The following is a 141334-nucleotide window of genomic DNA, read 5'->3' on the forward strand; positions in this document are numbered from 1 at the left end:
AAATATTTTTTAATTTTAAATTTTTCACCTAATCATTACAATTTTTACAAACTTAAAATCAAAACACAAAAATTAATACAACTTTTTTAAACTTCAAAACAAAAATTATATTCAAAAATTATATTCTAATAGTTTTTAACTTTATAATATTTTAATTCAATTTTTTCTCTCTCATTTTTCAAAACTCAATAAAGGGAAAAACTTAAGGTCAGTCGGGTATAAAACTCATTTTCATACCAACTAATAACTATTGGCCACGTAGGAGGTGCAGCCTCCAAACACATACACCTGACCCTTCAGAATCATTTCTCTCCCCTTCCAATCGCAGTCCCTTTCTAAGGAGTTCTCTCCTTCCATTCTCAGCCACAGCCCCCTTTCGTTCATCATCCAACATTATTCAGACAAAATCAACTCATCTCACGCAGCGGATCAACTCATCTCACACAACCAATTTCCCCACACCCTCCATCTCGTGCAACACCTTTTCCCCACCCCTACCTCTCACGCAGAGCCTTTTCCCCACCCCCTCCCTCTCGCGGTGCCAATTTCACCACCCCTTCCCTTTCGTGCAGTCTTCTCCTTGAGTGGGTAAGTTTTCGATTTATGCATTTCACATGTCATTTTTTGTTGGATTTATGCGATTCTAGGGTTCGATTTATGCATTTTCTTGTGGGGATCTCTTTCTTGTGTTGTTTGAAGATTTTGCATTTTCTTGTGGGGATCTCTATATATTCTGAATATGTTTTTGAATCAGATTGATTTTTAATTTTTAATTTTTAAGGAGAATGGCAACTTAAACATTCTAAACCGTGCAATTATACCAATAAATAAAATTGTCTCGACTAGATTGATAAAACTCTTCAGAATGTTATTTGATAAAACATGCAACCTATAGCAAGTAGAAGTGATCTCTTAAATCCTTTAGTTATTTGATAAATTCACACTTGCTTCTTTGTACACCTTCTTATGCATTATGTGTTATCATTCACTTAAGCAAACCTGATGTTCTCTTATTTGACAAATGGATAGGTTGGGTTGAAGATACTTGAGATAGCATAAAGCAGTATTAATTTATTGATCTGTTTGTGCATGTTTGGGCTTGCGAAATTCACTTTCTATGAGTGGTTCATATTTGGGGAAATAATGAATATATGTCACAAATAAATAAAATTCACGTGGATTACTTGAAAGAATTATTGTGAATCTGCTTGAAATAAGATATAAAATAGCATGTATGGAGCGAAGTTCATTTGTATAAAATATACCTGGTCAAATGGTCCTATATATATATATAAATAACATCAAGGTGGGTCCAGACTTTAATGCTGCAATTGTGTTCATATTTTGTTGCGGTTGTTATCTTTTATATGATGAGGATGATCATATGATTGTAGCTTTTGACTTCTGGTTTTTGCTGTAAGTTTGTAGATGAGAAAAACTCAAGGTCGGTCGAGTATAAAATTGTGCACCTTGTGTTTGTAAAAATACCTCATACACCATGTGTTTGTTTACTGCTTGTTTTGATGGATCAACTTGTAGATAGTGATGGATCAACTTGTTGATGTTTGTTGACTGCTTGTTTTTATATTCGTTTCCAGAAATATGAAAAATAGTGGCGGAGACACCATATCTAGTTTTATGTTTTATGAGCGCAAAAGATGAAATCATGTTAAGACGAAGTCCACTATGTTATTGTAGCATTCCCTCTAAACTACAGACAACCCCAAAAGTTTTGGTCGGCAGTTTTTGAATTGTCCATATTACAAGGCTCAAAACCAATGTGAATTTTTTGAATGGGTTGACCTTGCAATGGAACAACTGGATTGTTGTAAGCGAGCCTTAGAATTAACACAACGAATGAATGAAATGATAGAATAGATCGTGCAAGAATAGTAGATGCAAAATTCTAATTAATGAAGAAGAAGTACAAAAGTGTCTTGATTGCATCTTAGGTTTTATTTATTGCGTTATTGGTTAGTTTGAAATTTTTTAAAGTTAATGATAATGTAAATCGTTTAATACTACTTAAAACGTTTAATGTAAATTGTTAATGATAATGTAAATCGTTCTTGTATTGCTTTTTATGATATTGCAGATCATAGTCAAAGTGCAGACATACTGCTGCATAAGTTTTTACACACGGTTAAATAGCAATATTTTTATACAAGTTTAAACTCGCATGCATGACAAACAAAAACCTTACAAATATGTGTTCTTGGCCCCAAATATAAATAAAACTAAGAAAAGAAAAATAAAGACAATTCCAAAGCAATATAAAGAACTTTATCAACAAAAAACACAAAGCATACAGTCCAAAATGGTAAGAAGAAAAGGGCAAACAGAGTACTAGGATATCCATAGCAGAACGCATAAGTCTCACACAACCTTATCCATCTCACATATCACTTGGCTTATAGTCATCTAGTTTGAGAATTTTTTTGTAATCAAAAAACAGAAAATGTTTAATGAGTCTAATGATCATTTTGCATATGAAGATTTCACGATGCTCCGAACTCTTCATTTTGTGACATTGTCGGGTCTTTCATATTTCTACAAAAAAAAAAAAAAAAACGAATTCATCAAGTTAAAAGCAAATGCCCTTCTTACATGCCGGAAAAAAAAAATGTCAAGCTATAAAAAAAATACCTATGTGATGGGCATTTGTTTCTTACATGCCCTTATTGTTTACAAACGCTGCATCGTCGCTTCTTTATTGGTACATTTACCTTTAGATTCTTTTGTCGTATGATTTGGGCCTTCCTTTAGAAATAATATGTGGCGAATCTTGCAATGATAAATTGGAGACTATTTGGCTCTAACCCTACATCCCTTCGTGTTACAACCATCAACATTCATCAGTTGAAGCTCTTGTTGAATATTCTTTATTCTTCCAGAAGCATGCTCATATTTCTTGATAGATAATGACCCCATCTCTGCAACCAGTAAAAGTGTCTCATCAAACGATGATTCATAATTAATGCAGTCGGGACTGTCTCCAATGGCCCTTCATCGACCCATATCCCATGCACCACGAGACTTTTTGCATTGATCATCCACCTCTCCAAAACATATGATTATAGTACACTGTCCAAAATACTTTTTTTTGCCAAAACATGTAGGCTGTGCCGGTATAAAAAGTCAATAAATTCAAACTTACAACTTGTATAGGAAATAATGTTGTTATCCCTACCAAATGTTATTTCATATGCCGACTTTTCTTTCCCCACAATACCCACCCAGTAAATTTTTCGACCATCTTCCTCACGTGTTTTGTGTGCCTTGAATCGTTGGCTATTAAATAACTCATCTTGGAGGATTAAAATGATTTTCTTGTGTAGATCTTGGCCGCTTCCTCTTCAATACTGTAAGAAGTTATCATAATTGGCTTCGATGTTTTTGTTTTCACATATTTCTCGTTCTCACTGAGATAACAGGCATTCAAAGTTTTATCATATTGATGGAAGAATTCACTTACCATCATACTTGACCGAACATAAACTTTAAAAAATTTGTTTATACTCTTACTTCGTTGAGTTGTAGACATTCCAACGCAAAATATGCTTCTCAAGTAAGCCGACACCCACTTTGATCTCCTGGTATAAATATTCAGCAACCAACTATTTTCTTTCAACTTGTACTTCAGTAACATATCAGTCCACTCCAACTCAAACTCATCAATAGAGAGTGTCTCATGAATACAATGGTTACATTCATGTTGAAATTCTAGATATTTATTATAAACATGAGCAAGATATTCAGGAATTTTTTGTAAGAGATGTCATAAGCACAATTTGTGAGTTGTATTAGGCAATACCTAGACGATGGCCTTAGCCATTGACTTGTCATCGTCAATTATTATTGTAAATGGAGCACGACCAAGCATCGCTTCTTTCCATGTTTTCAATAACCATGTATAAGACTCGGTTATCTCATTTATCAGTAAAGCACATCCAAACATCATAGATTGATGATGATGGTTAACTCCAGTGAATGGAACAAATGGCATCTTGTAGCGATTTGTCAATTACGTAACGTCAAACGTAATAACGTCCCTAAAATATTGATATGCGGCTCATGATCTAGCATCTACCCAAAAGTAGTTCCCATCAACCCATCTTCATCAACTTGGATCGAATATAAAAAACATGGATTGTTACGTTCACTTTTCAAAAAGTACTCATATAATTTTTGTGCGTCTCCCTTTTCAAGAAGTTGTCTCATTCGATTGTCCAAATAATTCTGAATATCCTTAACAATACAACTAACATTATAATCATCACCTAACTCCTTACTCAACACGGACATTATTTTCCGTGTTAGTATCCCCAATTCATTTAGTGTGTCGATCAAATTTTTTTATGTTGGTGTCACCCATCTATGCCCACGAAGCAAAATTGTTCTCCTAGGTATTAATATCTCATGATTATGATTATGTTGGAGTACAAATTTGGATACAACCCATTTGTCTCAATCCTTCTTTATTGTCATCATCGTCTTACACCCACACTTTGTTTCCGCAGCCTTGAGTCTTACTCTCTCTTTAAGTTTAGAATTATAACGACAAGATCATTATGTCGAACACACATACTCTACACCAATTAATGATATGTCTATGTTTGACAACCGAGTATGATTTGTTCAAATGTTAAAACCAATTCGTCTGGAGATCGCTTTATAGCAACCATGTGCATCCTCTAGATCGCCAAACTCTAGCCCCACATACGATTCCACATATGAAAATGATATTGTATGGCCTTCCTTGGGCATATTCTTGTCTCGTTCAACCCCATCATCCTCTTCAATCATCTCAATTTCATCATCGGCGCTAGAATTACAACTATCTAAAATCTCAAAATAATCTCTTTATGTACTCATCATTCACTCAGCCTGATATAATTTACAAGGCAAGGATAACTCAATAGATAATCAAATTAAGCGTAGTATATATAACTCAATACAAAACTCTAGAATAGAATTTAAAATTTTCAATGCAAAACTCGTAAGAAAATCACACGAAATTTCAATGTATTTATCTGTTGTTGCTGTATGTAGTACACCACACGAGTTTAAAAAAAAAAAAAAAAAGGATGAAAGAAAAGTAAAGAAATACCAAGATATTGATGGAGACGTCAAACCAAGTATAGAGAAAAGAGACAAATATTATAAGGTAAATATTAGCTGATAGAGAATGACAAGGAAATGTCACAAGACCTTAAAAATATAATCGTGAGATATATAAAATTATAAAAAAAAAATTATAAAAAAAAAAAGATTATAAAAAAAGGAGAAAGAGAAATGCCTACAGGTTGTACCTTTAAGTTGATTAAATTCATGAACCCTAGAATGATTTGTGAATTTTGTGAGACAAAACAAAAATGAAAGACTAAACAAACAAAAAGTTTCACCAAACACGAGAGCCCCACAAATCTTTGGAAACCAGATCGTATTGTAGAGAGAGAGAGACAGATAGATGAGGGGAGAGATAGGGGAGCATGTCACGTGGGTGGGGGAGGATCCAAATAAACTGTTTTTATCACCTGTGTGAAGGTGCAAATAGAAATCTGTGGAGACACCTGTGTAGCAGCCTTCGATTAGTTGGTGTAAAAATTTACTTCCCACCTGACCAGGTCCAAGTGCTTTCAGGAAAATATCTTAACTCAAACTATTTCATTAATATTTACAAACTATTTTACTCTTATTCACATAGTTCTAAGATATTTCAATGTCCAAACAAACCCTAAGTACCAAGAGGACAGGCATAGACCTAACCATATGCCAGTAAAAGCTAAAAATGAGCTAATCTTAGGTGAAAACCATCTGCATTATTTGTTTAGGCATAGCTTAAACATTTTGGTTATGAGTTATTGTGATTCAACATGTTTGTCTTTACGCATCAACTTAGCTATCCCATTTTCTCTCTTATTTTTTCTCTCTTAAAACCAAAACCCGCGAAGTGGGCTAAGCTTTCTCCTTCAGGGCCCATCTCCATCGTTTTTTACACAAGTTTTTTTTTTAGTTTATTATTATTGGAATTTATCAAACGACATTTACAATCTCATGGTAATATATTAAGTAAAATTATATATATCATACTACCATTCAATTTTCATCTCACTAAGTATGATGTGGCACATTTATCATCATTAAATGATCATTTATTGCATGCTTCTTTATCATCTAATGGTGATGATACCACATACTATTTAATATAATCAAAATAAAATGAGAGTGTGGTATCTAGCATTACATACCATTACTCATATATTAAAGATGTACTTACCTCTTATCTCAAAGACTTTGTATTATTTTTGCAACATATACGCATAACTTGTAATGATTAAATCCAACACTTCTCTCTCTCTCTCTCTTTCTCTCCAAGAGAGAACATTTCTGTGGGGTTTAGAAATCTTGTCATCCCTTTGTTACTACATATAGAGGATAAATTAGTAGAATTACAAGTCAGATCGATAACAAGGGTTTTAATTAAGGCTAGAATGTTGTAACCAAGGCTTTAGCCCCTATGGAATTAAAAAGCAATAAATAATGAATAATTTTTAGGTAAAAAAGTAATAAAAACCTATGTTATACCACATTTCACAATTTAATAATAAAATGATATTCATTCCCCTTTTAATTATCCTTTCATCTTTTTTCTATTCGATTTGCGGATAGATGAGAAATATAACAAATAATTATCCAATAATTTGATACAATTTCAAAGAATGATGGCTACAAAAGATAAAATACTATTCCATCATTATGTACGGATTGAGACCCAATATTCTTCATATGTTAATAAACAAAGTTTCTTACCATTTAGATTTTAATGTTGAGAAAACAAAAAAAAAAACATTCAATTTTCCTCTAGAGTTCCTAAAGCACTATGTTTTGGATTCTTAAATTTGTAATCCTCAATATCAAATTACATAATTTAAATTTGACCAACTAAATATTTACCGTATTTGATATATTTGAATGTTTACTACAGTTTATCAATTTATAAGTACTTATTATAATTCAATTGATCAGCTAAAGACCATTCAAACTCTCAAAAGTGAATTTGGCGGACCTAATTAAACTAAGCAATCTAATAAATATCCATGTAAAACCATTCATCGCATGGATTACAATTGATGAACAAAGCTTGAAGAAGCTACCGCAATGCTCGACCCATATGCTTTTTCTTGGTAGTAATGAAACAAGCTAAAATTTATTGAATGGAAACAGGAACGAATACGTCAATTTGTGGAGGATAAGATGAAATCACGACGAAATCCCTATTCTATTGACTATTTATGAGCACATTAATCGTTACAGTAAACTACAAAAATGGTAATTCTAACAATTTAATATTGCATTTCAATATATACTCTCCCCCTCGAGCACATTAAATATGCATTGCACCAAGCAATTTCGACTCGAAACGCATGCCAAACGAGATCGGTTCTGTATTCCCCAAACGTATGCCTCCAATTTACCCTGCAAGAATTGAAGTGTTGGCTTAAATAAATAGCCTCGACTCAATTTCCTTCAATCTCCTGTGCCACATGAGAAGCATCTCAGTTTCTCTGGTCATAAACATCTTGACCTCAAGTGCTCCTAAAGCCAGAGATATTTCTCATCCATATATATCATGTGAGGATTCGGCTGCCATTTCTGCAGTGGTCTAAGTAAAAAGCATTTTCAATTCCTCAATACGTGCAGTTCGAACTTCTTGATCAGTCAAAGCACCAGAAATCATCCGCTGCTTCCGTGCTTGCACCGCTTCCATTCTTTCCTCAACAGTTCCCTGCCATCCAAGAGCAATTACAGGAGTTCAGAAATACATCATCCAAATTAGGAGCAGGAAAAAATCACACAATTGGGAATAAAACAAAGTGATTGCAATTTATCCTTCCCTAAAGCACAGGGAAGGGGTCAATTGCACCTCCAAATCCATTGAAAAATTTCTTAATAATTTTACATATCCACTGAAAAATTTTATCAACTGCAATTCTCTACCGCCCAGTGTCATTGCAAGTTTTTTTTTAAGAGAGCAACCTTCACAATGAACCGTTTGATCATCACTTTTTTAGTTTGTCCAATGCGGTGAATGCGCATGACGGCTTGCTCCTCTACAGCTGGGTTCCACCATGGATCCTACAGGAATGTTGAGTAGGTCATAAACACCAAATTTACCAAAGCAAAAATCACTTACCCAGAACACTATTGAACATATAGAAATGGGAAATAAAAAAGGGTAAACTAATGCTAATTCAACGTATATTGGCTCAAATGTACACATGCAAATGACCCTATTTTCACAAGCACCTTCAATTTTTTTTCAGAATAAAAAGGCTGATCCTCCCAAGTAAAGATCAGTCTCAATTCCCATGAAGTCTTATATTAAGGTACAGAATCCACCTGTAACCTTATCTAAAATTTAGCAGGAACTTGCTGACAAAACCCAAAGCTGCAAGTTACTGCTTATAACATAAGATGCAACAATGCAAATGCTTTCTGCTATTTCATGCAACATACCGCCTCAGAATCTAAAAGCAGAAGTTTAGTCTTTTTAGCATACCAAGACAAAAGCATTTGATGCTGCTGTTAGATTTATTCCAACTCCACCAGCTTTCAGTGACATCAGCAACACCTAAGCAACAAGAACCAAGCACCAATAATTAACCCATGCCATTAGTTTTTTTTTTAGGAAAATGATAGGGATCCAGCTGGGGGATTCCGCTAGTCGGTCCCTATCCTTTTTTTTTTTTATTTTTTTTTACATAGAGATTAAGAAAATATTGTTTAATAATATTGCGAATTTTTTTCTTTTTTTTTTAAAAATATTTAAAAGTGTTTTAAAAATGATGTGAAAAAAAAAACAAAAAATATTTAAAACTTCTTTTTTCACATCAATTTTTTAACACTTTCAAATATTTTTTTAAAAAAAATTCACAATATTATTAAACAACATTTTCTTAATCACTAAATAATAAAAAAAAAAAGTAGCGGGACATGTAGCGGGATCCCCCAGTGGGATCCCTAGCATTTTCCCTTTTTTATAGTAAGAAATTTATTAAAAGAACATAATTAAGCATAACCCAAATACACAGGAAGTGTACGAGAGAGAGAGACACCTAATTACAAGCTAACCCTGAAAAACAGTAAAAAAGTCATTAAGACTATTCCCATCCAAAACAATAACTGAAGCCCAAAGCAACAAAGTATGAAAAAAGAAAGCTCTAATCCCTTCCACCGATCGTTCTCTGTTCTCAAAACAGCACTCATTCCTCTCATTCCAAATTCACCACATAAGATAAAGAGGTATCATCTTCCAAACGGTTGCTATTTGACAATTTCCCAGAATCCCTCTCCAACACGCCTTCAAAGCCTCAAAGCCTCATCCCTACACCATAAGTCATGCCAAAAACTGATCCAGTTTCCCCTACTCACCTCAAATCTGAGAACTCCCCCCCCCACCCCCAAAAAAAAGAAATCCATTACGAATAAATTTCCACACTCCCACATCATATGCCTATAAAGCCCCAATGGAAGGCCCAAACCACATGGCCTATACTCCAAAAGGACTAGTCAATGATACAATTGAAGCCTTATTGAAACCTTATAAAGAGCAAAAGTTTTTCCTTCCCAGGCAATGTGGGATCTCATACTCACCCACCCGTATCCATATTACATGAGGTATCACAATCTACCCCTCTTAAATTTCCGAAATCCTCGTTGGGCCTATCCATTGTAGGTGGCATGGCTCAAGTCCCAAATTTTTTGTTGAGATAGGCTCTGATACCATTAGTAACGCCCCAATGGAAGACCCAAACCACATGGCCTATACTCCAAAAAGACCAGTCAACGATACAATTGAAACCCCATTAGAACCTTATAAAGAGCAAGAATTTATCATTCCCAAGTAACGTGAGATCTTATACACTACCAACTCTTATCCATATCATATGGGGTATCACAATGCCCCTCTTACTTCATTAGAACACCAGCCACTGTAAGTACTCCCATACTTGGCATCAATAACAATCCTCCAAAGATTGTCCCCTTCTTGATGATACCTCCACAACCTTTTTCCCCAAAAGTGCCTTACTGAAAGTTTTCAGCTTTCTAATCCCCAAACCTTCCAATGAAAGAGGAGTGCAAATCTTATCTCACTTAATCAAATGGAATGTCTTCTCATTCTCCATACCGCCCCACAAGAAAGCACGAAATGTCCTTTCCATTCTATTAGCCACTCCTGCAGGCAGAGGAAAAAGAGATAGAAAACAGGTTGGGATATTAGATAAGGTGCTCTTGATTAAAGTGATTCTACCACCTTTGGACAAATAAATCATTTTCCAACCAGGGGAACCTCTCCAAGGCAGAGCCCTTTGGACCCACCCCTACAGAGTAAACCCCAGTCCCGTGCACCACACCCTCGGAAGTTTCCCTACACGGAACTAGTTAAATCGCTGACTTTTCATCAAGAGGTGTGACCCCTAGAGATTGTTTGCACCTAAGGGGATTTGAACCTTGGACCTAGGGGGAGCATACCCCCAAGCCCAAGGCCTTTACCACTCCAACCAGCTAAATGACATTCAACCTTCTCTACAATCTCGTCTAAATAGCCTTGGATTTGTGAGGTGCCTCCAAAGGGAGGCCAAAATACTTCAAAGGCAAGCTAGGGACTTTGCAACCCAAAATATTAGCCAAATCCCCTAGATTATTAACCATACCAACAGGGATCATTTCAGACTTTGATAAGTTCACCTTTAAATTGGATACAACTTCAAAACATAGCAAGAGAGCCCATAAAGAACGGATCTAATCAGAATTTGGCTCACAAATGATCAAAGTGTCATCCGCGAAGAGTAGATGAGAAACATTAATGCTGCCATATGAAGGACTGCCCACCGAAAAGCCCGATATGAATCCCCTATCCCCTGTCGCCTTTAACATTCTGCCCAACACTTCCATAACTAAAACAAAAAGGAAAGGGAATAGTGGATCCCCTTATCTCAATCCCCCATAGCTGTTAAAAAAACCAACTGGTGTGCCATTAACCAAAACTGAAAATCTAATTGTAGATATGCAAGCTTCATCCAATTACACCACCTCTCACCAAAACCATACCTACCAAGAGTATAAAGCAAAAAATCTCAATTGACGTGGTCGAAAGCCTTTTCCATATCCAGTTTACAAAGGATGTCGGGAACGCCACCTCTACTTCTACTCTCCAAACACTCATTAGCAATAAGAACGGAGTCAAAAATTTGTCTTCCCTTAACAAAGGCATTTTGAAATTTTGAGATGATCTTCCCCATAACCCCACTCAAACGGTTAGCAAGTACCTTCGAAATGATTTTGCATACACTACTAATAAGACTGATGGGACAAAAATCGTTCACCTCCACGGACCTAGCCCTTTTAGGAATAAGTGCAATGAATGTAGATTTAAGGGGTTGTTTGGATTGAAAGAGTCTTTCAACTCATCTGATCTGATTATTACAACTTTCTCAAACTTTCAAACAAAATACAATAAACAATTCAACTTTTTCAAATCTCAAAACAAAAATAATATTATAACAATATTTTATTCAACTTTCATCTCAACTCACTATCCAAACCTCCCCTAAAACTTTTCTCAAATTTCATAAATGAATGAAATTCAAGAAAAACCTTCATAATGTCATCCTTAACAATGTCCCAACATACCTGAAAAAATTCCATGGGGAATCCATCTGGACCCAAAGCTTTATCTTTGTATATTCCTCTTTTCACATTGAGCAACTCCTCTTCAAACCTTCTCACAAACCAAAGTACACTAGGCTGGTCAATTGAATCAAATACAAACCCATCAACCTTAGGACATCAGGAATAAGGCTCCGTTAGGAGCTTTTCATAAAAATGAACGATGTGATCCTGAATTTCAGATTGACCCGTAATGACACTACCTTCCTAGTGGAGCACCTCAATGGCGTTATTCCTTCGATGAGAATTGGAAACTCTGTGAAAGAATTTAGTGCACTTATCCCCTTCCTTTAACCAAAGGGCCCGAGACTTTTGTCGCCAAGAAATCTCCTCCATGAGAGTAAATTTTTCTAGTTCAGTAGCAACACCAAGTTTCCTTCCCTTCTCATCAATCAATAGAACCCCAACAGCCTCTTATTCATCAAAGCAAATTAACTCCTCAAAAAGAGACTTTTTTCGATCCATTATAGTCCCAAAGACTTCCGCATTGCAGTCATTTTTCCTGCTAAGACAAAACTGGGTGTACCCAACAACTGATGAGAGGACCACCACTCTCTCGCCTTATCTACAAAACCATCAACTTTTAGCCACATGTTCTCTAATTTAAAATATCTCTGCTCCTTATGAATACCCCCACAATCTAAAAAGATAGAAAAATGATTAGAACTTAATCTAGGGAGACTATTTTCCATAAGTCAGGGAAATGTGCCTCCCAAGAAGGGGAAACAAGAAATCTGTCCAACCTGGACCATGCCCTCCCATTCGACCAAGTGGAATCGCCCCCTGCCAAGGTAAGTCAACCAAACCCAGATCAAAGAATAAATAAAAAAAAAAAAATCAAACATGGCCGGACCAATACAAGAATCCCCCAATCTTTCACTTGGATACCGAGTGATGTTAAAATCGCCACCAATGCACCATGCACCCTCCCACCAACTGCACAAGCCAACAGTCTCATCCCAAAGAAAAAGCCATCATTAACATTAAGCCCATACACACCAGCAAAACTCCACCCGAAACCATCATTAACATTCCTAAAAGAAAAAGCCACCAGATATTCCCCAACGAATTCATCCACCAGATTTACAACTCTCTTGTCCCACATCAAAATAATACCCACCGGAAGCCCACTGAGAAGCTAAAGAGGCCCATCCCACATAAGAACAACCACACAAACTTCTTACAATATTTCTGTCAATGAAATTCAATTTAGTTTCTTACAAACAAATGACATCTATTTTCCATTCCTGAATCAGATTTCTTACATGAAGGTGCTTACAGGGGTCATTCAACCCCAGTACATTCCAATAAAGGATATTTGGCTTCATAAAGCACTATTGTTCACCCTGTCTTTGAGCCTACCTCTACTAGCACTACCTTCCCTAGCATCATTATTGATAGAGCAAACCAATCTCTTAAGCACTCTTTCTTTTTTTGAGCAAGATCTAATCAAGAAAGGTTATCCTATCTCGATGGCAATGAGATGAATTTTAAATTGCTCTTCGAAACCTCGCAAGAAATCCCTATGCAATTACAGATTTCGTAAAGTTTTGAATACCGTTTCGGTTAAAGCACTGAAACAAAATATTTTAGTACCGTTTCGGAATAGTCTATATATAGATAAATTAATTATATATGTATAAATTATATTTCAAAATAACATTAATGCAAGCCTTAAAAAGTTAAAACACAAATTTATGAAACTCAATAATACTTCTAAGTTCTCAATCCAACTATTAAAAAAAATAATCACTCGTCTTCATCACGAAAATGGGAATAAGGATTTGATTTTTAGTCCTCGAAGAGAGAGGATTAAAAAAAGTTAAGAAAATAATTTTCAGATATGAGAATTAGAGTGAAAATTATGAAAATACACTGAAAATACAAAAACACAAAATTTCGATCGGCACACTGAAAACCGGCCGGTACATCGAAAACCGACTAGTATTGACCAAAACGCACCAAAATGACCGATAATTGACCCGGTACGAAACACCTATCTCCCCCGTGCTGATTACAGATCTGACACGGTAAACACCTATCGTATCGGCCGATATGGCACGATATTCAAAACCTTGAGATTTCGTCCACCTTTTGTAACACCCAATCAAAATGAGTACCTGCCCAAGGACACTCTAGAGGCATGGAGCAAATGGGACTAGGCTCATCCTCCACATCTTCTAATCCATTAAGAGAAGCCTCCACCCCAGACCCTTGCATACCAACTGTAAATCAAGCTCTTCAACAGACCCCTCATCCGAAATGCCAAAGTTATCATCCTTAGCAATGCACAAAACCCTAGAAAATTCTTCCTCAACATTCAACTGAGGAGACACCCACACAAATCTGTCAAATACGGCTTCACCAAAAACTGAGGGCAACTGGGAAGAATCGAGATGAATAGGAATGCAAGAAACGCTAGTACTGCCTTGAGGACCAGGAGAAACCTCATTTCCCATGGCCACAAAGGTATCCACAGCCCCTCCACCACTGTTCTCCCTATTCAAGACGGAGATGGACGCTAACTCAAGAACTGGAAGGTCACTGGTGACCTGTTCTGTGGTGGCGGCGAGATGCCCTGAACGACCGCCTGTGGTATCTGAAAGATATTCTTGCTAGGGCCCGAGGAAGAAGACCTAGTAGGGTGTTTGACCTTCCACGTTTTGGAAACGGGCCTCGAGGTCAGTCCTCCAGCCTTTGTGATCAAGCCCAACCCATCGCCCCATCCATTTGCCAACTTAAGCCCATTGTTGATGGATGAGTGTGGATTTAAATGAAGTGGGCCATTCATCCCACTACTCAAGCCCATGACCAAATTCAACCGCATGTCTATTTTGGTCATTAAACTTGTAATCTTCTCCATAACACCCAATAGCTCTACTTTGGCAACCCATAACACCCCTTCAACTTCTCCCACCATCGGGATAACCACAAAATGCGAACCACCCACCCCATATTGTGATGCCACTTGTCAACATGTGATGAAGACTACCAACCATTTAGAACATCACTACCAATAACCTTCCCCTTCCTCTGACTATCACCCTCCCCACTATGTGAACTATTTCTAATTGGAGTACATGTCGGTTTCTTCAAGACCCATACATATGAAGCACCCTTTGAGAGGAGAGCCCTCCCCGAAGGCAACGAGCCATCAGACCCCTCCCTATACCAAACCTGAGCTTGAAAGGCGGCCTAATCATTTTGAGCTCTGTTTTCATCTACCGGAACAGAGACTTTAGAGCCAGCCACTATGCGAGCATTGAACACGAAGTCTTCCTAGCCTCTACCCTTCAAACCTTCAGGGATAATCCAAGAACCCCTCTCATTCCCATTCCCATTCCCATATTCATCCAAAAGTAGGAAACGACCCCTCGAATTAGCATGACACTAGATAATAAAGACACCATGGCCATCTTGCAACTTTCTTACAAAACCATCACGCCAAGGGTGAGCGAACCAATCCTCCATCACCTTAACCACTAGGGCTGCAAACGGTCCGGTCCGGTCCGGTTCGGTCTGGTCCGGCGATGGACCGAAAATTTTTTATCCATCATTTTTCCGGACCGATAGCTATCGGTCAGGTCCAGTAGGTCCGCCCTTTTTTTTTTTTTTTAATCTTTTAAATAATTAATAAAAACATATATTTAAAATACTAAATTAAATTAAGTGACTTATTAATGTGGATTATGTAACAAACTCAATAAAAAAATATTTTATATGGTCAATGATAATAAATTAGATGAAAATTATATTATTAATTTATATAATTATTATATAATTAACTAATTGATATTATATATTTATTAATTCATAGAATATTAATAAGTGTTAATAGCATATTTAAAATTTTATATTGTTAATAGTGATAGGTTAGATGAAGATATATATAAAATATTGTTAATTTATAGAATATTAATAACAAGTATTAATAATATATTTAAAAATTTATATTGTTAATTGTACAATTATTATATATAAAATATATATAAAATTTTTTTTTTTTTTTTTTTCATTCGGTCCGGTCCGGTCCGAAAAAACCGTGGACCGTGGACCGGACCGAATGTTTTCAGTCCTCTAAAATATGGACCGGACCAGACCGGTCTAAGTCTCGGTCCGGTCCGGTCCGGACCGAAACGGTCGGTCCGGTAGGTCCGTTCGGTCCGACCGGACCGTTTATCACCCCTATTAACCACCCATGACATAGTCTACACACTAAGAGAAACAAACTTGACCGCCCTTTTGCTCCTCTCAGTAATGCGAATGAAACTACCACCCTCATTAGAAAAAACAAGTCTTCAATCCCACCTTCACATACCATTAGTTAGACTATAAAACTCCACCAGCTGAACAAAAGAAAGAAAATACGGAATTGACCATTCACAAACCAGAATGTTGCTATCTTCTGAAAATTGCTTTAACACTTTCTCCCGCTGCTGTTGATTTAAAGTTCCATCCAGACGGGCAAAGGGAATATTACTCCTGTAAAGAGATGAAAACTATTTAAATATTGACTTGATGTATGACAATTTACCATGAACTGAAACTGATAAAAATGTGAGCTACATTATGTATTGTGATGTCGCTCGAATTTTGAGGAGAAAGAATAACAGGGCCAAGACATGCATCCAGGACATAATAAAAGAAAGAATAAAGGAACAGATACAAAGCATGCCAAGACAGTTTAGCTTTCCAAATTTCAATTAAGGCACAGCTAGATGTTTCCTTTAGTGCTAAAACCAATCCTTTTAAGAGAGAAAAATTTAAGAACAAAAAAAGGAAAGAAAACAGTCCTGTCAAGGCCTGTGAGGCTGCAACTACTGCACATTATTTTGGTATGGTGAAGAGTGCGCTCAGTTTTATATTAAAGATATACTAACAGGAGAAACAGCATGATGCTCAACTGTTCTTGCACAACCAAATGGGTTCCTTCAACTTCTCTATGCAGCTAGGATTTTTACCGATAAAGAGGAATCTGCAGGAGATCGAGAAAGGCAGTCCACTGGCTGAATACAATACTCTTAGAGCCTGACAAGCGAAGATTCTCAAGTTCATGCAAGAGAACGACAATTTTGGATGACTCCACCCAATTTTTCTCAACATCAATCTGGAAGCGACTGTCAGTTGGGGCCGTAATAAGTTCTTGCCTACTAATGGTTTTCCTGTAAAGGAAATATTTATTTATTGGGTAAATTTCAAAAATAAAGGGGCTACAAATTGAAGTAAAACCAGATCCTTATAAGGAGAGAGAGAGAGACGAGAGACGAGAATCCAAAACTAGATGTGTTGTCACAACAACTTGTAGGTACCTACAAACAGGACATAAGCCAGATGCAGCATTTTGCCAACTTGCCAATAGGCATTCCCGGCATAAGCGGTGTGCACAAGGTGTCAACACTGCATCTTCAAACGCTTCAAGACATATTGGACACTCTCCTTGTTCCCCTTTACGTAACTCTTCCACAACCTCTTGAACATAAGCACGTGAAGGCACATCTTTAGCTTCCCCTTCCTTAGCACTAAGGCTGCCTTTGAGGAATCGTCTAGCAAGCTTATTCAAATCAGAATACTCTTGTGTATCACCTCGACTGAACAAATCAAAGCCACCCATAAGAAATCATAGTTATTGGAAAATTCTTTAAAGAAATATAAAACATACATACAATTATAATCTTGTCAAATCAGAATATTTGGAGCATTTCAAGAGGAACTAATAATTTAGAGACATATATATATATAGTATATATTTTTTTACAAGTACATATCAATAATATATAATTACCAGAAAGTACAAATAATTTTACAAATATCTATCTCAGATCCTGTATGTTTGGCCAGCGTACCAAAACCATTACTATTGTAAATAAAAGGTTTCCCCTTAAGAAATGATTCTCACCTTCCTGCCAATGAACTAATATTTTGTACACACATTATTTAATGACAAAACTATGATAAGGAAACGCTTTCAATTTTAAGGGAGAGATCCATTTTCACCTACATTGGTCGATATTTAAAAAAAAATGAAAATAAAAAATCAAATACAATAGTTTAATTTTGCATTGATAAATATATACTCAAATTTTGTCCACATGCACAGTATTATCAACATAAAAAAATATGTGAAATTAGTTTAAACCAAACTTAAAAGATGCCTATCGATATTGTTTATAGTTTCATTTGAACAGTTCTAATCTACAAATGATCTCGCCTATGTATAAAGAATGTGTGAGGCCTCATTGACGATGTTAAAATAGTTCCCCAACACAAGATCCATACAAACATACATACATACATATATAAATGTGAGGGTGGACAATACATGTGTACACACAAAATCAGACACGAGTTTTTTTACAAAATAATGATGGGATAATAAGATCAGGTTATTTGTTCAGCCAAAATGTAGAGATCATGGGGAGCACCTTTTAAATTTAAAAAAATCATAAAAATGGTGGAAACTTGTGAACAAAAAAATTCAGTAAAAAAACTGCAGACTATTCTCTTTCAATCAACATCCCAGAGTTTTGTTGTAACAACTTTTGAGGGATCATATCGTCTTGTATGCATACTTCTGTACATCTTGACCTGTTATTAGATCAATATCCCCATGCAACTAGAAAAGAGGGTTAAAATTCCTTGTTAGACCATCTAATCCCTTAAAATGACATTCATGAAAACCCATCAATATTTGGCTTGAAGACATTTCTCTGCCTTACCAGAAAACCATGGCAGGGCAAGTAATGTAATAACATTAAAACTATTCAAATACGATACAGCATAGTAGGGGAAGGAATGTTATATACCTCATCACAAGAAATGGATGATCACAACATTGGCGAAGACGTAAAAGTAACTCCAATATGGAAGCATAATTATGAAGAACCCGTCCTTGCTCGACAAATTGATCAAACTTCACCTGAAGGGATTTCACATCAACGCGTTATTTTTAGTTTTGTTTTCCCATCTACTTATCCAAAAAAAAAAAAGTTTTGTTTTCCCATAAGTATGCAGTTTCTAGTCTTTGAGTGGCCAATCACACAGGAATGTTGGAGGTAGAATCATGGCTAAGCCACTGCTCCAGAGAGTCCACTTAAGTGGGACCAGCACTGGGTAATGATAGTCAATCACAAGATTGGGAGATTTTGCACTTACAATAGTTTAATTTTGCATTAACTAGAGCTGTACAAGATTGGGAGATTAATGAAGTTTCAACTTTTTTTAGCTTTTTATACTCTCTGAGGTTTGATGGTAATGCTGTGGATAGGATGTTGTGGATGTCGAAGAGGTGTAAAAAATTCACTGTTCGTTCGTATTATAAGCTATTGTCTTTTCAGGATAGTCCTTTTCCATGGAAGCGTATTTGGAAGTCAAATGTGCCTTCCAAGGTGGCTTTCTTCACTTGGACAGCATCCCTTGGGAAAATCTTGACACTGGACAACTTAAGGAAGAGAAGTATTATTTTTTTTTATCAGTAACTTAAGGAAGAGAAGTATTATTGTTATGGAGTGGTGCTGCATGTGCAAAAAGAAAGGGGAAACAGTGGATCATCTTCTTTTGCATTGTGAGATGGCAAGGGCTTTGTGGAATGGCATTTTTTGCAGAATTGGCTTGGGTGATGCCGTTGAGACATGAAAGTGGTAGACCTCCTTGCTTGATGGAATGGGATTCATGGTTGTTCTCAAGTGGGAGAGGCTTGGAAGATGACCCCCTTGTGTCTCATGTGGTGTATTTGGATGGAAAGAAATAAGCGGTGCTTTAATGACAGAGAATTCTTTAGAACAAATATGGAATTTTTTTGTACATTCCTTGCTGTTTTGGTCTTCAGCTTTAGGGAATAGCGGTTCTTCTGTTCATGATTTTCTTATGTCATTTCCGTTTTCTAGAATGTATTTAGGTGTTTTCTTTTGTATACTTCATGTGTACATGGGCTTCGCCGATACATTCGTTTTCAATAAAATCTCTTATTACTTATAATAATAAATAAATAAAAAAAGAGAGAGAGATACCTTAGACCTTTTAAACAGGGCCTCATAGAAGTCTTTTTCGGTTTCGTTGAGTTCACAATATACGACCTGAATATCAGCTGGCGGAAGAACGAGAATAGGCCTGCGAACATACAATGAGTTTAGGGGCAAAACACATAATGTGAATATAGAATGACATTACTCACCGGCCTTCTCGATCAGTACTAAATTTTGTCCTCCTTAACATGATTGGCTTTAAAATGGACTGGACCAACTTCAACCCTCTCTCATCACCCTCCTCAAATGGCTTCTGAATAAGTTTGTTCCACCTGGAATATCAAGATAAACCAACCTCACAATAGTCATGATATATCAACTCATTTGGAGGAGAAAACTATGAAATTAAATAAAAAAATGCACTTGAACATATCATGCACACCTGCACACACCAACAGTCATGCTATATCAACAAATAGGAAGTTAGAAAGGATATCAGCATAAACATATAAAACGCACACATAAGCACACAGACACAGACATACACTCATACACTATTATTAGACTCCAAGAACACATTGCCCGATATGACTAAATTAATATTGTAAGCCATGAGCTGAAAGGTTCAATATTTAAGCAGAACACAACAAATCTCCTTTCAGTTTTGCCAAAAAAAATTTATTAAAGGCTTTGATTATCATGTTCATCTCATAATCATGAAAAAGAATCCCTTCTTGTCCAAACTACAGAAGTGCACCTTCTCCAAATTCTAGAAAGCTTATCGATAGACTTGATACTTTAAAAAAATGGTAATTGTTCATCATAGCCAAAATTGCGTTTACATACAATAATTAAATAAAAAAATCCTGGGTTTAACAAAATCACTTTTTTTATCGGTATTAACAAAATCACTTAAAATTGAATATTGACCCACAAGGCACTGTTGCCTATATGTGTGAATGAAAAAAAAAATCATCTGCAGTGAGGTTTCAAACGGAAATTACACAAAATTAAGAAACATCTATAACCAACTTTGGGAATCTAAGATTACAATACTTCATTATACACTAAAAAGGGAGGCAAAACTTACCACGCCCAAGTTCCCCATGGTTCCACCTTCAAAAACCTAAGAAGACTGTAAATGTCCTCCAGGTTGTTCTGTGATGGAAAAGTTACATATATCAGGAAACATAATTGAAACAACCACCGTACACAAATAACCAAAACTTACAAACTCCAAGATAGAAGTATCCAGCCTCCAAGGTCTAGCTTGAAAGACATGGAACTTAATGATATACACAAAACGTAGGATAGACTCAACAAACAGGCATTATTTGCAGGTGAAGTAATCAAGTCACATGCTCAAGCTTAAATTCAAAGCAAGCGAGAGTGCAAATGGAACACCTCAACATAGGACACAAAACCACACAAATGTCACGATACTCGGTATATATGCACCGGTATGTCAGAAGCATAAGTTATCATGTCCAGCCCCATCCCTCTAGATTACATGGTACATATTAGAAAAATCTCTTGCCAAGTGGTAAGTAAAAGAAAAGGCCCAACAAATATTTTATACATCCCTTGTGCCCGTATGCCTTCAGTAGGTAAATTGCACAGTGCACAGACGATAAATGTTAAAAGCATGGCATCAGATGTGCAAAATTTAGTAGTTAGGCCTCAAACGCCCCATACAAAATGAGACAAACCCATCGACTTGTAAACTGAAAAATAGAAAATATACATTAATCAAATAATAGAAGCCTACAAATATATTATGCCATCTATTGCATAATATAACCATCAGATTAAGGGACACAGCAAAATTTACATATTAGCAAACATGCGAAGTTTCATTTTTCCTTCAGATATAGTGGAGAAAGCAATAACAGTAATTTTTCATTTGGTTGCCAAAAAAAGGGTGCCGGGGGGCTTGAGAGAGAGAGGACACCCAACAAGTAGTAACATTCAAGATCCTTTTTGGTTTACAACAGTTTCCATAAAACATTTTACCTGGATAGGAGTGCCAGTGAGACACCAACGGCGATCAGCAACTAGAGCAGCAGCAGCCATAGAAATTTGGCTTTTAGAGGATTTTATGGTATGTGCCTCATCAAGAACCACTCTAAACCATCGAACTGAGTAAAGACTGCAACTGTCTTCAGCATTCTAAAAACAAAATAGATACACAGAAAAGATGCATTAGTTTATCTTGTACAAAGAAATCCCACAAGTACTCATAAATTTCAACCATATAGCTAATAAAAAAATCAACCTTATAAAATGAGCCTGTCAATTACCTCCGCCGAAAATTCTGAGGCTAACACTCCGTATGTGGTAATTACAACATCACTCTGAGTTAGAGTTCTTGCATCCTTCGGTCTACTTTGTCCATAATGAACATATAGAGTCAGAGACCCAGGTTGCGCATGAGTTTCAATCTCTGCCTGACAATACACCAAATTGTCTTGACTGACTCTCAACAGAAAAGAAAAGGGATATGCATATGGAACTACAAAATTTGGGAACTACAAATTTTCAAAAATTTGCTTGCCACAAGTATGCAGAACTACAAACAGTAAGGAGGCATTGCAGCGCAGATACCTTCCACTGGCCTAGCAGCGTCATAGGACACACAATCAAATTTCCACCAGCTATAAGAGCATTCTTTTGCTTCATCAATTTATCAAAACCTGAAAATCTTGTTGCCTTCTTCAGGCGATCTGGCTGGTGGTCTAACCTGCTGACTTCACTACCTTCACTTGAAGGCTGACTCGTGGACTGACCATCTGATTTTCCACCTCTTTCTGAATGAGCAAGGAGCAGGGATATGGTCATAATGGTCTTCCCAAGCCCCATTGCATCTGCCAAAATCTTCACATGCACATTAAAGTCAATAATCTGAGGAAAATATAAAAATTCTGGGTAGGAATTAAAATATAATAAGGTACAAGCCATCCAGGGACATACTCCTCCTCTGGCCATTTGAAGTGTGCTTGGAAATTCTGTTGTAGCATTGCCTGAAAATGCATTCAAATAAACAACTAGCTCCCTCCTAGTAAGACAAACGGCTAGATTAACATGCAATCTTGGGATAAGTAGAAAGGATCAGATTATATAATAATCTAATATGTACTTGTCCGCAAGATGATAAGCCTCCCAACATGGATGAAGTGTTGTTGCCGCCTCATCCATATGTTGTCCCTTCTCCAGCTGAATCATCCAATGAAGGGCCTGCTTTTGGTAGGGTCGAAGTTCACACTGAAGAGTACAAGGGGGATCCATTTCCTATAACACAACACATTTTCAGTAATTTCACCTTCTATAGGCATAAGCTGGCTCTAACAAAATTCAAAATCCTCAAGTAACAATACCTCTAACTCGGAGCTATTTCCAACACCAACAATGTTGTCAACTTCAACATCCGAAATTGACTCCTCATTTTCAACTTCATTTCCATTTTGAGAAGGATTCTTATACTTGTTAACATGTAACAGCGAGGCATGAAGACCAGAAATATCCTGCTAACACAAGATTACACTATAAACTTCACCAGGAAGTTAATTAAAAATAATTGCTTGATCTATACAAACCTCAGGGTCTAAAGGACGCTTCCTTTTGTACAAATCGCCAGGAGTGAAGTCTGCCTAATTGCAACAAATCAATGACAAATAGATATTACGCCACAACTTTAGGAGAAAAGCTCAGAAAGATAAATGTTCAAACTCACGTTTACAACTTCAGCAGCACAGGCCGCTTCTATGATCAGACCAGAACAATAAATATGTAGAAGAAAAGATAAACTAGTCAAATAACAAATGATTACCTGCTTAAATGGGGTCAGTCCTAACAACCGGAACAAAGTTGGGAGAGGATGAATCACTGATCCCTCAGTAGCATCACTGGCTGCCTTGAGGGAGGTCTGGTGATGCTTACGGAACATAGAACTATTGATATATACACTGGAGTGATGATAATATGTTAATTCATCAACCACCGTATGCACTAACCTATAGCACATTATAAAGAAACACTCTAAAGGGGGATCAAATGCAATCAATACAACCCACATTACGGTGACCATTCTTGCCTTGTCATTGAATTTTTGGTAAACCAAGCCATGCGTCTTTGAAGGACATTTTTTATTTCAAAAGCACTTATGAAACATGATAAAGCTAATTATTGAAATATACCTTATTGACAAAATAATGGTGTCCATAATGCCCAAAACATCAGGAGCAAATTTACAACAACCCTCAACCTTGACCTTCTTATCTCTCACAAGCGGCAAAAGACATCGTGCCCATTCATTAGGTATTCGACCAATCTGCCACAACCCCAATCAATTCAATTACAGCAAATCAGATTCACGTTTACAAGACATCAAACGATTTCTCTCCAATTACCATTTTGCACGTTACCTCTCCGGATTCTTTAGTAGAGAACCTCACAATCTCCGAACAAGCCGCAGCTTGCTGCCGTCCCTTAGAGAAACCCTTTCCAGGCGAAGGCGAACTAGAACCACTCTTCAATGGAAACGTGAACCCCACAATGTCACCAGGCTTCAGTCTCCTCCCTTTACACGTGGACAGCCCCGAAACCTCACTGGAGCCCACGAACCACCACTCGCTCCCAACCGAGCTCTCTCGCCCACTCACGTCCCCAACAAAACCCTCGCCTTCACTAGCGCAATCTGTAGCAATTGCTTCGTGCCCCAGAGAATGAAAACTCCGGTTCTCGCCGCCGTTTTGCTTCGGGTTCTTGCTGGCCCCCGAGACCGAATTGAGGCGAGAAGGTTGGGGGTTTTTGGAAACTGCTGGCAATTCTTTGGATTTGAAATTTGGCATGTCGAAGATTATGTTAATCGCGGCGGTGACGTCGTTGTTGGCCATGTGTAGGGCTCTGATTAAGTCCATGTCGGAATATTCCGAACCGAAGATCGATCGGACGGAGGATAACAGCTCGTCTGTGACCTTATTTCCCATCTGATGTTTGCGAAGAACGAAAAACCTAATTCGAACCCTAAACCTGATTTCACGCGTACGGTTTGGGATTGCGAAGTTTCAGAGGGATGGAGTGACGTTGGGGGGACGGAGGAGGAGTGGAGCTGCTGCTAAAATGCGCAGTAAGATAACGAGACTTAAAGAGGGGGGTATAGAAATGGCGGGGCTGGGGTGTGAAAAGTTGGAGACGATGTGAGATATGTAACGCGTTCTTTTTCCCGCCATCTCTTTATACGTTAATGCCAGAGTATGAATTAGGCGTGCGTTTGGTTAGTTAAAGTGTTAATCTCATTATTATAATTTTTTGGACAATGATACAGCCCCCGCTGAGCTGGTCTAGCATTGTTCTTTTAAGTATTTTTTTAAAGTTATTTATTATATAAATTTTTTAACACTTTTATATATTTTAAAAAAATAAAATAAATTTAAAATATTATTAAAAAATACTTCTTTAATCAGAAAGTAAAAAAAATTATTAAAAAATATTTTCTTAATCATTAAGTTACTTCATAATTAAGAAATTATTTTTTAATAATATTATGAATTTTTTTATTTTTCTTAAATATTTAAAATTATTAACAAAATCTATATAAAAAAATAACTAAACAAAAATATATAAAAAATGCAAGCGGTAACTCCGAGCTAGAGCTGGGAGCGAGATGCTTAGCATTTTCCTAATTTTTTATATAAAATATAATAAATAATTATATTTTTTTAATTTTAAAATAATAATATTTTATTTAATTTTCAACTTTCATCTCAACTCATTTCATATCAACTCAATATTCAAACGATACCTAAGTCAATTTGAGAGTCGATAAAGCATCTTTATCAAAATTTAAATTTTAAAATTTAGGACCGGTTTGGATTCAAATATGAGATAAATTAGTTTTAGATGAAATATGAAAGTTGAAAAAAATACTGTTAAAATATTATTATCATTTTAGAATTTGAAGAAATTAAATTAGGATTTGAAAAAATTGAATTATTTATTATATTTTGTATGAAAATTTGAAAAATTTGTAATGATAAGTTGAGATGAGATGAGATGAAACACTTTCTGAATCCAAACAGAGTCCTATTTTATAAATTAAATTATGTTATATAAAAATTTTAATATATGTGTAGGATTTGAGAATAAGATTTTTCTAAAAATTATATCAATAAAAAAATATTTAAATAAATTGAGTTCAATATCTTTCTCAATTTTAGGAAAGACCAAGTATTTCAATCAATTTACAGATCAAACTTGTTCCTTACATATTAGTTTCCTTAAATATAGGCTGAATTAAACCTTATATTGATTTTAAAATGCTCCAATTGTAATAATGATAGGTTATTTTAGATTATAATATTAAGAGAAATGATATTTATAGTCATAAAATGTGCAAGCATCATGCACTCTTTTTAAAATAAATAAGTAAATATGAGATCTACATCAAAAAATTAATTTTTTATTGGTGGAGTTCATTCTTTTTCAAAATGAGTGCGCAACACTTGAATAACCTATGACTATATCTAGTATTACTCTATTAGTAGTATATTATATAAAACACCTTCATCTCACGAATAATTATTAATTGTAATCATGACCTAGATGAATTTAATTGCATCAATTGTTTGTGGCAATGATGTTAAGGTCTTCAAAACCCATGGCAGAGTCAAGGGGATCGGAAGGAAAGTCTAGCCTAGTCGAGAGAGATCAAAGAGAAAGACACACTGATCCATAGCTCTTTTGATGCTTGTGTGGGATGAATTTCAAAGACTAAGGTCCTGTTTAGATTTAAAAAGTGTTTCATTTTATCTTATCTCATCATTACAAATTTTTTAAATTAATACACAAAATATAATAAACAATTTAACATTTCCAAATCCCAAAACAATAATAATATTAAAAATAATATTCTAACAATATTTATTCAACTTTAATCTAAAACCATCTCATCTCATTTTTAAATCCAAACCGACCCTAATTAACACTGATAATCCTTACACTGTGTTGTAGTGTCTATTTGCATGCATGCCTAGTACTTGCCATTGAAAGTATATTTTTGTAGTACTATTGGTTACTGCATGCAGTGGAGGAATCAGTAATTTTTATAAGGGAAGGCCAACTTTTCTACATTGTGACATGTTTATGCAAAATAAAAATAATATCTAATTTTATATATAGTTATGTTTTTATGATTTTTCGTGAAATCATAATATGCTACATGCATGTAGAAATAAAATTATAAAACATAATATATGTTTCAGATTTCTGTCGATAATATTTCATGGAATAATATATATCCACTATTACTTTTGTAATGAAATAGTTAGAATTTGTTTTATTCGTAAAAACTATCTAGTGATATTTTAGATCGTCATATTTTATTCTAGTTTATAAGTTAGTTTATCAAGTTTCATATAAAATCTATATATTTTCGCTTCACATTAAGCATATAATGCTACGATCGATACCTTAAATAGTTTTTTCCTTACTCAATAAAGTCTAGAGGATAAAACCTCTTAGCTATTTCTCATATAGATCATCAACCTTAAATGATTTTTTTTGTACTTTTACTTTCGATCTCATATTAAGAAGCTTAATATTATAAAGTAAAAAAAACTATGAGATCCGTATTAATAAGTTTATTATTTCTTCCAAACATAATTTTAATTTAATTTTAGTGGAGCCACATCCTTGAGAATATATAATATATAGAAATTATAAAAAAAATTGAGGCTATAGGAAAAAAATTGGAGAAAGATATTTCTATATATATTGGAATTCTATAAGATTTTGAAGAGTGTATGAGAATTATAAATTTCTTTTATGGGGGCCTTTCTATATTCATATGATTATCAATAAAATTTAGGAAATATATTAAATTTTCAAAACTTATTGAGAGGGCCTTGGCCCTCATACCCTTAACGCGGTTCTGCCACTTCCTACATGCTAATTATCAGCATACCGGTGGTTATTCCATCATTTTACCAAAGATATAATTTAATGGTCTAGTTTCTAGGCGTTCTAGTTGTTTTCTTATTATTTCTCCTCCTTTTTCTAGTAAAACTATAATATTTCCAGCACAAAATTAATTTAACCAAACAACCTACAAAAAATCTGTATGTCCAAACTCCATCTAATTAATCAATAAGCAATATTCAATTTCAAGGATATACATTTTGGGGTCACTATTTGATGCTCTAAAGATCAAACAAGTCACCATCTATTTTTTTTTTTTTTTTTTTGTTTCGAATAAAACCTCTTGTATCATTTCATTATGAAATCAATTGGTTACAATATTTGTTATATACAATTTTATGTATGCTATCTGGTGGAACACATTCCATCCAAATTGTTTCATTATTAAAGAACAAACCAAGTTCGGCTAAACTACGCGCAATCTCATTGCCTTCTTTATGTATAAACTGCAATCTCCATCCTCAGCAAGTCTAAAATTTATTCTGCAAATCTCCCACCAATTGCCCATTCCATGACTCATCATCAGATAAAGCATTCACAACATCCACCACCCCTTTTGCATCTCCTTCAAAGCATACTTTATAGAACCTCAATTCCCTATAGAAATCCAAAGCCCTCTAAAGAGCATTACACTCAGCCACAAAAGGAGAATTTACATACATTTTCTATGCACACAAAGATGCTAAGACATCCTATCTGTGATCCCTTATCACCACACCAATTTTCATTTTTTGAGCTTTTAAATCCATGGCAACATCAAAATTCACCTTCAAGCAGTTTTCTTCAAGCTTTTTCCATCTCTTCATTTGCTTTACTTGTTCTTCCCTACTCCCTGCAGACAACTCCTCTTTATTAATTTCTTGAAAGTCACATAGACAAATAATATCATTTTTAACAATTCTATCAAGACTTGAGAACTTATTTTCAAACACCAAAGAATTTATTCTCCCCCTTATTAAGTGCATAATGGCCACCACTTTTTTAATATCTTCTTTTGATAGCTCTCTGATCAACTTCAACAACAGATCTTCAAAATCTTCCATATTCGAATTCCATTTTTGTACCGGACTCCCCTTCATTACCCACACATTAGAAAAAGCAGAAAAATTCCAGAGAGCATGAGCAGTTGTTTCCTCCTTCTGAAGACAAATTGGACACTTTGAGTCCTCAAGTACCTTTTTTCTTCTCAAATTCAATCTTGTAGGTAGGATATTATTCAAAACCTTCCATACTAGATGCTTACACCCCCCCTCTCCCGCGACATATTTAGAGACCATAACTTCTTCCACATTTCATTACCATCACCTAATGTTGAAGCTTCCCCTCCCTTCTCTCTTCTTCATTGGTATTCAACATGGTAAGCACTCATCACTGAGTACTTTCCATCTTTAGACCAGCCCCATATTTGCTTATCTGCTGCACCAGTTCGACTAATAGGTATAGTGCATATGATGTCTATCTCTTCCTTACTAAAATCTCCCTGATCAGGTCAATTTTTCACTTTTTCATCTCTTCATCTCTTCATCAATCAGTTCACATATTTTAGCATCAGATCTCAGAATCTTTACTAGGGACTAAACTAAATAAGAAGTAGGCACATGCAACCATTTATATCCCAAGATTCTTATATCCTTGCCATTTCCCACTCTCCACCTTTCCCAATTCTTCACCACTTCTTTCACTGACCACAAACTTTTCCAAATGTAGGATGACATGTTTCCTAGCTTTGCCTCAATGTATTTGATATTTTTTAGACACTTCTCTTTATAGATTCTAGCCATTGGTGAATTCTCCATCTGCATCAGCCTCCACCCTTGTTTATCTAGCATAGCTTTATTAAAATTCTCCATATCTCTAAACTTGAGGCCTCCCACTACTTTTGATTCACCCAGTTTATCCCAACTCCACCAATGAATACCCTTTTTTTTTTTACCTTGTCTCCACCAAACTCTGGTCATTATTGCCTCCAACTCCACACACAGCTTCTTAGGCATCATAAACACTCAAGATTCCATGAATCCTTCTCCACTCCTCCACCTGAGATCTACAAAAAACAACACAATCGCTTGCAAACATTAGGTGGTTGATTTTTGTGCCACCTTTAGCCAATGAAACTTCTTTGATCATCCTTCCTAACTTAGCTTTATTTAGCAATTAGCTCAAGCCCTCAACACAAATCAGAAAAAGATAAGGGGACAAAGGATCCCCTTGCCTAAGCCCTCTAGATGGATTAAAAACTCTGACAGGTTAACCATTGACTAAAACTCAGTAACTAACAGAACTTACACAGTCCATTATCAGCCTAGTCATATTTTCACCAAAACCAATCCTTAACAGCATAGCCTTTAGAAAAACTCATTCCACCCTATTATAAGCCTTAGTCATGTCAAGTTTGATAGCCATACTCCCAGTCCTACCCTTTTGTTTTGTCTTCATCAAATGCAGTAATTCATAGACTATCATTATATTATCAAATATTAGCCTTCCAGAAAAAGGCACTTTGATTTAGAGATCAACTTATACAACATGTTACAGAGGCTTATGGGCCTGAATGCCTTTACAGATTTTGGGGTATTTACTTTTGGAATTAAAGCCAAAAAAGTATGGTTAATCTTCTTACACAACCCTCCCCCATTCAGAAACTCCAACATTGCCTCACAGGTTTCCTTCCCCACCAACTCCCAGTGATTTTTATAGAAATCCACTCCAAAACCATCTGAACCAGGTGATTTGAGGGAATACATTTGCTTTAAGGCTTTCTCTACTTCCTTAGATAAAAAGGCTTTTTCCAGTTTCCTCTTCATCTCTTCCCTTATTTTCAATTATACCTCCTTGACATACTTTTCAACTTGCTCAGGTGTCAAGTTTGATGAAGTTTAAATCCCAGAAAAATAGTCCTTGGAAACCTCTTCTAGTTGCTCTTTCGCATTCACCCATCTCCCTTAAGCATCTTGGACTCTCTATAGCATTATTTCTCTTCCTCTAGTTTGAACAAGCATGAAAATACCTAGTATTCCTATCTCCCTGCTTAAGCCAGTGTTTTTTTTTTCTTACCTTCCACATCAGGTTTTCTTGTTCAAGCATTACCTCAAGTTCCCTGCTCTTTTCCTTTATTTCCTCCATTCGACATAACCCCTCTGCCTCTTGCAACATCTTCAACTGGTTTGTTTTTTCTTTAATAAGTTGTTCCCCTCCCTTATTACATTTCTACTCCAGTGGCTTATAACCCCTAGCACCTTACCAGCATTGATTATATTTTTTCCTATGGCCTCACCTGCCTCCTCTCTCTTTTCCATTCCTCTTTTATCACTCATTTGCACCCCTCAACCAAATCTCAGCTAATATCGTATTTAAATTGTCTACCATTTCTATTCCTCTCTTATGTTTTCCTTCTAACAGTTAGTCAACAAAGGACAATGGTCAAAACACAAAGCCACCATGACCTCCATTTTTACCTCAGCATACATATTCAACCAGGTGTGGTTTGCCACTGCACGATCTAACATTTCTCTAATAAATGTACTATCCTCGTGTCCATTGCACCATGTATACTTATTGCCCACCCAATCAAGATTTGTCAAACTGCCTTATTCCAATACCCTTTTAAAATTATCCATTCGATCATCCTTTATGTTTCTCTCCCCTTGTTTCTCATTTTGACAAACAATCTCGTTGAAGTTATCTACCATGCACAAACCCTTATTAACCTCAAGCTCAAAAGAAGACAGCAACTTTCATGACTCCATTCTATTATTGGAATATGGTTTCCTATAGAATCTTGTCAATAACCATATTTACCTTTCCCAACCCTCATCAATCAACACATTGATATGCCTTTGTGAAAAATTAACCAACTTTGCCATCTCTTCCTTTCTCCACATTAGTAACAAATCTCCACTTTGTCCCCTGGAATCCACCCCAACACACACTTCAAAACCCAATCTCCTTAGTAACACAGTATCTATACTAACTTTTAACCTTGTTTCCATCGAGAAAACAATATCTAGCTGCTTCTCCCTTACTAATAAGTAAAGGGCTTGAACTGTACAGGGGTTGTCAAGCCTCTGACAGTTCCAACTTAGAGTTTTCATGGCTCCTGGCAGGGCTGCCTCACAGCCTCTACCAATCCTTGATTTTCATCCACACCACACCTCACCTCCCTTTCCCCTCTCATACTTTGATTTTTTCAGGCCTTTTGTTCTCACACCCCCCTCATTTTGCACCCTTTTTAAAAAAGTTTTGGGGTCAAAGCATTTGGTTGTAAGCCTTTCTCTCTTGCCTCCATTTTCCATTTTCATTCATATGCCCCATTTTCTCCCCTGTTCCTGCCTCCTTCTTTTGATCGCTCCCCACACTCTTTATTTCCTCCTCCACCCTCACTCTCACAACCTTTCCCTTCCCTGTAAACCCTACAATATGTGTCACTGCAGAATCACCAACTTCCTTGCCCTGTTTTATAACCCCAAGCAGCTATCTGGAACAATATTAGCACCCTCCCCTTATGTCTACTTATTCCTACCATCACCCACCCCCTCTAATTGCTCACCACCTACATTTTTCCCCTTCCCTCTTACGCTAGTTGTCTTCCCTTCCTCCTCCATCTCTCCAACATCCTTACTCTCTCTACTCCATTTTCCCCCATCCCCTTCACTCTTATAATGCTTCTCAATTTTCCTTTCCTATATCGGGACTTTCTTTGATAGCCCACCCTTAACCATTTTCTCAGCTCGCAACCACGACCCAAACTGGGACCTCTCCTCCTTCTTCTCACCCCCTTTACTACAACCAGATCCCCCATGAATTAACCAACCACAATCAAAACATAAATGAGGCAATTTTTCATATTGAAATTTCACCCATACCTTCTTTCCTTCATTGCTATCAATCGACCTCGTGCTATTGCTTGCAGTAGTGGGATCTTAATTCTTACCCTCAAAGATCTACCCTATCCAATTCCATTCTCAGGGACATCCATCTCCAAAACTCTTCCCACTAAGCTCACAATCTTCATTCCACATTCCTTGCTCATGCACCCAGAGGCATGTCATGCATTTGTACCCATAACACTTATGTCTCAAAGGCCATAGTCTATGATTGAGCCAATCCATCAAATAGTTTGAGGGTAAACAAGTGGTTATCAAATAACCATGTGCTTCCCTCCATGGCTCGCGCCTTATTTGCATGGGTTAAGAAATAAATGATGAAGACATTGTTTCCGATCTGCTGAAACTTCGCTGGTTTGCTCACCCTCCACACTTGCCATTGTGGATTCCATTATTTCCTTCCCTATCATATGCTTAAGCCATACTTTGCCAACCAGACTTTTCCCCCCTTCTCTCGCATCCTTTCTTCCATCCCGCCTAGCTCAATCATTGAGCTCTCCTCCTCCATCAGCCTTAGGTTCTCCCACATATCCTCCAGCTCCTTAGTATCTCCTTCCGTCATTGCCATCGATTTTCAGTAGAAGTTTCCCTCCAAAAAGCCGTTACCACCCCACTGGACTCCCAACAAACTTTCTCTATCTAAAATACCATATTTTCTCTCACTTTAAGAGTTAGAGATGAGACTTAAGTCACCATCCAACTCAACCATGTGAACAAGGAAAATTAAAAAATCACTTAGACCGTTGTTTGCATACTACTTTTTTTATTCTCTCAAATAAACAATATATTAAAAAGAACAAAGAGCCTAATATAGATAGTATAGAAAAGCTAAGGGAGATCAAACCTCGTATGGGTCCAATACATAGAGTCGTGAGTGACAGAATCTTAGGTGATGCTATTACACATGAGTGAGTTAGCAACCTTTTGAGCGAGCTCATGTGCCTTTTGATTGGCACTTCGGGGGACATGAACAGATTTCCAATCTTTGATAAGCTTGAGATGATTTTTGCAATCTTTTATAATGGTGAGGATGGACCAGTTGAGTTTAACAGAGAGATCTATGAGAGCATTGTGAACCAGTAGGGAGTCACCTTCTAGAACAATAGAGTGAGCCTTGAGCACCAAGGCTTCTTTAATCGCTAGCAAGACAACTTTTGCTTCACCATAAAGGGGAGAGGAAGTTCAAATGCATTTGGCCCAGGACTAGCAAGGCAACTTTTCCTTCATAATTGCTACAAATACATGTTTGCTTCACCATAAAAGGGGAGAGGTTGTTTGCATATTATTTATTTGAAAAAAAAAACAATTGTTTGCATACAACCCAAGTTCAATTTTGTACTAACTAAAACAACTTATCTAAAAAAATAAGGAACTCATAATTGAATAAAAAAGAAAAATGGGGCATCGACTGAAAGAAAAGAAAAATAGGAGAATAAGAGATGTGAGGAAGAAAGCAGAGGGAAAGAGGTTTTATGGACATATATAAGGTTCTTTACGCTCAAAATTGGATAAAAATAAACCTTTACTTAGGTGCACACTAGTACTTAAGCATCTTTGTTTTTTAGAATATGGGCTTAAGAAGCATTGAGCTTGGGTATTATGTTAAGGTCTAGGGTTTATAAAAGTAAGTCACCTTTGAAGGATTTTTAAATGATATATTTTTCATTTCATGGAAAATAGGACACTATAGGAGGTTACAACTTCAAAAATATGGGATTGATATTATTCATGATTTTCTATAAAAGTCAAATAGCTTCAAATATTGTGGATTGATATTTGTTATACAAAATGTGTTATTCATGATTTCCTAAAATAGAGAACACGTGAAGAATTAGAGCTGCTATCCACTCTCAATGGCTGGATAACACCCTCACCCGCCCCCACTCCTGTCCCCTTCAAGACTCCATCCCTTTGCTGGTGGACGGGTAGCACGTCTATGTCCTCAATCTACAGGCAGAGAAGAAGAAGATAGACGGAGGAGAGAAGAAGAAGAACATGATAAGTAGAGAAGTAGAAAAAGAGAAGACGAATAGAGGCCGAAGAAGAATAAGATGAAGATGACAAATTAGTAGTTGAGACTTGGGGAGGAGAAAAAAATGATGGGTGATTGGGACTAAAGAAAGTGGGTCAGGATTAGGGTTTTTTTTTCCACACACACAATCAAACGAGCAGACTAAAGCCCAACCCACCCTCCTCCCGTTTGTTTTATTTTTTTTAGGAAATCTGCCCGCTTGACTGAGGCCCATTATCCCTATAGGTTGGGTGGATCAGATTATGGAAACCCACCGCCCAACCCTATGAAGAACTTTTTATTTGAGGATGCTTAAATGCCAAACCAACATTTTTAGGAAGGAAGGGGAGGACAACGTTGAGTGAGTAATTTATTCGAGAGTAGACGGGCGAAGCAGGCATGATCCTAAAGGATTTTTAATTTTCTTTGAAGTTTTGAGACAGTTTTTTTTCTAAATTTTAAAATTTCTTATAAGTTTAAAAGAAAACGTGAAGAAGAAACTTAACTTCATATTTGTTTTCCGTGTTTTAATTTTAATTAATTTGAAAAAATAGGACATAAAGAAGGCAAAACTATACAATTAATTTCGTATGACTGCAAATAAAATTATTTGTGTTATTGTATGCATTGGTAATTTTTTTTTTAGAATAAAAAGCTTATGCATTCATGCATAGAAACATAGTTCAATACATAATACACCATCATAGGCACATTAACAACCAATTAATAAACAACAACTATCAGAAAAGAGCCGCTACATCCACCGCAAGACTACTTCGAATAAAATCTAGAGGTTTATTCCACCACTGCAAAGTGTCATCCACAAACCATGCTTGTCGAGTTAGAAGACGTGCAAGCTCATTGCCATGTCTACCAACATGAAGAACCTCAAAATAAATAAAACTGAACAACACCTTCTTCACCTCATGAATTAAAAGATTGCACCTGTTTAGATCCTCCCCCTTGAGCAAATAGCCTCCATTACATCAAGTGAGTCATCCTATATAATCAAGTGAGAAATACCTAGGTGAGAAATTAATTGCAAATCCCTTAGAATAACAAGCGCTTCTATATCCTCCACCTCATGCACACCCAACTCCATATCTAATATTATTTATTTGGCGATCGTTTAAAGAAAGAGAGAGGAGGGGAGCTCCCTTACCCAGACCGCAACTTTCTCTCTAAACCCAGCGCATTCAGACCGGCTAGAGGGGCTGGGAGCTTCGGCTCCTTCCCCCTTCACTCTTTCCCTCTACTTCTCTGATTTTCCTTTGTATTTTATTTTTTTCTTTTTCGTTTTTCAGGCCAAATAATTGGAGAATCGCCGTTCGTGGTCTTCGGGGTCCCTATAGCCAACACGCGCCCCACCAGGAGGTTGCTCAGCCGCTGATCTACACGTCCACCGAACATGGCCCCAACCGGAGTGGAGTGTAGCCTGCACGCGCGGGACGAAAATTCCGAAGCCCGTCGGCGCGTGGCCCTCACGCGCCACCAAGGAGCTCTCTGCCGTTGCAACGCGCGGCAGCTCTCGAATCGGCGACTCTAGATCTCCCAAGACCGACCGTCGGTTTTCCCTTCCGAGGTATTTTTTGTGCACTGTTTTTTCCTTTTTACAATGTTTTCTCTATGTAATTTATTTATACATTATCTTTATTTTCAAGAAAACAAAAAAATCCAAAAACATTTGTCCCTTCGGACTTAGGTCCAAAGGGTGTTGTCCCCCCTCCTCTTAGTCGGTGATGTTGGGGTTTGGTTTCTCCATACTCAATCTAGTTAGGTATGGAGTTTTATATTTGGTTACTGTGAACTCTGTTGGGAACAGAGTTGTGCTATCTCTTAGACTTCGGTCTTTAGAGATAAGCCGTCTGGACAAAACCATGTCAGTCACAATAGTATACTGAGATTCTACTAACGTTTGTAATTGACTTGTTGTTTGAAGTCAAAATTGTATGTCCTCTTAAATGAATGGAATGAAATCCTTTTTATTAAAAAAAAAAAAAAAAAAAACTCCCTTCTAGACATTGTCATGTTCATACAGCCCTTGTCATCTTGCAACACAGCACCCACACTAGAAGAATTTGAGGAACTAAATATAGCTCTATCTTAAAAACATTTGAACTTGGGAACTTAAAAGATTGTAAATTTAGTAAAATGTTTATTTTTCTTAAGATTGATTTTTTTTTTTTTTTTATGTATAATCGAGTTTCGTGTTTTTCTTTCTTTGTGCAGTTTTTTTTTTTTGAATGTACACTTTAATTACACTGAATTATGACATTACTCTTTGTGTTATTGATGGAACTAGTAACTTTTTCATTAAACGAGTATCAAATTCAATTGAAAAATACTATGTGTACTTAAAAAAAAAAATTAAAATTCTGAAATTTGAAAATTTAAATTTAAAATTAAAAAAAATTGAAAAAATAAATATTATACGTAAAATTGTAAGGACATGTAACACAATTCAATTCAATTCAATACATTAGCATGACTGTTTTTTTAACATTTGAACCCAAAATTTAAAATGAATCATTTTACGTACCATGGGTAGTTATAGATTGTACATCCAAGTTTCCAACCATCTTAAATTGTATCTATATGTGATTTCAAACCAATCGATCCAATATAGATGGAGTTACTTGTGGAAAGATTATTGTCAAATAAATAAAAGATATATGGAGAATAATAGACTCTCAATTTTTACAAATCCTTATGATTCGAATAATTAGCATCTAAATATCCACTCATCACATCCATCCATTTGGGGTTAAAATTTTGGATATATATATATATATATATATATATAAAATCAGAAACTGTAATGTGGCCGTTGCCAATAAAAAAGTTTGAAGATCGAAGTTACCGGCGGGAAAATGGCATTAAGTGGGAAAATATTCCCGCCATTTTGGGTCTAATTCCTGTGCTTCTGAGTTCTGTGTACGTACCTAAATGCACCTTCTTTAAACAGAAGTGTCAAAGCGTGTTTTAAATTGGGGTTATTTTCGAAATTTCTTGGGTTGGGACAAACTCAGAGTCGACTCGCTCTTTCTCCGAGTCGTATTACTAGCGCAGGGTTTTTTTTTTTTTTATTTATATTTCCGTTCAGCACATTGTTCGTTTAATATATTATATGAAACTGTTCCTTATGTTTTATTTTAAGTCAAAGGGAAAGGGAAAAAAAAAAAAAAAAGCAGCTGAAGTGGAAGATCTTTTTTTTTTTTTTTGGCATTTCTGTTGACTTTGAGTTTTGCTTGAACTATATTATTAATCGGAATAGGAGTTAATACCATAGAGTCCTGTCCAATTTTGAACTCAAACTTCAAATTCTGAATCTTCCAATATCAAAATTGGAGTCGGAATGAATATTTGTCGAAGTCGGAGTAGTTGGAGTTTTTGTCCACCCCTACTCATTATTCAAAAATAGTCTTAAAGTGTACAAATTTTATGTATTCTATTTGAAAAAAGTGAGAGCCATCATTAAAAATGAGTTTGTTTCATATGTGTTCTAGTCTTGAGATTTATCTAATTTTTTCTTAAGGAAATGCACAAAGCTTACATGTTATAGGACTATATAAATAATTTTCCTTATTTAAAAAATAAATTTCAACTTTAAACCAAACATTTTTCAATCTAAAAAAAAGTAATATTTCAATTTTTTATCTAATCATTTGCCTAAATTTTAATGAAAAGTCAATAAAAGAGAAATTATTTTTTTTTTTTTACAAAAACCAAAATAAAATATATTAAAATCTATATTCAAATAATATGTTACTTTTTTTAATCTATTTTGACAAATTCAAAATACAACATATAATTCGAAAAACTTTTATTTCAAAATTTCCAAACTACTTTTACAAAACACAATTAAAAACACATCTCACAATTTTTTTTTAACACAAAAGCTAAAAACACATCTCACAAATTCTAGTGCAGTGGAGATTATTAAATAGGGTAATACTATATATAAATTATAATTATTGGGTGTATATGTCCTACACATACTCTTTAAATAAAAGTGGGGCCATCACTAGAAAAATATATTTTTCAAGTAGGTTTCAGATTTATTCATTATTTTAAAAAAGTGCGCAAATATTCCATACTCTAAAATTACAAATATAATTTCTCTATTAAATAAATTATATTTTGTTCATTTTATTTTTATTTTTTTGGTTTCAAATAGTATAAATTACCCATGGGTTTCGTTACGAGGATGCCAACATCTTATCATTATTTTTAATTACAACTTTAAATGTTTTAATAGGTAAAAAGATCGTGTATTATTGTTATTATTAAAAGAGTTAGTTTACATATAATTTTTAAATAAAGACTACTCATATAAATCTATATAATTATATTTTAAATATTTTAAAATTATAATAATATATTTTTTAAAATAATAGTTTGTTCTTTTTGATCTCTATTCATCAATAAAATTACATATGCAATTACGCAGTCTCCACTTAAGATTATAAATAGAATTTTTCTTATTAAAATCCGAGTGCATCAGGACTCAAACGGGTTGATATCAAACTTCAAACTCGGACTCAGTGAGCGGGTTCCGAGTCAAGATTACACAGAACTCGCTAGAAGAGTGAAGAGAGGTCGTTGTTCACTCCTTTTAGGGCTTCGACTCTATCTCTCCCGTTCTCTCTACCCCAAATAGCCGCATAGACATCTTCTTTAACCCTAATCAGGTATTCTCGATTAATCTCCCAACAATACGTTTCAAAATTTGCATTGTATCAATCCGAACATCATATTTTTTTCTCGCTTTGATTCAAATACCAAACCGACTTTTTTCTGGGATTACCAATTAATTGAATTTTGTACTGATCGGTCTCATTTTTGTTTTGGTTTGTAGGGGCTGCAAAAACCCTACCTTTTGCAGCACTTTAAGAATAGTGAAAAATACGGATTTGAGGTCCGAGGCGATTCATGCTCTAAATCGTTCGGATAATGGACCCTCCTGTGGCGAGATCGAGGGGTAGGCCGAGGAAACGGAGGCCAAACGAGGACGAAAACATTGCTCTGGGCCCCAACACCAAGAACCAGGCCTTTGAGAGAAGACCCGTGGCTTTGGTGGGACGGTACGTGCTGAAGGAATTCCGTGGCAGTGGGGTTTTTCTTGGGAGAGTTTCGCATTACGACCAGGGATTGTATAGGGTCGATTACGAGGACGGGGACTGCGAGGACTTGGATAGCGGCGAGGTTCGTGGATTTATTTTGGGAGATAGTGACTTCGACGCTGATTTGAATAGAAGGAAGAAGAAATTAGATGAATTACTATCGAAAATTAGTGCAAACAGTAAGAGCCAATTCGAGAAGGAAGGGTACGGCTTGACAAATGGAGCGGATAAGATTGATACTTCCACATTAAGTGAGATGGGTGGTGTGGTGGCAATTGAAAATGATGGGGGAGAACTTGAAGGCTATGAAGATTCCTCGAGTGATTCGAGTGATTCGGGATTCAATGTAGAGACCCCACCCATCCCACCACCGGAGTTGCCACCTTCTTCAGGAACTGTAGGTGTGCCGGAGCAGTATGTTTCCAATCTTTTCTCTGTTTATGGTTTCTTGCGGTCCTTAAGCATCCCCTTGTTTTTGAGCCCATTTTCTTTAGATGATTTTGTGGGGTCGCTTAATTGTTGTGTTCCAAACACATTGTTGGATGCTGTTCACGTTTCTTTGATGCGTGCATTGAGGCGTCATCTTGAAACACTCTCATTGGATGGCTTGGAGCTTGCCTCAAAATGCTTGAGGTACTTATTCTTTTTTCATGAGCAAAATGCTTGATGTACTTGTTTTCATCTCTTTACGTCTTTGGCTGAGAAAACCAGTATCTTGAAGTTACAATTTAAATTCTAATGAAGTTGTGTTAGAATTCTCGTGCAAAGGATGTTTTGGTAGAATCGACTATGCACACTGTTATTCCTCTCCATAGGGGATCTTAGAAGTAATTTTTCAAGCTGTTACAGTTGGTTGCGAAGGAAGGTGCAATAGGTTTGTTTTTTCTACATTTGGGTCCGTACAATACTGGATTCAAATTGTGCCAGATGCATCTATTCCATTCAATCAAGCTGTGTGGTAATGCACAGTTTTGTTACCTTCCTGTTGGCAAGCAATTGAACAGAGAGGTTTTAGTGGTCTGCCCATTGGAATTGATGTTGGGATGAGGATTTTGGCTTGTCTATCTTAAGTGATTGTGTGAGATTTCCATTTTTGTGCGCACCCTTCCATCTTATCATATGATATAAACATGATTTTTTTTAACATCATCACGTACACCTTTATTTTAATATTAAAACTACATGTGAAATGTGCTTCCATTGCTAATTTCCATTCTTAGAAATTCAGTTTTTGCCTCCCCCATTTATCTTTCAGGTGCATTGATTGGAGCTTGCTCGATACATTGACTTGGCCCATTTACCTGGTCCACTATTTAACAGTTATGGGACACACAAAGGGACCTAAGTGGAGAGGATTTTATGATGAGGTTTTAGTTGGGGAGTATTATTGCCTACCTGCAGGTAGGAAGTTAATGGTTTTACAAATACTGTGTGATGATGTCTTGGAGTCAGCTGAGATAAGAGCTGAGATTGACATGCGTGAAGAATCAGAAGTCGGATTAGATTATGACACAGAAGCAACCACTCACGAAAATGGGCCTAGAAGGGTCCACCCCAGATATTCCAAAACTTCTGCTTGCAAGGGCAGAGAAGCTATGGAGATTATTGCAGAAACCCACAACACAAAGTCATTGGGTAACTTAAATTATTCAGGTTTCAAAGGTACTAAACACAATGTGGATGTTGCTGATGTCGATGTGGATAGAAATAGTGATGAATGTCGGCTTTGTGGCATGGATGGGACCTTGCTTTGCTGTGACGGGTGCCCATCAGCATACCATTCAAGGTGTATAGGTGTGATGAAAATGTTTATACCAGAAGGGCTCTGGTACTGTCCAGAGTGCACTATTAATAAGATTGCACCGAATATTGCAATTGGAACATCACTTAAAGGTGCAGAAATATTTGGCATCGATTTGTATGAGCGGATCTTCTTGGGTGCTTGCGACCACCTACTGGTGTATGTTCTCAACATCTTTGTTTTAGCCCCCCCTTAGTGTTAGCTATGCTATACAAAATGTTTGTTGAACCTTTTTGTTTGTATTAGAATCATAATTGTTTTCTTGCTTTACGAATTTCTGGGTTTTTTAACTTTAGTTCTCGAGTCCCCCACCTTATCTCAAACTTTATTTTTAAAAAAATCTCAATTCCATCTTTATGCGTTGCTTTGAATGACTCCACATTTTTTGAAATTCTCTTCAACCCTTTCATGGGCTTATGATAAAAAATATTGATTATCGCAGGCTTAGGGATTCTATAGATACAGAACCATATTTCAGATATTACAATCAGAATGACATTCCAAAGGTCCTGCAAGCTCTTTGTTCATCCGTGCAACATACAGCTTTATACTTGGGGGTGTGTAAGGCAATTTTGCACCATTGGTCTATTCCTGAAAGTGTCTTACCTCTTCCAGTGATGAATGAAGTGTGTATAAACTTGGCCCATATAAAGGATAATGCACAACTTCCTACCCTCTTATTCCCTCCTTGCAAGGAAGAACGGAGAGTTCCTAATATGCTTGAGGCAGGGAATGTTGTGTATAATGAAAACCAAAGCAGCACAGATAATGTGGGAACATCATGTCTCAGGGTCTCCTCAGATGAGATTACCCGGATTGGACTTTCTGAATCTCATGGTGGTGGTGATAGAATGCAACAGGAATGCACACTTATGGATATGAACCTAACTGAGAGGATGAAAATGAAGTCTGAAATTTCTAATGGTTCAGAAAGACATCGAGCCAATCCATCTGACTTAACCCACCAAAGTTCGGTTGACAGATCAGATGCAGTAGACCTTACTACATGCACCTCCAGAAACAACAATGGAAGTTGTACTAGGTATGTGAATGGTATGTGTTTTCCTATGAATTTGGTCTCTCAAAGCGAAGAAGGTAATCAAGCAAGTTCTGGAAAGAGTGACAACAATTCAGTTGTTGACTTTTTATACTTGGGGTCTTTCCATAAACCTCAAGCATACATCAATAATTACATGCATGGAGAGTTTGCTGCGTCTGCTTCTGCTAAACTAGCTGTTCTTTCATCAGAGGAAACTCGGGTTTCCGAGGGTCATGCTTTGGAAAACTCGAGGAAGGTTGCATCTACCAACAATTTTTTACAGGCAAAAGCATTCTCATTAACAGCCTCTCGTTTCTTCTGGCCAAGTTCTGAAAAGAAGCTTGTGGAGGTTCCAAGGGAGAGGTGTGGTTGGTGTCTTTCTTGTAAGGCCTCTATTTCAAGCAAGAGGGGATGCATGTTAAACCATGCTTGCTTGAGTGCCACAAAAGGTGCTATGAAGATCCTTGCGGGCCTTCGTCCCGTTAATAGTGGAGAAAGGAGTCTTGCCAGCATCGCAACGTACATTTTATACATGGAGGAGAGTTTACATGGTCTGATAGTTGGTCCCTTTCAGAGTGCTAGTTACAGAAAGCAATGGCATAAACAAGTAGAGCATGCTTCAACTTGCCGTGCAATAAAGACTCTGTTACTTGAAGTAAGTTCTTTTGCTTTTTGATTTACTTTTGATTTATAGTCTAGTTGGCCTATATAGTTTTGGGTGGGCCTGTTTGGCATGGTAACACAACTTTTCTTGTCTAAATGAATATGCATGTTTTTTTTTGTTAGTAAATAGGAATTTTATTAAAATTAGGCGAAGCCAAGTACATGGGACATATATAAGAACCACACCTATGCATGACTGTCTAAAGATACAAGAAAATTATGTACGTTCATGCCATTAAAGTCTATTACAATTGACCAATGGAATAATGTATGCAGAAAAAAAGTTTTAATCTCGTCCATTATCCGTTAATGATCCTCAAAACTCCGACCATTCCTCTCCATCCATATGTAAGGTGGAGACTTTGCATCTCAAAATATTGGCCAAGCTCAAAACACTTGGACATTTCCAACTGGAACTAATTCTGACTTGACAAGATTCACTTTCAAACCCGAAGCCGCTTCAAAGCAAAGTAAAAGAGCATGCAAGGCTTGAATATGATTATGACTAGCCCCACAAAAGACAAGAGTATCATCTGAAAATAAGAGGTGAGTCATCTCAAGTTTGTCGATTCTTGCATCCCCCACGACAAATCCAGATAAAAATCCACCTTCCACAAGACTTGCGATCATTTTACTATAAACTTTCATTATGAAAACAAAGAGTAATGGAGATAGGGGATCACCTTGCCTCAAACCCCTCGAACTTCCAAAGAAACCCATTGGGGTACCATTCACCAAGATAGAGAAACATACAGTGGAGATGCAAATTTTGATAAAAAAATACCATCTCGCTCCAAGTCCACACCTCTCGAGCATGTGTAACAAAAAATTCCAGTAAAATGATCATATAAAAAAATAGACTAGTCTTACAGTTAGAGCCCCTTGGAATCATTATAGATTGCAATGCCTTCTCTCTTGTAAGCAATGTGAAATCCCATTCACCATCCTCCATAATCCGGGGGGCACTACACAGTGCCTCTTTGTACTTTTTGTGAAATCTTACCTGATAAATGTCTTTATAGGCGTGTTTCTGCATGTGGCATCTATAGTTTGGTTCGTAATCTGTCTTTATTTGCAGCTTGAGGAACACATTAGCATCATTGCTCTTTCTGGGGACTGGGTTAAACTGGTGGATGGTTCGTTAGTTGACTCTTCTATGGTTCAAAATGCAACATGCACTGTTGCAACAACACAGAAACGTGGACTTAGTGGAAGGAGAAGCAGAAAACAGTCTGCTGCCTCTGAAGTGACAGCTGATGGTTGCCCTGACCAAAGTTTTGTCTGGTGGCAAGGTGGGAAGCTATCGAAGCTTATATTTCAGAAAGCAATTTTGCCACGCTTGGTGGTCAAAAAAGCAGCTCGCCAAGGTAACTAGCACTCCTTAGCTCTTCCCTTCCTGAAAGATAATCCTTTGGTAATTCCCTCATTCTAAGCAATTTTTTAATCATTATAACACCATATAGTAAATGCTCCATTATTATAATAAGCATCTTTAATTCATATGTTGTTTCATTTATGAAATTAAGGGAAAGAGTGTAAATCATATTCTGGCTCCTTAGGTGGTTGGAGAAAGATTTCTGGCATTGATTATGCTGATAGTTCTGAGATTCCTCGAAGAAGCAGGCGGTTGGTTTGGAGAGCTGCTGTTGAAATGAGTAAGAATGCATCACAGCTTGCATTTCAGGTTTGTTCTTATCTTATTTTTTTGTTGCTATCTCTGCCAACCTTTCTCTTGATTTAGCAAATTCTATAGGTCTTATGCAATGTTGAATTATCTTTATAAGTTTGCGACTTTTTGAGTAGAAAATTGGAATTCGCTTCAGGTCAGATACTTGGACTTTCATTTGAGATGGAGTGATTTTCTTCGGCCTGAGCAGAACCTTCAGGATGGAAAGGTACTAGATACAGAAGCTTCTGCTTTCAGAAATGCTGCCATTTGTGCTAAAACAATCGTGGAAAACAAGATCAGATATGCAGTTGCTTTTCGGAACCAAAAGCATCTTCCTTCACGTGTCATGAAGAATATCATTGAGATTGAGCAAAGTCAAGATGGAAAAGACAAGTATTGGTTTTCTGAATCTCGCATTCCTTTATACTTGATCAAAGAGTATGAAGAAAGTTCTGATAAAGTACCCTTGCTCTCTGGTGAGGAGCCCTTGGATTTATCAATCAAGTTACAAAGAAGGCGCTTGAAAGCTTCCCGTCGAGATATATTTTTCTATCTTATTTGCAAGAGAGATAAATTGGACGTGTGCTCTTGTTCCTCGTGTCAGCTGGATGTTTTAATTGGGTAATTATTTTATACATTGTTTTAATTTTTACAATTTTTTTATTCTCTAATCTGCACCAATTTAGTCCAAGCTGATTAACTTTTCCCTGATGTGACTTTCAGGAATGCGGTCAAGTGCGGTGCATGCCAAGGTGCTTTAACTGAGCCATAATGTCTCCCATCCAGAATGTTTTATGTCAAATTTTTAAAATGAATTTTTGCCTCTTTGAATCTGATAGGATAATATTTAACTCATCAAATTTTACGAGTGCATCTGACGAATATACATAAAATTACCTTGTAAATTTTGCCCTTATCTTTCCTGTTCAAAATCTTGCAAACTTTTTTTTAGATGATTTGTTGAGCAATGATTGTAACTTGTGCCTTATTGTGGTCAGGTTATTGTCATGAAGGCTGTACCATGATTTCAACAATGTGCATGAATGAGGAAGTAGAGTTCTTGATTACATGCAAGCACTGTTACCATGCAAAGGATTTTGCTCAGAAAGAAATCAGTAATGAATCTCCGATCACTCCCCCGGCATTGCAAAGGCGAGATTGTCCTAATTTGACTGCAGCCACTAAGGGCAGAAGGCAAGCATGTAGTAATCAATCATTAGCATCTGTCAGAACTCAGCACACTAGTTCTGAGTTGAAGCACACTGCTTCTAATTCTAGTTTGGCAAATAAAAGCCGCCGCCGGACGTGTTCTTGGGGTGTTATATGGAAGAAGAAAAACTCTGAAGACACTGGCATTGATTTCAGGCTTAAAAATATTCTTTTGAAGGGCAGTTTGGATGTCCATCGGTTGGAACCTGTTTGTCACTTGTGCCATAAGCCATATAGGTCTGATCTTATGTATATTTGCTGTGAAATTTGCCAAAGTAAGTTACTCCTGATTGTGAGCTTCATGCTGTTCACTTAAAATACCTACTTTACATCTTTCTTTCTCTGTGTGGGTGGGTGGTTTTTTTTTTTTTTTGGGTTATTTTTTGACGCATCATGTTTATGCTCCCTGGCAGAATGGTACCATGCTGAAGCTGTTGAACTTGAAGAGTCAAAAATTTTCGATGTAACAGGCTTCAAGTGTTGCAAGTGTCGTAGGATAAGGTCACCATTGTGTCCTTACGTGGACCTTAAAGACAATCTGCCCGAGGGCAAGAAGACACGCTCAAGGGATATGAAGCAAGGGCATGTAAGAGGAGACTCTGATTCGGGAATGATTTCTGAATTTGAGTGTGAACCTGCAAAATCGGTATTTCTCACGGGGGAAGTTTCGGGACGAGAATTTGTAGAGTGTGAACCTGGGACTCCATCGTTTCCCATGGCGGAAACGTCAAAACAAGAATATGATCCCCTTCTTTTCTCTCTTTCCAGAGTTGAGTTAATTACACAGCATGATCCAGGAGTGGATGAATGGAATACTGCTTCTGGGCCAGGGCCGCAAAAACTTCCAGTCAGGAGGCATGTGAAGCGTGAGGGGGATGTAGATGGCTTATCTGGAAGTAATCTTTCTCATGCTGAATTATCCACACACCTTGAAGTCAATAGCTTGAAACCTACACAGAGAGCATCGTCTCCTCAAGCAGAGTGGGATGTTGAAAGTGAGATGATGTTAGACTATCAAGGTTTTAATTATGAAGATATGGAATTTGAACCACAAACCTACTTCACTGTTACAGAGTTGCTGGAGTCTGACGACGTTGGCCAATTTGATGGAGTTGATACGGCTGGGAATTGGTCAGGGTGCTTGGAAAATCCCTCTGATAGAATTTCACAAGACGAAGTCCCTGAACAGTATAGAATGGCGGATACTTTAAGTAATCATTCAGAACCTGAAAATTCTGCAAACCCTATTGTTAATATGGTGCATTGTCAGAAGTGTTTGCATACAGAACCAGCCCCTGATGTTTCTTGTGAGATTTGTGGGTTACAGATACACAGAAACTGCTCACCTTGGGTGGAATTATCATCTGGGGAAGGCAGTTGGAGGTGTGGAAATTGCCGTGAGTGGCGGTAGCTAATCTAGTTGTTCTTTCAAGATTTTGGTTTTATAGTCTGCTCTTAGCTAGTCAATTTCGAAGGGAGATCTCTCAGGTGAGATAGTTGCGTACTGAACCGCATTTGGCAATATTGATGATGGGAAAGATGAGAATGGGAAAGTTCGGTCTCCATTCTTGTTTAACCTTGGAGAAATTTTGTTAATGCCATGGCCGATGTTTCAATGGCCTTAGCAGTTCCTACTGCTTCCTGACAACTGCTCTTTTTTTTGATGATCCAGTTTCTCATTGGTAAGTTTGGAAGACTGGCTATTTGAATGTAGGATTGGTGGGTTTGATCATGATAGGAGGTCGCAAATTACTATTTAAAATGGTTAATTTGTTCCCTAACCAATTACGGGGAGTTGCATCATTTTACAAACTACAGAAGTATTCCAATTATCTTGGAAGATAAGCAGGCCTTTTTTTGTGCTTGTCTCATTGAATTGCTTGTATAAATCATAGATTTATTTATATATATATTTATATATAAAATTTTGCAATCAGTTTGGGTCAATAACTTCGAATTACTTGAGCATTGGTTTGGTCGGAAAGTAGCGAACTTATGGGCAATAGGCTTGTAGTTTTATTATTGTAAAATAACATTTTTTAGGACGGTGTGATGTGATTGGCCGAGTAAATGTAACTGGATGCTCATGGGTAGGATTTAGCCCTCTGTAGTCCTCTCTCTCTCTCTCGCATGTAACTGTTTGCACCAAAGAAACCTTAAAAGGTTCAATTTCTTTCTACCACATAAAGCTTGGACTTCAAATTCATATTTTCAAGTCTAATAAGAACCATTTTTCCTTCCAAATTATGATTTGATGCTATAGGGAATCTCCAACAACCTAACTGAGACCCTTCGGGGCTTTTCTTTTTATCCTGATGAGGCAGTTGGTAGTTGGTGCAGGAAGAGGTCTCATCTCTGTATTAATAATCTCTTGCGGTGTTGGAAAACAACAGGGAAAAGTAAAAATGGAAAATAACATCTGCACTGTTGTGCCGTCCAATAATAATTGCTCTTATTAAGAATATTACTATGGATTAACAAACAAATGCAAAAACTATTACAACTGGTTCTAATTCATGCAAACTATCTTACATGAGGCAAAATATTATGCTACAGAAACCAATCCAGTGTTACAGGGAAGGGGAAAAAAAATCAAGAATAATAATAATAATAAAGAACCCTCACCCCAAAAAGAGAAAAACCTCACCAAGGCACAATTTTTTTTGCACAGAAAGAATCTCAAAATCCCGAGACCGCCCCCATGGAAATCCCACTCAGCCGATTACTAAATTAGCTCACCATTCCGCCAGCCCTTGCATTTTGATTTCTTCATCCACCACATAGCTTGAGGCACATATGGGTGGCTCAGCTGTATAAATCAGGTTTACAAGTGTATAATGAACAAACTGTCACGCTTCACTCACCCTTCACCTTTGTTACAGTAAACCAGCCAGCATGGCTCCAGGATCCGTTAGTGCTGCTGCTGGACTCGTTGGTTGAGGTATTGGAGGTGCAGGTGTTGCTGGCATTGGAGCACGCGATGCTGTAGGAATACTAACTAATTGTTCTTTGATGAACTCCTTCAACCTGCACATTAGCGATCAGAAAAATTCACCTAGGGTATAAAAACTCGGGTTAGCGGCGCATGACCAGGAAATAGAAACACATACTCAAATGTCAATGTTGGGTCCCCTGAAGCAACTGTCATACGCAACTGGGTTCTGTCTGCGGGATCAGTTTCAATTCGAACCTGCTCATCAGAAAAGAAAAGGCATTCAAACAACAAAGGTGAAAAAGAAAACCTACTCCAAACAACAAAGGTACAAGCTATATTAAACTAAACATCACAAACATTCGCTTTATCCGCATGGAATATTAAGAAAGTACTTGCAAAAAAAAGTATGTCTCTCATTATTTATTCCACTTGTGCATTGTATGAACGGATATTCTTTAACTTTATTTCTCCAAATATTGATCAGACAGCTTCAATTCACTTGAAGTCTTATGGACTAGATAAGAATCGTTAATAAAAATGTAAAAAGTTAAGTGCTGAAACTGGATGGATATTGCTTACCAAGCAGAGCATGGCCATCGTACTTTCTGAATAATATGTCGTGCTTGCAACAAGATTGTTAGGATTTGGGTCCTATAACAGAGAAATAACCGATGAAAAGCTCCATACAACTGACTGAGATGCAAGAAAAATTCAACATTTTTCTCTTTTCTTTTAAGAGCTACTTACAAGTCCTGGAGATACCATCAACCGAAAACTGTTGAATAAATTTGCCATGTCCAGGAGAGGCATTGGTCTTACGCCTCTAACCTGCACAGTTGACATGAAAACATGAGTATGCTAATTGTCAATATGATGAACGCAGTAGCTAAAGAACAGAGACGATACTGCTACCTGGGATTTGCATATACACAAAAAGAACAACACTGGATACCGACAATAATTTGATTCCCATATGTTGAAGTTTTTTCACTTTTATTCTTAAACAGTGAGAAGAAGGCATATTAGGGTGAGTGGTTTTTTTATAGGTAAAAGAGATTTTATTAATACTAACAGAGGAATAGGCATAGCCCAAGGGTTTTCTCTTGTATGTCCCCAGGTGAGAAATATTCCGCAACATCTGATCACAAGAATAAATGGGATAATTGTAAATCTATTACAACATATAAAAGCTGAAGCATCCTGTTTGCAAAATATTGCGCCACCTCATCATTTGTCTATTCTAATTTTACTTTTAATTATTTTATTATTCCCTCATTATAATACATACACATTTACTATTCCACCCTTTATTACCACTTTATTACTCATCTATTGTACTTCCTGTCAACTTCCACTCTTTATTAACCACTTTATTAGCCGTCTTCTTGTCAATTACAACCTTTTATTTTCTGAAGTTCAATTTTACCTTCAAACCATTGAATTCAAGGTTCTAAAAACTATTCGGCTTTCAGGTTATTAAAGATTATTAAAACAATTAGATGACCATCTCAGAATTAATATATTTCCTTAAACACTGTTCAATTTCCAGGTTGTTCAGTTTCCAGGTTTAATTGGAAGTCTATTACACTTCCTCTCATTTCTTGCAGATCTAGATCTTCTATTTAAGGTTTCATTTTTGGTTTTGTTGTCATCTCGGAGAGGAACAGATGATTGTCATCTTTGAAGTCATTGATACTACTCCAAACAACACCGTAGCTTCTTCTTGAAAACCTACCTAATCGGGTGGTTGTAAAAGGTTCCAAACCGGTTTCCCTCTTAAGAGATGAAACTCTTTGTGATAATATTGGTGGTGTTGGTGGCCATATTTTGTGTGCAAAAAGATGCGGATGCTGAGACTCCAATGCCAAGCCCAGCATTTGAAGTTGTCTCCCAGTGTATACAAATTTATTTCTCATGAATATGAGAGAGATAGGGGAATATAATATAATTAAAAACTTAATAATTTCCTATGAGAGGGGTAGGGAAATATAATAGAATTAAAAACTTCTTAATTTCCCATGAGAGAGGTAGGGGAATATAAAAGAATTAAAAACTTAATAATTTCCTGCGCATCACACTAGTGTATAGCTTGTACTTAAGAAATTTTCACCCTTTCCCTGCAATGAGATGATGAGTCAATTGTCCCACCTCACATGAAGGTTGTGGTGACAATACCTAACATCTCATCACCATCAATTCAAATTTGATACTAATAGAGAACTCCAACCATTGTATAAGGCAAAAGAGTAATGAGCATATAAGAAGAACATGATAACAAAGAATGAACTTTTCGTTGAAATAACATTTTACTATAACTCCAAAGAGGGCAAATTTTACATACCACTTCTTGGAGCTTCAAAGGTGGTCCTGAAAGTGATCTCCATTGAGGGAAAAACTCGTCAGCAGAAACTGATATAGGATGAAGAAATTTATTCAAGACAGCAGGAAGGCGAAGCTTGGCATTGACCTATCACAAGAAAAATAAGTCAACAATATCACCAAGCTTTGTGTTTCATTGTTGGCAAAAAAAACTCAAAATGGCATGTGTAAGAAGTACCATATTGTTACCAAACTTGTAGGAGAAATCAAGAACTGCCACGTCCCTACTAGGGCGGAGATTCACAACTTCAAGAGGGCATTGCACCTATAAACACAAAATGATAAAAGTGCAAACAAATGTGAAGGGCATTAACAAATAAGAACAGAAGATAAGAGTAGACAATAGATAAACCAACAGGTGGTGGTTCATTGCAAGAATTACAAAGTCTTCACCTGCGCTCTGGGAGGAATAGTATCCGGGACTAATGAGAGCTCTATCTTTAAATGGGACGGAGGCAATATTATAGCATGAACAGAAACAAGTGGAGAAGTATTCTTGTTTCCCAAGAAAAGAACAACTCGTCCTTGATGTCCTCGCCACTCTGCTTTAATGCCAATCTGGGGTAGTATTTAACAACAAAATTACCTCAGTTCTTGTTGAAGCTTTAAACTTTTAAAACCCGCACGGAAAATAAGAAATACTACAAAAGAAGCATCTTATAGTAAACCTGGATATAAGGATCCTCGTATAGAACGCCACTATCCTTCAAGCACAAAGCATGAAACCTTTCAGCAATACTTCCTATCGGCTACAAAATTGAATAATGGAGTGAGCTTGTTAAAATTTTGGTCAAGCACAATGCAAGGACATCACAATCTGACAGCACGTAGCAGGTGAGACTAGATCATGTTTTTCTGATGCGGATAAGGCCAGTTTCTAAGAACATATCAATCTTACAAGGAAACCAGTAACTTTGGGAAGCCTTGGAGAACATGGGATAAAAATTTTTACTGGGAGTTCACAGATTATTTGGGAAGAAAACAAGTTAAGCTACGCTCACTGAAAACCATCAGGGACAACACAGGAAGCCTCTAGCTTTTGTAATGCAATTCAACCAATCTTGAGAAACCTTTTAGTCAGCTTGACTATATTGAACTCTTCAAAAATGGTAACTCATCAAAAAAGTATATATAATTACTTACAAAAAAACGCAAGCTAATAAAGCTCAACTGAGGTTGGCTCACTAAAATGCTTGCTCAAGACTGCTTGAAAAACAAATGCATCAAGCATAAGGAATGCAATACTCAATTTATTTACATTTCAGTAGACTGTTAAATATTGATGGGTATTCCTATTTATACAATAGAGTTCACTGCATATGAAATAGTATTAAACTCACCTCTTCAAATAAGCAATACATACTACCTATAAAAAAAAAAAAAAAAAAAAAAAAAACAATACATAGTTTCATAATAACAGTCACTTGTACCTGAATTGAATTTGTCTGCTCTTCAACAGGTACAATGGCTGCTGCTTCCACTGTATTTGGAACATTTTCCAAGCCAGATACTATATTTTGTTGAGACTGGACATCAGTACCAGGAGGGCCTTCAATAGCCAGTGGGCCCAACAGATCACCAAGGAGATCGGCTGAAGGAGTTTGGGGATCTACTTTACTCAAAATTCCATTCTCATGTGACAGCCCTTGCTCCGCCATATTATGATCCTATCAAGATAATCAAACATACATCAATTCCAATTAAAAAAATTAACGAACGATAGATTCAATCCTAAGATTCCAAAATTATTGAGGGAGACATGTTGACAATGGTAGGGTTCAGGAAAAACACACAAAATGGAATTAAAGAAAAAAAAAAGAAAAGGAATAACTAACCTCATTAATGCTCATGCTGGGCACCTTTACCAGACTAAGCTGGATGCCGGATGGTGTCCCATTAGCAGGACGCTGGTCAGTTACAACCAGAGCACTTGACGTTTGCTGCTGGGTCCGCAACTTTATAGCACTTTGTTCCGCAGTATCAACTTCAGTATCTTCAGCCTTCTTGATCAATGCAGACTAAATTTTAAAGAGAATCCTAAAAGTTAGTGCCAAAACCCTTCAAGCAATCACTCATCCAACAAAACTACAAGAAAAGTATAGTGTCACCGAACAAAAACCACAGCAGAAGTACCTGTCGCTCAGGGAATTTGGGCATTTCAGCCAATATATCCATTAAAGATGCACCTTTCCTACTCAAGGCATGATATTCCACAGCTCGTTGTTGTATCTCAGCATCAATGCAACTCTCATATCTACATGAAAAAGTGTGTTAAAGAAACCTACAGGACTTCTGAACATTTTAGACAATAGATGCACGGCTAAAAATCTCACTTGTTAAATATTCCCCAAATCTGATTCTGTAGTTCTGGGTCTGGGGGTTGAGTGTGCATTAAAATCTTAGCATATGTAGAAAGAAGAATAGGAATGGTAGAAGACCTGCAATAAATAATGGACTCTAAGATACTAGAAGGAATGAAAACCGAAAATTAGGAAGACAAGGGGTAACGTTAAGTGCCCCTTACGGTACAGTAGGAAGCTTCTCATGTATGATGCTAAATAATTCCTTAGGACTACACCCAGGCCGTCTTGCCAAAAGGTGGCCAAATTCTCCAAGGAGATATGCACTGACCTGTTGCACATATGCCAATCCCAAATAGATTTAGACATTTGCCCTAACTAAAATTTCTTTGAATGTATCAGGGATGTTTAATTCAGTTTCCAATCATTCTAATAATTATTAAAGGCCAATGCGGAAAATTAACCAACATATGGTGGTACATAACAACACGCAGAAGAAAAACTGATTAAAATTCATAGGCGTCTTGTGACATGATATGAAACTGGAACTCCCTAATAAATCATGTTCATTTGTGGGGGATATGCGTAACTAGGATAAGTATTTTGTTGTAGGTACGAATTCTGGCTTCTTCATTAAGCCTATTGTCATCATTAAGCCCAAGTATACATGACCATATACAAGAAAATCACCTATGCATGATTATCTAGTGATAAAAGAAAGTCATGACTATTCAATGCATTATCACAGTTTTTTCTTTCTTTCTTTCTTGTTTTTTTTTTTTTCTGACGAAGATATACAAAAGGAACTTTAATTTTTAAACTAGGGTTGGCAAGGGCCTCTCGTGTATATACTTATAAAGCATCCTTCAACAGTTGGAACATTGGCAACAAGCTATGCATTATAGAGGCGAAGGAAAAAACAGAGCACAAAAAAAAGTATAGCTCTAACTAAAAAATTATCATCACGAAAGCTTTGATACACCTTAAACAGTATACAAACCTTCACCATTGTCTCATGTATAGCAGGCTTGTCAAGATACTCTCTCGCTTTTGCTGCTGCATAAGGCTGATCAAATCATGAAATCTCAGTTGAAATACAAGTAGAAACATTTTATTAGAAACAGGCCATCCATCCAAAAGAAAACAGAAACAGAAGCAACAAAGCATATATTATAAATATTTTTTTTTTATCACCTGTAGGTCTTCATTGTTTGTAACAAACTGCACAACACGAAACCATATGTCATCGCTAACGAAATCCCCAGCCTTATCAATCAATTGAAGAATCACATCGACATACCTGTGCCCCATTAAAATAGCATGACGTGATCAGTACAAGATTCAGAATGCACGTAATAGCAAATGAATGGCAAACCTTTACTTGCAAATATTTAGTTAAAGGCTAAACATATTACAGAAGAAAATGCAAGATGCTCTAGAAACTTGTCTATTATCAAACAAAATATTTTTCATTCAATCACACCAAAAACCTCAATTTACTCATTGGGGTTATAGTGTAAATGTGGCTAGTTTATTCCAAGTTGTTACATATAGTATTAGAGTCAAGTTCAAAGGCCAGCCATTTCAGCTTGTTGCATGATATGGTCTTAAAAAGGACGTTGGGAATGTCAGAGGGGGAGTTTGTAACACCCCAACCCCACATTGAAAAAAACAAATAATTAACCCCAACACCATAACTTTCTTGTATCCTTTGCTCCTACGTAGTTAGGGCATTCATTGTACTGAACATGGCTTTGCCCATTCTTTAATAATATACTTTTACTTATAAAAATAAAAAAGTGGGTGAGATAGAAATGTAATCATGGGTATCAAGTCCCACATTGGCTACCGAATAGTTGATATTAGATTTTATAAGTGATTCTAGGGAAGCTTCAAAATTGACTAGTACCAACTCAAGAACAGCCTAAACCATATATGGGACTATACTCGAGGAGAACGAGTCAATATTACAATTCGAATCCTTTGGAATGAGATTATAAAGGGCAAGGACTTCTCCCTCTCAAGCAATGTACGATCTCATTCACCACCTCCTATACTCAATTTGGGATGTTACACAATTGCTTGCACAAAAAACCTTGCTTACCATGATAAATCAGGGGCAAACTTCTCTGCAAGAATAGCAGCTTTAAGTGACAATTCCTCACGCATTGCAAATTCTGCTGTACTGAGATACTGAAAACAAAATGAAACTGACTTCAGATTGAAACTTTCTCAGAACTGTCTATATATATATATTGATAACTGTCTATCATGTACAAAATAAGTAGTCCAGATCCAGCATTGGCCGTACCTGCAATAATTCTTCAACTATGTCCTTTGCGTTTGTAATGTCACACATACCATAAAGCAAATCAAGAGCACGTCTACGAATACTGAGGGCATATAATGATGTCAGTTAGCAATATAGATTTCAGAAATATATAAACACATACATACCTGCACAAAAAGCACGCTCAAGCTAGGGAAACCCTTCTTTTTTTAAATTAGGTCACTCAAGCTAGGGAAATCCTAATCTCCCCAACTTTAGGTGGAGGCTAACATCCACCATAATTGACCATATATTCTCTTTAGTTAACAAGATCTATGAAAACATAAATTATTTTGCAAAGACAGAGTTCATACCACATCAAAATGAAATCTATTGCAAATGAATAAGCGACAATGTCAAGAATTCTAACATTCTCAGAATGAAACTAAAACACTACAACAAATTAAATTTAACCTGATATCGGGATCCTTCAATGAGGTTATGATCTGAGCTTGGTGTCTTTTGATGATATCTTGCACATCTGTCACCAACAACATCCGGGTCATATTCTCCTGCATCAGAACAATGTGAACATCAAATTATGCAGTCACAAAGTAGCTAGAATTTACCCTTCTAAGTTTAGACAGAAAGTCTTCATATGTAATCGATCATAGGTTGCCTTAAAGGGAGACACAGAAAAAGCAACAGGGAGGACAGAGAAAATGTGGAAATCTATGATGTCTCATAAGTTTCACAACTTACCAAGCCAAGATATCGAATATTTGGTTCGCGAACAGCAATAAACTTTCCAAGAAGGGCAACACACTGAGACATCATCTCTTTTTCGGCATCAAGATGCATGACCTGAGATGAGGCAATTAGAACATGCAAAACATGATAAGAGAGCCACAATAGATGCTAAAGATGAGTAAAATTGTATTCTTTTCTACAAGCAAAGTTACAGAGGTTAAGAAAAAATAATCAACCCCCCCCCAAAAAAAAAAAATAATAATAAGAAGGTGAGGGTCATGGACTAAATCTCATGGTTGCGTTTGCCTACCCCAAATATATTTTTTTTAAATGTTAGGAAGCTCCACTCCTTTAGTATCCTTGTACTTCTCTCTCTCTCTCTCTCTCTTTTTTATTTTTTATTTTTTATTTTTATTTTTATTCCAGCAAATGCATGTGGACTGCAAGTATTTGTAGGTATGTGTCTGTGAGAGAGAGAGAGAGAGAGGTCCTACATTCGTATGATTTCACTTATCCTTAACATGCATACTCTGCTTAGTTATGTTGTTGTAAGTGGGTACGTCCAATATATATGCATGCATGCATGCACCTGTTCTGTTCTAGATCAGAAACGTTTCAAGAAATAAAACATCCGTTTCCCAAGAATCGCACAAAGTAATTCGTTTCCATAAAGACAATTGAAAAATACTGAACGTTCAAAGATTTCATCCTTCTTTCGAGTTTCAGCAAAATTTCACCACAGTAACATTGTCTCCACACAAGCACACACGTCTATGTGGGTATGCACAAGTGTTTGTGTAGAGAAAATGTTACAGTAACCTGTGCTTGTGTTTGTGTTTGTGTGACTATATAAATGAACCATAAATATGCACACAAGTTGACAGTAAAAACGATTAAAAAAAACACTAAATGATCAAGAAACCATTTTCAAACATACAATACCATAATATTTGTGCTGTAAACTTACAAGAGCAAGAGCTTCAAAGAGAACAGCATGTGATGCGTTGTTCTTATTTACATTTTTCACAACATCAGTCCCCATCAATATCCGTTGTAAGACCTGAAATTAAAGACTCAAGGTTTAGATATATCAGAATGTAAAAAGAAAAAACACAATTCCCTCGAGAAAAGCAGAACCTCAAACAATGATCTTCTGGTATTTGGATCTTCAATTGTTGGGAAATACTGAAGAGCCCTCATTGTCTTAACCTGCGTTGACCAAGTGCTCACAAGCATTAATACAAACTTGCTAATACATCAATCTATTCATGTAACCAAGTGTCAATCACCGGCAAAAAGTTACTTCTTAAGAATGGAAATTTTGTAAACTAAGATAGATGTAACATAATCATATCACACAAATATACCAATAATGAGAAGATTTCCATTCTAGGTTAATAACAAGTGGGCTTTCATGAAATTGTAGTCATCCAATAGAAAAGATTATTTGCTTTAATTCTACTGAAAAATAAAATTTCACTTCAAAATTTCAAATGAAGTTAGAGGAGTGTATGGGGTGAGTTTGTGGAAGTCCATTAGGATGGGTTGGAGGGATTTTTCTAATCATATTAAATTTATGGCGGGGATGGGAAAATGATTATGTTTGGCATGATATTTGGTCTGGGGATTCTGCTCTCAAGATTGATTTTCCTTCTTTATTTAGGATTGCTGGGGATCAAGATGCTGAGGTAGCTGATTCTTTTTCTTGTTTGTATAATAACATTCAATGGCATGTTGATTTTGTTAGAGATGTTAATGATTGGGAGGTGAATGTGGTTTCTGATTTTTTGGGAAGATTTCATAATTCAAAGGTTGTACAGGGAAGGGAGGATAGATTATTGTGGGATCAGGCAGGAAATTCCAGGTTTTCCGTTAGTTCAAATTATAAGGTGCTAACCTGTCATTGTGGTTTTGACTTTCCTTGGAAAAGCATCTGGAGAGTGAAGGTACCTACTAAGGTGGCATTCTTCTATTGGTTGGTATCTCTTGGTAAAATTCTGACCACGGATAATCTAAGAAAGCGTGGTATGTGTGTGGTTGATTGGTGCTTCATGTGAAAGAAAGATGGTGAATCTACAAATCATCTCTTCATTCATTGTGAGGTGGCAAAGTCTTTGTGGAATGAGATTTTTGGTCGGACGGGTATTGTTTGGGTGATGCCAAAGGAACTGGTTGATCTTTTTGCATGTTGGAATGGTTTTACGGGGAGAATTCGTGTGGCTGCCATATGGAAGATGATTCCTTTGTGCTTGATGGGGTGTCTTTGGCTGAAAAGGAATGGAAGATGCTTCGAAGAAGAACGCTCTTTGAGAGACCTTAGGGATTTTTTCTTTGGTACTTTGGGTTCGTGGGCTAAGGATTTTGTATTTAATGATGATAATTTTCAGGATTTTCTTTAGGCTCTTTTTGTTTCTAGTGTGATGTAGGTATTTCCTTTGTATACGTCCTGTGTACTTGGGCTTTGCCTATCCATGGTAATAAAATTTTCTCATTAACTATAAAAAAAAGAAACGATTTTTCATTGAAGTATATATGTGAGGAGAAGCTGTTCTTTTTCTTTTCACTACAGCTAATGTAACAAGGGTACTCACTAAAAGTTAAATAAGGAAATAAACAATCTACAGATAGGTAAAATAAAATGAAGCCAGAACAGCAGATGAAGACTATGGATATCAGATACATGACCAACTATGGATGATCAAGCATCAATGATCCACCCTCTCACTTCACCACCACAATTCTTATACTCTTCTATCTCCAAATCAACCACAATTTTTTTTAATCAACCGCAAAACTAAAGTGAACTACGCCCATACTTCAGCATAAAGAATTAATAAGCAGCCTCTTCAATAAAACAATGCCAATCTCCACTTTCGTTATTGCTTCTCCAACTATAATTCAAATGTTATCTAATACTACAACTATTGCATTTGGATGTTGGATAAAATTGAATGATACCATTTTTATAGATCCATCATCAAATATGAGCCACCAAAAAGGGGGGATCTATTCACCATAACTGAAAGCATAGTATAGATTTATACTTTCATGGACTCATTATGACAGTGGATTTGCAGATCATAAATATCAACATACATCACTATGTGCATACATAAATAGGTATGCACCTACATACCAACGGGTCAATTCAGTTTCTTCTGGACAAGCAAGGATGGCCAAATTACTTCTTAAAAAAAAAAAAAAAAAAAAAACAGAACAAAAAAGCAAGGGGGCCCAGATCGCTTGTATAAATATTTCTTCTATTTCTATTCTTCAACTTAGGCCTCGTTTGTTTTCAGAAAACATCTCATCTCATCTCATCTAATCATTACAACTTTCCCAACTTCCAATACAAAATAAAATAAACAATTCAACTTTTTCCAATTCTAAAACAAAAATAATATTAAAAAATATATTCTAACAATACTTTATTCAACTTTTTAATATTAATATCAACTCATCTCATTTCATCTACGAAAACAAACAAGTCTTTATCAACCAGTCAGACTACAATGGCCTACTAATCTGATTACATTGCAACCAGTTTCAGAGTTCTAAACATTTGTCAGTTTTCAGATATGCTTGCACAACATGCATTAATTTGCCATCAATTACTTGAGGTGGGAAAATAAGACGACAAACCTGAAGCCAGGGGGATGGGATACCATAGTAAGTGTATTCTTGGGGAATATCCTGGTTCCTGGCAAGCCTCTCTAATGTTTTAACACACTTTGGAAGACAACTCCAATATGCTTCATGGTTATTTGACACTAGGGCAACGAGAAGGCTCATAGATGATGTCAAGACACCAAGATCACGTTCATCTAATAGCTGTGCCATCCGATCCACCCTAAGACATGGCAAAAGTGACTACTCAGTAACCACAAGTAAACCTATCTCATGAAAGCAGCCTTTTTCCAGAAAAGGAATATTCACACAACCAGCCATCAACATTGACGACATCGGGATTTTTCCTAAACAAGCGCAGCAGACAGAGTGCAGCTTTCTTCCTCACAAGCGGTCTACAACTGCTAGAGATCTAAATCAAAAGACTTGGTTAAATTCATCATTTTCTAAAAATATTATCTAAAATATTAAAAAACATGTGTTCTCTTACTAGTAGCTTTTGAACATCAGGGGCTAATGACTCAGCAAAATCTCTCCCGCCGATGTTGCCAACCTAGATAGATGAAGAAGTGAGGTAAGTCATGACAGCAATAACTTTGAGTTCACAACAAGAGCATGATATGATATTGATGAAAAAGAAGACAATGTTTCAGGGACGAGTTATGAAATATTAGACATTCTTGTACATGAATGGTAGAAAAAATACTTTCAGAGTTATTTCAAATAGTAAGAATACCAGACAACTAAAAAAGGCAACAGAACAACTACAAACATATTAAGAAAATGATAAAACAAGAACGGTCATCAGAAACATCCCAAGATGCTTGAATATTACATTCAATTTCTACATATTTGCAAGGTATGGTAATGAATCCTTCCCTTCATTACACCAAAACAATAACTAACAGCATTGTATTGTTATTCTAGAGTTACTGATAAAAAAAAAGTATTGTTAATCTAGAGTTAAAAACCATATTCCAGGAAAATGGAATCGATGTACCATCGTATAAAGTATGTGAGAATACAGGTACAGATAAAAGTAACCAAATATTGTGAAAAGAGAAAGGAAGGGTACACAATGAAGGGAAGGAACTCAGTGGTGTAGCTATATTTTTCTTATAGGCAATCATAAACCAGGAGATAGGATGCTTGTTTCAATGTTAGGTAGTGGAAAACAATAAAGCAAACCTTGTATGAGCCTAACCAAATCTAAATCGTTAAAATACGGCTCTATTGAGTTGAAACAAATTGCACACTTGCAAGGGAAATTTCTTTAACCTTTTCCTTGGGCAGTATTTTTCAAAAATGCTGTCAGAATTTCACCAAGAAAGATGTAATTGCTGTATCAAACCCCCATGATTATTAGGAAAACCGGCTCAAGTGGTAAGGCCTTGGGCTTGGGGGTATGCTTCCCCCAGGTCTAAGGTTCAAATCCCCTTGGGTGTAAACAATCTCTAGGGGCCATCGGATTGAAGGATTTTCCCTTTGAATTACCTGAGGTGCTCTTGTGGGAAACTTCTTGCCCAGAGCCTATGCACCCCCAAGATTAGTTGGGACATTGTTCCCGGACACCCAGTGCTAATAAAAAGTGATTATTAGAAAATTTAGAATCTGAATATAAAAAAGGTGCAGGGGATCTTATCATGATCTCAACAGTTTTTCTGCGACATCATAAATTTTTTATAAGATCGTTTTCTTAACAAGCAATTTTAAATTTTTTCGAACTTCAGTTTTAAGACTCTGTTGATCTTTTTATTCTTTCTAGATAAGTATCTCTAATGTATACTTCCAGTGTACCTATCCCAATGATATGAAGATCTGAAGAAGAATTCCTTTAGCTCCTTCATTTTCTCCTTGCAATTATCGAAACTACGATCATTTCTCTCCCTCCAGATGCACCACAATAGACAAATCGGAATCATTTCCCATAATCTTTCACTGTATGTGTTACCAAACTGACCTTTCCAGCAAAGAAAAAGATCCACCAATCATCACGGCATTGCCCAAAAAGGCTGAAAACAACTTGCCAAAGAGTACTAGCCACTTCACAATGCACTAACAAGTGATTAACTATTTCCTTATCCTTCTTACACATGCAACACCAATTTATCACCATTATCCATCATTTAAATTATGTAGTATGAATACTTTCCCCACAGCCACCCCCTAAGCAAATACCACCATTCTTAGTAAAGCTTTACTCTAAATGCTTCTCCATGGGAAAGGATACTGTTCATGAGAATACAATGCATGATATAATGGCTTCACTTCAACCACCCCCCTTTTGAATAGGGTCTAAAGCATCTTGTCTTGTCTCCCATTTCTTATACAAATCGAGTCAGTAAGACATGGAAAGAGGCCATATAGGCCCAACTCCCAATCATGCACTGCTCTAACAAAATTGACTTCCCAGTGATTAGCTCCATTTGAATTCTATAAATTGAGGACCACCGTAGCATCTTTTTCCCTTGCAATTTGAACAAGAGAAGGCCCTCTTGGGCTCCACACCACATTTCGTGCCATTACTTTGTATTGGAACCATCTCCCACCTCATATTTGACATCTAGAGAACTCCCCCCAAATTCCTACTAATGTTTTTCTACTGTCCAACTCCGAAGGCCCCATTAACCTCATGAGAACACCAAACACCCCAAGAGCTATCATACTCGTATCTATCACCATCCTCCAATAGTCCTCAGAAACTATTGAAGAAACACGTCGAGGTGCCCATCTCTAGGATCAAGAAACTCGCTGTGGAGACACAATAGGCTATCCACCTGCACCAATTCTCTCCAAAGCCACACATCTACTAGTATAGCAGAAACCCCATGTTTTTTTTTTTTGATAAGTAAACGATTGTATTTTTTTTTTATCGGAAATCAAAGATAATATATTCATAGAAATAGGCATAGCCTAGGTACACTGGAAGTATACATGAAAACATGCCTAGCTAGAGGATACAATAGAAAGAAGAAGATCATGGACACTACGTCCGTTACAAACTATAGCCCCCCCGCCCATAGGAACAATGTCTTAAAAAAGAAAACTTTAAGCTCATCCCTTGTTCTCTCTTGATCATCAAAACATCTAGCATTTCTCTCCCTCCAAATGCACCAACACAAGCATATTGGTACCAATCTCCAAATTGCCGCTACCTAAGAATCTCTGTGTAGTCCTAACCAGCTTGCGAGGAAATCCACCAATCTCCAAGGCATAATCCGACTCTTGAGAAGACATCATCCCATATAGCCTTAGCCACCTCGCAATGTAAAAGCAGATGATCAACCGACTCCCCTTGCTTCTTACACATACAACACCAATCTAGGACAATTACCTGTCGTTTTCTCAAATTATCTATGGTGAGAATTTTGTCCAAAGATACTGTCCAGACAAAGAAGGCTACTTTAGAAGGAGCTTTCATCTTCCATATACTCTTCCACGAGAATATAGACAAACCGGAGTTCGCAAGCTTTTGATAAAAAGAACTGACCGAGAAGATACATTTCTTAGAATGATTCCAATGCAACTCATCTCCAGAGCCCCCTGGAATACTTGCGGAATATAAAGCCGCAAAGAACTCCGAAAAAGACTCCAATTCCCAGTCATGGGCTGCCCTAATGAAGTCAATATTCCATTGAGGGGCGCCATTTACTGAAGAATGAAGAAAGGCAATCGATGCCTCCTTAAAGCGCAAAGATGGCAGGGAATGTATCTCGTAGACAATGGTTACCACACCATGTATCAAACCAAAAAGGGACACGCGAACCATTGCCTACAACAAAATGTTCATATTCTCGGAATGTCCCCCAAAGACTCCTAATGTTTTTCCATAAACCCACTCCATAAGTGCCTCGTACCTCATTCGAGCACCATCCTCCCCAAACTGAGAATCTATAACCTCCCTCCAAAAAGCCTCCCTTTCATTTTGGTACCTCCACAACCACTTACCCAAGAGAGCTTGATTGAATTTCAGCAAGTGGCGAATCCCCAAACCTCCTCCAGAGATTGGGGTACAAACTGTAAACCCATTAACCAGGTGGAATTTAAACTCATCCCCCAATCCACTCCATAAGAAATCCCTTTGTAACTTCTCAATTCGGTTAGCCACCTTTGTAGGAATCAGGAACAAAAACAAGAAATAGGTGGGTAAGTTAGAAAGAGTGCTTTTAATCAAAGTCAACCTACCACCTTTCGAAAAGTAAAGCCTCTTCCAAGCAGCCAATTTGCGCTCCATCATTTCGACTACATCATTCCAAATCCTTTCAGATTTAAAAGAGGCACCCAACGGTAAACCAAGATACTTCATAGGAAGCGAAGATATCTTGCATCCCAAGATAGAAGCAAAAATCTCCACATCGGGGGCGGCCCCCACTGGCACTATTTCCGACTTAGCGAGGTTAATGCTCAATCCTGACACAACCGCAAAGCAAATGAGTAATGCCCTCAAGTCTTGGACTTGACTGATGTGTGCACCACAAAAAATAAGCATGTCATCAGCAAATAACAAATGTGAAATGTTAAGATCACCATTCCTTACCAAAAAACCATGGAGTAACCTGCCATCCACCATCCCCTCAATCATCTTATTGAGAGCTTCCATGACAAATAAAGAAAGTATAGGAGAGAGCGGATCTCCCTGTCTCAGGCCACGAGAGGAGTTGAAGAAACCCACCGGAGAGTCATTTACCAAGATGGAGAAACGAGCTGAAGAGATACAAAATTCTACCCATTTCTCCCCAAAACCACATCTTTCAAGTAAATAAAGAAGGAACTTCTAGTTGACATGATCATAAGCTTTCTCCATGTCCAACTTACAAAGTAGCCCAGGCTCTCTAGACATAAGTCGACCATCCAATACTTCATTTGCAATAAGAACCGAGTCAAAGATTTGTCTACCTTTGACAAACGCATTTTGCGGCTTCAAGATTAGTTTTTCCACCACCGAGCTTAGTCTATTTGCTAACACTTTTGATAGAATCTTGTACATCCCGTTCACAAGACTAATGGGACGATAGTCCCTCACATCCCTAGATCCCACCTTTTTAGGAATGAAGGCTAAAAAAGTGACATTGAGGCTCTTTTCAAATCTAGCATTAGAATGAAATTCATGAAAGACTTGCATAATATCTTCTCCCAACAAGCTTGAAAGAAACCTAGGGTAAACCCATCCGGACCGGGAGCCTTATCACTTGCCATACTTTTGATAACATTGCCCACTTCCTCTTCTGTAAATGGCCTTTCTAACCACCATGCATTGTACTGGTCTAATGTGAAAAAAGACAAACCATCCACTCTCGGTCTCCAATTATGCTCTTCTGATAATAATTCTTGATAGTATTGTTCAATGTGGTTTTTGATAACCGTCTAATCCGAAGAAGCTGCCCCATCTACCATCAGTGTATCAATAACATTGTTCCTCCTGTGAGAGTCAGCCATCCTATGGAAGAATTTCGTGCATTTGTCCCTCTCCTTAAGCCAGAGTACCCTTGATTTCTGTCTCCATGAAATCTCCTTCATCAAAGTAACCCTTTCAAGATCAGCAACTACCTGGTTCTTTCGGATTTTGTTAGGATCAGAAAGGGATCTGGCCTCCTCCTCACCTTCCAGGCCTTATAATTCCTCTAAAAGAGAACACTTTTGCTGAAACAGATTGCCAAAAACTTGTTCATTCCACTGCTTCAGGTCCTGTTACAGCGCTTTCAGCTTTTTAGCCATAATGAAACTTGGAGAGCCTTGGAAACTATAAGAAGTCCACTAATGTCTGACCCTGTCTACAAAACCGTCAGTTTTAAGTCACATATGTTCAAATTTAAAATACTTTCTACCCCCATGGATAATCTAAAATGATGGGGAAGTGATCAGAACATAAACGAGATAATCTTCTTTGAGCCACATCCGGAAAGTGTGACTCCTAATCGAGTGTTAGCAAAAATCTATCGATCCTCGACCATGATGGGCAATCACGGTTGTTGGACTAGGTAAAAGTGCCTCCTAATAGTGGAATGTCCATGAGCTCTTGTTCTAAAATAAAGTCAGAGAAATCTCTCATAGCTGGAGTGATGCGAGAAGTTCCCGACCTCTCGCTTGGAAAGCAAGAAGTATTAAAGTCTCCCCCTATGCAACTCGGTAGCCCCCACCAACTAATGACTCCCGCCAGTTCTTCCCACAAAAATATTCTCTCTGAATCAATATTAGGGCCATAAACCGCAGCAAAAACCCACTTAAAGCCGTCTTCTAAATTAACAAAAGAGCATGACACCAAGAATTCACCCACACTCCTCCACCCTTTCCACCACCCTTGTGTCAAACATAATTAAAACTCCCCCGGAAGCACCTTTTGATGGTAAGATTGAAAACCTTTCAGCACCTTTATGATTGTATTAATGATGATAGGTATAGCCTAAGTACACAAGATGGTATACAAGAGATAAGACCTATCTAGGTCGTAGCAATAGAAACAAGAAAGTCATGAAAATCAAGGTCATTAAAGTCTACAGCTATGGCCCATAGAAATAGAGTTTTAAAAAATAAAGATCTAAGTTCCGCTAATGAGGAAACGTCCGGTCATTTCGCTCCTGCCACAAGCACAACATAATAAGAATAGGTACTATCTTCCACACGGCTTTGATTTGTGGAATACCACCTCGATGTGTCCAGCTAGCCAAAAACTCAACCATTGTGTCAGACATTACCCAAGCTAACTCTACTCGGCCAAACACTTCATTCCACAACGCTCTAGCAATTTTGCAATGTAGTAAGAGGTGATCCACACTCTTGCTAGATTTCTTACACATGTAGCACCAATCTAGTATAATCACCATTCGCTTCCTTAGGTTATCTGTTGTCAAAATCTTACACAGGGATGCTGTCCAAGTAAAGAATGCCATCTTGGGAGGTGCCTTATTCTGCCAAATCCTTTGCCATAGAAATTGATTGTTCGGCAAGTGTGTGAGAGACTTGTAGAAGGATCGAACCGAGAATGTACCCTTACTTGCCGGTACCCACCACAACATATCAGCTCGTTGTCTACTTAGCTTCGCAGAATACAATAGACTAAAAAAGTCCTCGAAGCTGCCAACTTCTCAATCTTGTGCCGCCCTATTGAAAGTGATGTTCCATTGGACTTGATCTCCGATAACACCATGAGATCTGCCATTGAAGCTTCTTGAGCACATGCAATCCGGAAAACAGAAGGAAAGGAGTTCGGCATTATTTCCACACCATATGTCACTCCAAAATTTAATTCTAGAGCTTGCTCCCAACATCAGTTTGGTATGGTGAATAAAAGCCCCCCACCTTCGTCTAATGTGCTTCGAAACTCCCACTCCATATGCCCCACTCACCTCTCTAGTACACTAGCCACCCCCCTCTAAAAAAAACAAATTACCATATTTGCAATCAACTACCGACTTCTATAGGGCCTCCAGTTCCATATTATATCTCCACAACCATTTTTCAAGTAAAGCGGATTGAAAATTCTCATATTTTTAATTCTCAATCCACCAGAGGAGATTGGAGTGCATATCTTGTCCCAACTGACTAGATAAAATTTGAATTCATCCCCCACACCACTCCATAAGACATTACGGTGAAGTTTTTCAATTTGGGCCGACACACTAGCTGGAATTGGGAAAAGAGACAATAAATATGTTGGTAAGTTAGAAAGAGTACTCTTGATTAAGGTAATCCAGCCACCTTTCGACAAGTATAGCCGCTTTTACCCTGCCAATCTACGTTCTATCTTCTCGATCACTATATCCCATATTGATATAGCCCTTGAGGCAGCCCCCAATGAAAGTCCAACGTAATCCATGGGAAGAGAAGAAACCTTACATCCAAGCATACTGGCCAATTATCGAATGTTGCTAACACTACCAACTGGCACTAACTTTGATTTATCAAAATTCACTTTCAAACCTGACGCTGCTTCAAAACATAGTAAAAGTGCCTTCAGTGCCAGGAGCTGGTTTTGGTCTGCCTCACAAAATACTAGTGTGTCATCTGCAAACAATAAGTGAGAGATGTTAATAATACCCATATTGGGGTCACCAACCGAGAAGCCAACTACAAAGCCATTCATAACCAAAGCCGATAACATCCTGCTAAGTGCCTCCATAATAATGACGTAGAGGAATGGGGAGAACGGATCCCCTTGTCTTAGGCCTCGCGAACTACTAAAAAAACCAATTGGACTGTCATTTATCAAAATTGAGAATCTTGCCTTTGAAATGCACCATCTGATCCACAAACACCATCTCTCCCCAAATCTGCACCTCCCTAGTAAGTAAAGTAGAAAGTCCCAATTTACGTGATAATAGGCCTTCTCCATATCCAGCTTACATAGGATCCCTATGGAACTAGATTTGAGTCTGCTATCCAGGCATTTATTGGCAATAAGAACTGAGTCCAGAATTTGCCTACTCCCTACAAAGGCATTTTGTAGTTTCATAATGATCTTCCCCAATACCTCCCCTAAGCGATTTGCAAGCACTTTGGAGATGATCGATGCCCCAATCTTATTAGGAATCAATGCAATAAAAGTGACATTTAGACTTTTCTCAAATTTTCCAATTGAAAACAGCTCTTGGAACACCTTCATTAGATCCTCCTTCACTACCTCCCAACATGTTTGGAAGAATCCCATTGAATAGCTGTCCAGACCTAGTACTTTGTCTTTGACCATTCTTCTTACCACACCATAAACCTCTACCTCCTCAAAAGGCCTCTCCAACCAAGAGGCATTCTGCGGCTCGATAGACTCAAAAGCTAGTCCATCAAGCTTGGGCATCCACCCCTCTTGCTTTGTAAGCAAATATTCAAAAAAATCAGCAACATGTTCCCGAATCACGGGAGCTTCCATACAATCCTCACCATTGATATTTAGCATCTCAATGGTATTAGTTCTCCAATGAGAGTTAGCTATTCTATGAAAGAACTTCGTACTTCGGTCCCATTCTTTTAACCACAATGCTCTTATTTTTGGTGCCAAGAGCTCTCCTCTAAAGAGATTACCCTCTCTAATTCTGAAACCAACTCTGTCTTCCAGATATCTCATCAGATGAAAGAACCCTATCCTCGTGTATCCTCTCTAACTCCTATAACTCCTCCAACATGATTTTCTTACATTCCCTATGTCTCCAAAGGATTGAGTATTCCAAAGCTTTAAATCGTGCTTTAAAGCTTTTAATTTTCCAGCAAGGATGAAACTGGGGGTGCCATGAAACTCGTATGAGGACCACCACTGCCTTACCCTATCCACAAAGCCTTCAGTTTTCAGCCACATATTTTCGAACTTAAAATACCGATGCCCTCCTTGGATACCACCACAATCCAGCAAGATGGGGAAATGGTCCAAACAAATGCGAGACAACCTCTTTTGACAAACATCCGGATGATGCATTTCTCATTCTGGTGAGACTAAGAATCTATCTAATCGAGACCAAGTCTGAGTATTAGACCACGTGAAAGTACCCCCCATGAGAGGAAGGACCACCAGATTCAAGTCGAAAATACACTCTGAAAATTTTGTTATTGCTGGTCGCAACCTATTGTCTCCAGAACATTCGCTTGGGAACCTTATAACATTAAAATCACCACCTAAGCACCAGGGAAGGTCCCACCAGCTATATACTCCAGCTAGTTGTTCCCATCATAATCTTTTGGTACTGTCTAAGTTCAGCCCATATATACATGCAAAAGCCCACAAGAAATTATCTTCCACACTCTTAAAGGAACATGCCATTTTATACTCCCCTATGAAGTTCTCCATTTTCTCCACTACCCTTCTATCCCACATTACTAAAACTCCTCCTGAAGCCCCATTCGATGCAAGATACACCCAATCCACAAATGGACAGCTGCAAATACTTCTCACAATTCTTCTTGGAATAGATTTCAACTAGGATTCTTGTAAGCATATTATGTCTACCTTCTACTCACGAAGCAAATTTCTTATACAAAGACGCTTATTGACCTCGTTAAGCCCACGGACATTCCAAGACACAATTTTGGGCTTCATATAGAAGATACTATCCCCTTAACTTTGGATCTATCTCGGCTTGAGCTGCCCTCATAGCAATCCTGACTCTCCAACTCTTATTCTTCTATATAGGCATTCATTGATGATAATAATGGAATCTAATATTTCCTAGCCTTGCTTTTAGCCTATTAGTAAGTACCTAGGCCATAGTTTTGTAGATACCACTTGAGGCTAATCGATTGGAAGTATTTAACGTTGATAGGCCCTGATTTCTTTAGGAAAAATTTTACGGATGCCGCATTTAAGGCTTTTACAAATTTTTCTCTGGCATGGAAATCATGGAAAACCCTTCATTACATCATTCTTTTATCACCACCCCAGAAGCTTGGAAGAATACCATGGTGTAACCGTCCAAACCTGAAGCCTTATCTATATTCAAAGAATTCACTGCCTCATGCACCTCATCTCCCTCAAATGCCCCTCCAACCAATTGGTCCCCACCCCAACGAATCAAAGAACAAGCCATCCAACTTGGGTCTCTAATTACATTGTTTCATGTACAGCTGCTAATTGAATTGCTCAATGTGATTGCTTGCTTCTTGAATATTGGAAGAGACTGTACCAGCAACTTTTAAAGAGTCAATGGTTTTGTTTCTTTTGTGTGAATTGGCCGCCTAATGGAAGAATTTCATACGCCTGTCCTCTTCCTTCAACCAGAGAGTCCTTGGTCTCCAGGTCACTTCCTCTATGCCGATAATCTTTTCCAAGTCTTTAATAGTTGTATCCTCCTTTGCCTTCTCCTCAACTGCAAGGCCTTTCTCTTCTTCAATGACATTAAAGACACAAAACATATTCAAAAGTAGTAGTTTATGTCTCTCTACTTCTTCAAAAGCTTCCTTGTTCCAGGTCCTTAAATTAGCTTTCAGGGTCTTTAGTTGACACTCCAAAAAATAACTTGGTTGTTTTCAAAGCGATAAGAACTCCACCATTCCTCCACCCTAACCAGAAAACCTTCTGAATGACAATTTTGTGACATAACTAATAATTTCCAATGAGTTCAAGTTTCATATGGTTAAACACACTGAATCGTGCTTAAATTTTTATTTGGATATGTCCATGAATAAAACATCAAGAGAGAGTCAATACCCCATATATACACCACGTATCCCAATGCCATTTTTCAAAATAGACTTGTTTGGTGAAAAGAAGCTCCCTTGCTTTTGTAAAAAATCAAGTAAAGCAACACTTACATGGGTGTATTTTTATTTATTTATTTAATAATACACTTGCTACAACACATACTAACAAAACCCTCCTTAATAAAACATATGAAATTGGATAGCAAATGTAATGCTCCAATGTAATGCCCAAACCACATGGCTTATACTCCAAAAGGACTAGTCAATGATACAATTGGAGTCCCATTAGAACCTTATAAAGAGGAATAACTTTTCCTTCCTAAGCAATGTGGGATCTCATTCACAACCTACCCTTATCCTTATCATATGGAGTATCACAATCTGTCCCCCTTAAATTCCCGAGGTCCTCGTCGGGCCTGTCCGTTGTAAATAGCATGGCTCAAGTCCCACATTTTTTGTTGGAATAGGCTCTAATACCATTTGTAATGCCCCAATGGAAGACCCAAACCACATTACCTATATTCTAAAAGGACTAGTCAATGATACAATTAGAGCTCCATTGGAACCTTATAAAGAGCAAGAACTTCTCATTTCCAATCAATATGGGATCTCATATACCAGCTACCCTTATTCTTATCATATGGGGTATCACAGCAAACCCATCAGGGTGTAGCCTATTGTTCAAAGTAAGGGCTTGGGATGAGTTGTAGACTGACATTTAGTGTTTGATCATGCACTACCTTTGCCTAGATGATGGATCATCTGATGCACTGTTCTAACTGGTGGGGTAATATATCCCAGGTTTACTCCCCAGAGGTGGGTCCAAAGGGCAGACTTGGTGAGGTTCCACATCATTAAAAAGAAAAAAAAAAAAAAAGAAATAGATTGGACACAGAGTATCTTGGAACAATGCAAGAGAAAATCTCCACACAAGAGTATCATTGAGTTTAAGGCATCAAGCATGACATCCTTCATCTACTAATGATAAATGTGCATCAAGATACGTGCTACAGTTCAAGAAATTCCATAAGAATCTTTGTAAAGTAAAACAGGTGGTCTTTTGGAAAATAAATGAGGATAGATTAACATAATCACAGATAATTTAAAGCAAATAGCTTAATAGCCAGCTCTTAAAATTTTAAACATTTCAAATAGAAAATAGAAAATACCTACTCACATACCATAGTCAATGCCAAACACTGGAAAGTCTCATTGCGACCAATAATATCATTGCGCACAGTGTTTATCGCCAGTCTTAAAAAATCATGGTTCTCATTTAGCAAACATGACGTCACAATGTACCCAACCTGCAGCCATTTTTAGCATAATTTTTTTTTTTTATAAGTAAAAAGCAACAATACAGATGAGAATGAAGTTATTTTGGAACATATAGGACAAGGTAATATATTACTAGCATGGAATATTAAACCATATATGAGACGAGAAAGATGCTTTCTGAAGACCATAAGTCAAATAATACAAGAAAGCCATGAAGATACCAAAACTAAGGGTACGTTTGGGTAGTGAGAAGTGTTGAGAATGTTTGCGAATAGTAGTGAAAAAGTAATAATAAAATATTGAATAATAGTAAAAAGTAGGTAAAAAGTAATAATAAAATAAAGAATAGTAAGTGAGAGTACTTGAGGTACTCTCACTTGCCAAACATAGCCTAAATATGCATTATCTTCTGCAATTAAATTTGGACCTGGGGTTTTACCAAGTCTTCATCAGTTTGGCATGTTCATGTATGTATAAATATTTCTAAGAATAGGTAGCGTAAAACCAAGGTGCTACTTTAATTTAATTTACTCAACATACATATAAAAAGAATTTAATTTATTCAACTTATATGAGAAACAATTAACATGTACAGAGAACTGATGAGTTCATGTCATTAAAACAATAAAATCAAAAGATCAAGTTACCTGCTTTTCTGGATATTTTGGTGCAGATATTAGAGAAACAGCTTCCATGTGACCAAAATCCACATCATAACCCAACATGTAAATGTAGAGCATTTTCCAAACATATTTCTTCTTCTCATATGGTGATAAACCCTGTTGAAAAAATTAGAAAACCATACCATCAATAACTCAATTGTATAAATTAAATATTTTCAATATTTTGTGAAACAGGCAGCAAGAAGTTGGGAAGGGCACTATAGGAAAAAATATATAATAAACAACAAACATAATATGGTGAACATTTTGTTATAAGATATATTGATTAATGAGTAAAAAAAGCTATCGCAAGTATGACATCATCCAATGATAAGGGGATCTAAAAAAAGAAATCCTTAAGCTCCACCTCGGTCTTCTCACAATCCTAGAAACTTTGCTCCACTGTTGGAAGCCCGATGTGCCACATTATGCAAATCAAGGTCATTTTCCCGAAATTTTTGCTATGTTGGCTGCAAAAATGTCCTTCCAAACACTTAAAGAAGATTCACCACCCATTGAGGCATGACCCAATCCAACCCAAAAGGGCTAAAAATACTTTTCCATAGGGCACTAGCTACATCACAAGGTAATAGCAAGTTGATCCATTGTTTCCTCATTCTTCTTACACATACATAATCAATTTATCGCTTTAACCTATCACTTCCTTAAACTATCCAGTGTGAGGATTTTCCTTGATGCCGGCACCCAAGCGAAGACAGCAGCTTTCATTGGGATTTGCGATGTCAAATACAAGAGAGGAAAGTGACATAAAAATATGTGGGAAAATTTGACAAAAGAACCTTTTTATTAGGGTAATTCTACTACCCTTCGACAAAAACCTCTTCCACCCCACCAATATTTGTTCCATCTTCTCAATAATACCCCCTCCCACATGGCATTGGCCTAACAAAAGGCCTAGACACGTCATAGGAAATGGAGCAGCATTACAATCAAGAAGATGATCCCTTGCATTGCTGGAAAGGGTTTATGGGTAGTCATCGCATTGCTGCTATTTGGAAGATGATTCCTCTATGCTTGATGTGGTGCTTATGGTTGGAAAGGAATGGATGGTGTTTTGATGATAGAGAACGTTTGTTGGTAGAATTCAGAGTGTTTTTCTTTTGAACTCTATGTCTTTGGGCGAATGTTCTTGTATTGAATGGGGATAATCTCCATGATTTTCTTTTAGCTTTTTCTAGCTCCTAGCTCCTAGCTCCTAGCTTGTATTTAGGTGTTTTTGCTTGTATACTTCATGTGTACTTGGACTATGCCTATTTACTTGTCTTTATAAAACTTCTTATAATTATAAAAAAAAAACAATTAAGAAGGCCCAGATAACATATAATCAACTGAAAATTGAAATTTGTGATAATCAACGTGTTAATTGCCATTCAGAACAAAAATGTAAGTAGCATGATCATACCCTTATGTGTGGTAAACATTTGGTTATTGCTTGAAAAATGCTGTTTAAATTATTATGTTATGTAAAACCCTTCATTCAAAGCCCATTTTTATGTACCTACGCTATGATGAAAGTAATTTATGGATGTCCTGAAATGATGATTTGCAAATACCATGATATGATCAATGTTATAATATGATATTAAAAATACTTTTACATCATGTTTGAGTTTATATCGTGCTAACATTAATGTCATGATATGAGACATGCAATCTAATGTACATGTCTACTATGAATGTCATATTAGCTCACATGTTATTGCATATGTTACGAAAAAACGATAAAAGACTAGTCATGAATGAAGCTTTAATTGAATGGTCCATTGTAAAGTTACAGGTGGATGTGCAAGCCACACAAAGTCACGAGTAAATGTGTGGTCCACCAAGACATGTTATGGGATGTTAAGCAATTGCCCTTGTCCTTGTGATCACAGGTAGTGAGACTAAAGAAAGTTATGGACAAGTTAAGCGATTCCCCTAGTAGTTACAAGCATTGGGATAAAAAATGAGCAAGTTAAGTTGTTCCCCTTGTAATTACAGGCAGTGGGATCCAAGTGAGCAAGTTAAGAGGTTCCTAATGTGGTCATAGGTAGTGGGACTGGTGCACAAAGTAAAGAACGTTGGCCATAATGCAAGTGAAAGACAAGTTAATGAATAATGCATAGTACATGTTGAATGTTCATGTTTTTATAGCATTCCTATACCTAAGAGGTGGGGGTGTTACAAGAGGAGATAAAGGAGTCCTTTACAATGATTGAGAGGTTCATCATGGAGACACAATAAGCTATCCACTTCTCCTCGAAACCACACCTTATCATGTACAACAAAAACTCTCAGTTGACATAACCATATATTTTTTCCAAATCAATTTTGCATAGTAGACCACCTCTCGAGACCTTATCTTGCTGCTAGGCATTCATTGGTGATAAGAATGGAGTATGAAGTTTACTTTCCCCTAATGAAAGCATTGGCAATATACTAATAAAAAAAATATTTTTTTTTATTGGCACCGGGTGTCCAAGAACATCGTCCCGACTACTCCCGGATAAATGAAAAACATACAAAAAAACTAAACAAAAAGATGGCAAGCACGATGCAATAGTCTTTAAGGGAACCCAATCCAATGCAATTGCACAAAAATGATTTTTTTCCTTCTAGGAGTAACACACACCCTTACAAGATTAAACCTGAGAACTTCCTCCCCCATAGACCTATGGGAGTAGATCCCATTAGGTCCAAGGACCAAAAGCAGAAAAAAAAACACCGCCCAATGCTGATATTCAAGCACAACTCTTTTGACCAAATATTATTTCCTCAACATAATATGATCCAAGGGGCTGTGAAAATTTGCAGTCCAACAGTGCATTTGCTATAGGTAGACATTTTTCTTTCATGACTAAATCCTAATGATTGATGTAATGACACATATTTGGCCATTAGTTCAATCACTTGGCTAGTGACCTTACCACACACTAAAACATTAATCCCACAACTAAGGCCTTGTTTGGTTACACAGATAAGATGAGATAGATGAGAAACTTGTAAATAACAGTGAGATAATTTGTGAATGGTAGTGAAATGATTTGAGTTAAGTTGTTTTATGGATTTTTTGGAAAGGAGAGAGAAAAAGTTGAATACAAATATTATAAAGTTAAAATATTGTTAGAATATAACTTTTTAATATTATTTTTGTTTTGAAATTTGAAAAAGTTGAACTGTTTTTTGTGTTTTGTTCGGAAGTTTGGGAAAGTTGTGATGATTAGATGAAAAAATTGAAAAGTATTTGTGTTTGAATGGAATTTGGATGTTGAGATGGGATGGGATGGGATGGGATGAGATTGAGACCATCTGTGAAACCAAATGCCTAAGAGATTTAAGAAGGTTCAATGGGTGTCTCTATAAAATTTTAAATGGAGAGGAACTTTACACAACTTCTAAAATTGACTGCATCTGATAATCATAACTTGACTAGTGGGTCTGGAAGTGGACAAGTCACCTCCTCCTAGGATGTTGAGGATATTCAATATCACATCTCCATCCAGAATATTACTGAAACAACAACAACAGGACAAGAAATATGAAAATATTACATTTCCTAAACCACATAAGAGTTTTGTGATATATCCCAGCAAGAACAGATTTCTTGGGCTTAACCAAGGTAGTTTAGTTATACTAAAATCTTTAAGGACGTGAAGATAAAAATTTATTCATGCTTAATCCCTCAAGTAGCATCCACGAAAGTCCTAAATTATCAGCTCATTCAATGTGGACCCTTCAAAACAAGATCATAGTCTTAAGAATGTCGATGGTATATATAAATAAAATCTATCTAGCCCAATTACTTAGCCACTTGGTGAGGAGAGAACCCAGCTCCCATAAATTAGCCTAAGCAATCATATGCAGTATCTATCTTCCCACATCCATTGAATCCAAAGTCAAGGACACAGTTGCAATGCTGACCACACATGTTCCTAAACAGCAAACTCCTACACACTAGGAAGTATTTGCTCTTCTTATTTGATTTCTTTACCATACCAGAACTGATCTTTCTGTTTTTCTTTTCGATGAGTACCGTAACAGATCTAATATTACGAGATCAGTGGACAGCATACACAGTTCAAGTACATCTCAACATCACACCATATATGCCAATCTTGCCATCTCATTGCTAGCGGAAAGAAAATGCATGTCGCAGTATCATGCTTATCTTTTGAAATCCTCGTGTACAAAATTAAATGCTAGCACTAAACAAGTCCTAATTAGCTAATATTATGAAAGCATATTACCGATCATTTCTGAGTGTGGTACTAAGTCCCTATTGCCTCTCCTAATAGAAAGCCATTCCAAAGACGGTTGGAATTAGCCTGGAAAGCAAACGGCTTTCTAACGGCTGATGCCAGCAAATCCCTTTCAAAATTCTAGAGAAGGTACTATCAAGAAGCTATGAATGTTCAGCCGCTCACTAATTCAAGGAAGTAAATTAGAATAGAAATTTAAATTTTCCTTTCCTGAAAGGGAATAAAAAACTTAAGTTCCTTCTAACTACGCCACGTAGTTGAATGATGTTTATCTGAGTGAAAAGCTTGCTCATAAATGTCCCAAAAGTCAAAATTCCTTTCGTTTCTAACATTTTCAGGTAACCAGACACGCAAATAGCCCAGAATCCAAACCTAATAAACGAAAATAACGGGCAACTAAACAAAGCATACGCAAAATTCTAAGAAAATAAGGGGCATAATATTGGAATGCACAAGTAGAAACACAAAAGTGAGTACGCATAGGCGGCATAGACCCTAACCTTCTCGTTCTTGAAGCGAGTACGGATGTTTCCGAGCTCCTTGTCGACGCGGAGGCGCTCCTGGTCTTTGTTCTGGCAATTGCGGACGTCGCTGATGAATACGGAGAGCCCTCGCATGCCCGACAACGCCATCGCCACTCAGATCAAGCCTCGCACGTGCACACACATACACCGAGCGAGACACGGGGGCAGTGTGTGTGTGTGAAAGAGAGAGAGAGAGAGAGAGAGAGAGAGAGAGAGAGAGAGACCCTCCTGAAGAGCTCCCAATCCTAGATCCTCGCTGGTTCGGATCTAAGGCTGCGACAATAACAGAAGGGGCAATGGTCGAGATGATCAGCTCCTCTAATTCGAAACCGAAATGCCTTTGAACAGAGAGAAAGAGAAAGTTGGACTGTTGAAATTTTAATTGGAAAAGCCGTCACAAAGAGCACGGAGACGACTTTTATTTACCACGCCTCCCATAAAATTCCAATTCCCGTTCATTTTCCTTTTCCATCTATTACTTTTACTGTCTTTTTGTCATTTATTTTTACTATTATTAAATCGCTTCGCCTCTTAATTAAATCGACTCTCAATTATTTTTAATAAATTTTTCATTTCTCTTTTCCTAACTACATTCCCCCCCCCCCCTTTTTTTTTTTTTTCTAAATAAGAAATTTCATTAATCAAAATTAGGCAAAGCGCATTTACACCGGATTTACATTTCTTTTTATCTTAAAAGTTTAAAGAATATACCTATTATTATCCAATCATTATTCCACGAGGAGTGCTGCAATCATAAAGAGATTTTAAATAAATTTATAAATTGATGTGACTTTATATAATACATTAGATTTACTTACATATTCTACGTCAATTTTTTAGCTAGTTTTATAAAATTCTTTTGAGATTAAAGCATTAAGCAGATTCAACGGGTTACTTTGCCCATGGATCATTTGTTTACCAATTGAGCAGTAGTAAATGGTTGTGTTGATTTTGTAAATGGTGGCTGTTCTTCAGTGGCTGACTGACTGTGTTGTTAGTGGTGGTTCTGTTGCCACTTAAGGTGCTGGCAGCAGACAGACATTATGCTTGCGTTTCTTTCATGATCTCCAATACTTGGTGTTGTTGCTATTCGCAATCTGAAATGGCTTTTGGCATCATGTAGGGCATTGTGGTTGCAGGCTGGTAACGAGATGCTATCATGGCAGTTGTGGGCCTCTTGGCATGCCGCCAATTCAAGGTGAATGTTATACCAGGGACAGGCATTGCTCATCAGCTCGAAGATACCCACTTTTTAATTAATTTCAGAGAGAAGAAAAAAAGAAAAAAAGAGAGAGCTTTTAAAGCGCAGAATCATATTTAGCTTTTTAGTTTTGGTTTAACGTGCTTGTTATTCGCACCAAAATAAAGGTGCTCAAATATAGCTTGATACTTGCAGCTCTTGTTCCAAATTTTCAAGTGATTTTCTTGCTATGAGAAGCTAATTTAATTGGCAAAAGATATACAGCGTCACAGGCTCACAGCAGCAGGCTGGAGCACGGTTAATTATCATAATTCAGACAAATTTCCTGACTAGGTTCACACAGTTCGGCAAAAATTTATAGCCTCAGATCCTATAGGTAGGATTGATTATAACAGAAAAAATGTGAAAACAAAGTAATAAAGAAGGCCACAGAGAGAGAGAGAGAGAGAGAGAGAGAGAGAGAGAGGTTGATTTATTGCTTGATGATTTAAGCATAACTTATCATCCTTGTAAGATAGGAAGCCAAACTAAAATAGGAAGCTTCCAGTCAGAACTAATGGCAAAACTTGAAGAACCTGCCCTCAATATTTTAAAATTCTGAAGCATTTTATGCAATCTAGATGATTCAGGCAGAGCTATTGAACCCCACTCCATTTAGCCCAATCTACAAACTGCATACCACCATAAATATTGTTGGCAAATCTCACGCCTACGGTGAAAGCCATCGCAACGGGTGGAACCTGCTTCGCCAAAGATGAGGCTTCAACCAGACGCTCCAGTCCATTTATGATTTGATAGCGAGTGTTGGAAGACACAGCAAGAAACACACCTGAAAAAGGAGAGCAAGCTATAAGCTATTCCAGAAGAAGTATATTCTCCTCCAAAAATGGGGTAACACTTAAAAGTGTTTTGCTATAAAATACATGACAAGTCATTTTTATAAGTTGAGGAGCACACCAAACATAATGCCAAAAGTGCATATATCTAGATTTGAAATATTATAATAAAGAGATTATAACAATAATACAACTTCAGAAGATGAGATGATGACTGTATTTACGCTCTCTTTGGGTATAAATATAGATTGATGGCAAAAGCCAAAAAGAACAAAGAACATCCCCATGGAAAACACCTAACACCATGATTTCATACTTGGAGCAACTAACTAAAACGGAAAGCCATTCACAGAAGCACATAGACCACTGGACATGGTTGTCTGGAGCTTGGTCAAGTTAGGACAAAAATATAATACAAAATATTGGAATATGAAAAAAAATGAAAAACTTACCCCAAAGAGCAGCACTTTTCACAAGAGGAGGCACAGGTACGTCCTCTTCTGATTTCTTTAAACTCCTGATCAGGCATACAATTAAGGTGGAAAGTTATTACTTCCTTAAAAGAACGAGGGTAAAAGGCAGTGAAATTAATAGCCTATTCATTAGATGAAACACCTAAGCATCTTGGGTGTAATAGAAACTAGAAAAAGGAAGATCTTAGAACTTCCATTGTTGCAATAAATCCCCAAGGTAAAAATCTTATGAGAAATGCTTTAGCCAAAAAGAGATCCTACAAAAGTAAACCCACAAACTAGCGTGGCTTAATCTAGTACGTTAGATTCTAAAGCTACTTTTATTATAAAGTAGATCTAACGTATCATATGAAGCCATGTCAGTTTGTGAGTTTATTTTTGTGGGATCTCTTTATGCCTATAGTACTTTTCTAAGCATATGCACACTTAGGGAAATGTCGTATTCATATCTTTCAAATGAACTTTCTCTGTGGGAAGAAGTATGAATGGTGGAAGCAGATAATACTTTTGGCATCCTGTATTTTTTAACACTTCAAATTATATTGATCTATGGTCAATAGTTTTTTGTCTATCTACAACTGTTCCAACAAATTGTATGAACAAGATTTGAGAAGTGCTACAGGCACAAAGAGATTCCACAAAAGTAAACCCACAAATTGACATGGATTCATATGTAACTAATTTTTTTGATATAATCTAAAATGTGATCTCCATGGTGACCTAGTAGCCGGGTTTAGAAATTGGTCGACTTCTTGGACCATCTTCCAGATGTCACCAAGAAAGGTTTCCAGTCTTACAAATATTGGTTAAACTGAGCTTTCAAGCATGTTGAAAACATTCTTCTTCTACTTTTCTACAGGTTTGTCTTATTCTGGTAATAAGGAACCTTGGGGGAAAGCAAAACTAGCTTCCAGATTGTGGGACAGCAATTCATCTAATTTCAAATCTAGGTGCATGTCCCTTTTCTATTTCTTCTCTGAGGAGGCAACATCGGCCGTGCATAATGGAAGAGGAAAAATCTCTAAAAGCCGGCGTGAGCTGTAGTAAAGAAAGTGCCGCTGTGGCATTTGTGTGTGTAAGAAACTACAGAAACAACTTATCAAAAAGAAACTACAGAAACAATCAAGAGCAAACTCGGTGAGAAATATCAGCATCATCCGAGTGCAGTTTACGAATCGCTTGCTCACGCCAGATATTGACATGAAATCTTAGAGAGAGAGAGAGAGAGAGAGAGAGTCTTGTCAATATAGGATGTATTTTGAAATAATTGCTTAAATTTTAAATGGGAGAAGATAAAGCCCAATCAATCCTTTCTTATCACATTTCCTATTGATACATAAAATCATAGTAGTTATTTTTATAGGTAAACAATTTGTTATTGATCAAAAGAAGGCAAATGCCCAAGTATACGGGACATATACAAGAGCAATGCCTATGCGTGCTAGTTTAGAGATACAAGGAATTCATGAAAAGACATAAAATCATAGTATTGTAACGACATATTCATATAGAGCATAGACCAAGCAACAAAGTTTGAGGTATGACAAATAATCAGAAAAAGATATAGGAGTTATCCTGATAAAAGCATACCGTTTGGCATTCATGATCATATTTGCAATGCCTTGGCCAATGAGACCACATCCAAATCCAACTGATCCATATAATACACCCTGTATCCAGAATAAGCAAACTATATTATCAGGGATAGAAGATAATAGTAATACGTTTTGCCGAGGAGATATCACAATGAAAGCCAAGAACTCAAACCCCATCTTTTGCCTGGCAGGAGCATTTCCCATAAGATTATAGTCCAGAAGGCAACTAATTTGTTTTAAGTAGTCCAGAAGGCAACTAATTAGTTTCCAGTTATTCAAAAAGCTCATTTTACAAATGATACCTTATAGAAGTATGTGGCAATCCGCTGCTTTGCCGAGAAGCTACAACCTGGCCTTTCCGCTTCAAAAACACTGCATTAGGGGAATATTTTTCCATGAGTGAAGCACTCGCAATCATCTAAAGCAGAATACTGCAATTTCAAAACTTTCTCCAAAAGAGGCAAGGAGAAAAATATTTTAGAGAGCCCCACATGACCTCTGTGGGTCCCATAGTTGGTTGATTAGATTCCATCTCTCAATCTTTGGTTCTTTTTTTCCTGATTTCAACCCATAACATAAGATCTTCCACATTATAATGAAACAGAGAGGTAAGTGCATCCAGGATTTAACCATTTTAGTTATGACAACAATTTTTTTTTAATAAGTAGTAGTTACGACAAAATCTTAAGACCTTGGACAGTGCTCTTTTACGAGTCCATCCAGTTCACTACTTGAATGTGCAAATCACTACTCTCCCTTAACTTATGCTTTAGAGTATATTGTAGTAGCTTTCTATCTATTATCATCTCTCTCCCATAAACTCCACACCTTAGCTTCTAAACAGCAATTAAGCGAAATGGTAGCCTACACAGCTCACAAACTCTGCCTGGGTTGGTTGTACCTATGATTTCTTTTTCAGCCAAACTACCATGCTTCCTTTCTGTTAATAAATTCCCCAGCTGTCACCCATCCAAATCTTTTGCCCCAAGCCTTCAATAAAAGATATGAACCAAAGCAAACTAAATTGGTTGCACTTTATATCTACTAAACAATCGCTGATCTAGTATATAAACTTATCCAGCCCACAGCAGCAAGGAGAATAGGGCCAAAGAAATAAGTATATTGTACATATAACATACAGGTCCAGAATAATACTAGAGAATTAAACTTTAGCTGGATCTCATAAAATGGAAAACTTCACAGTGCCAGTATGCAATAAAACCTGCTAGGAAGAGCATCACAAGCATGTTGTATGCGTCCAAATAAACCCCTCGATGTGGATGGCTTGCCAAATCGAACATAAGGTGCTAACAAACCAACCAAAGCAATATCCACAACCACACCAACTAAAAGATCTGCAGCATACAACTCAAACTCTGACCAAAAATCCTTCCCTCTTTTCTGAACCTCCGCAAATGTTGCACAACAGGAATCTATGACTATCTGCATAACACCAGATAAACAATAAGAATTTCTTCATTACATTAACACGGTAAACTTGAAAACAACTCCAAGACCCTAAAATATGCATTCATTCAATCTGAAGTGCTTACAGCCTTAAACACCAATCAAGCACTGGTATGCACATGCCACAACAACAGAATCAGACCACAGAACTGCTCGAGATGACACACCAACTGACTGATTAATGTTCTAATGTGGGTTAATGCGTAAACAATTTTACAAACTATAACGATTATTTAATTCTGCTGATTTGAATTAAAACAACATCCACCCAAAAAAAACCTCTGTCGCAACTTTGAAAAGAAAAGAAGGATCACCCAGCATTCAGTCACGAAACATAGACAGTACATCATCAAATAGTAATTAAAAAAAATCCACCCGAGACAAACCTCTATCCCAACTTTGAAAAGAAACGAAGGATCAGCCAGCATTCGGTTACGAAGCATAGAGCAGTACCTCATCAAAAGGCCTAGCGGCCAAGCAGACCCCTGGAAACATGAAAATGAACATACATCAAATATTAGTTATTCAGCTTTAAATTGAAGAAACGAAAATCTGGATTCAATCTACGTATTGTTTTTTCCATTCAATCCACAAATCTTTATCATAGAGCCTTAAAACACATCAAGATCCCAATCTTTCTTTAATCGCACATGCACCTGCAAATCCAAATACCGCTCAAGAAGCAGTTGCCGAATTCCAGTCGTCTTGGCGGCCTCCAACATATCCGAAGGAAGCTCAGCCCCTCGAGCCTTCGTCTCCTTCATCACCTCCTCAAACTTCAAAATAGGCCCGAACTCCTTCTCCTCGTCGTTATCGCCACCACCGCGGCCGTCTTCTCCATCACCACCATTTCCAAACGAATCTCCACCACCACTACCATCTCCTCCGCCACCATCAATATTTGCCTCATAATCACCTCCCACCCTGAATTCCTCCTTCAAATCACCAGTTTGTCCCTCTTCCGACCCGGTGATCCCCTTCGCCACGGACTCTGACCCGATGCATCGAAGCCCGAACCCGCGGTTCTGGGCTGGATAATAATGTTCTCGAATGCGGAAAGCCACCATCTTTGGCCGATGACTCGTGGAATCGAGACTAGGATTCAGCGAGCATCCCAAAATCCGGCATTGCGGCGTTGGATTGGCTGTGGTGTCGTCCCACAAGGTGCAAACACGCGCGAGGTTGAAGCTCGGAGAACAGAGCGACATGTTGTCGGGGCCGAGTACAAAAACCTACGAGTCAAAATGCCGGCGGCCAGAAAAATGTTCAAAAGAGGTCTGAGAGAGACGGAGGTTTTGTCGAGGTTTTTGAAGAGAAGCAGAGGCGGATGGTTTATGATTGAACGGGGCCGAGTCCAGTGAGCTGAAACTGGTAAGTCCAATGAGATCTTAGTAAATAAAAGAAAAAGAAAAAGTGGAAAATGCACCGAACCGTCGCCTGAGAGATTCGAACTCTCGCGGGGAAACCCCATGTACTTAGCAGGCACACGCCTTAACCACTCGGCCAAAGCGACAATTGAAATGCATGTTCCCCTTTCTTATTAATCATTTGTAAAAAGGGATTCAAAAAACACTTGTTAGATTATAGTCAAATTTCAAAAGTAGTACAAACAAATATATTTCACAAAAGTAAACTCGTAAATTAATATGTTTTCATATGATATATTAGATCTAATTTATAATAAAAATAATTTTACAATCGTACTACATTTAACCATGTTCGTTTGTGGTTAACTTTTATAAAAAAAATTTATAGCTAAAGTTTTTTTCTTTTTAGATTCATGCAAACAAACACAAATAACAAGAAGTTTTGAGGATTTTTACATGATACATGCAATTTTCCATTCATTTACATTCGTGGTTTGATCAACACAAAATGCTAAGATAAAAACATTTAAGATGGCATTGGATTATGTAAAAGGAAAGTGTTAAACCTACTACCAATTTTACTATAATATTTTAACAAAGAGTTACATTATAAGTTGATAAATAATGTCATATCAATGTATTGATATAAAACACGAAATGGTAGTGTATATAATATCATCCAATTATAAAATGAAGTGTGCCTTGATGACTAATGTCAGTAGCTAAATAGATCTTTACTAAAAGAGTAATACTACATACAGTCGTGGAATGCACAAATGCCGTGCAGTCGCTTTGAAAAATAGTAGGGTCCACTTATAAAAAATTAATTTCTTTTCATGTGAGTCCTATATTTATTTATTTTTTCAAAGCGACTACACAACGCTTGCACACTCACGACTGTAAGTATCATTTCTCTTACTAAAATAACTAAATAAAAAATTAGAATTAGTTGCAAAATTAGTACTTGAAATTTCATGTTTCTTGAAATTGAGACCTAAGTTTTCAACTTTTACAAAATTAATGTCTGAATTAAAAAATAAAAATAAAAATAAAAACCTCTTAATTAGTCATTGGCCTATTGCGAGATTTTTAAAGTTTGAGTATCAAATTTACAAAATTTAAAAACTTAATTCTTAATTTGTAAAAGTGAAAACTAATATACCGATGTTACAATTAACCGTAAAAAATAATACAAACTAAATTGGAAAAAAGAAAGTTGGATAGAAATTAGAATGGGTGGTCAACCACTCCCATTTGGGGGTGAGGGGAGATCACTTGCATCAGTCTCCTCAAACGTTGTTTTTCATCAAAATTTGAAAAGTTTGTCTTTCAAATCACTGCATTGATTCGGTATACACATAAATTTCTTAACTTTGAGCTACAATATATTTAAGCATCATTTGGTTATACAGTTCATATGAAATGAGATGAGATGAGATGAGATGTTTTATTAAAAGTTGAATAAAATATTGTTATAATATATATTTTTAATATTATTTTTATTTTGAGATTTAAAAAGGTAAAATTTTTTATAATATTTTATGTGAGAGTTTAAAAAAGTTGTAATAATTATATAATATAAGATGAGATATTTTGATTTTGTGTAACTCAACCAGCCCTTAAGTTCGTCTCTATATTTGAAGACTGTTCACACTCTATAATCATTATTTTATTTACTTAAATTGTTGTTTCCCAATTTTGAGCCATTGTATGTTTAAGTTGAGAGACAATAATTTAAGTATCAAATTAAATTATTAATCATCATATAGTTAGTGTAATTACAAAATATGAAAAAAAAAATTAAAAATATTTTTATCAAAAAAATAATATTATTTTTTTGACTAAACCAATAACTAATCCAAATGTAGAATTATAGTTAAAGAGATTTTGAATTTATAGAAAATATGTACTTTTCATCAAATTTTAGAGATCAATTTGATAAAACCAATGTCAATGCTCCGAGAGAAGTTGATAGCACGTGCTCCCCCTAATCTGAAAAAATGAAAATAAAATATGGTTTGATTCAGAAAAACTTTAGAAGCCGAATTCACTCAAAATTAGGAGATGTTTGAAAACAATTTTTATCTTATCTCATCTTATCTAATTTCGTTTACTTTTCAAACATTACTCAAACAAAAATATTTTCAAACTAATTATTATAACTTTCTTAAACTTTTAAATAAAAAATAAAAAATAATTCAACATTCTCAAAACAAAAATAACATTAAAAAAATTATATTATAACAATATTTTGACTTTATAATATTTTGACTTTATATTCAAAATTAAAAGTTAGGGAGTATTTTTCTCTCCGTACAAGCTCCTCTTTCTTTCTTTTACTCTGTTCCATCTTCTTTTTCCTGAAGTTTGGGGGTGATTCGTTAACGGCTTTAGTTTTATCTGAAGCCTAACGTATCATGGTGCATTAGATAGTTATCATTCGGTAAGGTTGTTACCCATGAAGTACATCAGTATTGAGTCTAAAGTGTTTGAGGTGGCTGGGGATGGGAGGTACGTAAACATTACAGAGAGGGGATGGAAAGTTGTAAAAAATTTGAATTTGGGGTTGGGGACAGTACGTTGGTTCTCTAATGCATTGGAAGAGTGCTTGTTGTTAGAAGGAAAGGGTTTCTATACTGCTTATCGGGATGGGGACAAGGGATACATTGCTCAAAGGTGTTGTAACTCCAGGGGAGAATATATGGCGTTGGTGGAGTATGGTGGGGGGGGACGTCGAAATTTCATCTTCATCCCAGGTGACAAGGACCGAAAGGGCTGGAGAAAATTAGTGGAGGTGCTGAAGGAGGGCAGCAGTGGTGGTTCAAGGAGGTCGTTTCCATTAACGACGACACAATATTCAAACCTTCCTTCGTATAGAGACATTTTACAGGGGGGCAGAGAGTTGGTGAGGACTAGAGACGGGAATAGTGCTGAAAAAGTAGACCTGTTGAAGTCAGGACCCATCACTTCGTTGAGGAATGCACAGTTGCGGGATGGAGGTGGCAGAGCAGTTGCTGGGATGAAAGAAGATAATATGCTGCAAGTGCTGAGCGAGATGGAGACGCAGCTGGGAGAGCTGACTTATAGGGTGGAATTATTAAAACGATGCGTTGTGATTAATGAGAAGGAGGGTCTGAGTCTGGGCCAGGGGAGGATGAACTCAGCCCAGCCGAGTGAGCCCAAAGGGAAAGCTAAGCTCCTGGGCTGCGATGGGCCTCAGCCCACTAAGGCCCAACAGAGCGTTGGAGCCTTCTGGAGGAAGAGAAGCCCCCGTTCCCTGATGGAGGACGATGGCCCATCAGGGAATGGGGCCGAGCCACCGCCGGCGGTGAAGGATCGGGCGACACCGCGGGAAGTTGCCGTGACGCCGATGGATGGCTCGTCGTCGGAATATGCTTTCTCGGAACATGGAGGAGGATTCTCTGCTGCCTCGAATGAACACGAAGACCCAAACAGTACTCAGACCTTTACGACGGAAACCATCGACGCACAGACAACGTCGCCGAAGCCATTGAAGACGTCTGCGAGTAATGAAAAGGTGGGGAGTTTCACCTTAGAGGAAGGAGAAATCTCGGGACAAAAAGGGTCAACAGTGGGCGAACCCTTGCCTTCTATACAGACACAGATAGTGTCGACTGATATGGAGGAGGCTATGGGTGGGTCAGACGAAGGGTTTTTGGGGCCGGAAGTGGAGAAAATGGTCACACCATTGGCGAGAGATGGACAGGAGATGGGTACTAACTGCTTGGCTCTGGTTATGGACTCCGTGGGTAGTGAGGAAGAAAATTTGGGAAGCCCATCACCCTTACAGATGCTCCCACCGCTAATAGCACCTCAGGCATCAGATTGGGTACTAAAAAAAGTAAACGAGCTTCATGGTTGGGTGGGAATCTCCTGTGTTGGGTATGAAGACCAATTCATGGCCCTTCTAATAGCCATGGAAGCGGGTAGATCCACAGTAACGAAGTCAGCGGTTAAAAAAGAAAGAGAGCTGAAACGGTTGCAATGCTCCATTAACTATGATAATAAGGAGGGTGTTTCGGGCAGAGATAGAACAAAAGGGAGGGACGCTTCTTCCGTTAATGAAGCCTAAAATAATGTCTTGGAATGTGAGAGGGATCAATGAAGTGAATAAAAGGCTACATATTAGATCCCTCCTCCGAAGTTGGAAAGTAGACATTGTTTGCCTACAAGAAACTAAGTTGGAAGTTATTTCTCTTCGCATCATTAGGAGCTTGTGGAGCTGTGTGCAAGTGGGATGGCATTACTTACCGTCCATTGGAGCATCCGGGGGTATATTAGTTATGTGGGACAAAAGAGTGGTGGAAAATAAGGAAAATTTCATGGGGGATTATGTGGTGGCATGTTCGTTTATGAATGTCATCGATGGCTATCAGTGGGCTTTTGCAGGCGTTTATGGGCCTAATCTTGATCGGTCTCGAAGCTTACTTTGGGATGAGTTGGCTGGTATTAGCAGTTTTTGGGACTTACCTTGGTGTATTGGAGGTGATTTTAATGTAACCCGTTTTCCGAGTGAGAGATCGGGTGGTGTGGGCTACAACCAACCTATGGTAGATTTTTCTAACTTCATTTCTGAGCAGAATTTACAAGATTTACCTCTTGCAGGCGGTTCCTTCACTTGGTCTAACAACCGAGATCTTCCATCTTGGTCAAGGATAGACAGATTTTTAATTTCAACGGATTGGGAGGCACACTACCCGGAGCTTATTCAGAAGAGACTACCCAGGTTGTGTTCAGATCATTTCCCTATTCTGTTGAATTGTGGGGGCATTAGAAGTGGTCCAAGACACTTCAAATTTGAGAACATGTGGTTGAAGTCAGAGGGGTTTCTGGACAGAATAAGACAATGGTGGTCTTCTTACCATTTCCATGGAACTGCTAGTTACAAGATGGCTTGCTAATTAAAGTCGTTGAAAAAAGACTTAAAGGAGTGGAATACACAAGAGTTCGGTAATGTGGAAAGCCAGAAATCGGTACTAATGGAGGAGCTTAAGGCTTTGGAAGGTGTGGAAGAGGTGAGGATTTTCTCTGAAATCGAGCGGGCCCGCAAATCCCAAGTGGTTGCGGACATTGAACGGCTATCTCTATTGGAAGAAATATCATGGCGTCAGAAATCACGGGTGTTATGGATGAAGGAAGGGGATAGAAGCACTAAGTTCTTTCACCAAGTGGCCAATTCACATAGGCGGAACAATGCGATAGATACCTTATTGATAGACAGGGTGGTCTCATCCAACCATTCCGAGATCTCAAACCACATTGTTCAGTTTTATGATACATTGCTTTCGGAACAATTTGAGTGGAGGCCGAGACTTGATGGGATGGCCTTTGATGTTCTTGACCCACAGGTAGCGGAACGACTTGAAAGGCCTTTTGACGAGGTAGAGATCCGGTCGGTGATCAAGGGTATGGCGGGTGATAAAGCTCCAGGTCCGGATGGTTTTTCCATGGCTTTTTTTCAGACATGTTGGGATGTGCTTAAAGATGATATCATGGGGGTTTTTCAGGAATTTCATGGAAGCGGGCGGTTCGAGAAAAGTCTTAATGCTACTCTCTTAGTTCTTATTCCCAAAAAGCCAGGCGTGGAAGAAGTGAAAGATTTCCGCCCCATTAGTTTGGTGAGTGGTATGTACAAAATTCTTTCTAAAGTATTGGCAAACAGACTGAGTAAGGTGATGGAAAGATTAATTTCGAAGCCTCAAAACGCATTTGTTCAAGGTAGGCAAATCCTTGATTCGGTACTGATAGCCAATGAATGTTTGGATAATCGAGTTAAAACCGGAGAGCCTGGAATCCTTTGCAAGTTAGACATGGAGAAAGCTTATGATCACGTCAACTGGAGTTTCTTGATTTATATGTTGGAGAGATGTGGCTTTGGTTCTAAATGGTGTTCTTGGATCCTTCATTGTATTTCCACAGCATGCTTTTCAGTATTGGTGAATGGGATGTCCAAAGGTTTTTTTAAAAGCTCACGAGGTTTGCGACAAGGAGACCCCCTTTCTCCCCTTCTATTTGTTTTTGTGATGGAAGCGTTCAGCAAGATGATTGGAGGGGCAGTAGAGGGAGGGTTCATATCAGGATTCTCAATAGGAGAGACAAGTTCAGGTTCACTTAACATTTCCCACCTATTGTTCGCTGACGATACTCTAATATTTTGTGAAGCCAGACATGAGCAAATTCGAGCTGTAAGAGCTCTTCTATTATGCTTTGAAGCGGTGTCAGGTTTGAAGGTGAATTTGGCTAAATCAGAGATAGTGCCAGTGGGACATGTAACCAATGTGGAAAGTCTGGCGTCCATCCTGGAGTGCAAGATATCTCAGTTGCCTATGAAATATCTCGGTCTTCCGTTGGGGGCAGCATTCAAATCGATAGCTATTTGGGATGAAATAATAGAAAAAATGGAAAGGAAACTAGCTGGTTGGAAGAGGATGTACTTATCTAAAGGGGGCCGGTTAACTCTCATAAAAAGTACTCTTTCTAACTTACCAACCTACTTCCTTTCACTATTTCCACTTCCCGCCAAGGTGGCTCATCGTATGGAGAAAATTCAACGTGATTTCTTGTGGGGAGGGATCAAGGAAGAGTTTAAATATCACTTGGTGAAATGGGCTACAATTTGTACCCCCATTAAGGAAGGAGGTCTAGGTATACGGAACTTGGGAGCTTTTAACCAAGCTTTGCTTGGCAAATGGTTATGGAGATACCACCATGAACGGGAGGCCTTCTGGCGAACCGTCATTGCCTTGAAGCATGGGGAATCATGGAGAGGGTGGTGTTCCAATGAGGTGAGTGGCCCCCACGGAGTAGGGCTTTGGAAACATATCAGAAGAGGATGGGACATCTATGCAGCACACACTTGCTTCAAAGTCGGCAACGGTGTTAAGGTAAAATTTTGGCATGACTTATGGTGTGGTGATCGAGCACTCAAGGATGTATATCCAGGAGTCTACAGCTTAGCAAGACGGAAAGATGCATCCATTGCCGATCTACTTAGCTTTACAAATGGCTCATTCCAATGGAACCTTACTTTCAATAGAAATGCACAAGATTGGGAGATGGATGACATTTCGGCCTTCTTTGACCTTGTGTACTCCACTCGGATGTCGGGGGAAGGAGAAGACAAGTTATATTGGTGTCCCTCTAAGAAAGGAGTTTTCACGGCCCGCTCGTTTTATCATTCCTTACTTGTGCACAACTCAGTCCCATTCCCATGGAAGAGCATCTGGAAGACGAAGGCACCTCTAAAGGCAGCTTTTTTTGTATGGACTGTCACGTGGGGAAAGATTCTTACCATAGATAACCTGAGGAAACGCGGCATCATAGTTATGAATTGGTGTTATATGTGTAAGAAGAGTGGTGAGTCCGTAGACCATCTCTTACTACATTGTGAGATTGTCAGGTCCTTATGGTCCGAGGTCCTAGCACGGGTGGGGTTAGCATGGGTGATGCCAGAAAAAGTAAGTGAGTTTTTAGCCTCTTGGAGAGGTATTAGGGGCAACTCTCAAATTGCCTCCATATGGAAGATGCTACCTATTTGTCTATGGTGGTGCATTTGGGGGGAGCGGAACACAAGATGCTTTGAAGATCAAGAGATATCAATGGAAGAGCTTAGAACTTTGTTTTTTAATACTTTACTCCATTGGTCAATTGTAATTGATTTTCAGGGCAGGTCTTTTCACGATTTCCTTGTATCCCTAAGCTAGACTTAAATTTGCTCATGTATATGTCCCGTATACTTGGGCATCCTTTTTATCACTTTTGATCAATAAAATTTTGTTTACCGATCAAAAAAAAAAAATATTTTTTATCCAATTTTTTTTTTCTCATTTTCTAAAACTCAAAAAAGATTTAACTCAAACTATTTCGCTATGATTTACAACTAATTTTATCATAAAATTTTCATTTTATCTCATTCTCCAAACTAGGCCCTACAATCAACTCAAGTTTCTTGGAAGAAGCCTATGGATCAGAAGCCCCTCGTTCCCATAATCTATGGAAAGCCTTCTCTTGTCCTTATATGCATCAACATATTCATATTCATATATAGCTGCTGCACTTTAAAATCATTTCTGTCGGTGCACCAAACGGTAAACAAGACAATCAGAAGTAGGTTCATTTGCAAGTTCAGACAATGAAAACACATACCTTTACTTATCTTCCCAATGCTTGACAGAGTTACAACTTGATTTACAGTGCTGTAAATGTGTAAGCAACAAAGACAAAATAACATATATAACTGTTGACTTGGTGTATTTACTTCTATGGAATCCACAAGTATGTGTCCAAGTTTCAGATGGGCCAGTATTTCATCTTCAATGGCAAAATATTCATTTCCTGGTTCATTCTTTAAGCCTAGGACCAACCCCCTAACCTATGAAATGTGAAAGATAACTTAAACAATTCTACAGTCTGCTGCCAAGCACTCAGGAAACAATTCTGTGGTGCAAGAGTGGGATCTCTTTTTTCAACTGCCCTTTTGAAAATAGTGCCAGATTCAGCGGAGGAAAGAAAAGGAAAATGCTCAATCAGTTAAAAAAATGCTAAAAAACAGAAGCAAATTTTAACATTTTCCTTCCCTTTCCCTCGCACATTCGGGACCAAAGAGCCTCTATGTATGAAGATCCCATCATCTCAGCTTCCTTGCTTTTCTTCTTTGACAAGTTTTAATCAGCTTCCTTGCTAATAATGCCTTCAAAACAAAGAGAAGCTTTTCCGGTGTCTGGAATTGCGTGAAAGACGCAACTGCTCAAGTGACGGTCTTGGAGTGGGTCCAGTGCTTTCAACAGTATCTGGTTGAGCATCCGAGGATCCTGGAACAAGCTTGCATCCAATTTTCTTCACAACCAAACGAGGAGAACTAAGGGTACTATGTGATTTTGTCACCTTTTTCATCTCTTGTTTTATTTTACTAAATTCTTCCTCAAGTTCCCCGACTCTAGACCTCATCCTTTCCATATCAACCTTTAAAACCCGGTTCTCACGTACTACTGTTACCCAACCATCCCTCTGTACAATCTGGCCCGCCATGTCACCTGGGACAGTCAAAGGACCTGCAGGGGCACTTTCAGTGTCCAGTACATGGAGACAACCAGCTAGCGCTGTTCTTAGCTGCATTTGCTCAAAAAACAGAACTTGAAGAACAACTCTAAGTGGCAGCCTTTCATTTTGGGATGCATGAGCACAGGCATCAATGGATAGTTTCTGGTAGTCAATGACATTGCAGAGTTCTTCCTTCTCCTTCTCGGAAAGCCAAGGGTGCGCCTGCATAATGTCATTAGCAGTTATAAACCTCAAAATTTAGGATAAGTTTTTACTTTTATAGTTGGTCCAGTAAAACCAAACCTTGAAATATATATCCAGTGCTCTGTATAGCCCATCATGCAAAGGTCTTGAAGATTCTGGGAGGGCCTGAGCAATAGAGCGGATCTTTCCTGGTTTCAGATTCACATCAGAAGCAACCTCTGCAATATAGCTGTCTATCAACTTTGCAACTTTTCTTAACGGCCCAGATGATGGTGAGGTTTCCAGGTCAAATGATGATGGAGAAAATGATGTTATAAATGACTCGGAAGACATAAAATGATGGATGATCCGTTCAACACAGTCAGTATTATATAATGTATCAGAATCAGAATAAGTTGGAATCAGAAGAGCATCAAGAGTTGCCAGTTCTAATTGCATTCCTATTCTCTTCTCTAAAGAATCCTTGCATGTATGAGTGACACCCAATATCAATGTAACACGAAGAAGTCCCAGTAAAAAACGGCAAAAGGATTTGCCTTTCTTTGCTGGCAGAAGCTTCTCAATGCTTTCCAATAGATCCTTTTGATCCACCGCAGCAGGTGTCAAGCTAAAACTTGCAACTGTCCTGGTTTTGCCACTTTGTCCACCCTGCCATCGGCCTAGACCAGGTAGGTACTTTCTGGCATAGTACATTGCTGCACCAGCTAGGTTTTCAGGTCTTATACCTCTTCCTTCCATTGTCTTAATAAGTCTCACAAACAAACTAACACTAAGATATGAGATGTCTTCAAACCACCAGTCAGATTCTGAGCTTCTAATTCTAGCCCCCGTGTTTATTCCATTCCATAAGATACTTCCCCCAGGGCTCTGCAAACTACCATACATCATCATGGGCCATCCAAACAAACTAGGATCCGTACAAACCATCATAGATAGAGCATTAAAACATTTGCTCAATATCTGGAGCTTTTCAGCCCTTGACATGACAGGCTCAGAACTTTGAAGAGCCAAAATACAATCTTTCCAGTTACGAAGTATATTCTTATGAAAGAAACTTTCTGACTTAGATATTAAGTTACCTTCTCCATACTCATCTGTCATTTCAAGATAGTCTGCTGCACAGTATACCATTACTATGTTTCTTGGTGTCATTTCAAGACGGACACCATAGCAAAACTTAACTGCAATCAAGAAAGTGTCAGGGCCACCAGGAAATTCTTCCAGCACTGTGGTAAAAATCTTCTCACGGGTACTTTGGGATTCTTCATGTATTTTTGCCATCTTCCCACATTTTGATATGAGAGGAAACTGGAGTATTACGTATTGTTATAATCATATCTAAATTCAACTGAACACCAATGTATAGGCTACAAAGAGAACATTGTAAATGAAGAATAAAGAACACATGAAGAATCAAGCATATTGATTCAACTGCAGTATGGATTAGGACATTTAATTGTACTTTTATACAATAACAAAGAAAAAACTAACTGCAAAAAAAATGTCAAAGAAATAGAATATGCCAATCAATGGGGAGTATCACCATTACACCAAGAAGCTCCCTTGTGTAAAAGGTTTCAATGACCTCTACAACTTAAATCTAGACAGCAGAATCACTTAACCAAGATCTCCCTGTTGTTGAAAACATGGATCTAACGGACCAACTGTGTGACACCAATCTGCATTGACCTCATGGAAAACGTGTCAATTCAAAGCAGTCATACTGCCTACAACTAACTGTGAAACACTAATCTGCATGGATCTGAATGTCCTTTGCGCTTTCCCTCTCATCTCTCTCCCCCCCCTCTCCAAAAAAAAAAACTCCCAAACTCATAAAAGCAAGTGCATTCATCAAACATGAGCAAAAAGAAACTGAAGATGTATACACACGTAAAGTAGATTGAACTAAGCTACTCCAGAACAGATTTTTTTTATGAGTAAAGTTTATAGCCTTAAAGTAGGAGTCTAAATGAGATGAGTTCATACGTGTAGTGGGTGGTCAAGCCTTGTTCATTTAATTTTTAATCACAAACGAGTTGAGCAAGGGCTTATTACCAAGTTACATTTTTTGTTTATAAATAACTCAATTATTATTCAAGCTTATTCTCAAGCTACTTAATTTTAACAAAATAGATTATTTACATCATATCTTAAAACTTTATTTACAAAGTTTAATATACAAATTTAGAATTTTGGTAACTATCTATATATAAACATAATAATGATTATATTCATATGACCTCAAGCAACACGTACAAAATATTAGGAACTTTATTTCTCTTATCTTTTGAAATACTTCAAATAGTCTCGTTGTAAAATTAAAATAATAAACATGTAATTTTGTTTGAAAAGTAAATAATAAACATGAAATTTTCCAAACTTATACAAGTCGAGCCGAGCTTTTATAGGAGTTGTATCGTTTAATGGATGAGCTTAGAGTTCTCGTTTTTAACACTCTACTCCATTGGTTGATTGTAATATATTTCAATAGTCTAAATGTTTATGATTTCCTGTATCTCTGGTCAGTCATGCCTAGGTGTTGCTCTTGTATATGTCTCGTGTACTTGAGCTATGCCTATTTCTCATCAATAAAACTCTTATTTGCTTATAAACAAAAAAATAATCAATCATAACGAACAGTTCATTTAATAAACAAACTGAGTCAAACTTGAGTTTGACCGAGCTAGTCTTGAGCAACTTTTTGAGTAGTCTTATTTAATAAAAACCCAACTTTAAAGCTTAAACCGGTTATAAAGTCAATGTTTACATCGGTAGCAATAAAGGGAAGTACATTCATCCCCATTGATGAAAGCAAGACCTTTTGTTTGGGAGAGGAAGGGGGGGGGCATAATTGATTCCATACCAAAAGTTTTCCAATCTGCATAATAACTATAGTCATGCAGAAAACCAAATGGCATAGTTGCCCAATTCATAACCTGATTATCTATCCCAAGTCTTTTACGAGTTAAGTCCAAGTAAAAGATCCAGGACTCATATGGATTCCAAGGGACAAAGGGATGGAAGCTAGACCTCACAGAGGAGAAATTAAGATGTAACACAAGTTATTTCGTAAGAGTTGATTTAGATGAAAATTTGGCATGTTGAAAATGAAGTAAAGAACTCAGTTTTCGGATTGTGGATTGCAACTTTTAACATAGAGGAAGATAGAATAACTTCTAATTTAATATAATTTAATTTTTCTACCTTATTTAAAGAGTTAATTTAAGAATTTTCAGCCCCTAGTGAACTCTCAGCTCTTAAAATCTATAATACATAATTCACCAATTTTTCAAAAAAATATGATGTTCCACCTAATTACCATATAAAGGGGTCAGAAAATATTCTTTTAAATGTGGAGTCAGGCTTAGAACTATAACAGGACCGCTTTAAGGCAACTTATGCTGAGAGATGCAACACACATACACGAATCAATTCGGTCTTTGATGGAAATAATTACTGCCATGCACTGATGCACATTCCATAATTGCTGCTTGAGACTCCCAGACCCAAAAGTGATAAGCAGCCAAATAATGAGAAATTGAGTTGTAGGGATTATATGACAAAACCAACACAATGAAACAAAGCAGGTTCTTATACAAATCAGGTAGAAGGCCCTCCTCAGGATTCAATTTCAACAAAAGCTTCAAATAATTATGTCACTTGTGGTGTAAAACTTCAACTCAAACAGAGATAGCTGTATAAGAGAGACTATTCTTAAATCCCACCCTAACAAGAACGTAAACTTCTCTCCATTTTCAGAATTTCCCTAATATATATAAAGGTGAAACAAAAAAAGACTATATTCAATGATTTAATCGTCGGAACACTATATTCAGTCAGACTCAACCTTAAGCAGATATACCAAAGAAGTTAGAGAATCAGGAAACGATCAATAGACATAAATATATGCAACGGATACCAGATAAATTTTCTTACAAACGCCCATAAAAGCAAAGGGGTAGGGATACCTTGTGCAAATGGAAGTTTACGCCCTCAACCACAACAGTAATATCGCTAGGCAATCCAGAATTGCAGAACCTGCCAAGACCATGAAATTCACCAATTATCAACACAAAAAATCAAGTATTTTCTTCTTTCTATTCTTCTAAGAACCTTGTATAACAAAACCGGTAATAAATTTTTGTAGCCATAACTTCTTGTGTTACTTGATTTCGACCACAAGGCTGTTATGAATTCTAAATTCATGGACCCAATAAAAAAAGATTAACAAGAATTAGACTATACGGAAAATTATCAGATGAAGTTACCAATCAAAAGCTTATGAGAAGTAAGTTTGTAAGTGTGAATACCAGCCATTGCCTTCTCGACGAAACTCAGAAACCTTCCTTGCGGGAGCCATGGCTGAGCGGAAGGAGAGACCCTCTCTCTCTCTCTCTCTCTCTCTCTACCAAGTCCAATTCTTCATTTCTGGTTGGAGACCTAGAAATTATTCTTCCAATAAAAAAAGGAAACAAAGATACCAACAAGGAACAGAACAGAAACCGAGTCCCACTCAGTCAACTGGGGCAGTGTCGGCAACAGTGGGCCTTTACAGCTAGGAAGTTTGCGTGCCCATCAAAATAATAAACCAAACAACAGGAAAAACAATTCTTTTGGGATTCGTTGGTGCCACAGAAAAAGAATGCACGGATCACGACGTCAACCGGCGAAGCAAAAAGCGTGTTTAACGATGGTGGGTGTAATGTAAAACAGGGTTTTATAGATAAATAAGCACAAACCGGTAAAGCGCTCTCTTTTTTAAACAAAAGTGGGCGTGTGAGGGACGGGGACAGAGGAAAGGGGCATGTAGCCGTGTAGGGGTTTCAGCCGGCCGAGGAATGATAGGTAATTATAAGGAACCGGCCGAGGAATGATGTTTGTCTCACGCTTTTTGTCAAACACCTTGGCGCAATCATGGTTTGAAACCGCGTGGGTTTAGATTGGTAGGAACAGAGAATGCGGGGCAAGAGGATTCTTGAAGAGAAAGAAACAGAAATGAGTCAAAGAACTCTGAAGCTAAATGAGATTGAACAGGAAAGAAAAACAATGGGGGAAATGTAGTAAGGAGAGGAGCCAGTGGAGTATTGGACCCACTGGCCACTGCCACCGTGGAACAAAGTTCTGGTCAGTATTAAGTATTAACTGTCCACCTCTACACTTTAAAGTTGGCGACAGCAATTAAGGTTTTTTTTTTTTTTTTAAGAAGATAATTTCACTATTAAATGAAAAAAATATTTCAATATAAATTACATAAAAATAATTTTATAAACTGATGTGATTTCATATGATTCGTTAAATTTATTTTATAATAAAAGTAATTTTATAATCTGATAAACTATATCAAACTACATCAATTTGTAAGATTACTTTTATATAATCCTTTTATAATTAAAATATTTTCTAATAAAATATATATATTGAAGTAATATTCTAATAAGGAGGGGATGCAGATGCCAACAAAAACTCAATATAGATGATATAACTTAGAAATAAAAATCTAATCGAGTAATGATACTAAATATTAATCTAGTTTCATGGTTGTTTATTGTGAAGACAGTTGATGAAGCAATCCATTGATCAAAATGTAAAACCTTATAACACTATAAATCATTGAATAATTAGAGAGAAAAAATAGAAATATTATAAAATCTGACATAACAAACCCATACCAGGGCTACAGTGAAATAGCTACTAACAGAAATGGAAGAATCCAAAAAACAACCCGACGATTACTAATTACTAGATGAAAGACAATACCGTTGATGGGCTCACATGCCCATGAGACTAACCCATAAACAACTCTAATATTAACTAACAGACTAACATTCAAACATGCTTTTTATTAAATCATTTCAAGGCCCATATAACTAAATTACTTTAACTGACTTCAGAACTTAGCTTCATTCTCTTCTAACTTTCTAGTTCTCATACTTCACCTCAAGATCGATGTGTGACATAGCCACCCCATTTAGAGCACATTGTCCACAAGGTGTGAGAATGAGAGTTTGATAGCTTCATATGGTTCCCACATCGCATCGTCTTCAGACATTCCATGCTATTGAACCAAGATCTCGGTTTGAGGAAGATTTTTCACCTTGCGAATCCTTCGATCCAGCACCATCCCGAGCTCAGACTTGAGTAATCCGCTGGAATCCACTTGAGGAATGGTTGAGATAGCCACAATCTATCTCCCAAGCTTCTTCTTTAACTGAAAGACGTGAAAAAAGGGTGAATGGTTGCAGTATTCGACAGCTGGAGTCTATAAGCCACCTCTTTGACTCGGTGGGTAACCTAAAAAGGCCTGTAGAATCGCAATGCTAGCTTGAGGCTACGACGATGAGCCACATATGTCTTTCGGTACGGCTGAAGGCGTAAGTACATCTAATCTCCAACTTGAAAAATCTGCTCTTCATGTTTCAGATCCGCATATTTTTTCATATGGTATTGTGATCTTTATAAATTCTGCTTCAATAAATGCAACATTTGATCTTTTAGCTCTTAGGTTTTCCTCCACAAGTTCGGTTTTAGCTAGCCCAGGGGTGTAGTTCAACAGTTTAGGTGGGGAATAGCTATAAAGAGCTTCAAATGGGGTTACACGGGTTGAGAAATGTTGACAAGTATTGTACCAGTACTCGGCTAGGGGAACCTAGTGGGCCGAATCCTTAGGCCGATCTCTAGCAAAACACCTTAGATAATTCTCCAATGTTTTATTTGCTGCCTTTGATTGCCCATCCGCCTGAGGATGATAGGCAGTACTAAATGCTATCTCAACCCCTTGAATCTTAAATAACTCTTGCCAGAAAAAGCTGGTAAATGTGTTGTCCATATAAAAACGATTGATTGGGGCATTCCATACAACTCAAGATGTTTTGAGTGAACAATTGGCTATTATTTTTGCAGTGAAGAGATGGGCTAGGGGTGTAAAATGTGCATATTTTGTGAACATGTCCACTACAACCCACACACAATTTAGCCCCTGGGATGAAGGTAAGCCCTTGATGAAATCCATAGTAATTTGTGATCATGGTTGTGAGGGAGTAGGTAGTGGCCGCAGCAAGCCACTAGGTCTAGACTAATCTGCTTTCACACTTTGGCAAGTGTTTAACATCTAACTTCATACCCTACCAATGGAAATCCCTCCTGACCCTATGCAGGATTTTATCATATCCTGAATGACCCCCAATAGACCTAGTGTGCAGTAGATGTAGGAGCTTTTGCCTGAATGCCTAATTTTTAGCAATCACTAACCTGTTTTTATAGAACAATAGCCCATTCCTCACTGCATAAGTGGAGGGTAAGTCTCTCTTTTGGAATCTCAACAGTAAGTCTTGCACTTTTGGGTCTACACAATACCCCTATTTAATCTCTTCTAACCCATCTAGAGTTGGCAAAGAAATAGCAGTTAGAACAATTTCTTCCTTAGTAGACTCCCCTTCTGACCTCTTGGACAATGCATCAGCCACTGCATTGTCCTTCCCCTTTTTATACTCTATTAATAAATCGTAACCCATTAATTTAGACACATACCTCTGCTGCATGGGGCGCCTACCTTGTGCTCCAACAAATCTTTAAGACTTTGGTGATCGGTTTTCACCACAAAGGCTGATCTAATAGGTATGGTCTCCACTTCTGCACTACCATCACCAATGCATATAGCTCATTTTCATAAGTTGATAAAGTTACCACATTTTCCTTTAAGGCCTTACTGTAGAATGATATTGGTCTATTTTTTGCATAAGAATGACCCCTATAGCACTTCTAGATCCATCACACACTATCGTGAAGGGTAGAGAAAAATCTGAAAGAATTAACACTGAAGGCTAAATCACTACCTTTTTTAGGTTTTGGAATGCCTCTTTAGCTTTCTCACTCCATACAAATTGATCTATTTTTAACAAGTGAGTAAGGGGGCTGCAAGACTGTCATAACCTCTAATAAACCTTCTATAGTACCATGTGAGCCCAAGGAACCCTCTTACAGACTTTCACTGAGGTAGGAAATGGCCAATTTTACATTGTCTGTAGTTTTAATGAGTCAGCCTTAACTCTATCAGCTGAATCACATGCCTCAAGTAAGCCACTTCTAAAGTGGCAAATCTGCACTGACATTTTGGCCAACAAACCATGATGTCTCAACATCTCTAAAGTCACCCTTAGATGCTCTATATGCTCCTGCAGTGAGCTGTTGTACACTAGAATATCATCAAAAAACACCAACAGGAACTTTTTCAAGTATGGTTTAAAAATGTCGTTCATTAAACTTTGAAATGTAGAGGGTGTATTTGTTAATCCGAAAGGCATGACAATGAACTCATAGTGTCCTTCGTAAGTCCTAAAAGCTGCCTTATAAATATCTTCAAACTTAACTTGGATTTGGTGGTAACCCAAGTGTAGGTCTAGCTTAAAGAAAAACATAGACCCACTGAGCTCATCCAACAACTCCTTCACAACTAGAATTGGAAATTTATCTTTAACGGTCACACTATTAAAGGCTTGGTAATCCACATACATTCTCCATGTCCCATCTGCCTTTCTCGCAAGTAACACGGGGGAGAAATAGGGCTGGTACTAGGTCTTATTACCCCTGAACTCAATAACTCCTTTACAATTTTTTCAATTTCATCTTTTTTGAAATAAGGGTAACGGTAAGGCTTCACTGAAACAAGCTTGATGTTTGGGCAAAGGGTAATAGCATGGTCTTGGATTCGAGGTGGGGGTAACCCTTTTGGTTCACCAAAAACCTCCTTATACTGATCAAGTAACTACTGTACAACTCTAAGAATACTTCTAGACAACCTCTCTTCTTTGGTTTCAACAAGCTATAATAACACACCCATTTTGTTCAGCTTGTGATTCTTATTTATATTCCCCTTTTCAATTAAATTAGAAGGACATAATCATTGTAAACAAACTGTCTACCCATTATACTGGAATTGCATTGACAATTCCTTAAAGTTCCACAATATAGGTTCCAACTCAAATAGCCATTGTACCCTCAACACCATGTCACATCCCACCAGCACCAGTACATAAGAATCTTTGGTGAAAATATGACCCTGCATTTTAATTCTCACAATAACATATTTCCCTTCACAACCCATAAGTTCACCATTGGCCACCCTAACTCTCGCCTTCTCCTCATGATTCACATTCAAACCCTCTTTTTTAGCTACTGAGGAATCCAAGAAATTGTGAGTACTGCCAATGTCGACCAACACCATTATCTCTTAACTTCCCAACCTCCTTTTAATTCTCATGGTCTTAGGGCTAGGGACCCAATAAGTGCATTAAGAGAAATTTTAGGTTGGGCTGGATTGGTGGTCAAGTATAGTATTTCACCACTTTCATTTTCCTCCACTGATAAAGGAACATCAACTGGCTCCTCCTCTACCTCATTTATCAAAAATAGTTTAAACCAATGTTTTGAATACCGTACCGGATGGCGTACCGGTCAAGACACTGGAACGAAATATTTTGGTACCGGTACCGTTTCGTGTACCGTTTCAGGATAGTCGATATATGAATAAATTATATATATAAATATATATAACAATTATATTCTAAAATAATAGTTTATATATGAATAAATTATATATAAATACATACATACATATAAATTATAAATAGTCTAATCTAAATTGGGGGTCAAAAAATAAACTTGTAGTTTGAAAAAACGAAAAAAAAAAAAAAAAACACAGGCCGAAATATCGGCCGGTACCGGCCGAAATATAGGCCGGTACAGGTCGAAATTTAGGCCGAAACGGCCGGTACCGGCCGGTATTTTGGCCGGTACGGTATATATCTAGTACCTGTACCGGCCGGACGGCCGAAACGAAAAATTTTGGCCGTACCGGCCGGTACGGTACGAAATTAAAAACATTGGTTTAGACTGTTGGCACTTGTGACCCGGATTCCACTTGGAATAGCAGTAATGACAGAGGCCATTATCACGTCTCTCTTTCATTTGTTGTGGTTTGATCTTTTGCACAGGGACAATAGCATTAGAATCTAACATTGTTATTTGTTGCTATAGGGGATAATTTCATAATCCTAGTGTCACGGGTGTTATGAAATTTTGACTTATATTCTTCTGCATATATGGTTATGAAATTTCATAACCTTATCTCATCCTTGAGTCCACTGAGAAAGCAACTCAGTTTATGCCCTTCCAACAACCCCCTGAGTCTATTTGACACTGACTCAAAATTTGACTTATATTCTTCTGCATATATGGTCTGTTTCAGCCTCGTTGAGGCTTCCATGGGCTCGTCGTATGAATATGGCTCAAACCTCACCAATAAAGCCTTAGTAAAACCCTTTCAATCCCTCAAAGCCCCTAGTTCCTCAAGATCCTAGAACCAAACTAAGGCTTGGCTCTTTATATGAAAAGAGGCTAGCCTCAGTTTATGTTGGGATAGGGTATTATAGTATGGAAAAAAAATTAGTTTGTTTTGTATATCCATCCATTCGGGTCATCACTATTAAGGTTGGAAAATCAAGCCTTGCCGAACGTGGAGGAGGCTCACCTCCTTATTCTACATGTATCAACTGTTGGTTCTGGCCTTCTGAAGACGGTTCTCCCTAGGTCCAGCCACTGTTCTTCCGCAGCAACTCCACAGTCAGGGAGGTCTACTACTGCATGACAGAGTCTGGTTGCCTTTTGAGTGCCAACATTCAGTATGCAATTTCTTAGTTGTGATTCTGTGGATTTTTTGACTGATGTAAGACCTTCTTGTAATAGATTTAGGTTGGTACCCTCTATCATTTCTTGCTTCCTTTGTTTACAGGTCACTTGAGAATGGATCTCTAAATACCACTTGTAACACCATCTATAATGGAGAAGGATGATGTAGAGAGAGAAGAAAGAATAATTAGAGAGAGAAAATAGGAATATTATAAAATCTGGCATAACAAACCTGTACCAGGGCTATAGTGAAATAGCTACTAACGGAAAATGGAAGAATCTCAAAAACAACCCGACGGTTACTAATTACTAGATGAAAGACAATACCCATTATGGGCTCGCAGGCCCATGAGACTAACCCATAAACAACTCTAATATTAACTAACAGACTAATATTCAAACATGCTTTTTATTAAATCTTGGTCCAATGCCCATATGACCAAATTACCCTAACTGACTTTAAAACTCAACTTCCTTCTCTTCTAACTCTCCAGTTCTGATACTTCACTTTCCTTCCTAAATCTCTTCAGCTCAGGATCGATGTGTGACAAGCCTCTATTGCGAGAAGATTCCACAATAGGAAGATGAGCACCGAGACATAGTTAGAGATCTTTTGTTCCCGCACCTTTTGTATTATTGTATAAGGTATATGGACAAAAATCTTTTCCTAACAAAAGAAACCCGCCTGATTTCAAAAAGTGGTGGGAGAGCTAAACTTGCAAAAAGCGACAAATCAAACTTTTAAACACCTACACAAAAAGAAAACAAATAGAAAACATAACATAGGATGGACAAAATGTGTGGAAGGCAGTGTAGGGTCAAGGGCTTGATTTGGAGGAGGAAGTGCGGCGACACGTGGTGGCCATGTGTGCCAGCATTGGCATGTATGGTACACGGGCATGGATGTGGTGGCTGGGATCAGGAGGTTAGGACAGTGACGAGGAGGCATACATGTTGAGTGTGGAGCTTGGTTTTATATTCGAGTTGAGGCAACTCGAGAGTTCGCTTGAGTGAAGCCCAAGCAGAGAGTTTGCTCAATAGGTGCTTAACAGTAAGCTCAAGAGAAACTCAACCTGAGAGTTCGGTCGAGTCTTGCTTGACTTGGCACTCGAGTGAATACTGGACAAAAAGTTCGCTAGAGTCGCGCTTGAGTGAATATTCAAAAAACTAAATGTCGTAGGTTTTCATAGTGTCATGCATATATATATTATTGTGTACGAAAAACTTCAGAGAGAGACGCCTAAAGAGAGAGGAACAACTTGAAAGGAATGAGAAACTTGCATTTTTCACTGTGTACTTCATATTCTTATTGAATAAAATTCTTTTGCAGTTCTGTAGATATAGACATATTGTCGAAATACATAAATCTTGTGATACTTTTTCTCTACTCTTTCTTTTGCTATTCTCGCATTATGGTTTTTTTTAGTATTGTAGAGTCTGGTCCACACTCGAGCGGAGGCAAGTCAGAGAGTTCACTCAAGACTGCTCGACAGTGAGCTCAAGCATATGCAAGTTAGAGAGTTCTCTCAACACCCGCTCGACAGTGAGCTCGAGCAAGACACAAACCCTAGTGTTCGCTCGACACCTCGCTGAGCTAATGTTGATTTGGTTATTCGCTCAAGAAGCACTCGACACGCCACTATATATATGTCATATTTTGACATGTCTTATACGGCCTCAAACATATTTTGAGAGAAAACAATTGTCTAGTAAGTGCATATTGTGTAAGAGAACAAAAAGCCCTAGAGAGTGTGAATTGAGATTGAGTGATTATAATCTCCTCTGGTTAATAAGATTTCTACAGCTCCTGTGGACATAGGCAATTTGCTGAACTACGTATATTGTGCGTCGTGTTATTGATTGCATTGCTTTTACTTTATTTGTCATCGTTGGTGTATTTGTTTGCATAACATTTCACAACAAATGGTATCAAGAGTCAAGGTCAGATCTGAAAGAGAATGATGGCTGAAGATAAAGTGAACGCAACCGAGATTGAGAAGTTTGACGGCACTGATTTTGGATATTGGAAGAAGATCTAGGATTATCTCTATGGGAAGAAGCTCCACCTTCCACTGTTGGGAAAGAAGCCGGAGAGCATGGATGATGCTGAGTGGATCTTGTTGGATCGACAGGTTCTAGGGCTTGTTCGGCTGACCTTGTCCAAAACAGTGGCACACAATGTCAATAAGGAGAGAACCGCAGTGGATCTCATGGCGACTTTGTCAGGTATGTATGAAAAGCCATCTGCAAACAATAAGGTGTACTTGATGAAGAAATTGTTCAATCTGAAGATGTCAGAAGGTATTTCTGTAGCCCAACACTTGAATGAATTCAATACGATCACAAATTAATTGTCTTCTGTAGAGATGAGTTTAATGATGAGATCAAAGCGTTGATTATGTTGGCATCGTTATCAAATAGTTGGAAGGCCATGAGGATGGTTGTGAGCAGTTCAAGCGGTAAAACAAAATTGAACTATGATGACATACGTGACATGGTACTTGCTAAAAAGGTACGTAGGAAAGACTCGGGTGAGTCATTGGGTTCTGGATCAGTCCTGATTGTTGACAATAGGGGCAGAAGATATGACAGGTCAAACTCCAAGAGCAGAGGAAAGAGTAAGACGGAATTTGGGCAGCAGATCATGTGCTGGAGTTGTGGCAAGCCGAGCCACATCAAGAGAAACTGCATGAATCAAGAAAGTTTTGAGGATGATGTTGTGACTGTAATGGCAGAAGAAATTCATGATGCCTTACTTCTTGCAGTACACAGTCCAATTGATGATTGGGTGTTGGATTCAGGGTCTTCGTTCCATAGCACCTCACATCAAGAAATCATGCAGAATTATGTTGCTGGTGACTTTGGAAAGATGTATGCGGTTGATGGAAAGACACTAGATGTAATGGGAGTGGGTGATGTGTACATCACACTTCCAAACAAGAGCGTATAGACTTTACAGAAAGTTAGACATGTTCCAGATTTGAAAAAAAACCTTATCGCTGTGGGACAATTTGATGAAATCGATTTTGCAGTAGCGTTCTCTGTAGGAGCTTGGAAGATCACTAAGGGTGCGCTAATCTTAGCGCATGGTAAGAGATATAACTTTTTATTTTTAACATCATGGTCCAGTGATGTGCATGAAAATACAACAGTGCAAAAATGTAGGCCTGATTGCTCAAAACATGTGAGGAAGTCAAAGAGAGTCAGCTTTGTTGTTCCTCATGAAAGCCTGGGAAAGTTGGCTAAGGTTGCCAAGATCGGTTCAAGACCGGATATTCCTAATGTAATGGGAGGTATGAGTCGCCATATGCTGACTAAGGGAGATATGTATGTGGAAGACTGAAGTCGTCCTTGACTTCAGTTTGTCTTCTAACTTGAAGATGAGAGCTGTGAGCTGTAGAAATGATAGGGTTTGACTGGAAACAGTGGCTGGCATGTGGAGGATATCATGTTTGAGGCAGATGGTGATACAGTGGGTGTACTAGTCTCCAAGTGGGAGAATTATTAAGTATTGTGGAGTCTGGTCCACACCGCTCGAGCGGAATCATAAGCTGCTCAAGCGGAGGCAAGTTAGAGAGTTCGCTCAAGACTGCTAGACAGTGAGATCGAGCATATGTAAGTCAGAGAGTTCACTCGACACCAGCTCAACAGTGAGCTCAAGCGAGACAAAAACCCTAGTATTCGCTTGACACGCGCTTGACACCCCAGTCAAGCCAATATTGATTTGGCCTTTCGCTCGAGGCGCACTCGACACACCGCTCAAGCGAAGTACGCAATTTTGCCATATTAGGGTTTTAAGCGCCGTGTGCTATATATATGTCATATTCTGACATGTCTTGTACGACCTCAAATATATTTTGAAATAGAACAATTTTCTAGTAAGTGCATATTATGTGAGAGAGTAAAAAGTCTTAAACAATGTAAGTTGAGATTGAGTGATTGTAATCTCCTCTGGTTAATAAGATTTCTACAATTTCCTATAGACGTAAGTAATTTACCGAATCATATATATTATGTATCGTATTTTTGATTGTGTTATTTTTATTTTATTTATTATAATAGGTGTCTGCGTTTACATAACATTTCATAACAGGTTTCTCAAAATGACAGGGTAGGTAGGTGCATGGATCAGTGTGAAGTTAGAAAGCTGAGCTTAGAGATTATTTGGGAGGGATGTGTGGTGTGCACGAGGCCCACGCACCACGAGATGGAGTCAGGATTTGGATCATTGGAGAGAAGATGTGGAAAGGGTCACCATTTCAGGATTCACATCTCTCTTTCTCTCTCTCTCTCTGAAGTAGAATGACCAAGTTCAGGAAGTTAAGTCGACCCTCAGGTGACCGAATACCCATGCTCGGGACACTAGTATCTCAATTGGTGAAGCACGAGCGTATTGAAACCACTGTAGCTAAGGTTTATTGAGCGAGATATTAGGCAATCAAAAACACCAAATCCTCAACCACTGCAGAAAGCTCCCCTTGATCCCTGGACAAGACCCGGGGTCAGCAAGTAGTTTGCACTACCGAAATAGGATAAGTCTGAGTCTGACATTCAAAGCCATGCTGTAAAGCTGCAATTTTAACAGTGAGATTTTGTTTCATACTTTACTATCATGGAGCCGTGGCTCTATTTAATTTAGTGCTTTACAGTTTTAAATGAATTTGGTGCAACTGTAAACCTATTGATACAATTATAATTTATGGGTTCTGTTTGAGTTTTGCATTGAAAAAAAGAAGAAGAAGAAGAAGAGGAAAGCGTCGCGGTGAGGTGTGGATTTGAGCAACAATGAAAAACATGGAAAAAAAAATGGCCTAGAAAGAGAGAGATTAATAAAATAAAATGTGGCTAGCTAACCAAAGTACAGAGGATTCAGCTGGATGGAGGGGGGAAGAAAAAGTTGGCAACGAAATGCTGTGTTCTTGTTGTTAGCAACGAGAGAGAAACGGGCTCTAAGGAGCTCGTTGGCGTTCAAAGGCTTTTTGTCGAAAGTTTCGAACTAGCAAACTGACATTAATTAGTTGACAATAGAAGATTGAATATATTTGTTTGCAAATTTATTATTTATTGTCGTATTAAATATATAGTTAATGTAACAAATATACTGTTGATATGAAAATCTGTCATATCAACTTACACAAAAAGTTTTTTTTTTTTAAATATATAAAGGGTCACACACAACAAATAGTGTGTTAAAATTTACGCATGAAACTTAGTTATTTGTTTAAGAATATAAAGGGATGTTGTGTATGGGGAGGCACCTTGTCAAGATTAACTGGGATATCAATTGACAAGCAACAATGCAGGATAGGGATTGGTAGACTTGGGAAGGAAAAGTCTTAGGCTAGATTTGGGTATTAGTATTCAGGTACTCTCAGACTATCTTATTATTAATAACAGAATATATGAGGTATTTTAAGGCCTCATTTGCATTCAAAATATATATCAACTCATTTCATTTTATCATTATAATTTTTTTAAATTTTCACACAAAATATAATAAACAATTCAAAATTTTCATATCCCAAAATAATTTTTCTAAATTTTTATAAAAAATATAATAAATAATTTAACTTTTATTCTACTATTCACAAACCATCTCAATTCATCTCTAAAATAAAAATAAAATGTGATAAAGATTAGAAACATATCTACTCATCTCAACTTTTATTCTACTTATATCTAGATTCTTTACTTGCATAATCTTTTATTGCTCTAAAATAAGATGTGGTAAAGTGTCACGTGTCATTTTATTAAAAAAAAATAAGTTAAAAAATTAGAAATATTATCTTTTCTAATAAAAAATTATTTTTATATTTTTTGAAAACTTAAAAAAAACCAGTGGTGGCTACCATGGTTTCCTTTTTTTTTTTTAATTTCTTAAAATGTTTTGTGAATAATATTAATTAAATTTTAATAAAAATATTTATTTATATTTTAACAGATGGGTGTTGTTTTTTATAACTTGAAGATAACACCTCTAGCTGTTGCCAAATACAATGTTTGAATTTTGCCGGCAGCAGTATACACTAACAAAAGTAACAAAAAAAAAAAGAGTTGGTTTAGAAACAAATTATTTATATATATTATATATATATAATCTTATAAATTAATATAATTAAATATAATATATTATATTTAATCACGTCAATTTATAAATTATATTTTTTAAATATCTCTTCCTCAAATTTCATGGTTATTTTCAGTAATTGTCTTCCACCAATATGGTAGCATTACCCTGATCAAAATTTTATCATGTGTCTTGGATTTTTACAGTGATAAAGATCTACCATCATAATTTTTTATCAGTTAGTATGTATTTATTATTTCAGTCCATTTGTACTAAGAACATTTTATTAATGAATTTTACCTTTCGAAGAGGAAGAGGAAAAATATATTAAAAAAAAAAAAGAAAATTGTCTTCCACCAGTATTGCTATAATAGAAAAACTCTGTGCACAACCGGCCTGGAAAATCGCAGGAAAACTGCATCCCACGTGGCAAAATACCGAACGACGCTGTTTGCTCTTTTCCCCTTCATCTTCCTTGTTTTCTCTAATTTCCTTCGTCTTCCACCTTTCCACTAGGGGTGCTACCCGCATGGTGGAGGGATTTCATACCCCGCCCCTCGCTTAATTCATTGTCTAAAAATTTTTTTATTCTAAAAATATTTTTTAGACTTAAATTATAATATAATTTAAAGTATAAATTGAAATTTATACATTAAAAAAATTACAAACTCATTATAGTTATATTTTAGATTGTGTTAAGTCACACATCGCTTAACTATCATTATTGTATTACCTTAGCCTCCTATATAATAGTTGGCCTAGGAAGTTATATAGGAGGCCAAGGCAATCCATTAACTTGAAGTTGAATTCAAGTTTTTAACAAACTGTATATATTTATGTACAATATATTTATATAAATTATTTATATAAATATTATAAATTATAAATTATAAATTTTTACATTAAAAATGGGAGGAGTGCGGATCGGTGGGCGCTGCCCATCCCTACTTTCCACTCAAATCTCCATTTCCGCCATTTTTAGAGCTCCCTTCCATCTTTCATTTCCCCTTCCATCTTTCACTTTCATCTTTCTGAGAATATTCTTCTATTTCATTGCTTTTATTTCGTGCTAAACCGCAGCCATTTTTTTTCCAACCACATGCACACGGAGACACCCACATGAAGCCAACGAACAGATATGCATGCACGAGATCTACCAGTTGCTGTCTCGAATCTCATATTTGTAGGATATTCGATTGTGATTTTCCTTTATTTTCTCGCCAACCAAACAGACTGTTATGGAGTATTGTTTTAATTTTCCTTTGTTTTCTCGGCAACCAAACAAATTGTTATAGACTATTGCATGATTTTTCTCTGTTTTCTCGGCAACCAAACAGATTGTTACGGACTATTGCGTGATTTTCCTATGTTTTCTTAGCAACCAAACATATTGTTAAGGACTATTGTAGACTATTGCGTAATTCAGCGACAAGCTTGAAAGCCTAATCGGCGAACGGGAACTTTTTCTTGTCCAAATGGAGGAGCAGCACAAGAAGGACGTTCACCACGGCCAAGATTTGATCGAACCCATCAAGAAGGGGCTCCATCTCTCCTGAGTCAAGATGGCTAAGTCTATGGAAGGATGTGTTATGTTGTTGTTGTTGTTATTTTTTTTTTTTTTTTTTTTTTTTTAATGTATCAATGACGTGCCATTATTTTATTTAAATATATCAGCCGAGTCCGCCAACGATTTTGCTGCTCTGTTGCATGTAGCAAAGCTGGCTATAATAAATGTGGAGCTTTATAATCAACAGAAGCGACGGAGAATCATATTTTCTCTCAAATGGAGTCAAGAGAAAGCATGACAAAAGTTGGCCCGATCACAATTACAACATTTGTCTTTATCCTTTTGCCTTTGTAGGCTATGATTGTACGTCTAAAAACTCTTCAAAATGGCTGTGCATTATGGGGGGTGGCCTCTCCTTTGTCCTCTTGATAATCAACGATAGAAAGTTTCACCAACTTTTATTAATTCTCGAAGCCTATTTGGCCCCCCTCCATATTTTTTTGTCTTTGTAATTGGACACTTCCCCACATCAAAGTTTCGTACTATTCGTGGAAATTTGTGTGAAAAGACATGTCTCATTTAGATAATAAGATGATATGAAATCATTTTAAATAAAAATTAAAAATTAAATAAAATATTATTAAAATATTATTTTTTAATATTATTATTGTTTTAAGATTTAAAAAATTTTGAATTGTTTATTATATTTTGTGTACAAATTTAAAAAAATTGAGATGAGATGAAACTGTTTCTTTATCTAAACAAAATTACTTGTATTTAAGTAAGTTTGATATTGTTTTGTAGGGCTGGGCAGCGGGGTACCACCACCTGCCACCCAGCCCCCGCCTGTTCGGCATCCACTTGGCTAGAACTGGAGCCATTGTTTTAAATTTTGTACCGTACCGGCCGGCACAGTCGAAATTTTTCGTACTGGCCGTTGGGCTGGTACAGGTACCCCATACGTTTCGTACCGGCCCAAATACCGGCCAGTACCGGTCGTACTGGCCTCAATTTCAGCCTGTACCGACCTATATTTCGGCCGGTACCGACCTATATTTCGACCTTCTATTTTTTTTTTCATTTTTTCAAACTACAAACTTATTTTTTGACCTCCAATTCAGACTAGGCTATTTATAATTTATATATTTATGTATTTATATATAATTTATTCATATATCGATTATTCCGAGACGGTACTGGTACCACAATATTTCGTTCTAGTGCCTTGACTGGTACGGCTTCCGATACGGTATTCAAAACATTGGCTGGAGCCCCTATTCTCAAACGGGGGGCGTGCAGGCAAAGCTGGGAGCTAGGGGCGGGGCTTGGATTAGTCCATGTCTGCCTGAGGTTTATCCCATCCAACTGGCCCAACCCATATATATACATATATATTAAAGAAAAATAATTTTTTTTAATAAAACAACGTCGTTTTAAGGTTAGGTTTAAGTTAAAACCTAACCCCCCCCCCCCTCTCTCTCTCTGGCACGACTGCCTCCGTTCTTTGCCGAGTATCCTCTCCTATTCCTCTTCTCCTTCGTCCACTTTTTTTCTCCTCCTTCTTGAAGTGTGGTTGTGATTCTTTGCTCATATATGCTATTGTTTTGGATTTTTTTCATTTTTTGTTACTTTCCGATTTGTTATGGATGGATATGTGATTATGTGGATTTGTTGTGGTTTTCAATTTTTTTGGTGTTTTTTCGATTGCTTTTAGCTATGGGTGGGCGTTGGGCGAGGTGGGGCGAACGGTCATGAGGGACCAATCCGGCCCCCCGCATATGGAAGGGGGCACCCACCAATGAGGGTGATGCTGGAATTCAGGGGCGAGATAGGGACACCTCCTTATGTAATTAGCTTCAAATATTACTTGGCATTGAAAATTTAAAAGAGGATAAAAGGTTTAATAAGGGGAAAACAAAGTAAATGGAGGACTACCTGAGGTTGGTGCTCGTTTCACATCTGCAAAAGCAGCCACTATCTTCTTGAATATCTACTATATTACTCAATTGAGGGAGTTTTTGACATGGAAAGTATATATATAGTGCTTGTCTATTTCATCTTACATATGTAAACCGCCTCTAATTTCAACAAAAACATGCATTTATCATCATCATAGGATGACCCAAAGAAGAGAGAGGTCAAGTATATGTGAGTAAAATTAATGATATTATGTTTTGTGTAGCCCCAGAATGAATAGGTCTTAAGCACTAACTTCATGATCCAATATGCAGTTCCGTCGCACATCCAATTAAGATTAATTAAATACTTATATGGGGTTTATCGTTCATGTAAAATCATTATTTATCTCAAAAGATTAAGCTAATGGGAATAGATTTATTTTATTTTTATATCATAACACTCTCCTCACGTATGGGTCAGATTCCTCATCAATGAGTAAGCCTAACACGTGAAATATTTAATTAAATGGAGGAAAGTTTAGAGCCCAAATTCTTATACGAACAACACTTTAGGTTATAAAATCTACATATCATGCAACATGTGTGGCATGCATGAACGCTCTGCAACTCTGTACCAGTCATTTGTTATACATCTAGCACATCACCATATGGAAATTAGAGCTTTTCTGCAATACGAGTCCGATAGATATAGCATCGGTATCCCAGCGATCAATCTATATTTCACCAATGTCATACTTTCCAGTCCTTCATCCATATTAACATGAGCCGGTATATGTGTGATCAGTATGTTAGAATATCACCTTATTTTCAAATATCAACCTACTCAGGCTTGATTTTACGTTTTCGTTTGTTTTTTAGGACTGCTAAATGTAGTAAAATAAAGGGATCCCACCAACAGCATGCATGACATCGTCATCCTCAACCCATTCAAATAACAATTGGAAAAACAACGGAAGAAACGAGAAAGGGCCCTCAGACTCGATTCCTCCAAAGCCCCACAGCCTAACAGCTCCGCAACAACTTGGAGCTCGTTTAGAGAGTGAGATAAGATGAAAATTTTATAAATAATAATAAAATAGTTTATGAATAGTAATAAGATAGCTTGAGTTAAATATTTTTTAGATTTTAAGAAATAAGAGAGAAAATATTGAATAAAAAATATTATAAAATTAAAATATTGTTAGAATATAATTTTTTGATATTATTTTTGTTTGAAATTTTGAAAAAATTGAATTTTTTTTTAATTTTTTGTTTGAAAGTTTAGAAAAGTTGTAATAATTAGTTTGAAAATGTTTGTATTTAAATTATGTTTAAGAATGAGATGAAATGAAAATTTTAAAATGAAATCTATTTCCAAATAAACCCTGATCAAGAAAGATATATATTAGTTTGCACAATTCATTATTCCATTCACATCTATTATTCATATTATCAATACACCTGTTCTAGAATTAGGTGTAAATCATACCAATTGATATATGGCTTACTCTTATTTGTATAAGTCATTCAACCAAAAGGCATGATGAAGCAGGCAATTAATGGACAATGGTCGTTGAACTTTTGAAAACTCCACCATCTTAGGCTGGAAAGTCAAGAGAGCAGGTTAAACCAAATAATCATATGTTGGTTAGAATATATATATTATATTATATTTATTTATTTATTTATCCTTTTTTTTCTCCTTTTTTCCTGAGTAAATATATTTACCATACTCAACCAAAAGATGTATTACTTTTTTTTTTCCCTTTCTTTTTAGACAATCTTGAAGAGGGCACCATCATCCTAAGTATATATTAGTTCACCATAGGTTTTGTGATCCACAAAATGTATGATTTGTAATTTATATATTTAGGTTAAATATAAGATATTTGCTACTCATCATCTCACACGTCATATTTATTTTTATGTTATTTCTTATAAACTAATTGGTTCTTTTACTCATCATCATACACCACAAATTTGATAAGAAAAAATTAAAAAAATAAAAATAAAGTTGTAGGGATAATGAGTAGAACTATTTTAAATAAAATAGTACTGATTAAGTAGTTGAGTCAAGGCGCTCGTGGCCTAATGGATAAGGCGCCCGTCTTCTAAACGGAAGATTGTGGGTTCGAGTCCCACCGTGCGTACTTTTATGGAGTTACTATTTTTTTAAAAATCCATTTCCATTGGCAAAACTGTCTTTGTCTCGGCCTCGGCCCACAGGGCTAATGAATACAGATTGCCACTATGTTCTTTTATATCTTTCAGTCCATTTCTTTTCCAAGTCGATTTAGTAGTAAGCCCATATTTTTATTTTAAGGTTTCTACACCACACATCATTCACGTAACATAATTTGATTTGTAGTAGATGCCTTAAAATAATATTTTTCTTCTTTTAAAAGTCACTATCTAGTCATGTCTACTATGTTAGTTTTATGCGTGACATGTATCCTGTAAGAACTTTGTTAAGTACAAGCGGTTTGGCGCACCAAACAGCATACCGATACTGATATAACTTTTTTAATTGAAAGAAAAATAAAAGAAGAAAATTAAAAAAAAAAAAAATAAGGTCTTTTGTCTCACGAAAATCATTTTTATTTTCAATTCGCACCGTTTCATTAAACAAATATCTTACATGTTAGCATCGGTGCACAAACTTGCTTACAAGAAAGACTTTTCCATCTCGATCCCATAATTGTAGGAATCTGCCATCACCGCTAGTCGGTTGTGAGGAATCTGATATATGAACACCTCGTGCAAGTTTGTAAGAATTATGCAGAACTTCTAAGAAAAGTTCCTATCTTCTCCTCTCTTCCTACATTTCTTTATGCCGAGTTACGGACCCTTAAGTTAAGGAGAAAAGAAAGTTGCTGTCGGGGGTTGATGATGTATTTACATTTTACAAGCGTCTGCATGCTCTTTAAGTTGCTTTGTTGATTTGGGAACCTCTAGAGTTGCTTAAAGGGTGAGTTTTTGTTCTTTCATTTTGTCAACATTAAGGGAGGTTTGGAGATAATGATTTATGGTTAATAAGCGCACCAAATATATGGTTAATGGCTAAAACCCAAATTAATTGTTGGTGATAATTTTTCCATTACATGAACCAACCAAACCTTTTCCCTCTAACAAAATAACGCTAATAGTGGAAGGCAACCAAAAGAAGTGATTGATTGCATAATATTAATAAATAATAAATTGAAGAAACAAAATAATACAACACATCCTTAAAGTGACAAATTAGGGGAACGACAAGCATACCCCCTAGAGGAAGTGAAAACAGCAAGCAGCTTTCCTTGTATAATGGCCCCTAGCAGCATATGCCGTAGCCAAGCTTTTACCGACAATTACAGTAGTAGTAGTAGTATGATTAAAATGTTCATAACAGAATCTAAGTTCTTCTCCGGAGATATCCATCCAACACACATTCCTCAGCTACTTTAGCTATTGACTACCGATACTTGAAAGAGAGAAAAAAAATGTATCGTATATGCGAATCATATGTTATATTATGATGGACTTGAAAAGAATGGTAACACCTGCCAAACAGCAGCAATCTAAAGAAAGAATCCACTTCTTAAGTGCCACCAAACACCATTTTGCTTTTAGTTGGCAGCTGGTTTTGCAATGGCTTGCTTAACGGCCTCGGCATACGTCCTATGTTGATAGGTGAGTGTTGATTCAAGCAAGTCCCACAAAGAAGTCTTGGGGTTCCAACCTGGAATTTATAACCCATTACCTTCTGTCACAATGCTCCTAAATCTCAATGCTTTTTATAAGAGAAAAAGAGAAGAAAACAGTCAATACCCAGTTGCCTATTGATTATGGTCATGTCGGGAATTCTCTTGTCGCTATCATCATATCCCACACCATAAAATTCTTGAGAGCTCACATCAACAGTAGGTGCTTCCAGAGATGGTTCCCCACTTACTTTTGAATAGACCTGTGCACATTGCAGGTACTTAAAACTTTTAATTCCCAAAAATAAAAATAAAAACATGAAAAACCACTAACGTATTTTCATCAGGACGTGAATATATTTATATATGTATTTGACACAACCCTTCACCTCAATCATCATTTCAGCAAGCTGCCTAACTGTAACTTCATTGTTAGGGTTGCCAACATTAAATATTTGACCATTGGCCCTAGCTGGATTTTCCTGAAAGGGAGAAAATTACACAACTCAGCCACCACTTTTTTATATGCCAAACAAATTTAAGACGACTATATTGGACTCACAATCATCAGCAAAACAGCTTCAATTGCATCCTTTATATAAATGAAAGTTCTCTGGGATTGGCCACCATCCACAAGCTTGAGTGGCTCATGACGCAGGAGATTCTGCATTGAGAAGAAAAGAGGACATAATTACAGCAAATAACGAATGAAATGAGTGGAGACCTTCCTTCCCCCTTGAAAGATAATGGAGAAAAAAATGTGGCAGAAACATATCATACATTACTAAAGCACGCCAGAACCCTTGGAACACCCTCACTTGGACCGTCGATTCCAGGTATGAAATCCATTCTGGGTCCAATCCAGTTGAAAGGCCTCACAATTGTAAAATCGAGACCATTCTCTGCACCCTCAGCTGCATTTAATAAGGAGAGTCAGAAATATACATTGCACAAACCAATTGAAAAGTAGCCAGGTCATGGAAAATATAGCTAACCATAAATCAGCCTCTCAATCAATTGCTTAGCACATGCATAGGACCATCTCTGCTTCTCAATAGAACCAAAAATGCATGGGGAGGCATCTTCTTTAAGAACATAATATTCAGGATCCTATAACAGATTGGAGACAAAGACTCAGCCCATGGCAAACAAGGAGAATGAGAAACAAAATACTAAAAGGATTCAATTAATTTTTTTACAAGATCATTTTATTATCATGAATCTAATAGTTGCACATATTTTTTTTTCCTATAAGAGGGGATTATTGGTTGATAATATCTAGGCATTTAAACTTTGAGATGTTTGTCTGGACCAACCAAAATTGTCGAGGTATCCAAAAAGCAACCGTAATGGGCTCCCATAAGACTAGACTAATTGGCGCTCTTTACAAAGATGCAACAAAATACTGAGCACATATTTTTGCGTTGTTCCCCCAAACCCCCCATGCCCTTCAACTCTATAAAGAAAATAAATGAAAATGACTTGTCTTCACATTTTCGGCCAATAACCCTGAACAACAACATGACACAACAACAGCTACACCTCCATCGTTAAATCAGGATAACATTGTAACATTAATCCGACCAGATCGACCTGAGGGAATTAAATACCCCATTATGTTTTCACATTAACTTTTTGATGCAATGCATTCAGCTATCAAACTAGCCCCAACCCCCTCCCCACACAAAATGTGTGTGTGTTGGGGGGGGGAGTATTAGGGGAAAAAAGTCACAATCAGTATGCTTTTGGCAAGATGCAGATCGACAAAACAAAGAACACATTAGCAAAACTTTGTAAGGCACACAAGATGGGGGCCACTACAACTATGGGAAGTGATCTGTCTCTACGCAAGAAAAATGAATTGGTAGCTAAAAGAGATCTGCTGAAATTCTATGGTTTAGATACAAAACGCATAGATCATGCTTTTGTATATATAACATTCTTTACATAAAAGATATAATGGACAAATAGACAAGCTATCAAAAAGACCTTCGATCACTACCACCATAGAAAACCTCTACCCAGTCATTCGCAGCTGTTCAAATTATTAGCCTTAACTATTGTATTCGCAATGTTGATAATCAGCCACAACTACACAGATCTTTTCAAATCTTGATTTATCTTGGAATATAGACATGCAAGAGAGAAGTCGCTGACGGATTTATAAACAACAAGCAATGCTGAACGTCAAACTAGCTGAGTTACACAAAGGAAGATTTTCGCACACAAAAATTAGTAAGAAAAACCATGGATCCGAATTATATCCGAGAAGTGCCTAGCTTAAAAGCAATTTCATAAAAAAGAAAGCGAAAGGCTACCTGACGAAGAGGGCTATCTTTAGGAAGGAAGCTCCCAATCGTTTTCCCATACACCTCACAAGTAGAAAAGTGAATGAGACGCTTGCCGTTCTCTGAGCAGTACTTAACCTAATCAAATCACGAACATCACCTTCAATCAAATCCTACCACTATAACAACCAAATCATCGTAAAAGTAACAAAGTACCAACGAAAAATCAATGCCAATTGATTAGGAAAACAGAAAAAACAAAGAACCGCGCCAAGAACATGCGCGTTCCTATATCTCAATTGACGCGTACCACAGGGAGCGCATCGATGAAATTGCTGTAAATCGTGTCGAGTGGGCGCGTGTTGTAGTCCGCAGGAGTACAAATCGCAGCCAGATTTATCGTCTACGAAAAATGCAAACAAAAGTTTCAAAAAAGAAATTCATGAAAAACGAAATTAAAGAAGAATTTGCAAGATATGGGATTGAAATGTAGGAAAAAAAAACAGAGTAAAAGAGGGAGTGGGAATGGGGACCAGATCTGCCATCTTAATGAGGCCTTCGAGGCGGGAGTCGTTCTTGATGTTGAGGCGGTGGAACTGGATGCGATCGGACCAGGGATGCGAGCCGGCGGGCTCGAGGAGGTGCTTGATCTTGTCGTTGTAGACGTCGAGGGCAAGAACCTTGTGCGGCGTCTCCGCCATCAGCTTCTCGCAAAGGTGGGACCCTATGAACCCTCCAGCACCGATCATGCATATCGTCATCGGCTTGATCGGGTTCCCGTCCAGATCTACCCTCGCCAACGCCATTTCCGAAATAACACTCTCTTCTCTACTTCTTTCTTTATCGGTTTACACTCCCTCTATCTCTCTCTCTCTCTCTCCGAGCGGTGCGGTGGAGTATAACGTGCGCCTGGGGTGAAACGAAGTGCAAAAGGAAGATAACCGGTCTTGCGGGAATTTGGTTCGGGAGGGAATGCGGGTGGCTGCGAGACAGTATTTAAAGCAGAGGAGTGGGAAGGAGATTTTTTTCCCATATCTTTTTATGAAAAATATTTGCATCAGCCTACTATTCATCACACACTTAACACACTTAGTGTATTGAGGTTTAATAAAAAAAAAAAAAAAAAATTGAATGCATGGTGTGTGAAGTGTGTAGGTTGATGCATAGAATTACCCATCTTTTTAACCAGAATTTGATACTCGCTTGTGTTATGGGGCCATGGGCTAGTTTGGACAGTTGTTTACGTAAAATCAAATTATTTTATTATTATTATTATTATTATTATTTTTATAAAAATAGTCTCATTTTATTAATGAATTAAAATTACAATTGTAACTTAACAATATATAGAAAAATTTAAATTATAAGTCAACTACGCATAAATTTTAAGGTTTTCTCACACATAAATTTATGTGTGATGGACATTGTTTTAACTTCTCAATAAACTATCTCCTAACAAAGAAAGAGTTATGTAAACATAATTTGAAGGCCCATCTATCCTCTTAAGGAGGAAATGTACGGGATACTGCTATGGATACTAAATCCAATAGCCTATTTATATTTTATTAAATACTAAAATAACAAAAAAAAAAACAAAAAAACACATTAACAACTAACAACTACTAACTAACAACTAAACTACAAAACCACAAGCCTCGGTGTGACCCAGACGTCACGTCCACCGCAAACATCGGCATATCGAGCCCTGACGGCACGAGCACCCAGCTCACGCACGGACACAACAGCCTCCACTACACAGGTAGCACCTACGCACGAGTACTGGACGTATGATATCATCAGTCATGACATCGCCCCCACTCTCGAATAGCTCTTGCCCCAGATTGCATCTGATCCAAAGGCTCAACACCTCACTTGGGTCAGCAAAAGAACAGAAAAACAAACACAACCAAATACTAGAATAGAACAACAAAAAAACAGAAAACCAAAACGAATGAACAGTGCACGATACGTCAGCAATGGCGCGTGCAGGGTACTGGTCACTCGAGGAGGAAAACCAATGGTCAATCTTGGAAGTCTCGAAGTCAGGGAGTCTAGAGAAGCCGAGCGTGGCATCGACAGAAGGCTCCACGATGGCGCTTGATGGGCACGCGTTCACGAGATCATGAGTTTTGTCCCGCGCATGCGGGCTACGCTCCACTCCGATGAAAGCCATATTTGGTGGCCTTGAAGATCGACGGCTGGGTTTCATCCCAGTGGGGTGTGTGTAGGAGGGCGACGGCTGGAAAGATTCGAATAACTATCCTCCCTTATTTGGCCTGAAAAACAAAAACAAAACCAAAAAACACTACATAAAAAATAAAATGGACAAACGAGAAGGGGAAGGGGTAGGAGAAAGAGGGGGGAGGAGCCGAAGCTCCCACCTCCTTTCGTTCAATCTGAAGTTTTAGAGGGTTTAGAGAGAAGGAAGAGGATTTTTCTAGAGAGAGAGGCTCCTTTTGATTTTTTGCCAGGGGATTATTTCACTTCATCTTAATTTTTTTAAATATCAAAATAAAAATAATATAAAAATTATATTATAACAATATTTTATTTAATTTTTAATAAAACATCTCATTTCATCCTATATAAATTGAGCAAGGAAACGAGAGACCACATGCTCAGAATTTGACACTCGCATTTTAACGTCGCCACGTGCTCAAGGGCAATGAAAAGATTAGGTCTTGTTTGTATTCAAAACCCACATCAACTCATATTATCTCATCATTACAACTTTTCAAATTTCCACACAAAATATAATAAATAATTCAATTTTTTCAAATCTAAAACAATTTTTTCAAATTCTCACATAAAATATAATAAATAATTTAATTTTTATTCTATTATTTACAAATCATCTTAACTCATCTCAACTCATTTCTGAATTCAAACCACTCCTAACTAGTTTTTCTACTTTAAGGATGGCTCTACTCTGCGCTCTCACTAGTTGATTTTGATTATATATATAAATATATATATATATTTAATATTTTTAAATAATTTTTTAAAAAAATTCTTAATATTATTAAAAGATATTTACTAAAAAAAAGTCACCAATAGCCCAGCAGGAGTTACCAACGGGATGATCAACATTTTCCTTCTTCTCAAAGGTTCAGAAATTTTTTTTTTTTAAAAGAGAGAAATTAAATTCGATCAAACGTTGTCAAAAGTGTTATTGTCATGATCTACTATTGTCTCGTCTCATATGAGATAAATGTCTTCTTTCATTTTAAATTTTATTGTTTTTAAATTTATAGATTGGTCTATTTAATTAACTAGTTTGTGAAATTATTTATAATGTATCTAATTAATCGTTATAATTGTCCACTTATCTCCATCACTTTATATCCTTATGCAATACATACGCGTTATTTATGACGATTAGATCTACGACTAAACCTCTTTTTTTTTTGGAAATGGAACTCTTTCGCGGAGTTAAAACCAACGACTTCACACTTCTCTCTGTTACTGCAAAAGGAGAAAATATTAATTTTTTTTTTTTGGATAACAATAAATCTCATTCCATTCATTAAATAAGAATATATAAAGTTGACTTTAACAACAAGCCAATTATAAACGTTAGTAATTTTTTAATATACTTTCGTGATTGACATGGTCTAGTCCAGAAGGCAAATCTCTAAAGATCGAAATCTAAGAAATAGTACAACTCTGTCCATGACAGAGTTTACAGTAACCAAATAACAAAACTCAATAACCGACTAATCGGAGTATGGAGAAACCAACCCCATCATCACCGCCTAAGCGGAAGGAGGACAACACCCTTCAGACCTAAGTCCAAATGCACAAATTATCAGTTGAATTACAAGTCAACCAATAATGTACAAAATCACTTTAGCTCATATGCATTTCGCATTGATATTACATCATCTAATAGATACCTTATTTTGACATGTTGTTAAGTCATTTTACATAAAAATGCAAAGTAAACAAGTCATTGTAAGTGCTAATTTATTAACCCGATTCGAAGTATTGAACAAAATCTAATACTTGATTCTTTATCTTAATAACAAAATCCAATTATATATATTTATTAATGTAATAAATTTTAATTGTTTATACGTTAATCATTTAAGTAAGAAGGGCACTTTAAAATATACTACAAGTAGTGTGAATAAGGATGATCGAATCTAGGATGAAAATAGCATTTTTTATCCAATTATTACGTTAAAAATACTTAATTCTTTGATTACTTTTTCCCAGCAAATCGAGTTTCCCCTGTTTGTTTTTAATGGGTCTTTAAAAAATAATAAGTTACCTTATAAAACACAGTAGAGAGAAATAATTTCAAAACAGAAAAATTATAGAGAAATAATATGACATTCCTAAATGAGTTTATTTATGTACAAGCAAGTTTATGTACTAATTTGTATACTAATATTGTTGTCTTCATATTCTAAATTTAAATTAGTATTATTTTCAATAAAATCTACTTTTTGACCAATCATATTGTATAGATGCGCGTATTAGTACGCATAATCGCTTACAATTAGATTTTTTATTCTTAAATTTCTCTATAATATAGTCACGATTTCTATGTGCTGGCATGTGAACTGGAATACCCATATTGTCCTTCTTGCCAATAATGTTACATAAAAATTAAAAAAATAATAAAATATTTAGGCACAATTTGGATACAAAAACGGTTTCATCTCATCTTATCTCATCATTACAATTATTTCAAATTTTCACACAAAATATAATAAAAAATTTAATTTTTTTAAATCTCAAAACAATAATATTAAAAAAATAATATTTTATTCAACTAATCTCATCTCATTTCACTATCAAAACGAGCCCCGAGTCTCACTTACCTTATGAAGCACTTTCATTTTGGGAGTTTGCGTCAACTTGCCTAATTTCTAGCTAAATTCTTGGCTCAATCTCTCGGCTAGATTATTAGTTTTATTTCTTCTCTTACTATTAGCGATAGTTTTCAATGGGTTGATCCTGTCAACTTTATCCCTAACATAGGTAATAATTAGATAAAAAAATTAAATATTTGAAATTGAAAAATATTTTGTATTTGAATGAAATTTGAAAAGAAAATTATAAAAAATTTTGAGATGAAACGAGAATTTCTCTAAGTTCCCAAACAACCCATAATTGTATGTTTGGGGGTCAAAACTATCTCAACTCATCTCAAACTAATCATTGATGAGACTCGCTATTTTTTTAACTTTTTATTATTATAAGTTAAGTATATCTCAACCTATTGCATATATTTAAACACATATATCAATCTATTTCATACATTCAACTACATCTTAATAGTTTTTACAAAATATTACTATTCACATATCAACTCAAATCATCTGAGATCAGTTCAGCACCAAAATGCAGTCTATCTCATCTTTTTGCTTAGAGGTCTTTGAGCAAAGAAATACATATTTTTTTTTCAAATGACTTTTTTATAGCTTACATTTTGCGTCTCTTGATACTCAAATTGAGCGTATGAATCAAATATGCAAAGATCAAATTCATAAAATTATAAAGTATTAGATATCCAAATAGAAGGTTAAGAAAGAAATGTGTGGTACTGGGGTTGCGTTCTGACAAGCAACGTCCATGTTTCAAACAACCTCTTCTAATGTATCCTTATCCAAGATGGTTACCAAAAATTTAAAAGATTAGATACCAAAATAGACGTTTGAGGACAAAATGTGTCGTGCGGTTTCGTCTTAACAAACAATTCTGGAAATTCATCTTTAGAGATAAACAAGAAATGCAATCGTTACCTAATTTTTTTTATACATTTTTTCCTAATGTATGAAAGTATTATGAATATAATTCAAGATATAGAGAATACTATCAATATGTCAATTCAAGGAGACATAACACACATGAAAAAATTTTAGAGTATGGAAGCTCCACGCATTCTTTTTTGAAAAAAAATAGATAAATTTAAGATTTGTATGAAAAAATTATTTTTTTAATAATATATCTTATTTAAAAAAAAAAAGTTTACAAGACTTACACAACTTAAAATTATATAAAATTATTGTTAAAAAATTCAAATTAAGGGAACATAAAGTAGATACGAAAATAGAAAAAGGGTGTGTGTGTATGTGTGTCGGTCGCCAACAAACCGATGCAAATGCAATGTCTAGAAGAAAAGGAAAAATGACCCACGTGAGCTTCAATTACAATTTACAAACATACAGCTCATTGGGTACAAAGCCACTCACTTACATGTCACGCACTACCAGACTTCTCCCACCCATCGCACAAATGCAACATTTCTCACCGCCATCTTCGCAAGCAAGGCGCATTCCTAATTACAATAAAAGCCTACAAATAGTTCTTTTATTTACCGCATCCAATGGCAAAGAATTAAAAAATAATAATAGTTAAAAACAGGTATAATCTCGATAATTTAATTAAAAATGGTATTTAATATTTTAAAAAGAATAATATTAAATATAATTATAGAATGTGCAAGACCAGACTCTGTTATTAAAAATTAATTTTTTACACGAGTTTCAAATTTGCCTATTATTTTAAAAATATTTACAATGTTAATCTTTCGTTTGAAAACACTTTATAAGATCTAGAAAACTATACGTGTGAAATTAAGTGTAGATTTTTTTAATTATACTCTACCTCCTTTAACAATCATTATTTTTATAATCTGTCTCTTATGAAATATTATATCATTGAAGTGAGGGACATTATCTTGTTTGCATTTAAAATCTATTTCAATTCATCTCATCTCATCATTATCATTTTTTTAAAATTTTCACATAAAATATAATAAACAATTCAATTTTTTCAAAATTCAAATTAATTTTCTCAAATTCTCACATCAAATATAATAAATAATTCAGCTTTTATTTTATTATTCATAAACTATCTCAATTCATCTCAATTTATTTCTAAATTTAATTATATATATTTTATTCATTTTAACATCTTAATAAAAAGTGGAACTAAAGTCAATAATAATTAAATTATTTTTCTTAAAATAATAAAAGGGTGGGGCGCAAGCATGGAAGAAGCTTTTCCTTGACTCGTCAAGTCAACAGGTACGAATAGATGCAAAGAAGGCAAGATTCTTAGCAAAGTTTTGTCCTTGTAAAAAAAGAAAGGAAAATGTACAGCGAAGGGTGCGACCCATACCGGTTATTAAAGATTTTTATTAAATTTATATATTTAATACTTATATATATCGTTATAAAAAATTTATTCAACACTTCTATATTATATAAAAAAAAAAACAAATAAAAGTAAAAATCCACGGCAAATAAATATGTGGCCTAGGATGATCGTGTATAAAGAAAAATGAAATTTATAGTTATGGAGTGGTCAAACGTTGTGTAATTATTTTAAATAAAATAAATACAAAATATAGATAAAAAATTAAATTTTGAATAATAAATTTATTATTTTTTAAAAAAATTATGTAACGTTTACGCACTCAACATTATATCTAACAATATTCGAGTAAGAAAACTCTATTCTCGCTCTCTCTCTTCTCTCTATACAATCCTCTCCCTAAAAAAACTCAGACCAGAGGAAGAGGTTGGAGTTTTGGCTCCTCTCTTACTCCCTCCTCCCTATTCTCTCTAATTTTTCTTTTATTTTTCTAGTTTTGTTTATTTTTTCATTCACAATAGGGTGAAATGCAGATTTGTTGTTCTTCGGAGCCAAACGACCATCACGCGTCCCATTGCAAGATTCTCAAGGTGCTGATCCTTCAGACAGACGAAAAATCTCGTCGAACGGAACAGCGCGTGAACTACACGCGCCACTGCCCAAAGTGTGAGTGTGACATCTATGCGCCACCGCAATGAGAGCTTTATCGTCGCTACACGTGGCTTTTCTAGGACCAGGACCATCGGTTTCTTCTAACCTGACGTTTTGTTGTACTTCTAGGGTGGCATGTATCTCTCATGTGCCACCACTATCTCGGTGTTTGCATTTTTTTTTTATTTTAAGATTGAAAATGCGGATCTACAGTTTTCCAAACTATAATTCCCTATTTTCTCATGTATGTTTTATGTTTTATGTTATTTCTTTTGTTTTAGGTTTTAAAAAAAAACATAATTTATTAGATTTTTATCCATAGAGTATGTTCTCTACTCTGTCTATCTGTCTAAGTACTCTGTCTTAGACAGAGTGTGAGGTTGTTTAATTATGTTTTAGAACAAAATGTGGTGTTTGTTAAATCTGTCTTAGGATTTAGTATTGTCTTTTGGACGGGTTATCTGTAAAGAATTACAATAATGAACTAGACCATGTTAATCACAAAAAAATTTATATATTGGAGAGTCTTAAAAGTAGTAATTGGCTTGTATTCTATATGTCTCATATCAAAATTTTACTATCGTGTTATGAATGAATAAAATTTATTCTAGCTTAAAAAATAAAATAGTATTCGAGTAAAAAATAAAAATACTATTTATCATTGTTGTTTGCCAATTGAATGGTGATCCGTCCACCGCTCCTAGCTATCATTAGGAGCTATCATTAAGCATAATTCATTTATTATTATTATTATTTTTTATATATTTTTAATATTTTTTTAAAAAATTATAATATTATTAAAAAATATTTTATTAATTATTAAATAAAAAAAATTAAAAAATCACATCGATAAAATAGAACGGTGAGAATAACATTTTCTTTACCAATTACAACTGAAGCAGCACCGACAAACAATCAGTCGAGCTATCATCACACGCGATTCTTTAGCGCGTGTCCGTGGCGATATTCTGTTGGAAGCGTGGTGGTCGCACGGCTGTGCTCTGCTGTCTCAAATTCCTACCAGCACTTTTGTTATGTGCACCGACAAAACTGCGCTCAATGCACTGATGCTGTACATGTACACTTTAATTTACGCGGAACTTTGACTTTTGATTGGGTGGCGTTTGGTTGGTCCAAGCTGGTTTAACGTATCCTTTGGACAAGCGCCTTGCTTTAATGATTAAACATAATTTACTAAAAATTAAAATTATTAATAAAAGGGGCGGAATCCCAACCACTTCAATATGAATGTTACAATGCGTAATATAAGAAAACAAATGAAAATAAAATCATAATATCTTATTTGACAATTGAGTAATGTTAATGATAAATATAAATGTTTAAATTTATATCTTTTTATTTATTTAAATTTATGAATAAATAGTAATTTCATATGATATTAAAGTTATGTATTGAATTAAAATCTGATTCGATATTCTATTCTATTTAATATCATGATATCCAACTAAATATCTAAGTTTTAAATTATTTAATATTGTCTTTATAGCGGTTTTATATCATGTACTAAAAACGAAATCCCTTGTACTAAAATCTAATAATATTCTAGTTATAAAAGATTATATAAAAGTAATCTTATAAATTAATGTGAATTGATATTGTTCGTCAGATTGTAAAATTATTTCTATTATAAAATAGATATGATGAATCATGTAAAGATACGTCAATTTGTATAACAAAAATTCTATGTGCAGTCACTTTTACGTATTCCTTGCTCACTCTATTAATATGATTGGCTGCGTCACTTTTTTTAATATAAAATAATTGTTTTGATTAATCACATATGTGAAGTGCATAAAAAATATATAAAAGTGATTATATATAATAAAATTATTTGTATAATTACTTGTATGCAATTACTTTATAAATATGGAAGTAGTCAAATCTAATTAGAAAGGTGAGTTTGGATGTTGAAGTGAGTTGAGTTGAGTTGAGTTGAGTTGAGTTGAAATGATAAAATATTGATAAAATATTATTTTTTAATATTATTATTATTTTGAGATTTGAAAAAGTTGAATTGTTTATTATATTTTGTATTGGAATTTGAAAAAATTGTAATGATGAATTGAGATGAGTTGAGAGTAGTTTACTAACCAAACGCAGCCGCTTCGTTTGGTTCCTTAACTCCTCTTAATTCATCTCAACTCATTATTACAACTTTTTCAAATTCCAACATAAAATATAATAAACAATTTAATTTTTTTAAATCTCAAAATAATAATAATATTAAAAAATAATATTTTAATAATATTTTATTATTTCAACTCAATTCAACTCAACTCATTTTAACATTCAAACACAACCTTACTCTGCGCAGGCGGATATTTGGAAGTCGTTGGACATTGTAGTAGAGCACGAGTGGGTCATGCTTGTGGCCCTGTGGGTATTTGGAAGTCCTTGGGCCAGAGCTTGCGCAAATGACTGTTTTTCACTTCAAAATACCATTATCTATCTTTTCTTTTTGTTTTTTGTTTTTTGTTTACTGTAACAAATACCATTCCCAAAGAAAAAATGCTTGACAAATAAACGAGTAGCGATAGACATGCCAACTTTTTTTTCACAATTATTTTCTTATATATTTTTTTTATGTGGGGGGATTTTTTTTAAATAATTATACTTTCATAGATTATTTTACAAAATATCATTAATTTAAAGCATGGTTGTGAAAATAATTGTGTATTGACAGTTTTCTTGGAAACATTGTCCAGAAAAATAGCTCTAAAAGAAGAGGAGCGAGAAAACTGCATAAATTCTCCTCGATCGAAAGATCAACCAAACAGATTTTTATTCTTTTCCTACCGACCAAAAAAATAAATAAAGAAAAAGAACGAGTTACTTTTCTTTTCCAGATACAGTAATCTTTGAAGTAGTTATTATTATTATTACTATTATTATTATTTTAGTTGACATCCCAAAGTAAGACATTTGTAAAAGAGGAATTCTTGGCATTAGTCCGTAACCGCAGCATATTTGTATGGTGTTTTTTTTTTTTTACACTCAATACAATAGAGTGTGCTGCGATTGCAGCGCATAGTAGGCTGTAGTTTATATTTTTTGTTTGTAAAATGGGCCCAATTCCTTCCAAACCCAAAAATATTGAAGTTAGATTTAAACAGAAAAAAAAAGAGGTAAAAATAAAGTTTTTTATTACTTTTATCCTATTAATTAATTAATTAAAAGTATTATGGATGTGTTTCGCACCCCACGCGTCTTATATAAACCTGTAACAAGAGAACCAAAAAAGACTTGATGGGTAAATATATCGATTAGCGTAAATATTAAATATAGAAGTCAGATTTACTTACTTGACTGGTGCACATCTTTTGATATATATAGAGGTCCAGGGGCTGCGGGGGAGGGTGGTTGTTCTAGTCCCTGTAACAACCTAATCTCTTATTTGAATTACGCTCATGCTGGTGATTTGAATCCCCCTCTTTATCTAGTTTTATTTGATCATCAATGATTTATTTGAATTTTTCCTATTGATACAGAATCCATCGGATCCCTTAGACGAGGGTCATATAGGGAGTCATGGATTCGAAATGGGTGACCCATAAGACATTCGGGGCTTATTGTGGGTTCGTTCTCTTGGGCTTGTAGGCTTTTAGGTCGTGTAGGTGAGCCCATAGTTCGAGAGGAGATTTTGGTTTTTTCAAAAAGAGTAATGCTAGATATAATTTTTGGATATGTAAATTCCGTAACGTGCACTCATTTTAAAAAATAAAGAGTCCACCGTCCACTTTTGAAAACATAATTTCTTTATGTAAGTTTCAGATTCATTAATTTTTTTCAAAAAATGCGCGAAGTTTACACATTATAAAATTGCAAATATAATTTCTCTCATTAATAAATGTGAAATTTTTTGGTATAAAAGCTAAATTTCATGTAGAGAAGTTCCAAAGTTATCATAGATCAAAACTAGAAAAAATCACATTGTTATTGTTTAGGTGCGGTGAAATTATAAATTGATTCTCGTGGTATGAAATTCTAAAAACAGGTCAAACATTGAATAATAAATTTATGCTTTCATACATTGTATAATAATATTTTTATAAATAGGGGCTTCCGTTTTGTATTCAATCGCAATTAAGATGTAGCTTTTAAAATATATTTTCCTCTTTTAATTTCTAGATAGTAGGACAGGTATTCATCTTTTTACTCTTTGCTTTTCTTCCAGTTTGAAATGGTATTTGTTTTAGCTCAATCTAACTTAAATTGCAAAAACTTGGAAAGGTTAAAAAAAAAAGAAAAAAAAGAAAAGGAAACATAGATAAGATGAGAAATTTGTGAATATTAGTAAAATAATTGTGAACAGTAGTGAAATAGTTTGAGTTATGATATTTTATGGAATTTTGAAAAATAATAGAGAAAAAGTTGAATAAAAATATTATAAAATTAAAATATTGTTAGAATATAAATTTTTAATAAATTATATATTTAAATGGTGCTTAAATGTTAAAATATAATGAGATAAGATGAAACCATCTTAATATCTAAACAATGTCTAATTATGATGAACCTGGATCTGATTTCACTTGATCAAGGTAACATTTTTTATCTTTCTTATTTTTGGAAAATGATAGTGTGCCTCATGGTTTTGGCTCTCATTTTGTCCACTCGCTCATATATTTTATTTTTTTAATTTGTTTCTTAATAATTAACAAAATGACTATTAGTGAATTGACGTATTTTATTCTTTTAAATGTTTAAAAATATTTAAAAACTATTTGAAAGAAAAAAAAATATAATTTGTACTAGGGGCATACCCAATACACAATAGTAGTAGGATCATTTATTTTTTCCCTTACGTTGTCTTTATTATTATTTTTGATTGGAATTGAATATCTGAAAAAACGTCACGACTAATTTTCGGAATGCACAAATCATTAGCAATAAGTTTCTTATAAGTATAGTTCAAATAATTTAAAGAAGAAATCTCGGTCCACCCAATATGATTCGATCCTTAAACCTCATAGGAATTAGCAAGACGAAAATTTTTACAAGTTGAGCCAACCCATATGAATTTCCAAAGGTATTTTGATGTTTCAGCTGGCATCTCTTTTCAGTTCTCACCATTTATATCCCAATTGAATTTTTCAATAAAATTATTGGCTTGTTGAAAGGAAAAGGAAAAGGAAAAACGCCCGGCTGCCAGTGCCACCTACCGACGTTGTTGGTCCTCTGTTTCTTCTTTGTCCACTTGAGGACAAAGAAGAAGATACAAAACAGAAAACGCAATCATATCCATTATCCACCGTCTACTTTTTCTTAAACATCGTCCCTCTGTCAAATCGTTCCTTTTTCTTTCATTTTCGTTTGAATAATAGTACTAATCTTAATTTCTTACCAATTGTTTCTGATCAATAGTTTCTATTGCTGTCTTTTTTTTATATTATTATTTTAAGTAAATAATTTTTAATAATATTATAAACTTTTTTATTCTTTTAGAAATATATATAAAAAAATACAAAAAAAAAATCTTAAAACCACTAACAAAAGCTTCCAACTGGAAGCAATAGTTGTAGTGTCACTCTTTTAATATTTTTTCTTAATTATTAAATGAGTGATTTTTATTATATTAATAATTTTTTTTAAATATTTACATATATTAAAAAATATAAAAATTAAAAAGACAAATTTATGTTAACGGCACGCCAGCGTCATTGCTGGCAGCAGCCTACCTCTACTCTATATATAGGAGCATTGTCCCAAAGCAGGAATCTGAAAAAGGTTTCCCAGTTAGAATCACATAACGTCCAAAATTTAGATGTGAAAGGCACCCAAATTTAGATGTCAGGTAGGTTTGGAGTAAGATTCAGAATTTTGTGGTTTATTTTAATATTATTATTATATTAAAATTTAAAAAAATTAAATTTTAATATTATTATTATATTAAAATTTAAAAAAATTAAATTAAAATTTAAAAAAATTGAATTGTTAATTATATTTTATATAAAAATTTAAAAAAGATGTAATGATATGATGAAATAAAATGAAATAAAAATTTTGTATCTCATCCTACTCTAAACTTGCCTAAATCTAAGCTTCGTGTTTTTTCAATCTATCTCATCTTATTTTATTTAATTATTATAATTTTTAAATAAAATAAAATAAAATAAAAATTTTAATTATTTTAATATTTTAAAATAAAAAAAAATTAAAAAAAATATTTTAAAAATATTTTATTTAATTTTAATTTTAATTTCAATTTTTCTTATCTTATCTCAATATTTGAGAAAGGTATTGCAGCAAGAGACCTGAGTCCTGACACAGGGCTATAGCTCTTACATAACGTCCAAAATTTAGATGTGAGAGGCCAAAATTTTGCCAAATTATATTATAATAAGAATAAATTTATAATATAAGAAATTATATCAAGTCAAATTATTTAGATTATTTTAATATAATAACTCCGTGGTTGGGAGTACAAAGAATGAATTCAACTTTAAGATATAAGATTTTATAAACAAGAGCTACACATTTTTATCAAGGTAGACAAATTATTAGCATAAGTGTGTGATGGAATTTTATCAAGTAAATTTTAGAGTTTTATTTTCATAAATGAGTAAACGAATTATAATGAAAAGTTAAAGATTATTTAATATCTTAATAATTATTTTGTATTTATAGTGCATTTTTTTTTTTTTTGAGTACTCTCCAAATTCGTAGTATGCTATATTAGATTCGGAGTAAATAAAGACAAATTTGGGAATTTGTGTTTCTCGTAACGTGTGCTTTATTCCCCATGATTTGGGGTTGCACTGACCCATGCCCCCGCCACCTTTGGATTCTCCGGTCCTCGCTACGGTAAACGTAGACGTCTCTCTCAAAGTCTCACCTCTACTTTCCAAAGTTACACCGATCTCCATTCCCAAAACAAAAAAACGCAGGCCAGCTCTGGAATTTACCATTACCTTTACTATTTCCTTCTTAAACGCAACCCAGCCTAGGATTTTCTACTTCTTCCCTGTACTCATTTACACTGGTCACCCTGTTGTTTTGTCCCGAAAGAGTTGTGCGTGTATGTGTAAAAGAAAGGTTAGACGGGCATCCACGTGAAAGCCAAAGAATTATGTGGAAACGTCTATGGTGGTGACAGCTGATAAAGGTCTGCATGTAAAGGCCAAGACAAGTGTCTTTGTGAAAAACCCAGCAATGTTTAGGTGTGCACAGTACTCTGTTAAATCTTTCATCCACCACTGCAATTTGGTGGTTGTAGAAGGAGACGGCGAAGTAACTTTTGCTTTCTCTTTCTCTTCTTGTTTTTCCTTTCAACTGTTTGTTTCTGAGGCTCGTTTCTGAGGCTCATCCGCAGACACCATACCCATTATCTTCTCCTTTTTCTCCACCACGTGGCTTAGCTTTGTAACTGCTTTCTCTAGCGGCCAAGCCCATAACCACTTCCTGCAATATAATTCAACTCTCCCCCTCCCACCCGCCCCAATGCGTCACTACATTTCACACACTTCCTTGTAATCCTTTAATGGGTTGGTCTTGTTCGTGTTAGTACTGGTGAACTATAAGTTGTTTTGGTATTTCATGGCTTCCATTCTTCGGTTTCGCAAGCTATGCTATGTGGAGCCTGTGAAGTGCTCTTCATTGGGTTTTCAATCTTATGTGACCCCAAAAGTTGGTAAGAAAGATGACGGTATTGTTCCCAAGGTTAAAACTGTAGTAGTGGAGAAGAAGAGGGAGCAGCAGAAGAAGAAGAAGAAGAAGAGGCAACCCAAGGAATGGAGGTGCATAGATTACTGTTGTTGGATGATTGGATATATGTGCACAACTTGGTGGCTTCTCTTATTTCTGTACCACTGTTTGCCAGCTACATGGCCTGGCTTTCAGGTACCTGAATCGCCGGGAACGAGGCTTAAGCGCGAAGGCTTAACCGCGCTTCACCCTGTAGTTCTGGTGCCCGGCATTGTCACTGGTGGGCTAGAGCTTTGGGAAGGCAGGCCTTGCTCTGAGGGTCTGTTTAGAAAGCGGCTTTGGGCTGGGAGTTTTTCCGAAATCTTTAAGAGGTCGCATTTCATTATAGAATTAAATAATATAAGATTGCACCATAGATTTTGGAAGTTTGTGCTTTTTGGGAATCTTTTGAGAATGAAGTTGTGAACTTATCTGGAATTGGGTTCCACTGCAGGCCTTTGTGTTGGTTGGAGCACCTATCATTGAACAATGAGACAGGACTTGATCCGCCCGGTATTCGGGTCCGGGCGGTTCCAGGGCTGGTTTCAGCCGACTATTTTGCTCCTGGTTATTTTGTTTGGGCCGTCTTGATAGAGAATTTGGCAAAAGTAGGCTATGAGGGAAAGAATTTGCATATGGCTGCCTATGATTGGAGGCTGTCTTTCCAAAATACAGAGGTATATATAAGTTCCCTCTGTTCTTTCGTTATGCTTTTTTTCCTACCATTTTACCGACCCAAAACACTTCATTCCTGAGAATTGAAGAGGAAAATAGAAAGGACGAAGCCTAAGTGTTTGAGAAAAGGCCTCATTGACTATTTTACTCTGAAAGAATTTGCATGTATCTGTTTTCCTTCATACACTACAAGGACCCTATAGGCCCTATTTATACAGACTGTCTCAAAGCAATGGAAATTACATTTACAGAAATTTCATTTGGAATTTACAAACAGACTTGGGACTACTTGAACAAATTCTGTTATTTCAGAATCAGTCCAGAATCTTCTAGACTATATTCGAGCTTCTCCTTCTTATTCTTCTGATCTGGTATTGCAGCAGCTAGTGCCTTAACAGTGCCCATTCAAGCACTACAAGACAAATTGTGAGGCTTGATTGTAGTTGAGTAAACCGAGCTGAAGATAAAGGCTTGGTAAATATATCTGCAAGTTGATCCTTACTAGACACAAATGAAACTTGAAGAGATTTAGCTGCCACACGATCTCTAACAAAATGATAATCTAGCTCAACATGCTTAGTGCGGGAATCTAAAATAGGGTTGACAGTTAAGTAGGTAGCACCCAAAATTGTCACATCACAAAGTTGGTGGATCTCTAAGAAATATGCCTAGTTCTTTTAAGAGATTGCAGCCAAAGGAGCTCACAAGCAGTGTTAGCTACTGCCTTGTATTCGGTTTTAGTGGAAGACCTAGCAATTGTTGATTGTTTTTTATAGCATTCTCATCCGTTTCCCTATAATTTTTTCTCAATTTTAGCTAGAAATCACACTTCTTTTAATTTTCTCCTAAATTTTACTAATCTTTAAAAAATCTCATACATCTCATTTCCTATCATTTCTTTATTCTATTAAAATAATAATTTTTCTATTCTTTAATTATTATTATTTCTTCATTTTTACATATTTAACTACTCCCTATAAAATATATATAAAAAGTGATTTAGGGGATGAACAGTAGCCTCCCCAAATATAGGGAGCTACTGTTCTGTAAGACCTCGTTCCCGTAGGATAGGGATGTTATTAACATTCATAACATAATGCCCGGCAAATAGATTCATATCCTGAAATACCTCATTTATTGAAAAGCATCATAATATTAAAACTGAATTGAACATGATTGTTTCGAAAACTGAACGTAAAATAAAAGAACATAAACTAATCCTATGAATGACATAAGGGCAATGCTACTTGCCCAGCTGGGGGCTCCTGCTGGGCCTGTAGCATTTTTTTATTTAGTTTATTTAATTTTTTTTTATATAGATATTTTTAATAATTTAAAATATTTTAAAAAATAAAATAAAAATTATAATATTATTAAAAAATACTTTCTTAATCATAAAATAGAATAAAAAATAATATTTATTCTACTTCGTGATTAAGGAAGTATTTTTTAATGATTTTTTTTTTACTTTCTGATTAAGGAAGTGTTTTTTAATAATATTTTAAATTTATTTTATTTTTTAAAAATATTTAAAAGTGTAAAAAAATCAATATAAAAAATAAATTAAAAAAATACACATAGAAAAGTATATGTTAAGCCCAACCGGAGCCTCCAATGAGATTGTAAGCATGTCCATTTTAAATATTTTTATATTTTTAAAAAATAAAATAAATTTAAAATATCATTAAAAAACACTTCCTTAATCAGAAAGTAGAATAAATATTGTTTTTTATTCTATTTTATGATTAAGAAAGTATTTTTTAATAATATTATAATTTTTATTTTATTTTTTAAAATATTTTAAATTATTAAAAATATCTATATAAAAAAAAAATTAAATAAACTAAATAAAAAAATGCTACAGGCCCAGCGGGAGCTCCCAGCGGGAGCCCCTAGTGGGGCAAGTAGCATTTTCCATGACATAAAAGAAATATAATTCTGGCGTGCCTATCATTTATTCCTTCCTAAGTCTTTGTACTAGATCTATTCCTAGCCATCTAGCTCTACGTCATCATAATCATCATCTGTAAGAATTAAACATGGAAGAAAATAAGAACACAAACAAAAAATGAGTCGAATACTCAGTAAGTAACACATCACACCGTAAAATATAATTTGGCCTAACATGGACTTAATTTCTAAAGACTCTTCATAATAGCTTCATAGATTTACAATCATACACGTAACATGACTTTCTGAAATACTTTACATACATATATCGTCACAGATTCATATAGCATACGTATTCATCATTAACATGAGCGGAAACATATATAATCATGGCAAAAATGTAATGTGAATGCATAATATCTTGTTTATCTTGTCTTAACATGGAGTGAAACACGCTTGAGTCCGTGCTTCACTTAACAGGCATTACATGGAGTGAAACACACTTGAGTCCATGCTTCACTTAACAGGCATTATATGGAGTGAAATACGCTTGAGTCCATGTTTCACCTATCTGTCATAACATGGAGTGAAACACGCTTGAGTCCGTATTTCACCTATCTTGCATAAATGGAGTGAAACACACTTGAGTCCGTGTTTCACCTAACTTGCATAACATAGAGTGAAACCCGCTTGAGTTCGTGTTTCACTTAACTTGCATAATATGGAGTGAAACACGCTTAGGTCCGTGTTTCACTTAACTTGTAGTTAACCATGCTTGAGTCCGTGGCACCGTAACATTTCTTATCTTTCTTAATGCATGAGAATTTATTGGGCTTCATGAACATTTCTAACATAACATATTCTTGTACATGGCATAGCATAACATGACATAATATGGCATATTCTTACACATGGCATTGCATAGCATGGCATATTTTTGTACATGACATAGCATAACATGACATAATATGGCATATTCTTGCACATGGCATAGCATAGCATATTCTTGTACATGACATAACATAGCATGGCATATTCTTGTACATGGTATAGCATGACATGGCATAACATGACATTTTCTTATACATGGCATAACATAACATGACATGACATAACATGCTCTGAACGTTTTATGACATTCCATGGCATACATGATCTAAATACTACATTCTATGGCATACATGATCTAAGTACTACATGAACATGGCATACATAATCTAAGTATTACATGGACATGGCTACTCCATTATATGGCATATTTGACTTGAATTACTACATGAGCATCTCATGGCTTTCATATGATTTTAGTAACATTTAATTAATCGAATAGCAAATTCATTCATTCAAGTATAATCTCATATTTCATCAAAGATCATAAAAGGAATCTAACCTTGACTTGCCTCATAGCACAGCGTAGTTAACCATCATAAGCACATCATACTTTCATTCATAACAATAATATTCACAATATACATGCATTTATATGATCATACTATTTACCTCTTAGCGTTGCTTCCACTATCTCATATCGTAATTGGTGACCTTTTAAAGAAACACTAGCCGATTGGGCTTAAGGCCCAAGGAAAATAGAGGCTCAAAAGGTTACACAACAAGGGTTAAAAGGGCATCCAAGTAATTACAGAATTAGTGAAGGGGCTTTTTGGGAGAGGCTGAAAACAAAACACATGAAAGGGGACACATCTTAGGATAAGACTAGGTTGAGGGGTATTTGTGTAAAACTTATAGTGATGCATGGGTATTTTAGGGACGCTGAAACAAAATAATAAAAGGAAGGAGACTTGCTTACGGGAGAGGAGGTTGTGCGACAACTCACTGAGAGGGGGCTGAGCTCTGGGTGGCTGGGAGTGACCGGCGACGCGGCTGGTGTCTCTAGGCAGTGGTGCGACACAGAGAGAAAAAAAAGGGTGAGAGAGTTAGAGAGAAGTTCTATCCAGCCAATAAGCACTAGGGAGGAAAATGGTAACCGACGACAATGGGCTCATCGGAAGGGAGTGGGCTCGACAGGGTTGGGCTGGTCGGCGATTTCTGTGGTGGTGTGGGAGGTGGTCTGACGAGGTGGCTGGGAACAAATGCAGGGGCTGTTTTTTATTCTCGGTGGGGAGAAAACAAAGACCTAGAGGACTTATGGGTTACGCACGTCGTGGAGGAAGGAGAGCTTTGTTAAAACCCCTAGGAAAGTGGCCTCGGGACAAGCCTCGACACGGCCCTTGGAAGGCAAGGACAGCACCACGGCTAGCCTACACGCATGCCTTGGCCCGCGCGTTGACACGCACGGGGCGCCCAACATGCAGGCCAGCGAGGTTAGTGGCCGCAAGCCCGTGCGCGATCGCCAGCGCGAGCCCCTGCCCCTGCGGGGGCCTCTGCGCACACCCCTGCGCGTGCTCCTGCATGCGCCCCTGCGCATGCCCCCGCACACGCCCAACGCATGAGCATGTGCGCAGCCCCATGCGCATGAACCTGTGCGCGCCACTGCGCACGCCCTTGCATGCAACCACGCGCAAGCTCCTGAGCGCGCGCCCTCCTGCGTCCCACGCCGCACACCAGTGAGGCTAGTGGCATGCTGTGAGGTCACGGCATGCCACTACAAAGCACGGCTCTAGCCCGTGCCTTGTGGAGCAGGCCAGTGGCATACCCACCAGGCATGCCATCCAGCGCATAGCTCCAGCCCATGCCTTGCGGTCCAGTGCCCAGGCCACCAGCCTGGGCCATGCAGCACGCACGCATGGCTCATCATCATCAGGCCTTGCATGGCACCAGGCCATGCCCATCAGCAAGCCATGCATGACATTA

General features: G+C 36.6%; 8 protein-coding genes and 2 non-coding genes across 13 annotated transcripts in view; 4 read left to right on the plus strand and 6 right to left on the minus strand.

Annotated features, from left to right (window-relative positions):
* Positions 1 to 7167: 7167 nt before the first annotated feature.
* LOC109000674 (DNA repair protein RAD5A) lies at positions 7168 to 24876 on the minus strand. 3 transcript variants are annotated; one of them, XM_018977632.2, is made up of 20 exons: positions 24116 to 24876; positions 23888 to 24021; positions 23521 to 23656; positions 23288 to 23341; positions 23069 to 23215; positions 22831 to 22982; positions 22665 to 22749; positions 22299 to 22568; positions 21995 to 22141; positions 21708 to 21863; positions 20785 to 20852; positions 19904 to 20026; positions 19740 to 19839; positions 18537 to 18649; positions 17043 to 17321; positions 16695 to 16895; positions 16122 to 16215; positions 8564 to 8635; positions 8041 to 8139; positions 7168 to 7789 (listed from the first exon to the last, which is right to left on the minus strand). In XM_018977632.2, exons 1-20 carry the CDS (start codon positions 24677 to 24679, stop codon positions 7667 to 7669), a joined length of 3117 nt encoding a protein of 1038 aa, XP_018833177.1. In that variant the 5' UTR covers positions 24680 to 24876; the 3' UTR covers positions 7168 to 7666. The 3 variants fall into 3 exon arrangements, 1 of the variants encoding a protein (XP_018833177.1); XR_001997756.2 differs by lacking the exons at positions 7168 to 7789; positions 8041 to 8139; positions 8564 to 8635 and having other exon boundaries at positions 16120 to 16215; positions 16638 to 16895; XR_001997757.2 differs by lacking the exons at positions 7168 to 7789; positions 8041 to 8139; positions 8564 to 8635 and having other exon boundaries at positions 16614 to 16895.
* Positions 24877 to 39185: 14309 nt separating this feature from the next.
* Positions 39186 to 48080, plus strand: LOC109000673 (DDT domain-containing protein PTM). The gene is made up of 10 exons (XM_018977630.2): positions 39186 to 39253; positions 39421 to 40318; positions 40941 to 41645; positions 41929 to 43180; positions 44267 to 44555; positions 44748 to 44872; positions 45012 to 45478; positions 45581 to 45609; positions 45856 to 46341; positions 46480 to 48080. The coding sequence occupies exons 2-10, from the start codon at positions 39516 to 39518 to the stop codon at positions 47475 to 47477; spliced, it is 5154 nt and encodes a 1717-aa protein (XP_018833175.1). The 5' UTR covers positions 39186 to 39253; positions 39421 to 39515; the 3' UTR covers positions 47478 to 48080.
* A 407-nt stretch (positions 48081 to 48487) lies between these two features.
* On the minus strand, positions 48488 to 78541 carry LOC109000672 (AP-2 complex subunit alpha-1-like). The gene is made up of 27 exons (XM_018977629.2): positions 78144 to 78541; positions 73370 to 73501; positions 72626 to 72751; positions 60817 to 60879; positions 60641 to 60738; positions 60342 to 60549; positions 57837 to 57908; positions 57667 to 57759; positions 56712 to 56813; positions 56424 to 56521; positions 55992 to 56073; positions 55785 to 55873; positions 54875 to 54980; positions 54681 to 54746; positions 53905 to 54011; positions 53714 to 53818; positions 53514 to 53634; positions 53216 to 53398; positions 52811 to 53047; positions 52049 to 52129; positions 51774 to 51938; positions 51559 to 51645; positions 51343 to 51468; positions 49749 to 49829; positions 49581 to 49652; positions 49177 to 49256; positions 48488 to 49093 (listed from the first exon to the last, which is right to left on the minus strand). Exons 1-27 carry the CDS (start codon positions 78273 to 78275, stop codon positions 48943 to 48945), a joined length of 3063 nt encoding a protein of 1020 aa, XP_018833174.1. The 5' UTR covers positions 78276 to 78541; the 3' UTR covers positions 48488 to 48942.
* Positions 78542 to 79821: 1280 nt separating this feature from the next.
* On the minus strand, positions 79822 to 85112 carry LOC109000671 (protein RETICULATA-RELATED 1, chloroplastic). The gene is made up of 7 exons (XM_018977628.2): positions 84396 to 85112; positions 84126 to 84224; positions 83495 to 83715; positions 82575 to 82644; positions 82268 to 82347; positions 80657 to 80721; positions 79822 to 80197 (listed from the first exon to the last, which is right to left on the minus strand). Exons 1-7 carry the CDS (start codon positions 84945 to 84947, stop codon positions 80004 to 80006), a joined length of 1281 nt encoding a protein of 426 aa, XP_018833173.1. The 5' UTR covers positions 84948 to 85112; the 3' UTR covers positions 79822 to 80003.
* Positions 85113 to 85170: 58 nt separating this feature from the next.
* Positions 85171 to 85252, minus strand: TRNAS-GCU. The gene has a single exon. It is a non-coding gene; the product is annotated as a tRNA-Ser (tRNA).
* Positions 85253 to 89203: 3951 nt separating this feature from the next.
* Positions 89204 to 90028, plus strand: LOC109000642 (exodeoxyribonuclease-like). Its single transcript, XM_018977592.2, has one exon. The coding sequence runs from the start codon at positions 89204 to 89206 to the stop codon at positions 90026 to 90028; it is 825 nt and encodes a 274-aa protein (XP_018833137.1).
* A 3199-nt stretch (positions 90029 to 93227) lies between these two features.
* On the minus strand, positions 93228 to 99398 carry LOC109000670 (BTB/POZ domain-containing protein At3g44820). The gene is made up of 4 exons (XM_018977627.2): positions 98681 to 99398; positions 98339 to 98408; positions 94470 to 95678; positions 93228 to 94388 (listed from the first exon to the last, which is right to left on the minus strand). The coding sequence occupies exons 1-4, from the start codon at positions 98728 to 98730 to the stop codon at positions 93819 to 93821; spliced, it is 1899 nt and encodes a 632-aa protein (XP_018833172.1). The 5' UTR covers positions 98731 to 99398; the 3' UTR covers positions 93228 to 93818.
* A 17204-nt stretch (positions 99399 to 116602) lies between these two features.
* Positions 116603 to 116675, plus strand: TRNAR-UCU. Its single transcript has one exon. It is a non-coding gene; the product is annotated as a tRNA-Arg (tRNA).
* A 993-nt stretch (positions 116676 to 117668) lies between these two features.
* LOC109000669 (UDP-D-apiose/UDP-D-xylose synthase 2) lies at positions 117669 to 121479 on the minus strand. The gene is made up of 9 exons (XM_018977626.2): positions 121027 to 121479; positions 120804 to 120896; positions 120524 to 120631; positions 119201 to 119315; positions 118986 to 119119; positions 118768 to 118869; positions 118595 to 118687; positions 118333 to 118468; positions 117669 to 118243 (listed from the first exon to the last, which is right to left on the minus strand). The coding sequence occupies exons 1-9, from the start codon at positions 121297 to 121299 to the stop codon at positions 118131 to 118133; spliced, it is 1167 nt and encodes a 388-aa protein (XP_018833171.1). The 5' UTR covers positions 121300 to 121479; the 3' UTR covers positions 117669 to 118130.
* A 13677-nt stretch (positions 121480 to 135156) lies between these two features.
* Positions 135157 to 141334, plus strand: part of LOC109000668 (putative phospholipid:diacylglycerol acyltransferase 2) — a 17307-nt gene continuing 11129 nt past the window's right edge. For both annotated transcript variants that reach the window (XM_018977623.2, XM_018977624.2), the window contains exons 1-2: positions 135157 to 136290; positions 136413 to 136635. In XM_018977623.2, the coding sequence (XP_018833168.1) occupies positions 135812 to 136290; positions 136413 to 136635 (702 nt within the window). In that variant the 5' untranslated portion in view covers positions 135157 to 135811. The remainder of the gene's footprint in view (positions 136291 to 136412; positions 136636 to 141334) is intronic.

Source organism: Juglans regia, chromosome 14 (assembly GCF_001411555.2).
Source record: "Juglans regia cultivar Chandler chromosome 14, Walnut 2.0, whole genome shotgun sequence".
NCBI classification, from domain to species: Eukaryota; Viridiplantae; Streptophyta; class Magnoliopsida; order Fagales; family Juglandaceae; genus Juglans; species Juglans regia.

What these genes read in the sequence shown, in the direction of transcription:
- LOC109000674 (XM_018977632.2), bottom strand. Translation starts at nt 24,679, where the DNA reads ATGGGAAATAAGGTCACAGACGAGCTGTTATCCTCCGTCCGATCGATC. An exon ending in CTACTAAAGAATCCGGAGAG is followed by an intron (nt 24,022 to 24,115) that starts GTAACGTGCAAA and finishes GGGTTGTGGCAG; the next exon opens with ATTGGTCGAATACCTAATGA. An exon ending in CCTCAGAATTTTCGGCGGAG is followed by an intron (nt 21,864 to 21,994) that starts GTAATTGACAGG and finishes TTTTGTTTTTAG; the next exon opens with AATGCTGAAGACAGTTGCAG.
- LOC109000673 (XM_018977630.2), top strand. Translation starts at nt 39,516, where the DNA reads ATGGACCCTCCTGTGGCGAGATCGAGGGGTAGGCCGAGGAAACGGAGG. An exon ending in CTTGCCTCAAAATGCTTGAG is followed by an intron (nt 40,319 to 40,940) that starts GTACTTATTCTT and finishes TTTATCTTTCAG; the next exon opens with GTGCATTGATTGGAGCTTGC. An exon ending in CAAGTGCGGTGCATGCCAAG is followed by an intron (nt 45,610 to 45,855) that starts GTGCTTTAACTG and finishes TATTGTGGTCAG; the next exon opens with GTTATTGTCATGAAGGCTGT.
- LOC109000672 (XM_018977629.2), bottom strand. Translation starts at nt 78,275, where the DNA reads ATGGCGTTGTCGGGCATGCGAGGGCTCTCCGTATTCATCAGCGACGTC. An exon ending in ATATTCGATATCTTGGCTTG is followed by an intron (nt 56,522 to 56,711) that starts GTAAGTTGTGAA and finishes GTTCTGATGCAG; the next exon opens with GAGAATATGACCCGGATGTT. An exon ending in TGATGGTATCTCCAGGACTT is followed by an intron (nt 49,653 to 49,748) that starts GTAAGTAGCTCT and finishes TCTCTGTTATAG; the next exon opens with GACCCAAATCCTAACAATCT.
- LOC109000671 (XM_018977628.2), bottom strand. Translation starts at nt 84,947, where the DNA reads ATGTCGCTCTGTTCTCCGAGCTTCAACCTCGCGCGTGTTTGCACCTTG. An exon ending in ATGATCATGAATGCCAAACG is followed by an intron (nt 80,722 to 82,267) that starts GTATGCTTTTAT and finishes ATGCCTGATCAG; the next exon opens with GAGTTTAAAGAAATCAGAAG. An exon ending in GAAAAGTGCTGCTCTTTGGG is followed by an intron (nt 80,198 to 80,656) that starts GTAAGTTTTTCA and finishes CTCCTTTTTCAG; the next exon opens with GTGTGTTTCTTGCTGTGTCT.
- LOC109000642 (XM_018977592.2), top strand. Translation starts at nt 89,204, where the DNA reads ATGTCTTGGAATGTGAGAGGGATCAATGAAGTGAATAAAAGGCTACAT.
- LOC109000670 (XM_018977627.2), bottom strand. Translation starts at nt 98,730, where the DNA reads ATGGCTCCCGCAAGGAAGGTTTCTGAGTTTCGTCGAGAAGGCAATGGC. An exon ending in CGTCGAGAAGGCAATGGCTG is followed by an intron (nt 98,409 to 98,680) that starts GTATTCACACTT and finishes TGGTCTTGGCAG; the next exon opens with GTTCTGCAATTCTGGATTGC. An exon ending in TAAACTTCCATTTGCACAAG is followed by an intron (nt 95,679 to 98,338) that starts GTATCCCTACCC and finishes GTAATACTCCAG; the next exon opens with TTTCCTCTCATATCAAAATG.
- LOC109000669 (XM_018977626.2), bottom strand. Translation starts at nt 121,299, where the DNA reads ATGGCGTTGGCGAGGGTAGATCTGGACGGGAACCCGATCAAGCCGATG. An exon ending in AAGATAGCCCTCTTCGTCAG is followed by an intron (nt 119,316 to 120,523) that starts GTAGCCTTTCGC and finishes AATCTGTTATAG; the next exon opens with GATCCTGAATATTATGTTCT. An exon ending in GATTGAGAGGCTGATTTATG is followed by an intron (nt 119,120 to 119,200) that starts GTTAGCTATATT and finishes TATTAAATGCAG; the next exon opens with CTGAGGGTGCAGAGAATGGT.